This window comes from Salvelinus namaycush, chromosome 2 (assembly GCF_016432855.1).
Source record: "Salvelinus namaycush isolate Seneca chromosome 2, SaNama_1.0, whole genome shotgun sequence".
NCBI classification, from domain to species: domain Eukaryota; kingdom Metazoa; phylum Chordata; class Actinopteri; order Salmoniformes; family Salmonidae; genus Salvelinus; species Salvelinus namaycush.
Genome location: NC_052308.1, coordinates 59,207,773 through 59,329,668, shown reverse-complemented (window position 1 = coordinate 59,329,668; position 121,896 = coordinate 59,207,773). Strand labels below are relative to the sequence as shown.

General features: G+C 42.1%; 5 protein-coding genes across 6 annotated transcripts in view; 2 read left to right on the top strand and 3 right to left on the bottom strand.

Annotated features, from left to right (window-relative positions):
- The first annotated feature begins 5,716 nt into the window (after nt 1-5,716).
- LOC120022475 (tripartite motif-containing protein 35-like) lies at nt 5,717-7,115 on the top strand. Its single transcript, XM_038966396.1, has one exon. It carries the CDS (start codon nt 5,717-5,719, stop codon nt 7,079-7,081), a length of 1,365 nt encoding a protein of 454 aa, XP_038822324.1. The 3' UTR covers nt 7,082-7,115.
- A 2,625-nt stretch (nt 7,116-9,740) lies between these two features.
- Nucleotides 9,741-17,789, bottom strand: traf5 (Tnf receptor-associated factor 5). Its single transcript, XM_038966386.1, has 10 exons — nt 17,563-17,789; nt 15,986-16,049; nt 15,568-15,669; nt 15,230-15,394; nt 14,127-14,204; nt 13,220-13,294; nt 11,929-12,021; nt 11,426-11,566; nt 10,773-10,944; nt 9,741-10,342 (listed from the first exon to the last, which is right to left on the bottom strand). The coding sequence occupies exons 1-10, from the start codon at nt 17,787-17,789 to the stop codon at nt 9,741-9,743; spliced, it is 1,719 nt and encodes a 572-aa protein (XP_038822314.1).
- Nucleotides 17,790-23,056: 5,267 nt separating this feature from the next.
- On the bottom strand, nt 23,057-45,902 carry rcor3 (REST corepressor 3). 2 transcript variants are annotated; one of them, XM_039015939.1, is made up of 12 exons: nt 45,677-45,902; nt 45,506-45,562; nt 45,026-45,103; nt 44,873-44,925; nt 44,303-44,464; nt 43,874-43,998; nt 43,710-43,788; nt 35,531-35,752; nt 31,295-31,372; nt 29,293-29,350; nt 28,945-29,189; nt 23,057-24,161 (listed from the first exon to the last, which is right to left on the bottom strand). In XM_039015939.1, exons 1-12 carry the CDS (start codon nt 45,798-45,800, stop codon nt 23,790-23,792), a joined length of 1,653 nt encoding a protein of 550 aa, XP_038871867.1. In that variant the 5' UTR covers nt 45,801-45,902; the 3' UTR covers nt 23,057-23,789. The 2 variants fall into 2 exon arrangements, with proteins under 2 accessions (XP_038871867.1, XP_038871874.1); XM_039015946.1 differs by having other exon boundaries at nt 29,122-29,189.
- Nucleotides 45,903-48,557: 2,655 nt separating this feature from the next.
- kcnh1b (potassium voltage-gated channel, subfamily H (eag-related), member 1b) lies at nt 48,558-108,266 on the top strand. The gene is made up of 12 exons (XM_038966374.1): nt 48,558-48,630; nt 51,433-51,556; nt 52,559-52,665; nt 52,786-52,914; nt 53,446-53,564; nt 55,082-55,249; nt 55,563-55,787; nt 59,066-59,495; nt 70,792-70,991; nt 77,406-77,658; nt 96,213-96,409; nt 107,379-108,266. Exons 1-12 carry the CDS (start codon nt 48,558-48,560, stop codon nt 108,264-108,266), a joined length of 2,913 nt encoding a protein of 970 aa, XP_038822302.1.
- Nucleotides 108,267-121,216: 12,950 nt separating this feature from the next.
- The window catches only part of pex6 (peroxisomal biogenesis factor 6), a 16,382-nt gene continuing 15,702 nt past the window's right edge, over nt 121,217-121,896 (bottom strand). The window contains exon 17 of the mRNA XM_039015927.1: nt 121,217-121,896. This exon is cut by the window's right edge and continues 1,130 nt beyond it. The gene's annotated coding sequence lies outside the window, so the exon portion shown is untranslated.

The following is a 121,896-nucleotide window of genomic DNA, read 5'->3' as shown; positions in this document are numbered from 1 at the left end:
TACAATGATGAAGCCTCTTTCCCATCTCTATGATCATCATTTAATTAAAGTGAATCACACGATTACGAGGCGTGGCTCTGTGCTTGTGTTCTGCTAGTGTATGGGGGAGGGTTATGGGGAAGGTGTTGTGGTAGATGATTGGTTCGTTGATTAAGATGATTAAACCAACGCCTATGCACCGGGAGTTTTCCCCGGTCTTTCTGTATTGGCTAACGAAGGCCAAGTTTCACACTCGTTGATCCACCATTTGTTTGCACATTTGGGCGGAAGTGTGTGGGAACAAGATTAGGTCTATGGTATAAAATATGTCAATTTCCTATTTTCCTGGTATATACACTATATATACAAATGTATGTGGACACCCCTTCAAATTAGTGGATTTGGCTATTTCAGCCACACCTGTTGCTGACAGGTGTATAAAATTGGGCACACAGCCAATGCAATCTCCATAGAAAAACATTGGCAGTAGAATGGCCTCACTGAAGAGCTCAGTGACTTTCAACGTGGCACCATCAAAGGGTGCCACCTTTCTAACAAGTCAGTTCATAAAATGTCTGCCCTGCTAGAGCTGCACCGTTCAACTGTAAGTGCTGTTATTGTGAAGGAGAAATGTCTAGGAGCAACATTGGCCCAGCCACGAAGTGGTAGGCCACATAAGCCCACAGAACGGGACCGCCGAGTGCTGAAGCACACAGCGAGTAAAAATCGTCTGTCCTCGGTTGCAACACTCACTACCGAGTTCCACACTGCCTTTTGGAAGCAACGTAAGAAAAAGAACCGAGCAGCTGCCTAAGATCACCATGCTCAATGCCAAGCATCGGCTGGAGTGGTGCAAAGCTCGCCACCATTGGACTCTGGAGCAGTGGAAACGTGTTTCTCCCACTGCAAGCATCTCCCAGAGTGGAAGCCATGGATGAGCGACTGGAGGGAGGGAGAGCAGGGCCCCGAGAACATCTGAAGGAGGAAGAAGGCCCGAGCCAAAGGACAGAAGCAGAGGGCCCAGACCAAAAGGCTGGAGTGGTGCAAAGCTCGCCACCATTGGACTCTGGAGCAGTGGAAACGTGTTCTCTGGAGAGATGACTCACGCTTCACCATCTGGCAGTCTAACGGACGAATCTGGGTTTGGCAGATGCCAGGAAGGAATGCTACATGCCCCAATGCATAGTGCCAACTGTAAAGTTTGATGGAGGAGGAATAATGGTCTGGGGCTGTTTCTCATGGTTCGGGCTAAGCCCCTTAGTTCCAGTGAAGGAAAACGTTCACTCTACAGCATACAATGACATTCTAGTCGATTCTGTGCTTCCAACTTTGTGTCAACTGATGGGGTTCACCTTGGGGTCATGATAGGAGCTGCACCAAATTATTGATGTATTATAATAATTGATTATGCTTATGTTGTATTATTAGAAGGGGAAGGGCTATAAGACCCCACCCCCACTACATTTATATGGTCCTGGACTACAGATTAGCATATATACAGTATATACATTATAAGGTTTAATATTGTTCCACAGTTCTTTTCTAGTCTCTGCTTCTTATAAGAAACGGTCTGAGAGATGTGTGAGTTATTGCAGTCAAAACAGGGTGTCTGTGAGAAAGTGCCTCAAGGCTAAAAGAGATTCATAGACACAGAACCCTGCAGGGGAGTGAAAGAGATAAGAGACAAGTCAGACATACCACTATAAAGCAACTTGGGGAGTGGAAAGTTACTACTGAGCCCTTAGAAAACACTGGAACTATTGTTCTCTCCTGCAAGTTTGTATAACTGTATATGCATGGGCTTGGTCTCATGAGTAGAAGGTGTTGACATAGGCAGTTACATCACTAGGGGTTGACTGCAAGCATATTAAAGCAACTTGGACCCTTTCCTATTTTGCAGAACTTACTCTGAAACATGCGTGCTATGTTCCCATTGTCAACTTCTGTCTTCAATTGCATTTATAAAGGTTTTTAATTAATTTACTTAAAGATATTGTCTGATTGCTGATTTCACCAATAAGAAAATGATTGACAAGGAACAAGGAACCTACCCCAACACAACAGTTTGGGGAAAGCCCTTTCCTGTTTCAGCATGGCAATGCCCCCGTGCACAAAGCGAGGTCCATACAGAAATGGTTTGTCGAGATCGGTATGGAAGAACTTGGCTGGCCTGGACAGAGCCCTGACCTCAACACCATCGAACACATTTGGGATGAATTGGAACACCGACTGCGAGCCAGGCCTAATCGCCCAACATCAGTGTCCGACCTCACTAATGCTCTTGTGGCTGAATGGAAGCAAGTCCCCGCAGCAAAGTTCCAACATCTAGTGGAAAGCCTTCCCATAAGAGTGGAGGCTGTTATAGCAGCAAAGGGGGGAGTAACTCCATATTTATGCCCACGATTTTGGAATGAGATGTTCGACGGGCAGGTGTCCATACTTGGACTTCGGCTTGCTTCGAGAAAACATTTTGTGTGCCCGAACAGCCGAAAAACACTCACCGAAGTCCAAAACGAACATAAACATCACAAAATGTCATCATAATATATGCACAAACTTCTGAACTGTTTTGGCTGGGAAGCATGCGGACGCAATTAACTCCCCACCATAGTGGCATGGGCAGCGTCATTTTAAAGTATTGAAAGTAGTCAACTGGGTGGGGATTCCTATGGGTTGTTGCCTCTGGCGCTGCCCATGCTGCTAATGGCACAGATATAAAGTCCTCTATTTTTTAAAATATGTGTTTTATAATGACAACATACAGTATATTGGGATTTTCCTGGTGGATTTTCAGTTCATGAATTCAATTCTAATTCAGTTCATATTTTAAATGGACTCCAAACGAAATTGACGCTGACCCTTGGTCGGTTTCAAGAGGGCACACAACAGAAAATGTTTTAACACAATTTTGTAATGGAATCCTAATGAGCATTTTTTTGGAGGGGGCAAGGCCAGGAAATCCCTCCCTGTTTCAGTCCATTGTGTTCCATTCAGTGCCTAATGGTGCCAAGTTCTATTAGTTGCCTGGCTGGAAATGTCTCTCAGCCATGCTGAACTGTAGCCTGTGTGTGTAGGGAAAAACAACTTGCCATATGCAGTCATTTTGTTATTTTCGTTTTGACTGAATGTGAAAGAGCATGCATGCATGCCACAAAATGGTGGCGCCACTTACGTTTGATCTTCCACATCTCGTAATAATGAGAACTACTTTAGTGGCTGGCAGCCTGGAGTACGTGGCCTGGGTACAGGGTGGTAGTGGAGGTGATAGTAGGGTCCCAACTATTCTCTCAACACTGAACAAAAGAGCTAAGAATAGCAGTGTAGTCTCGTCATCCCAAGTTTTGACTGTCCAAGTCTCACCTGACACGCTCGTCTTTACAAAGTGGTGCGATGGTCGTCGGTTCATGTTGCGTGGCCCTAACAATGTCAGTCTTTTTATAACTTAATGTAGATTAGCACTGCTAGCATGTGGTGGTGGGTGGATGGGTGTTCATACAACTGATCACTGGTACATTTCATATATTTCTAAAGAAAGTGTCAATCATTTTTTAAAGGTGAAATCTGCAATATGTACAGCTGTTCAATGGTCATTTCAATGAATGTTACCCACTTATTACATTTCTCCAGCCACGTCCTTCAGCTTTTTAGCAAACCAAAAAGCAGAGCTGCCATTTAGCTGGGGACAAAAAAATTAAACAGAATCAAGGATTGTACCCTTGAGACCCTTAACAGAAGTTTCAAAATACAGAGTGGCTGCAGATCCGAATTCTCTATAACCATTTTCTATAACCAACTAAATCCAAAGCTTCTGCGCATGTGTGGGATTCTCTCCTTTACGCAGATCAAATGGTTGGCGTCCAGATGCCGCATTGACATTTCACAGGTCACCCTCCCTTCGAGAAATGTAAGGGGAGGGTGACCACAGAAATTGGTGTGTAAAGTAAATGTAAAGAAACACATGACCAGAACGTGATTTGGATCTTCAGCTCAGGGGAAGAGGTTTCCAGGGGAGTTGACAGGGGCGGGACAGGGTGCTTACCCTTCGGATCTGCAGCCTTGGCCTACAAAATATGGATTTTGAGCTATAAATGACTTGCATTATGTTTCATCATTGATAAACAGTTCAATATAAGCAAAAAACATGGATGATGTGTAACAACAGTTTTTCATTGTTGCAAACGCGAGGGACGCAAATGCTAACCTGGGTCGGCAGGTAGCCTACTGGTTAGAGCATCGGACTAGTAACCGAAAGTAGTAACCGAAAGGTAGTAACCGAAAGATTGCAAGATTGAATCCCGAGCTGACAAGGTAAAAGTCTGTCGTTCTGCCCCTGAACAAGGCAGTTAACCCACTGTTCCTATGCCGTCATTGAAAATAAGAATTTGTTATTGACTGACTTGCCTAGTTAAATAAAAACATTTAAAAATACAACCACCCAGAAGTCTCGCCAGTTTACTTTCTGTTTCGCTACACGGATTCCAGCAGTAATCAGTCCGATAATTACGAAGCTACGCACATGCCACTGCAATTCAACCATGATTCGAATGCGATATCTGTGAATGTCGGGGAAAATGCCTTTAAAATGCGCTTTGTCGAATATCCAGTGCACTGCTCTACAAGGCACCTTGGATTTAATCCCGGTTTTACTTGCTGTTTGTTGTTGAATGGAGATCTCAGTCCTTATCTCCGCAAAGCAGAATTCCTGTGCTCTCTTGGTCTCTATAAATTAACTTATTTATTTCATTGACTTGCCAAAATGTTATTCTGTAGAAGTGGAAAAGACAATGTAATTCATATTATTTTATTTTCTGATCGTTAGTTCGTGAGGAGCATAAGAAATCCACAGTCTGTTTGAGATGTACCTGGAGAGATGTACCTTTTAAATCAATGAACCACTAAATGACTATAATAACATATGGAGAACATTCCTAGAGTATCTTATATTGTCCCCCAGGTGACATCAGCTAATCCCTGACACAGTACTTATACTAGCACTTCCAAGGACACCTGGTGTACCACTGTTCCCATCTTTCCACTAACTAACCCAGACTACCCACAATGTCAGGATGCTACAAGTAGATATGAGACCCATTGGTTTATTGTAAATTCTGCACAGATGATATGAGCTCTTGCGAAGTACTTAACATTATGTCTTTATAATCACAATAATGGAAAGCTACGAGACAGTATAGCAGAAACGGATTGGATGTCGCTAAATACAGTCTCTTACAGATCCCCCCTTATATTTACATTTGTTATACCTTTTGTCCATATTCTTTGTTATAACGTCTGAAAAGAAGTCAGACGATTTACAAGAAATGCATGAGGTCTGTGAACATGTACGTGTGTGTACGCAACCGCAAAGACTACACTGGATGTGCACAATGGCAAGGTCAGCTGCTTCTGGGAAATCAGCCAACAGTAGGGAGTTTGACAGACCTATCATACAGTTCACACACACACATTCTAACGGTTTCCTGTCAACACCCAGAAAAAAAACGGGGGTTAGGGTTTAAAAAAAAACTCCTAAAACTCTGTGAAATTTGTTTAGGGCTGCTTGTAATCTTCACTCTCTCTCCATCTGACTGAAAAAGCAACACAGGAATTATTGGTAGAAACAAAATGATTATTAAGAGAGAACATCCAAAACTGTGACTTCCAAGGGCAGCTGGTAAACGTGAAAGTTAAACAAAGTTGTACGTTTCACTACCTAGTGCAGTGTATCTAGCGTTCTACAATGGCAGCATCTGTCTCTGAGTTGTTGCTGGACGTTCTGGAGAAACTGGACAAAAGAGAGCTGGATAGATTTCACTGGGAGCTGAGCAATAGCAATCTGAAAGGTTTTCATAACATTTCAAAGGCTCACCTGGAGAATGTCACAAGGCATGCCACTGTGGATAGGATGGTGGAGACCTACTGCAAGGAGGGAGCTGTGAACGTCACAAACATGATCCTAAACAACATGGACTTTAACAACCTTGCTATGTCTTTAAAGAGAGATCTTCCAGAAAAGGAACCAGCACAGAACAAAAGAATGGAAGAGGGGGAATCGGTGAGTGTACTGAAGGACAACCTGAGATCTGACTTAACACATCTGGAGGAAAAGCTGGAGAAATGTGAAAACGCCCGAGAGAGCTACGATAGCATGACTCAGCACACCAAGGATCAGCAGGTGGACACAACGAGGAGGATCAGGGAAGAGTTTGAGAAGCTCCACCAGTTCCTGAGAGAGGAAGAGGAGGCCAGACTGGCTGCTCTGAGGGAGGAGGAGAAGGAAAAGGGAATGTTAATCGAGAGAGGCATGGAGAGCATTGATGAGCAGATCTCCTCTCTCACAGATGCCATTGAGGCTGTGAAAGAGGACTTGAAGAAAGGCAGTGAAAAATTCCTTGTGAGTTACAAACGCACCCAGAGCAGAGCCAGAGCCCAACTTGAACTTCCGGATCCACAGCTCGTCTCCGGAGCGCTGATCGACATCGCCAAACACCTGGGAAACCTGCAGTTCCAAGTCTGGGAGCAGATGCAGGCGATAGTCAAACACTCGCCCATCATTTTGGACCCCAACACGGCTCCCTCTACTATGACTTTGTCTGATGACCTCACCAGCGTGCGACACACAGCCATAGAGAAGCAGCAGACTCCGGACAACCCAGAGCGGTTCACACGGTGGGCAAAGGTCATTGGCTCCGCAGGCTTTGTGAAGGGTTCAGAGCATAGCTGGGAGGTGGAGGTGGGCGACCAACCTGAGTGGAATTTAGGCGTGGCTGCAGAGTCCGTCAATCGGAAGGGAGAAAATCTTCTTGCGTCACCAGAATACGGAATCTGGGCTATACTGAAAAGGGGGCGCAAGTATACAAATGGAATTGGTAAAACCCTCACTATGAAGAGGATACCCCAGAGGATCAGAGTTCAGCTGAACTACAACAGGGGGGAAGTGGCTTTCTATGACCCCAAAGACAATACACACATCTACACTCATAAACATAGGTTTACTGAGACGGTCTACCCATACATCTCTGTTTGGAAGATAAAAGACGCCAGCAACCGTGATATACAGATCTGCCCATCAGAGGTGTCTGTGACAGTAAAATCACATCAGTGAGGTATGTGCGCGTGTTGGTGGGTGTATCGATCCAATCCTCTCTGATATTCACAGGAGTATCTGCTCCAATAGTGTAAAACTCAGAAAGGCATGTGTATTTATGTATTAAATTGTAGATTTCAAAAGGCTTATACGACTTTTCTCTAAACCATCCCAAACTATTATTGTTCTGTATAAGATGTCTGCCCTGTTACATTTCAAATATTGTTGTAGTTTAATAATTGTTCACGTTTCATGTCCAAATCATCCTAAAGTGTCTGAAATTCCTAATGTAGATCAATTAAGTTATACTTTAAGATGCTAATATACGGGATATTGCCTTGTATTGGTGTTGGGTCACAAATGCTAAAAAGTTAGCATTTGGAGACAGTGGCCAGGGAAACTAAACCAAAGCAGGATTGCTGTCTTACATTGTCTGTAGACTGCTTAAAAGATAAGGACATCTATAATTAGTTTCAACTATCCCTTTAAAGGGGAAATCCACAGCTGAAACAATAACAAAGCAGTCTCCTCTGGCCCTGGAGAAATGTAACCACTCAAATTCATAGACAGAGCTATGGATGCAAGGACGGCTCATCCAAGATAACAAAACATTGGAGGACTTCTATATTAGTGATATATATACATGTTGATTCTTGAAGAATATAACGTATAAATGCCATGAGCTTGGATAAACTGTTGTACCCAATCAGAACCCATATACAAGCTTATATTTTGGGTTCTGATGGGGTATGACAGTTTAACTATAAGCTCATGGCATTTATAAGTTATATTCTTCAAGAATCAACAGGTAAATATCACTTACAATATAATTCCAAATTGGATGTAGCAACTGCAGATTGCCCCTTTTAAGTTTTCATTAGGTATATGTTGATAGTTCAACATTTTGTTTTATTCAACCACAAGATCTGTGTGCCATGTCTACTTGTACTTTTTACTAAACATTTACTTTGACTTCCAGCACCGGTTGAAAGATAGTCTGTTATAATTTTTTCCCAAATGTTCCAATCTGCTGTGTCAAACTTTCTGTATGAGATGTAAGGGGTTTACATACATGTTTATATATTTGCCTTCTTTAAAGTAGAACTTGTTTCTGTAGTCAGACAGAATGACATGGCTGCGAAAAGAAAGTGTCATTTTGACAAGACTACGGTCGAAACGTGTCACCTTTTTGAATAAACTAGCACCATGGATTCATAAATAGGGTTGTGGTCCATTAATGTGTGTTGTTACTCTTCCCTTATTTTTAAGGCTGGGATTCCATAACGGAGCAGCACACTAGACAGCCGGCAATGCACCATTTAAAGGCAATTTCTTTCGCATAGATCACATTAATTTTCTTTCGCTTAGTGCGCTGCTCTATAACGTGCCTCGGATTGAATCCCAGTCTTGGTATTTCAGTATTTACCCAAAAGACCACTGCATTCCCATAGAAAGGTATAATGCATACCTGTATCTGAAGTATCCTTTGTTATGCATTGGTATCCCATTATGTTTTTACACGAAAGCTCACATAATGTTGCTTTACCGTTAACACATACAATACAGTCATAAGATACAGTACGTAGGAAAATGTTGCTAAAGATTGTTCCCCACCAAAAAGTAATGTTATCCCACAACCACAGTCTACATATTTACTGACTGGATATGACATGTGATGCACATAATTGTTGTTATGCATGTACCACAAAATGTAAGGAAAAACGCTTGTAACAATTTATTCATCAATGGTAACACTTTATAATAACTTTCAGGAATAAGCATTTTTTTTTCATTTTTTTTTTTACTTTTCACATTTCAACATTTCTAAGAATTTAAATAAACGTTCAACATGTACTGTATATTGGCTTATTCAGTAAAGGTATTATTGTCACGTTCTGACCTTAGTTCTTTTGTATTTTCTTTGTTTTAGTATGGTCAGGGCATGAGTTGGGTGGGTTATCTATGTTTTGTGTTTCTATGTTGGGTTTTTCATTTGGCCTGATATGGTTCTCAATCAGAGGCAGGTGTTAGTCATTGTCTCTGATTGGGAACCATATTTAGGTAGCCTGTTTTCTGTTGTGTTTTGTGGGTGGTTGTCTTCCGTATCTGTGTGTTCCACACGGAACTGTTTCGGTTTTCAGTAGGTCACTTTATTGTTTTGTATCTCAGTGTTCAGTTTGTTCTATTAAAGATTCATCATGAACACTTACCACGCTGCACATTGGTCTGACCTTTCTTACTCCTCGTCAGATGAGGAGGACGAATTCCGTTGCAATTATAAAGTGTATGTTAATTACATAACTTTTTAACAGCTGTCCATTAAAATCCGAGTTGTCATTAATTAACGATTAATAGATTGCGTGCTCTCTGATTGTAGGACTTTAATCCAAAAATATGATTCAATATATCTGTGGGCAGCATTAACAGTTGAATCCTCAGTGAGCACATACAAGCAGTCTGCAGACAAGGCTAAAGAAATACAAAATGTAAATACTTCACTGCAATTTCTGTATTTCTTTATCATTTAAGTATCTGGGAGAAAAATGTATAGACTTGCTGACACTTTCTGCAAGCTTACTTTGCTAAATGTGGAGTACAGCTGAGGCATTGGCCTGCACTGAGCTTTGTAACATTAGCTATTTTTGAAATGATCTCAAACCAGTTCTTTAAGGCCCCTCTACAAGTCCTCCAAACCGCTCGTGTCCACTTTGACCTTAACAAAGAGCGTATCGTCTCTCACGTAGATGGCGTTCTTGGGCGTCTCCAGCTGGGCATGCGAGGCAAAGCACTGGAAACCAGAGGCCACGTTGGTGGGGGCGCTGGCGGTTGCAGCGGCCGAGCCGGGCCGGTGGAAGCTAGTGTTTTCCGGGTCGGGTTTGAAACTCATAGTTAGGTGGTTGTTGGTGCCGCTCTGATCCAGCACTGACAATGACACCGGCTGTCTGAAGGGCCAGGGCAGGAGGGGGTCGAAGTCGCCCCTCATGAGGACCACGTAAAGAGACAGGTGGGTGTCCCGGCCTGCCCCGTCGCCGTTCAGGTAGGCCCTGGCGGCCATTTTGTAGCCGCTGCGGCCCGTGTGGAAGGGCGCGCTGCTCAGGCACGGTCCCTGGCCTCGTGCCCCGGCCTCCTTCCTCTTGCGGTAGTCGCGGAGCTTCCAGATGAGCTTGCCGTCGTATGAGGTGGACTCGAGCTCTCTGAAGTGCTCCTCGTTGCACTCCAGCTGCGCCGTGTGGATGCTGAGGAGGCGCGAGTGGCGCATGTAGGTCTCCTTCAACTCCCCTGGGGGGAAAGATGGGCGATGGAATTTTTTATACTTTAATTAATCTACTGGTGATTGTAAATGTCAGTACAATGTTAATTATTTGCTCATAATCGCTTACAAGCCTTAGAGACTTAAGATCATTGGCCTAACACAGTCTTGAGTCTTTCCATAATCTGTTACAAGCCTTGGGAGACTTTAGCTTATTGCCCTAAAAGTCTAGCATCTTTCCAGTAACCCGGGATTGGTAACTACTGAGTTACTTGAATTCTGTGGAATATGCTGCCAAAGACAGAGGCAGTTTTACCATAATTCAAATAACCCAGTGGCAGTTACATTTCCCAAGACCCACTTTTCACACGTCATGGGCTTACTGTCGGTGGAAACCATTATAATGATCTCCAATCCACCTTTAGTTCACTCAGACCATTTAGGACCCCCTCCACTCACCCAGGTGGTCTTTGAGCCCCTCCGTGACGGACACCTGCTGTCTGAGGGCATCCAGGGACGCTCTGATTTGGCCCAGTTCCTCCCGGGCCACACCAGGGCCAAACACACTGGACAGCTCCTCAAGCTGGAGCTGGACGCTGGAGATGTGGTCCCTCTGGTCCTCCAGAGACCTCTGTACAGGGACGTCCAGAAAACCGTAACACTTTATTTGCAGTACTGCTATTTACCTGGGTAGCGTTCATAATCATTAGGCACCAAACAGAATGTTTAATGTTTTAAAACATTTTCTGTTGCATACCTTAATAAACACAATCAAGGTAGTCTCTCCTCTTATGAGAATCTTAACGTTTTGATTCCTATGACCAATGGATTCTATTAAGTGCAGTGTTGTGTGAATTAATTATTTCTGCTTTGGTTTCATATGCATTAACAGCAGTGTTTCTTACTTGCAGTGTTCCATAAATATTTTTTAAGTCTTTTTAGATTTTATTGAACAGAGAGAAGATGGGGAAAGATGGAGAGAGGTTGTGTCAAAGGGCAGTAGGCCAGATTCATACCTACACTGTAGACATGCTGGATTCTGCAGCATTACCGCTAGATCAGCCAGACCTCTGGGTGTTGTATTGGTTACATGCTATAGTACTGCTTCTTACCTGTACTGCAGACAGGGTGCTGTCACATCGGCTGACCTGCTGGGCCAGCGGGCGGACCACCTCCTCCAGACCGCTGACCTGGTGGCTCCTCTCCTGGAGCTCCTTGTGCCTCAGCAGCACCTCTTGCTGGAGGATTTCCATCTGGCAGATCAGAGGAATGGTCAAAGTTCAACCGTTGCCACCGCACTGGCTCTAGGTACAACTTGCCCTTTGGCACACTGATCTAGGCACTATAAGGGCTGATTCCTAACTTGAGATGTGTGCAGGAAACTCATGTTTGGCGCAAGTCTCCAAAGGGAAGGACATAAGTGTGTGTTCCGTTTGCAAACCTCAAGTTAGGATTTGGCCCTTTTGAATGTTTTGTGACCATGCATTGTCCTTATGATGACTGTTATTAACTTGCTCGTTCAAAACAGCACCAACTAAACATTTGCGACGCTTTCTTCATTCTGAATGCACCCTGGTCCATAAACAGAAAAGTTCTGGGTAGTGATTGGTCCTACCTGTGTCTCCAGCTTGGTGTTGCTCCCCAGAACCAGGAGGATGTGGTGATTGAGAGCGGTTTCCTCGTGAATTTGAACTTGGGCTCTCCTTTCCTGTCCACACAGAGAGAAATAACAATTAGTTGTATGGCAATAGAACTGCATATCATGTCTAGACATGTTTCAGAATGACATGCCAAACAATGACATACAAATTATAACACTCATTATACATACTGTTTTGACATTACCTGATGGGTAAGGCTGTTGTTGAACCAAGACAAATGAATATCTGTGTCTTTTGGTTGTAATGTATAGGACTAGTTCATATAAACACCCATTACTGAAATAAAAGATCCCAGAAATGTTCCATCTGCACAAAAAGCTTATTTCTCTCAAATGTTGTGTAAAAATGTCTTTACATCCCTGTTAGTGAGCATTTCTCCTTTGCCAAAATAATCTATCCATCTCCATTCAGGTGTGGCATATCAAGAAGTTGATTAAACAGCATGATCATTACACAGGTGCACCTTGTGCTGGGGACAATAAAAATGCCACTCTAAAATGTGCAGTTTTGTCACAACACAATGCCACAAGTTTTGAGGGAGCGTGCAATTGGCATGCTGACTGCAGGAATGTCCAACAGAACTATTGCCAGATAATTTAATGTTAATTTCTCTACCATAAGCCACCTCCAACGTTGTTTTAGAGAATTTGGCAGTACGTCCAATCGGCCTCACAACCTCAGACCATGTGTAACCACGCCAGCACAGGACCTCCACATCCAGCTTCTTTACATGCGGGATTGTCTGAGACCAGCCACCCGGACAGCTGATGGAACTGAGGAATATTTCTGTCTGTAATAAAGCCCTTTTGTGGGGATAAACTCATTCTGATTGGCTGGGCCTGGCTCCCAAGTGGGTGGGCCTATGACCTCCCATGCCCACCCATGTCTGCTCCCCTGCCCAGTCATGTGAAATCCTTAGATTAGGGCCTAATTCATTTATTTCAATTGATTGATTTCCTTATATGAACTGTAAAATCATTCAAATCATTCAAATTGTTGATGTTGCGTTTATATTTTTGTTCATTCAGACGCTTTCATACAGACATTCTTGAGACCGTATAGACAGTTCTTATTGTAGTAAATTGTTACAAGGCCATTGTTTTATCACCACATGGCATCTGTGTCAGCCACTACCCATCCAAGAGGGTCGCTTAAGGACTTTGAGATTGTCTGACTAACACTAGATTTCCTTGGGCGTAGAATTGGATTCCAAAGCACAGAGAAAGGGAGAATATGTCCACCAACCCGGACAGAGCAGCCATATTTCTTATAAACACAGTCCGTCTGCACCTCAGGACACTGGTCAGCATGGTCTTCAAGCTGTGTGATAGAGAGACAGTACATTACAAGCAAAGAGGTGTTAGTCAGAGAGGGAAAGTGAGGGGAGAGTATAAAAAGGTGAAAAGGACAGAGGGGAGAAGAGAAGTCAGACAGAGAAGGATACATGAGAGAGAAGGGAGATTGGGTGAGAGGTAGAAACAGGAACCAAATTAGTTCTACACACTCATACAGTTTTACAAACTCCTGTGCAGTGTATTATACACTGAGTGTACAAAACATTCTAATGTTGATTTGCGGGGTGCAACTTTTGCACTCAATTCGTTGGGGCTCCACATGGTGTTGAACGTGTTCCACAGGGATGCTGGCCTATGCTGACTCCAATGCTTCCCACAGTTGTGTCAGGTTGGCTGGATGTCCTTTGGGTGGTGGACCATTCTTGATACACACAAACTGTTGAGCGTGAAAAACCCAGCAGCAGTGCAGTTCTTGACACACTCAAACCGGTGTGCATGGCACCTACTACCATACCCCGTTCAAAGGCACTTAAATATTTTGTCTTGCCCATTCACCATCTGAATGGCACACTTACACAATCCATGTCTTAAAAATCCTTCTTTAACCTGTCTCCTCGCTTTCATCTACACTGATTGAAGTGGATTTAACAAGTGACATCAATAAAGGATCATAGCTTTCACCTGGTCAGTCTTTCATGGAAAGAGCAGGTGTTTTTAATGTTTTGTACAATCAGTGTATGTAGTTGTTGCAAAATGTCAAGGAATATAGAACATCTTTCTTCAAACAATTAATGAGTATCTTCAAACAATACATTTAGCAAATAAAACAAATATTTTGGTAATATCTGAATATTTACCATGCATCTTTTAATCATCTGCGAGCATTTGTTGGGACACTTGATTTCAACCTCTGGGCATGTATACCTCTCATGTTCCTGGTGGTGTCCGAACAGAAATAAAAAGTGATTATTAAGAAGGATGTTCCTTCTTAGTGACTTACAGTATCATATCATAATAGACTGAAAAGAGCTTCATTCAAGTGTTGTCAAAGGCACTTATTGTAGTTGTGTGAACTGTTAAGAGACTGCAGTAAGGGCGAGGAATTCAAACATCTATTCAAGTCAATTGCGCCACCTGTTGGGAGAATTACTGTATGTAATACCCAGACTATGTAAAAAATTATCTTTGGCTAAATGTAGTACAAGGGTTAGAGGGGGAACACAGTTGAAGGACAATCCACTTCCTTAATATGACTTGTGATATGGGGGGTAGCATAGAGTTAGCACAGAGTTAGGAAACACATTTCCAGGATACACTTCCACACTCCATTCCCAGGTGGCAGCAACCGGGGCTAGATGGTGAGCTAAGCCTTGATAAGCACATCAGGTGCAGCCAATTAAAGTGATTGTCACTCAGAGAGAAAGAGAGTCTGAGAGAAAGAGAGTCCGAGAGAAAGAGAGGAGGCCAGAAGCCCCTCGGCAACCATTTTGTTTGTTTGTGGTTTGGTTTTTGTACAGATTTATTTTGTCACCATCTGAACAAATAATAATTGCTTGGACTGGCTGACCAAGAGGTCAATCCGGAGCTGGCCTAAGTTAATGTAGCAGTGTCCCGGGTACATGCATTCAACACCTAGGTGAATACAGTGATTTCTCACATACTGTATATGTACATCTGAAATCAGGTTACACACCACCTAACTAGGCCTAAAACCCCTAGACATAGCGGGTGCAGCAAAATCAGTAGGCTAGTTGTGTTTTTCGTAACAGTAAAAATACTATGTTGAGCCTGAGGACAGTTCAACCATTTTAGAAGATCCCAAATAAACCGCCGGGCACAATGGCAAATCGAAAGTCCTCATATCATAAAACTTAAACCCTGACCTTTGCAAGAGTAAACAAATTTAAGATCAAATTTAAACAGACTATGTTATAAAACAGTCAATTTCTCTGGCATTCACCTCGAGTTGGCAGCATGTGTAAGGATGCTTGCAGTAGTGACAGCGCTCCATACGATAGGAGCAGCTGATTCTGAGGTGCTCCTGCAAATCCTTGCGTTGCAAGATCTCACTGCAGCCTACATTGGAACACTGCAACGACTCAAACGGACATGCCTGTAGATGCTCCTGAGAAAGAGAGGGAAGGGGAGAGAGCCTGTCATGTATCAAATGTTTGATCACGTTGCTATCTGAGCATTTGTTAATGAATTACTTTGCAGTCCTGTTTTAGCTGTCGTTTCTCTTGTATTTACTACAGCAATGGGTAACATTGGATACTTGTGGTGTCTTGTGGGATTTACCTGCAACCGACATAATGTCATTCTGTGGGAGCAGTTGGGGGAGTTTGTGCAGTAGACTTCTAAATTTGATATCTCCCTTTTGCAGCAATTGTCTTGGAAAACCTGCAGGAAACGGCAACTATTGTGTATCATTGTTTTACATTTCAAGAAGCTCATGATTTATGTTTGATTTCTGTCAGAATTTTAATACAGTCGTTTTTGTCTTACACATGAAGTAGGTTTGGTGTCTTAAAGTTTCATGACAAGTAAAACCCCCAAAATATTTTTGTGTACCAATGAAAATACATTGTAGACATCAGTTGTGTTAGCAGTAAAAATGTACTCTGCAAAAGTAATTCTGAATAAAGTACGCCTAAAGTATTTCTTCGTATATTTCGCTTTTTACTTCCCAAATGAACCGATGGTTTCTTAATCTCACCTCATCAGATTTGATCAAACCTCTGTCCAAAGGACAGGCCGAGGTGGTGGCTGGGGAGTTTTCCCTGCACAAAAGAGAGCATCACATTTCAATATGACTGCTGACATATGCTACCTACAGTATCAACTAACAGCCCTTTAGCTCAATGGGCTAAAAGAGTACATTCAGAATTGTACAACTTCATTAACTCACAAAGCCTCTTGAACAATAAGAATGGGTAAGAGATTATTGTAATATGTAAAGTTGTATTTAAATGAATATGTACACATGCCTCTTGGCAGGTGTAACTCGTAATAGGAATGTGGATCTGTTTGTTTTTAACTTTGCTTTTGTAGTTTTTCCAAATTTCTATATGTTTTACATTTCCTGGTTCTAATAGTTCACCTAATTTCTCTAATAGTTCGCCTAATTTCAGTTTGACAAAATAAGCAACGTATAGCGTAGAGAATCATTGTACCATGTAAAACGCGGTGAATTATCTTTTTAATAACCAACAATATTGTATATTCAGCTGTTTGCTGGTCTACAAAACCGAAAGTAAAAGATGCAGAAACGAAACTTATTACAGATCTACCGCTAATTAGACTTTCTTTCAATGAGGATGACAGATCTATATCTCACATTTCTATGTGAATTTGGTCAGATTGCGCAAAAAGTTACATATTGTAGCTTTAAGGACTCTTGGAAGACTAGCCCATGGTGGGCTAAAATAGATCCTAATCAAATCAACCATGGGGGCGAAGAGCAAAGTGTACAAAAGCTGGCTGCTTGCCTGGGCAAGGACATGTGCGACTGCCTGGACATGGAATGCATGGGCTTCTTCTATACCCCTGCCCCGAGTGCAGATCAAACGGCCACTGCAAACTTCAGCTAACTTGAGCATTTAAAATATATAGATATATAAAGGCTGAATCAACTACAAATCAACTCCATATTTGGTTTGATGTTGATGGGGCAATAAAAATAAAAAACGCTCAGTTTCCATTTCCAATCTCGTGGTGGCTAAAGTTAGCTGAAGTTTGCAGTAGCTGTTTAAAGAAGAACCAAACCATGGATTCATTTATCCTGGCCCATGGACTAATTTCAGGGCGAGGAACCACCTACCTTACATTTAAGTCATTTAGCAGACACTGTTATCCAGAGCGACTGCATACATTTTCATACTGGTTCCCCATGGGAATTGAATCCACAGCCCTCGCATTGGAAGTGCTATGCTCTACCAACTGAGCCACACGAGACCACTTCAAATTATAAAATCCTGAAATTCTACTTTAAGTTGTGCTGGTCTGACATCAGACCAGTTAGATTTGCACAATTGAGGGCTGGTCATTTGTCATAGGGCTGATTCCAGTTCGATTTCAGTCAGCTCTGGGAAATTAACTTAAAAAACAGTAATACAATCTTCAGAGGAGAAAGGGGCATTTTCAAATAACAAATATAATTTCGATTCAACTCCTAGATTGACTGGAATTGAAGTGGAATTGACCCAAAGTCATACCCCCTCCAAAATATATCACTGTGTATATGAACACATAACATGCAGTAAATGGCTGTTTTGTTATCACTACTGTTCTTACAGGAGCCCTTGGATGCAGCGGTAGCAGAAGATGTGTCCGCAGCCGGTTTGGTGTGGGTTGAGAACTACTCCTTTACAGGTGGGACAAACATAGTGCTCTTCCAGGTTCTTCACGAACTTCAAACTGTGCTGCACCGCAGTCAAGTCCGATTCCCATTGTCCCCCCACTCCCGAATTCTGCCTGGAGATTCCTCCGGATCCACTCGGGTCACTCTCCTTTGTTGCCATGGCAACCTGTAGACTGACAGGTGTGTAGTAGATGTTGGACAGTTTGTAGACCTGTGCAAATGTACATCTACAAAGAGTCTGTTAACATTAAAAGGTCCTATTCCAGGAGTCCTGCAATTGACTGCATACCTGCATGACTGACATTCAGAAAATCCCATTCAAAGCACTCCATAATGAGATGTAGGCCAAACATTTGTGCATGAAAGTGTTTAGTAAATAGGGGGAGGGGTTTATAAGTAAAATCCCCACATTTTAAAACAAACCTATCTTTTTATGGAGTTTATTCACATGGACTTATAACCAGGGCCGTGGCTACATTTGAGTACACAGAGGTCTGGACCGCTGTCATTCTTTTGAATACAAATAAATACATTGTCACTGACTGACAGTCACTCAATTAGAACATGACAGTTAAACATAGATTGGTAAATTAGTTGTTAGTCTAGCCAACTAAACTTTCATGGCTGAATTACCGACCCGGAACGCAAAGCATGTGCCCAGGGGTCCTGACCTACAAGGGGCGCTCATTAATTCTGGTACTCACTCTAACGCATCATATAAGCATGGCATAAGTCATGCCAAAATGTGTAGACTTGCAGGAAATTGGCTGTAAAACTGCAGCAAATCTGTAAAGCAAACTTATTTGTTGACCTTTTGTTAATAAAATACTTTTTCTGCCAACAGATCCCTCTGTACATATAAATGTATAGTTTTGAATTCCGATGCTGAGTTGATGTGAGTTAAGGTGTAGTTACAGCAAACAATGTGATAATGGCGGCTGGGGTGTTTTGTATTCTTTTTGGGGTTCTCCAAATAGCATTTTTGTGTTTTGAAATAGTATAGAAATGCAGTAAATGAGCTTAACCTGTCTTAACATTTATTGAAATGGGAAGGGGGAGAGGGGCTTCTAGACATCACTAAAACTCAGACCCTGGCTACAGCCATGCTTGTCGGGATGTTCAGAAAGCCATTCATTTCCATCTAGCCAACTCTGGTGCAGGTATCTAACATGTTTAATATTAAATCAAGCAAATATTCCTATGATTCTCAATAAGCACCCAAGAAGGACCGTGGGTGGTCGGTGCATTGTCTCATCAGAATCTTCTTTTCAGAAATTCCCCTAGCCTAGTGCCTTAGTGCTGGTGAGACCAGCGATTCTGCCCCCTCGCAGCCCATGCTAAGGGTGCGTGGCAAATCCTTAATGAGACAATGGACAATTAAGATAAACATGGATTATGTTGTATTACATTAACAGTACGAGTAGGCTATTAATTGACGTTATATTGAGAAAGACAAAAAGACGCGACGGAATTATGCACTCTGCATCACTACAATGTCGGGGAATCCCCACTGCTGAAGAACAGCGCAATTCATTATGATTCCAATAGATGAAAACATCATGATTATAAAAATAAATAAATGTGAAGACAAAATCCAAGGGAGTTCTGTATTTATATTGTTAAATCAAAAAGGCACACTGAAATTAGTTGTTTGCTTTTGTTTTCAGAGCCTAAATAAACAACTGTTGCATTGAAGATCTGAGCAGGCATACAGTGCGTTCTTACCGTGTCTTTAAAAACGGAATGTGCGACGATATTCTTAATTTACTTTTGTAATTTACATCCACATTCATATGGCAAAAACTTCTGCACAGTACGGAGCATGTAGCCCAGGCTATACGTCACAACTCGGCGTCCCGCCAAATTTATATGAGCGGAAAATGAGTCAGGAAGTGAATGTAATGGCACTAATGTTGTGTTCACAGTTCACACCCTTGAAAAATGATCGTATCCTAAAACGCGGTAAAATAAAATGTATGGTTTGCACCTTGCATAGCCTCCCTGAAGCGTTTCGGGGACAGGATGCTGAAGAAATTGTCCCATTTTTATGCATCCATAGGTTTAAAATGGTATTTGCTGAAAATTGAGAGTTAAAACAATTTGAGAAGTTTCTTAAATTATCACAATGTATTTGAAAATAACTTAACTATAAACTACAATTCACGGAGCTAGTAGTTCTATCAAACCCAAACGTCAGAGTGGTGCTTATAATACTGCTATATTAAAGGTTTTAGCATATGGCAATGTGATGTGGTCGAAAATACCATGCATACATTTAGAAATGTTGAGCACATTGATACTGCTTTTTAATACAACAAATCTATAATAGAATCATGTAGGCCCTAGGCCTAATAAATCAAGACCACCAAGAAGCACAGCTGATGTTTTTACATGCATGGCGAAATCGAATCGTTGGCTAAACTGGTTGAATCAACGTTGTTTCCACGTAATTTAAACCAATATAAATCTATGCCATGATGAATCAACGTGAAACTGATTGGATTTGCAAATAGTCAACGTAAGGGCATTTTTTTTCACCCAACCTTTAACCCAAATCCAATGGCATGGTAACATTTGATTTAAAGTTGCATTCACATTTTGACTAATAAACCAAATGTAAATCAAAACTAGACGAACTGACGTTTGTGCCTAGTGTGGCGGTATTATTTACATATACCTATGCTATTTAGCTCTTTACTACTTCATTGCATTTGTTTAGAATTATTTCACAGCAGTTACATTGAGGCTTGATGATTATGGGAAAACCATTAAATGATGGTCAATTAGGCATATCAACAAGCAGAAACAATGCTGAATGCTGATAAAATTATTTAGGCTAAAGTAGACAAATCAATTAAATGGAAACTATGCAACAATTCCATTTTTATTTTATTTATGTGCTACATTTATAGTTGTATATTTGGGATTGCACTAGTATGCTATATTTTTGGGGCAATATTCATTTCAATTTAAGCAGGCTGGAAAACGTAATAATTTAAATCGACAATATAGTAGGACAAAGACGAACCAAAAAAATGTGCGAGAAGGGACATGGAAATTAAAAATGTTTGAAAGACACTTGAATGAAATGCAAGTGCAACGAGAGCCTGAAATAATGGCAAGCCAATAGCCTAGTAAACGTAACATGCGAATGTCATGTATTTTTAAGGCAAAATGCAAGTCCTCAATGTTCATGATTATACTTCTGGCCACATTATTTCCACAGGAAAAGATTGAGTCAGTGTATATTAGTGGTTTAAAGGTAATTTAGGTTTGCATTTCAACATGTTTTAAGCTTGTCACCATGTACAGTAGTGAATTAGCCTATTTCTTCGTCATTCCTTAGCAGTGATTAGGCAAAATTTGAGAAACGTTCCCAAGTTCCGGAATCATCCAACCAGAATTTCTGGAGAACGTACAGTTGAAGTCGGAAGTTTACATACACTTAGGTTGGAGTCATTAAAACTAGTTTTTCAACCACTCCACAAATTTCTTGTTAACAAACTATACTTTTGGCAAGTCGGTTAGGACATCTACTTTGTACATGACACAAGTAATTTTTCCAACAACTGTTTACAGACAGATTATTTCACTTATAATTCACTGTATCACAATTTCAGTGGGTCAGAAGTTTACATACACTAAGTTGACTGTGCCTTTAAACAGCTTGGAAAATTCCAGAAAATGATGTCATGGCTTTAGAGGCTTCTGATAGGCTAATTGACATAATTTGAATCAATTGGATGTATTTCAAGGCCTACCTTCAAACTCAGAGCCTCTTTGCTTGACATCATGGGAAAATCTAAAGAAATCAGCCAAGACCTCAGAAAAAAAATTGTAGACATCCACAAGTCTGGTTCATCCTTGGGAGCAATTTCCAAATGCCTGAAGGTACCACATTCATCTGTACAAACAATAGTACGCAAGTATAACCGCCATGGGACCACGCAGCCGTCATACCGCTCAGGATGGAGACACGTTCTGTCTCCTAGAGATTAACGTAGTTTGGTGCGAAAAGCGCAAATCAATCCCAGAACAACAGCAAAGGACCTTGTGAAGATGCTGGAGGAAACGGGTACAAAAGTATATCCACAGTAAAACGAGTCCTATATCGACATAACCTGAAAGGCCGCTCAGCAAGAAAGAAGCCACTGCTCCAAAACCGCCATAAAAAAGCCAGACTACGGTTTGCAACTGCACATGGGAACAAAGATCGTACCTTTTGGAGAAATGTCCTCTGGTCTGATGAAACAAAAATAGACCTGGCCATCGTTATGTTTGGAGGAAAAAGGGGGATGCTTGCAAGCCGAAGAACACCATCCCAACCGTGAAGCACGGGGGTGGCAGCATCATGTTGTGGGGGTGCTTTGCTGCAGGAGGGATTGGTGCACTTCACAAAATAGATGGCATCATGAGAAAAAAAAAATATGTGGATATATTGAAGCAACATCTCAAGACATCAGTCAGGAAGTTAAAGCTTGGTCGCAAATGGGTCTTCCGAATGGACAATGACCCCAAGCATACTTCCAAAGTTGTGGCAAAATGGATTAAGGACAACAAAGTCAAGGTATTGTAGTGGCCATCACAAAGCCCTGACCTCAATCCTATAGACAATGTGTGGGTGGGCAGAACTGAAAAAGCGTGTGCGAGCAAGGAGGCCTACAAACCTGACTCAGTTACACCAGCTCTGTCAGGAGGAATGGGCCAAAATTCACCCAACTTATTGTGGGAAGCTTGTGGAAGGCTACCCGACACGTTTGACTCAAGTTAAACAATTTAAAGGCAATGCTACCAAATACTAATTGAGTGTATGTAAACTTCTGACCCACTGAGAATGTGGTGAAAGAAATAAAAGCTGAAATAAATCATTCTCTCTACTATTATTCTGACATTTCACATTCTTAAAATAAAGTGGTGATCCTAACTGACCTAAGACAGAGAATTTTTACTAGGATTAAATGTCAGGAATTGTGAAAATCTGAGTTTAAAGTATTTGGCTAAGGTGTATGTAAACTTCCGACTTCACTGTATAAATATTCGGAAGTTTTACAGAATCTTTCAACCCCTGAACATGAAGTGCCACTAATTAATTCCAAAACTTGGTAAAAAACACATGATCATAACTGGACAGACAAAACAAAATGTTACAATTATTTGAATGGATATGTTAGATACTATGCCTCATCTTACACTGGGAATTACTGATGGGCGACCGTTAAAACAAAATCAAAAAGCGTAGTTTTAGGTATGATCTTGACAGTTTAAAATTAAGCACACAAATTTTTACACACAACTGTACAGAAGTCAAACATCTTGTTCTTCAATATATCTTGAATGAAAATCATTGAAACATATCAAATTCCTGGAAATGTGGCTCACTGACTACAACAATCGATTCACTGACATTGACATCCTCGTAGCTTAATATTACATTAAACAAGTTAATTTTATTAACCGGGTTCATCATTTTTTTTCAATCAGTTTCTTCCAGTTTAGATCAATTCAATCACGTAAATACAGTTGGCCTAGAAGCGTAAGAGCACTTACACAATGGTTATTATTATACTGGACATAGGCAAAAATCAGTCTAGAGTCCATAGCACCGAGTAGAAAAATAAATAATGCTTATATAAAAGATAAGTCTATATACGCTCAAAGAACAAATATGCATTACAGCAAATCAAACAATTGAACTGAAATATGGCAACGCCACCTGATTACTAGTAGTGGTGTATTGTCCATTATAGTGTCTTCAATATACCTTGTTTATATACCACTTGCAAATTTTGCCATTTGTAAAATATACATTAACCAGAAGCCAAGAACACTTTCAAACAGGACCAATGCTTCTAGTAAATCTTTAACATCACCAATACATAACATCTAAGCAAGTCCATCCAAAGATGAGTGAATAAAAAAAAACGATGTGATTTCAAATAAATAAAACTAAGACCTAACCTAATATACATAAACTTTAAAAACTTCACAACGGCTTTACGTTTCTCATTAATATACATCATCTCCTCATAAACAACCAACGATTGACGACTTTCAGGAACACAACAGATCATTGTCAAGAAAAATACAAGGAAACAAACGACAAAGTAAAAAAAAAACGACCACCGACTTTTCCGTTTTCTTCCTTCGCCATTGCACACACTTAGTGCAGCGAGGAGGACGGCGTCTCCGATGGGATGCCCACCAGGGTGGGGGGCGGCTGGCTGGAGCCTGGGCACCCTGTGGAGGTGGGGGCTGAGGTCGGGGCAAGCGGCCGGGGATTGAGGCGCGGGGGCGGGGGGTTGGAGGGCCGGATGAGTGGGGGGGGCTGGTTGAGCGCGGGCCGAGGCTGTAGGAAGCGGGCCTGCTGCTGGAGAGGGGGCGGCTGCCTGTGGAGGGCCGGGGTGGCCGGCAGGGAGGGCCGTAGGAGCGGGGGCGGCTGGTTGAGCGAGGTTGCCGACGATGTCACCAGGGTTTGGAAAGTGGCAGAGGAAGTGGCAGCGGGAGAAGGGCCTGACGAGGGGGTCACCTGGCCCTGGAAGAGAGAGGCGTGAGTTGGGATTTCAGACCAAAACACAGATGGGCAATACATTACAGCATACAGTGCATTCGGAAAGTATTCAGACCCCTTGACTTTTTACACATTAGCTGTGTTCGAATACTTATACTAACCGCACTATTTGTGACGTGAATTGAGTATATAGTATGCTTATTGGTCATAGTATGGGTATAGTTAGTATGCCAAAAGTTGCCGGAAGTCGTACTAAATTCGCCAAAATATGAAGAGGACACTATTTCCGCACTTTAGGGCCCATAATGCAATTCTTCAGGAAATGGGCGTGGCTTCACATCATTTCCAGATTTGAAGGAAATGGCAGAAAATATGCAGTCGAAGTACAACGAGAGCGGATACAAATTCACTGCTTTAACTAATTATGACAAATGATAAGAAAATGTTGAGCAATGTAATAAAGTAATGACTTTTCAAATAAGTTACCTTTATATTGGCTGACAATTTGTTAGCTACGCTGTCCTTACGAACCACATAGCTTACATACAACAGTATGTACGACGGGTATGTTGTTAGGTAGCTACCTAACGTTAGTTGGCTACTCATACATTAAACTTGCCAGTATATTAACTATAGGCTATCTAACTATAACTACCCAATGTATATTGACTTGATTATTCCCGTCATGCTTAGCTGGACATTCGGGTGCTTTCGTAAATTCGCTCTGGCTATCTACTCCGATTTCAGAGCACTCTCTTCTGAGTGTACCAGAGCGCAGAATAATGAATTTACGAGCGCCCGTTGAATATGGCCGGTGTCAGTAAACGTCGGCAAAAAAGCGCAATTAAATTGTTGCCAGCAGCACAGCTAGTCACCAACGCTCTAGATAACAGTTTGCTAGTTTGCCGATGACACAACAGTGGTAGGCCTGATCACCAACAACGATGAGACAGCCAATAGGGAGGAGGTCAGAGACCTGGTCGTGTGGTGCCAGGACAACAACCTCTCCCTCAACGTGATCAAGACAAAGGAGATGATTGTGGACTACAGGAAAAGGATGACCGAGCATGCCCCCATTCTCATCGACGGGGCTGTAGTGGAACAGGTTGAGAGCGTCAAGTTCCTTGGTGTCCACATCACCAACAAATGATCATGGTCCAAGCACACTGAGACAGTCGTGAAGAGGGCACGACAAAGCTGATTCCCCCTCATGAGACGGAAAAGATTTGGCATGGGTCCTCAGATCCTCAAAAGGTTCTACAGCTGCACCATCGAGAGCATCCTGACTGGTCGCATCGCCGCCTGGTATGGCAACTGCTCGGCCTCCGACTGCAAGGCACTACAGAGGGTAGTGCGTACGTCCCAGTACATCACTGGGGCCAAGCTTCCTGCCATCCAGGACCTCTTTGTCAGGCGGTGTTAGAGGAAGGCCCTAAAAATTCTACCTACATGTACATATTACCTCAACTAACCGGTGCCCCCGCACATTGACTCTGTACTGGTACCCCCTGTGTATAGCCTCGCTTGTTATTTTACTGCTTCTGTTTAAATTATGTTACTTTTATTTTCTACTAATCTATTTTTTACTTAACATTTATTTGTATTTTATTCTTAATTTCTTAAAGCATTGTTGGTTAAGGACTTGTAAGTAAGCATTTCACGGTAAGGTTGTATTCGGCGCATGTGACAAATACAATCTGATTTGAGTAAAATGGTCAGAGTGGTCCCATTTGTGTCTGGAAGTAGCTAGCAAGCAATTGTTTTATTTTAAACTTCATTTAACTAGGCAAGTCAGTTAAGAACAAATTCTTATTTACAAGATAGCCAACGTTAGCTTGGGTGCTTGACTGCCATTGTAAGGTCAGAACGCTCAAATCAACCCTACTCCTCGGCCCGAGCGACCAGTGTGCGCTTTGAGAGCGACTGAATTTACAAAACGGACAATCTGACAACGCTCTGAATTTACGAGCGCACTCTGGCACTCCAGATTCAATTTAAGAACACACCCAAAGTAGTAAAATGTCTGACTAGTAATTTGTTATGCTAGCAAGAGGTTGCATAGTAAAAGCATGAACTTCAGGTAGACAGGTGAAGAGCTACTACGCTCAACTGAAAGCATACTGTTCGTTTACAGTATACTAAAAATCTAATAGTATATAGTATGTAGTATATACTCATTAAGTATGTAGTATACAGTATGTTAGTATGGGTATTCGAACACAGCTCAAGTGTTACATTACAGCCTTATTCTAAAATGGATTAAATACTTTTCCCCCCCTCATCTATCTACGCACAATACCCATAATGACAAAGCGAAAACGGGTCTCTAGAATTTTTTACAAATGTATTAAAAACAGAAATACTTCATTTACATAAGTATTCAGACCCTTTGCTATGAGAATCGAGATTGAGCTCAGGTGCATCCTGTTTCCATTGATCATCCTTGAGATGTTTTTTCAACTTGATTGAAGTCCACCTGTGGTGAATGCAACTGATTGGACATGATTTGAAAATGCACACACACCTGTCTATATAAGGTCCTACAGTTGACAGTGCAAGTCAGAGGAAAAACCAAGCCATGAGGTCGAAAGAATTGTCCGTAGAGCTCCGAGACAGGATTGTGTCTAGGCACAGATCTGGGGAAGGGTACACAAACATTTCTGCAGCATTGAAGGTCCCCAAGAACACAGTGGCCTCATCATTCTTAAATGGAAGATGTTTGGAACCACCAAGACTCTTCCTAGAGCTGGCCACCAGCTGAGCAATCGTGGGGGAAGGGCCTTGGTCAGGGAGGTGACCAAGAACCCGATGGTCACTCTGACAGAGCTTCAGAGTTCCTCTGTGGAGATGGGAGAACCTTCCAGAAGGACAACCATCTCTGCAGCACTTCACAAATCAGGCCTTTATGGTAGAGCTGCTAGACGGAAGCCACTCCTCAGTAAAAGGCACATGACAGCCCCCTTGGAGTTTGCCAAAAAGGCACCTAGAGGACTCTCAGACCATGAGAAACGAGATTCTTGATGAAAACCTGCTCCAGAGTGCTCAGGACCTTAGTCTGGGGTGAAGTTTCACCTTCCAACAGGACAAAGACCCAAGCACACAGCCAAGACAATGCAGGAGTGGCTTCGGGACAAGTCTCTGGATGTCCTTGAGTGGCCCAGCCAGAGCCCGGACTTGAACCCGATCGAACATCTCTGGAGAGACCTGAAAATAGCTGAGCAGCAACGCTCCCCATCCAACCTGACAGAGCTTGAGAGGATGATCTGCAGAGAACAATGGGAGAAACTCCCCAAATAAAGGTGTGCCAAGCTTGTAGCGTCATACCCAAGAAGACTCGAGGCTGTAATTGCTGTCAAAGGTGCTTCAACAAAGTACTGAGTAAAGGGTCTGAATACTTATGTAAATGTGATGTTTTTTATTTTTAATAAATTAACAAACATTACTAAACCTGTTTTTGATTTGTCATTATGGGGTATTGTGTGTAGATTGAGGGGGGGGAAAAACAATTTAATTGATTTTAGAATAAGGCTGTAATGTAACAAAATGTGGAAAAAGTACAGTAGCTCTCCAGGAGGGATAGCCACTTGACTGGTCTTGACATTGAATGACATGTTGGAATACCAGATTTAAGATCAGTTTAACAAATGTCATTAGCAGTCATAACGGATATCAGGTTATGAAAATAGGCCTGGCACCTGTTCTATTGTGTTTCCTACTTAGCTAATTGACAACGTAGCCATAAAGGCATATACACTATCTATACAAAACTATGTGGACACCCCTTCAAACTAGTTGATTCGGCTATTTCAGCCACACCATTGCGGACGGGTGTATAAAATCGAGCACACAGCCATGGAGGAGGAATAATGGTCTGGGGCTGTTTTTCATGGTTCGGGCTAAGCCTCTTAGTTCCAGTGAAGGGAAATCTTAATGCTACAGCATACAATGACATTCTACAAGATTCGGTGCTTCCAACAACAGTCCCCACCAGTTTGGGGAAGGCCCTTTCCTGTTTCACCATGACAATGCCCCCGTGCACAAAGCGAGGTCCATACAGAAATGGTTTGTCGAGATCGGTGTGGAAGAACTTGACTGGCCTGCACAGAGCCCTAACCTCATCCCCATCGAACACCTTTGGGATGAATTGGAACGCCAACTGTGAGCCATGCCTAATCGCCCAACATCAGAGCCCGACCTCACTAATGCTCTTTTGACTGAATGGAAGTAAATCCCCACAGCAATGTTCCAACATCTAGTGGAAACTCCTTCCCAGAAGTGGAGGCTGTTATAGCAGCAAATTTTTGTATGTAGTGTATTCGTTTAAAATATATTAGTATTACATTATTTTCAATACTGTATAGCAAGGTCATCTACAACCGCTTATGATATGTTAAATAATACTTAAAACTACAAGTCATGCAAGGAGTTAAAGACCATTCGTTGACATCAACCACATTCAGATATTTCTTCAAGTTATCAAGTCAATGGTCAATTTGTAGAATAATAAATTGTGTGTATTATACACATGCGTATTGGAAATGTAGTTTTTTTGCATTTTGCCCCCCCCCCCCCAGGGTTGGAATGTCCAGATGCAACTAACATTGCAATAATTATAATGTTAAGACACCTTTATGAAGGAATATTTATGAAACTGCAGTGTTAAGAGATTTGTTGGAGTAAAAACCTGCATGCAGAGGGGGCTTGTGGGAGGCCAACTCCCATAGCTAACTATAACGAAATCACAGAAGGGGTTTATGGGAAGGTTAATTTTTTTGGTTTTAGGGGGAATAAAGGAACGCTCCACCACCTCCTCCTCCTCTTCGTCCGTACTCTTCCCAGAAGGGGTGTTGGAGCTGTTCTTCCCCTCCTCGCCAGAGGTGGCAGTGTCACCGTTGGGGGTGCCAGTTCCCTGCTCCGCCTCCCACTCCTGCAGCACCTCCTCCAGGTTAAACCGGCGGCGGTAGTTCACAAAGAAGTTCTTTACCTGCCCTACCGTCTTATTACCGATAACGTCGGCAATGGCCTGGAAGTCTTTCCCGTACTTCCGGACACCTGTTGAAACAACAAATATTCTGAAATTGCACGAGGTAAACAGACTGGCGGGCCATGGACAAGAACATGAGCCGTAACAAACCCACAAAGAACGTAGGTTTACCTTGAACTGCCAGAAGCTGTTCATCTGTTGTCCAGCGAGCATTAACTTTTTGGCTGCACTAGAACAGACAAAGAACACCTGATATTATACACCGAACAAAAACATAAATGTAACAATTTCAAAGATTTTACTGAGTTACAGTTCCTAAGGAAATCAGGACATTTAAATTAATTAATTAGGGCCTAATCTATGAATTTCACATGACTGGGAATACAGATATCTGTTGGTCTCAGATACCTTAAAAAAAAAGTAGGGGCTTGGATCAGAAAACCAGTCAGTATCTGGTGTGACCACCATTTGCCTCATGCAGCGCGACATCTCTGCATATAGTTGATCAGACTGTTGATTGTGGCCTGTGGAATGTTGTCCCACTCCTCTTCGATGGCTGTGCGGAACTGGAGCACGCTGTCATGGTTGACATGTCTGGTGAGTATGCAGGTCATGGAAGAACTGGGACATTTTCAGCTTCCAGGAATTGTTTACAGATCTTTGCGACATCTTTGCGTGCATTATTCTGAAACATGAGGTGATAGTGGTGGATGAATGGCAACACAATGGGCCTCAGGATCTCTGCACGGTATCTCTATGCATTCAAATGGCCATAGATAAGATGCAAATGTCCGTAGCTTATGCCTGCCCTTACCATAACCCCCCCACCATGGCGTACTGTTCACAACGTTGACATCAGCAAAAAGCTCGCCCACATGACGCCAAATATGTTGTCTGCCATCTGCCCGGTACAGTTGAAACTGGGATTCATCCGTGAAGAGCACACTTCTTCAGTGTTCCAGCCGCAATCGAAGGTGAGCATTTCCCCACTGAAGTCAGTTACGATGCCAAACTGCAGTCAGGTCAAGACCCTGGTGTAGACGACGAGTTTCATCAGCTGTCCGGGTGGCTGGTCTCAGACATTTCCGCAGGTGAAGAAGCCGGATGTGGCGGTCCTGGCCTGGTGTGGTTACACAAGTCCGCGGTTGAGGCTGGTTGGACTTACTGTCAAATTCTATAAAACAACGTTGGAGGCCGCTTATGGTACAGAAATTAACATTAAATTACCTGGCAACAGCTCTGGTGGACATTTCTGCAGTCAGCATGCCAATTGCACACTCCCTCAAAACTTGAGACACCTGTGGCATTGTGTTTTGTGACAACTGCACCTTTTGTCCCCAGCACAAGGTGCACCTATGTAATGATCATGTTTAATAAGCTTCTTGATATGCCACACCTGTCAGGTGGATGGATTATCTTGGCAAAGGAGAAATGCTAACTAACAGGGATATAAACAAACTTGTGCACACCATTTGAGAGAAAGAAGCTTTTCGGGAGTATGAACAATTTCTGGGAACTTTTATTTTAGCTCATGAAACATGGGACCAACACTTTACATGTTGCGTCTATATTTTTGTTCAGTGTAGAAGCTAAGTGGCAATACATGTCAAGTCAACAGGGTCACTCACTTCATATAAGCAACCATAATAAAGAAACATGTCACGTTCCTGACCTGTTTTCTGTTGTTTTGTATGTGTTTAGTTGGTCAGGACGTGAGCTGGGTGGGAATTCTATGTTGTGTGTCTAGTTTGTCTGTTTCTATGTCCAGCCTAATATGGTTCTCAATCAGAGGCAGATGGTAATCGTTGTCCCTGATTGAGAATCATATATAGGAGGCTTGTTTTGTGTTGGGATTTTGTGGGTGTTTGTTTCCTGTCTCTGTGTTTGTGTTCTGCACCAGATAGGACTGTCTCGGCTTTCACATTTGTTGTTTTTGTATTGTTGTAAGTGTTAACCGTTTATGTTCAAATTAAACATGTTGAACACTAACCGCGCTGCATTTTGGTCCTCTCCTTCATCCCAGGAAGAAAGTCGTTACAAAACATCCATAACTAATGACTTCATCTCTTTGGTAGCACTTCATTTGTAAGGTCTTAGTGATGTGAATGTCATGACACCTTATGTCCCATTGCTAGGTCCCTATCTCACTGAAATCGAAACATTTGGCACATACCTCTGGCAGCCTGAAGTCATCAATGCCCGCTTCCATCCTGTGTTTCAGACCACTGTTCAGTTGCTTTGCATTTTGAACCTGTGGGATAAATTCATAGTGCCTTCAGAAAGTGCTCACATCCCATTAAAATGGATTCAAATTGAGATTTCTTTGTCACTGGCCTACACACAATAACCCATAATGTCAAAGCGGAATTATGTTTTTGGAAATGTTTACAAATGATTAATAAAATGATAAGTTGAACTGTCTTGAGTCCAAGTATTCAACCCCTTATATGGCAAGCCTAAATAAGTTCAGGAGTAAAAATGTGCTTAACAAGTGACATAATAAGTTGCACGGAATCCCTGTGTGCAATAAGTGTTTAACATGTTTTTTTAATGACTACCTCATCTCTGGACTGTGATAGAAAAATTACATATTTACCTGATTTGTTGGATATTTCGCAATATTTACTTAACTAATACTGTAGTGAACTGAGAGGAGTTGTTTGAAGCTGGGGCTGGCAACTGATTAAGTGATGGCTAGGTAAAAACCTACAGCTGGCATTCCATAGATAAGATGTGGTGTGTGTCACCGAGATAGAGATGTTCAGTTCTTTCAGGCTAAAGGCCTCCCTATTCCTAATTATCCTGGCATCTGGGAGAAAGCACCAGAGGCGGAAGAACCCAAAGTGGCTTATGGTGCCCCACAATCTATATGGGAGGGCTGGAACCAAGCATTCTGGGTATCCGCTATATAAACTGTGCATTGTCTGTAAAGGGGAGGCTCTCACCCTAACAGTCAAGACTGTTGGGTCGACGGTTTTATTATTGCAATAATTTATCGATATTAAATGAAGATGATTGTTTGAAGAAATTACCAAGTCTCTCTCAGTACTGAATTTCCACGACAGTACCCCACACATATACAATTATCTGTGAAGTCGTTCAGTCGAGCAGTGAATTTCAAACACAGATTCAACCACAAAGACCAGAGAGGTTTTCCAATGCCTCGCGAAGGTCACCTATTGGTACATAAAATAAATACAAATAAAAAGCAAACCTTGAATATCCCTTTGAGCATGGTTAAGTTTGTTAATTACACTTTGGATGGTGTATTAATACACTCAGTCACTACAAAGATGCAAGCGTCCTTCCTAACTCAGTTTCCGGAGAGGAAGGAAAACTTGAGGCCAATGGGGCCAATTGTGACTTTAAACAGTTTGTTTAAATGGCTGTGATAGGAGGAAACTGAAGATGGATCAACAACATTGTAGTTACTCCACAATACTAACCTAAGTGAGAAGGAAGCCTGTACAATTTTTTTTTCTCCAAAACATTGTTTGCAATAGGCATTAATGTAAAACAGCAAAAAAAATGGAAAATTAACTTTGTCCTGAATATGAAAGCACTATGCTTGGGGCAAATCCAACACATCACTGAGTACCACCCTTCATATTTTCACCCCCTTTTTCTCTCCAATTTCATGGTATCCAATTGTTAGTAGTTACTGTCTTGTCTCATCCCTACAACTCCAGTACGGACTCAGGAGAGGCAAAGGTCGAGACACAACCCAACCAAGCCGCACTGCTTTTTAACACAGCGCACATCCAACCCAGAAGCACCAATGTGTCAGAGGAAACACCATACACCTAGTGACCTGGTCAGCGTGCACTGCACCCGGCCTGCCACAGGAGTCACTAGTGCATAATGAGACTGGCCAAACCCTCCCTAACCTGGACAACGCTAGGCCAATTGTGCGCCGCCCCATGGTTCTCCCGGTTGCGGCCGTCTGCAACAGAGCCTGGGCTCGAACCCAGAGTCTCTGGTGGCACAGCTAGCACTGCGATGCAGTGCCTTAGACCCCTGTGCCACCTGGGAGGCCACACTTCATATTTTCAACCATGGTGCATCATGTTTTGGGTATGGTTGTCATCTGCAAATACTTTTTTCTTTGGGGGGGGGGGGTAAAAATAAACAGAATAGAGCTAAGCACATGCAAAATCCTAGAGGAAAACCTGGTTCAGTCAACTTTCCAACAGACACTGGGAGACAAATTCACCTTTCAGCAGGTTAATAACCTAAAACACAAGGCCAAATATACACTGGAGTTGCTTACCAAGATGACATTGAAAGATCCTGAGTGGTGTAGTTAGTTTACTTAAATTGGCTTAAATTTATGGCAAGAATTAATAAAATAATGTGCAATCTACTGTAGGTGTGCAAAGCTCTTGGACTTACCCAGAAAGAATCAGCTTTAAATCGCTGCCAAAGGTGATTAACATGTATTGACTCAGGGGGTTGAATACATGTATTCAAGATTGTTAGAATTTAACCAAAAAAAAAAAACTTTCTTCCACTTTGACATGAGTCTTTGTGTGAATCATTGACAAAAAAATTACAAATCCATTTGAAATCACACCTTACAACACAAAATATGGAAAAAGGCAAGGGGTGTGAATCCTTTTTGAAGGCACCGTACATATGCTTAGAACACAACGCACTAAATAGTGCTGATGATACACTACATGAATCAAAAGTATGTGGACACATTCTCGTCGAACATCTTATTCCAAAATCAATATGGAGTTGGTCCCCCTTTTCTGCCACAACAGCCTCCACTCGTCTGGGACGGCTTTCCACTAGATGTTGGAACATTTCTGCGGGGATTTGCTTCCATTCAGCCACAAGAGCATGAGGTCGGGCACTGATGTTGGCCGCTTAGGCCTGGCATGCAGTCGGTGTTCCAACTCACCCTAAAGATGTTCGATGGGCTCTGCATGCCAGTCAATTGGGGTGGTAGGTAGCCTAGTGGTTAGAGCGTTGGGGTCAGTAACCGAAAGGTTGCTGGATCAAAATCCCAGAGCTGACAAGGTAAAAATCTGTCTTTCTGCCACTGAACAAGGCAGTTAACCCACTGTTCCCATGTAGGCTGTCATTGTAAATAAGAATTTGTTCTTAACTGACTTGACTAGTTAAATATTTTTTTTTTTTAAAAGAGTTATTCCACACCGATCTTGACAAACCATTTCTGTATGGAACTCGCTTTGTGCAGGGGGGTGTTGTCATGCTGAAACAGGAAGGGGCCTTCCCCAAACTGTTGCTACAAAGTTGGAAGCACAGAATCATCTAGAATGTAATTGTATGCTGTAGAATTAAGATTTCCCTTCACTGGAACTAAGGGGCCTAGAGCCCGAACCATAAAAACAACACCAGACCATTATTCCTCCACCAAACTTTATTTGGCACTACGCATTGGGGCAGGTAGCTCCTAGAATAAGCCAAACCCAGATTCGTGCGTCGGACTTCGATGGTGAAGCGTGATTAATCACTCCAGAGAACACATATCCACTGCCCCAGAGTCCAATGGCTGCGAGCTTTACACCACTAGAGCCGACGCTTGGCATTGCACATGGTGATCTTAGGCTTTTTTACATGCTACATGCTTCAGCGGTCACATTCTGTGAGCTTGTTTGGCCTACCATTTTGCGGCTGAGTCGTTGTTGCTCCTAGACGTTTCCACTTCACAATAACACTTAGTTGACCAGGGCAGCTCTAGCAGGGCAGAAATTTGGTAAACTGACTTGTTGGAAAGGTGGCATCCTATGACGGTACCACGTTGAAATTTACTGAGCTCTTCGGTAAGGCCATTCTACTGTAAATGTTTTCCTATGGAGATTGCATAGCTGATTTTATACATCCGTCAGCAACAGGTTTGGCTGAAATAGCCAAATCTACTAAATTGAAGGGGTGTCCACATTCTTGTATATAAATACAGTTGAGAGAATGCCAATAGTGTGCAAAGCTGTCATCAAGGCAAAGTGTGGCTACTATGAAGAATCTCAAATCTCAAATATATTTTATTTAGTTGTTACTACATGATTCCATGTGTTTTTTCATAGTTGATGTCTTCACTATTAGTCTACCATGTAGAAAATAGTAAAAATAAAGAAAAACCCTTGAATGAGTAGGTCTGTCCAAACCTTTGACTGGTACTGTGTTTGTATATATATATATATATATATATATATATTTATATTGTGTATTTATCTTTTACTTTCAGGATACAGCCAACGATTCTCAAGCACTAAGGCGTAAGGTAGCCTAGCGGTTAAGAGGACCTTAATTGCTCCTATACATCGCTCTGGATAGAGCGTCTGCTAAATGACTAAAATGTACCGTGAAAAAGCCTAATCTCAAGTACCTTGAGGACCCAGGTTGCCCTGCATTGAGACAAACCAGTGTCCCCAATGCTCACCTGTCTTTTGAGGCCCACCAGCTCCATGTCCAGCTGCCGAAGGACGGTGTTGGCAGCGCTGGAGCTGCACGACACTGCCACCACATCCTCCTGGGTCAGGTACATGCCCTTGGGCGGCCGGCACTTGGAACGCTGCGAGTGGTGCCGGTGCATGAGCGTCAGGTGCTCCCGTCGGCCGAGCCCAATCTTGGAGGAGCTCAGGGGCTGGGGCTCCGTGTGGCTCTGGATAGGCACGGGTACACTTTCTATTAGCTGTCATAATGTTAGTAACATCAATTGTGTCATTGTTAAGACATATGGCACCTGGGAGCATGTTTTAAGAGATATAATATAAACGAAACGCTGCACACTGCTGTTCATGCTCCCAGGTGATTATATTGATACGTTTGGACCCTTAGGTCTTCATCAGGCATCCATGAAAAATCCCCTGGGAGCATGAACAGCAGACTCAGCGATATGACGTTGCCACGAGCAGCACCACTGATATTCAGACGAGTGCAATGAAAGACTTTGCTCTCACAGTACCAGATATTTTCTCCGCAACACGAACCACCAGCATAGAATTGTTCCAAGAGCTGATCTGTGACCCTCCAAATAACATCAATGAGTATTACGTTTTTTCCCTTCCCTGCATGAAATAATTTGTCTGCATGTCTATTCAACATTTGGATAAAAGGAAACCATGCCATGAATTAAGAACGATAGGCTTATCTTATATTAATAATGCGAGGCAGCGCACATTGATTAATTGAAATAGCTTTGGGAAAAAAGCCTTCTAATTAGCCTTCTTACCTAATTAACTTCTTATGGCCTGGGGGCAGTATTGAGTAGCTTGGATGAATAAGGTGCCTAGAGTAAACTGCCTGCTACTCAGGCCCAGAAGCTAAGATATGCATATTATTAGTAGATTTGGATAGAAAACACTCTGAAGTTTCTAAAACTGTTTGAATGATGTTTGTGAGTATAACAGAACTCATATGGCAGGCAAAAACCTGAGAAAAAATCCAACCAGGAAGTGGGAAATCTGACGTTTGTAGTTTTTCAAGTCATTGCCTATCGAACATACAGTGTCTATGGGGTCATATTGCACTTCCTAAGGCTTCTATTAGTAGATTTGGATAGAAAACACTCTGAAGTTTCTAAAACTGTTTGAATGATGTCTGTGAGTATAACAGAACTCATATGGCAGGCAAAAACCTGAGAAAAAATCCAACCAGGAAGTGGGAAATCTGAGGTTTGTAGTTTTTCAAGTCATTGCCTATCGAACATAGTGTCTATGGGGTCATATTGCACTTCCTAAGGCTTCTATTAGTAGATTTGGATAGAAAACACTCTGAAGTTTCTAAAACTGTTTGAATGATGTCTGTGAGTATAACAGAACTCATATGGCAGGCAAAAACCTGAGAAAAAATCCAACCAGAAAGTGCGAAATCTGAGGTTTGTAGTTTTTCAAGTCATTGCCTATCGAATATACAGTGTCTATGGGGTCATATTGCACTTCCTGAGGCTTCCACTAGATGTCAACAGTCTTTAGAACCTTGTTTCAGGCTTCTACTGTGAAGGATGAGGGAATGAGAGCTGTTTCAACCAGGTGTCTGGCAGAGTGCCATGAGCTCACTCAGGCGCGCCCCCGTGAGTGGTAGCTGCGTTCCTTCTCCTTTCTAAAGACAAAGGAATTCTCCGGTTGAAACATTATTGAAAATGTATGTTAAAAACATCCTAAATATTGATTCTATACATCGTTTGACATGTTTCTACGAACTGTAATGGAATTTTTGGACTTTTCGTCTGGACTAAGTGTGCCTGCGCGTTGTGAATTTGGATTTTTTAACTAAACGTGCGAACAAAAAGGAGGTATTTAGACATAAATTATGGACTTTATCAAACAAAACAAACATTTATTTTGGAACTGGGATTCCTGGGAGTGCATTCTGATGAAGATCATCAAAGGTAAGTGAAGATTTATAATGCTATTTCTGACTTCTGTTGACTACACAACATGGCGGGTACCTGTATGGCTTGTTTTTGTGTCCGAGCGCCGTACTCAGATTATAGCATGGTGTGCTTTTTCCGTAAAGTTTTTTTGAAATCTGACACAGCGGTTGCATTAAGGAGAAGTTTATCTAAAGTTCCATGCATAACACTTGTATTTTCATCAACATTTATGATGAGTATTTCTGTAAATTGATGTGGCTCTCTGCAAAATCACCAGATGTTTTGGAGGCAAAACATTACTGAACATAACGCGCCAATGTAAACTAAGATTTTTGGATATAAATATGAACTTTATCGAACAAAACATACATGTATTGTGTAACATGAAGTCCTAGGAGTGTCATCTGATGAAGATCAAAGGTTAGTGATTAATTTTTATCTTTTTTTCTGCTTTTTGTGACTCCTCTCTGGCTGGAAAAATGGCTGTGTTTTTCTGTGACTAGGTACAGACCTAACATAATCAGATGGTGTGCTTTCGTCGTAAAGCCTTTTTGAAATTGGACACTGTGGTGGGATTAACAACAAGTTTATCTTTAAAATGGTGTAAAATACTTGTATGTTTGAGGAATTTTAATTATGAGATTTCTGTTGTTTGAATTTGGCGCCCTGCACTTTCACTGGCTGTTGTCAAGTCGATCCCGTTAACGGGATCTCAGCCAATCTCAGCCGTAAGAAGTTAAAGCCTATAGGCAACATAAAAAACAATACCTTTACATTCAATATTGTTTAGATAATCAAATAGTTTAATTGAAACAAACAATTCCCAGAATCAAATAAGCTACAGGCTGCAAAAATAGGCTCCATTTATTTGGTAGGTTTAGATTTTATGTAGCTTGCGTATGGTCTAAATGAACAAAAGCCTGAATTCATGTAATAATTCATTGACAAATAACGGAATTATCATAAACAAATACTTGCTTGTACTTTTGCAGGCTGTGTATGCATCTACTGGGTTGTTGTCCTCCTTGTCCACAATGACTACAAAATCCTTCCAAACCGGATTTTATTCACGGAGCACCTGTTTCCACGATGGTATAATCCACCATCATAACCTTTCTTTCCATTTCTCCTGTTACGTTAGCCATTTTTATGTGAGCTAGGAGTCAGGGTAAATAAACTTGGCAACGTATTGTTGCGTGGCGGAAGGAAATGTAAGCTCTGCATGTGAACAAATTAGGAACGTTTCAACACCACACGAATAATGGACAGTTCCCTGCTCCACTCTTGCTGTGTTGCTGCTACCCTAGGCTGTCTGGCTCACTGCTCACATAATGGAATTCGCAACAATTCAACAAGCTCCTAGGTTTGTAAAATAAATCTTGAAATAAAACGTTTGACCTGCAATATAATTGTTCTGAACTGCGATCCGACCCACGGGTTGAAAGACTTTTCATTACACCTGCCAGCTGATTTTTTTGTTGTCAACAGTGGGTTACATGTCACATGTGCAACCAGAGGAAAAGAGAAAAAAAAACTCTAGACCACTTTTACTCCACACACAGAGATGCGTACAAAGCTCTCCCCCGCCCTCCATTTGGCAAATCTGACCATAATTCTGTCCTCCTGATTCCTGCTTACAAGCAAATATTAAAGCAGGAAGTACCAGTGACTCGCTCAATATAGAAGTGGTCAGATGACGCAGATGCTACGCTACAGGACTGTTTTGCTAGCACAGACTGGAATATGTTCTGGGATTCATCCAATGGCATCGAGTATACCACCTCAGTCATCGGCTTCATCAATAAGTGCATTGACGACGTCGTCCACACAGTGACCGTACGTACATATCCCAACCAGAAGCCATGGATTACAGGCAACATCCACATCGAGCTAAAGGCTAGCAAAAAAAAGCTGCCGCTTTTTAGGAGTGGGACACTAATCCGGATGCCTATAAGAAATCCCGCTATGCCCTCAGATGAACCATCAAACAAGCAAAGCGTCAATACAGGATTAAGATTGAATCCTACTACACCGGTTCTGACGCTAGTCGGATGTGGCAGGGCTTGAAAACTATTACGAATGACAAAGGGAAACCCAGACGCGAGCTTCCCAGTGACGCAAGCCTACCAGACGAGCTAAATGCCTTTTATGCTCGCTTCAAGGCAAGCAACACTGAAGCATGAACGAGAGCACCAGCTGTTCTGGATGACTGTGATAATGCTCTCAGTAGCCGATGTGAGCAATACCTTTAAACAGGTCAACGTTCACAAAGCCGTGGGGCCAGATGGATACAGTCGTGGCCAAAAGTTTTGAGAATGACACAAATATTAACTTTCACAAAGTCTGCTGACTCAGTTTGTATGATGTCAATTTGCATATAGTCCAGAATGTTATGAAGAGTCATCAGATGAATTGCAATTAATTGCAAAGTCCCTCTTTACCATGCAAATTAACTGAATCCCCCAAAAAACATTTCCACTGCATTTCAGCCCTGCCACAAAAGGACCAGCTGACATCATGTCAGTGATTCTCTCGTTAACACAGGTGTGAGTGTTGACGAGGACAAGGCTGGAGATCACTCTGTCATGCTGATTGAGTTCGAATAACAGACTGGAAGCTTCAAAAGGAGGGTGGTGCTTGGAATCATTGTTCTTCCTCTGTCAACCATGGTTACCTGCAAGGAAACACTTGCCGTCATCATTGCTTTGCACAGAAAGGGCTTCACAGGCAAGGATATTGCTGCCAGTAAGATTGCACCTAAATCAACCATTTATCGGATCATCAAGAACTTCAAGGAGAGCGGTTCAATCGTTGTGAAGAAGGCTTCAGGGCGCCCAAGAAAGTCCAGCAAGCACCAGGACTGTCTCTTAAAGTTAAAGTTGATTCACCACCAGTACAGAGCTTGCTCAGGAATGGCAGCAGGCAGGTGTGAGTGCATCTGCACGCACAGTGAGGCGAAGACTTTTGGAGGATGGCCTGGTGTCAAGAAGGGCAGCAAAAAAGCCACTTCTCTCCAGGAAAAACATCAGGGACAGACTGATATTCTGCAAAAGGTACAGGGATTGGACTGCTGAGGACTGGGATAAAGTCATTTTCTCTGATGAATCCCCTTTCCGATTGTTTGGGGCATCCGGAAAAAAGCTTGTCCGGAGAAGACAAGGTGAGTGCTACCATCATGTGTCATGCCAACAGTACAACAGTAAAGCATCCTGAGACCATTCATATGTGGGGTTGCTTCTCAGCCAAGGGAGTGGGCTCACTCACAATTTTGCCTAAGAACACAGCCATGAATAAAGAATGGTACCAACACATCCTCCGAGAGCAACTTCTCCCAACTATCCAGGAACAGTTTGGTGACGAACAATGCCTTTTCCAGCATGATGGAGCACCTTGTCATAAGGCAAAAGTGATAACTAAGTGGCTTGGAGAACAAAACATCGATATTTGGGTCCATGGCCAGAAAATCCCCAGACCTTAATCCCATTGAGAACTTGTGGTCAATCCTCAATAGGTGGGTGGACAAACAAAAACCCATAAATTCGGACAAACTCCAAGCATTGATTATGCAAGAATGGGTTGTCATCAGTCAGGATGTGGCCCAGAAGTTAATTGACAGCATGCCAGGGCGGATTGCAGAGGTCTTGAAAAAGAAGGGTCAACACAGCAAATATTGACTCTTTCCATCAACTTCATGTAATTGTCAATAAAAACCTTTGACACTTATGATGTAATTATACTTCACTATTCCATAGTAACATCTGACAAAAATATCTAAAGACACTGAAGCAGCAAACTTTGTGGAAATGAATATTTGTATCATTTTCAAAACTTTTGGCCATGACTGTACTCAAAGCATGCGAGGACCAACTGTCAAGTGTCTTCACTGACATTTTCAACCTCTCCCTGACTGAGTCTGTATTATCTACATATTTCAAGCAGACCACCATAGTCCCTGTGCCCAAGGAAGCGAAGGTAACCTGCCTAAATGATTACCGCCCCGTAGCACTCACGTCGGTAGCCATGAAGTGCTTTGAAAGGCTGGTCATGGCTCACATCAACAGCCTCCTCCCGGATACCCTAGACCCACTCCAATTCGCATAACGCCCCAACAGATCCACAGATGACGCAATCTCAATCGCACTCCACACTGCCCTTTCCCACCTGGACAAAAGGAACACCTATGTGAGAATGCTGTTCATCGACTACAGCTCAGCGTTCAACACCATAGTGCCCACGAAGCTCATCACTAGCTTAGGGACCCTGGGACTAAACACCTCCCTCTGCAACTGGATCCTGGACTTCCTGACGAGCCGCCCCCAGGTGGTAAGGGTAGGCAACAACACGTTTTCCACACTGATTCTCAACACTGGGACCCCTCAGGGGTGTGTTCTTAGTCCCCTCCTGTACTCCCTGTTCACCCACGACTGTGTGGCCAAACACGACTCCAGCTCCATCATTAAGTTTGCTGACGACACAACAGTGGTAGGCCTGATCACCAACAATAATGAGACAGCCTATAGGGAGGAGGTCAGAGAACTGGAAGTGTGGTGCCAGGACAACAACCTCTCCCTCAATGTGAGCAAGACAAAGGAGCTGATCGTGGACTACAGGAAAAGGCGGGCCGAACAGGCCCCTATTAACATCAACGGGGCTGTAATGGAGCAGGTCGAGAGTTCCAAGTTCCTTTTTGTCCACATCACCAATGAACTATCATGGGCCAAACACACCAAGACAGTCATGAAGAGGGCACGACAAAACCTTTTCCCCCTCAGTAGACTGAAAAGATTAGGCATGGGTCCCCAGATCCTCAAAACGTTCTACAGCTGCACCATCGTGAGCATCCTGACTGGTTGCATCACCGCCTGGTATGGCAGCTGCTCGGCATCTGACCATAAGGCGCTACAGAGGGTAGTGTGTACGGCCCAGTACATCAATGGGGCCAAGCTTCCTGCAATCCAGGACCTATATAATAGGCGGCGTCAGAGGAAACCCATAAAATTATCAGAGATTCCAGTCACCCAAGTCATAGACTGTTTTCTCTGCTCTCGCACGGCAAGCAGTACCGGAGCGTGAAGACTAGGACAAAAAGGCTCCTTAACAGTTTCTACCCCCATGCCATAAGACTTCTGAACAATTAATCAAATGGCCACCGGACTATTACATTGAACCCCCCATTTGTTTTGTACACTGCTGCTACTCGCTGTTTATTATCTATGCATAGTCACTTCTCCCCTACCTATATGTACAAATTACCTCTAACCTGTACCCCCGCACACTGACTCGGGTACCGCTATCCCCTGTATATAGGCTCGTTATTGTTATGTTATTGTGTTACTTTTTATTCTTTTTTACTTTAGTTTATTTGGTAGATATTTTCTTAACTCTTCTTGAACTGCACTGTTGGTTCAGGGCTTGTAAGTAAGCATTTCACAGTAAGGTCTGCACTTGTTGTATTCGGTGTATGTGACAAATAAAGTTTGATTTGATATCCAACCCGATGCAGGACTCTAGTGCATGGGTGCGCTTCCCACTGCTACAACGTGATAGCGTTGGAACCAAAACTATGTACAAGTTTAGCCTTGTGCTTCAATCTCTCTTAGTTGTTGCCGAAATCGACACCCTATGTTGCAGTTTACTTTATGCATCGCTTACTGTACCTTTTAAGTGTGACCTTTGTTACTAACCCAGTAACTAGCCTACGGTTATTGTTACACCTGCTTTATCTAGCGGTCCTAGGCCTAGTTAAATGGTCTGTAGCCTGAATGTCTGCATTTGTATTTGTCCAGATGGTGACGAAAATAAATGAATACAAAAAGGAAACCACAAACTAGCATGACTAAACTAATTATTTAAACTAAACGAAAGGCCTCATGGCCACCAAACCAACTAGCAGCCACACAGCTTTCAAGCTGGGACACTGACTGATGATCACCCTAATTGTCAGCACCTGATGTGCTTATCAAGCAGGCTCAACATCTGGACAAGGTTTCTGCTGCCCCCTGGAGGATGGAGGGTGGAAGTGTATCCTGGATAGTGTGTTTGTCTACTTTATGTTGTAACACGAACCTTCCCCTCACATCATAACACCTTGCATTTTATTTCACTATTTTCTTTGGCATCTGTCTACTCTACTACTCATTGTAAGTGAATGCTGGTCACTGATTAAAAGCATATCCGCTATTACTTTTTGATATATCCCAACTGCCATTCCATCAGTTTAAATTCTAAAGTTTAGATAACATACCTCTTTTTTCGTCTCCTTGGTGGGGTCATAATCACTATCGTTTGCTTCGATGGGGTTGGCCTCCTCCATTTCTTCATCACTAATGTCAAGAAAAGCCAATAATTCTTGGACTCCGACCACTTGGAATTTCACAGACAGTAGTAAGGCGAGCTACAAGTCTTTACCTTTCATCTTGGGCATTTCGGTTTGCCAGCTTTCTGGCCTGGCGGTCCATCAAGCTGGTTCTGGACCGGGTCTTCTTCCAGGAGTAGTAATACTTCACAAGGCTGGATATGGATTTGTCTGGTAACTACAACAGATGAGAAAATGGTGCCAATCGACCGTTTATACTTACATTAAAGCCGCGATTCAATCAAAGGCGCATTGTTCGACAAGCGCACTGCACTGTCGACAATGCGCCTTTTAAAGGCAATCACCCCAACGTTTGCAGAGATTGCATTCAAGGTGAATGCGGATGTTGGCTAAAGCGTAAATTACCTTAAAGTCAACTGCAATATTCATCCAGACTGCTTGTGTATGTTTGTATGTACAGTATAAAGACACACATTCAAGTGAAAGATAAAAGCTACTGTATATTAATATATGTATGTTACCATTTGTTGAATCCTGTGGAAGCTTTTTCCGTGGAAGCTGAAGGCTTGTTCGAACAGCACCTTATCCTCCACGGTCCACTCGTCGGGGAAGGGGGTGAAGTTGGGAAGGTCTGCCAGGGACTTCTCAATGTTGTGCTTGTGCCAGAACAGCATGCCCAATGCCTGTGGGGGACAGCAACAAGTGGAACCCACTGAGAATGGACACCAGGCAGGTCTATGGGGCTTCACTGAGCCAGAAATGCTTAAGCAACAGAACTAGAATATATAGAGTAGGTATTCCCCTAAATAACATTTGAATATGTTCTTTTTAAGTGTGTCGTGGTAGTTTATTAATACATTGTGGGTCAAATTTACTGAGCTTTCACACCGGTGTAAATTTTATGCCTGTCCGGGGGTTTGGAAAATGTAATACGAATGTTAAAATTGGGAATATGCTTCAGTAGGGTTGGAAATTCTGTTGAAAGGTTTTCATATGATTTTGAAAAATAAGGTGGATTCTCTGCATTGGTGAAGAAACGTAGTAAATGTGGCCCTATGTACTTGTCTAATAATCCTAAAAAGCAGACATACCTGCTCAACATTATATCCATGCTTCTCTTTTGCAATGGCAATATATTCATCCACTGTGGGGAAAAATCATAGTTTAAATTGTAAATATTTTAGTAAAATCAACTTTTGGTTGTCTTTAGAAATAAGATGCTTGTGAAAACCAAACTGACTTACATTTTGGGTCGACAATGGTGTGATATGGAGACCACACCAACATTCCCCCACTATCTTTATCACTGTACTTGGTAGAACCTACAGAAAAATATATAATACTTCATTTATAAAAAACACATCATTTTCATATAGTGATATTTAATGTCATTTTAACTGCCTAATTAAAGCAATACATGCAGGACTAAAGATTCTGCTTTATTGTTGTTAAAATATTGTTTAGATAGCAACAAAAAGCCAATTCAGTTGAAGGAAACCAATAGTAGCCTACGGTGGGCAAGTATAGCCTCGGAATAGAAATGTGTTTCAAAACGCTTCTATAAACCAAACATATTTCAATGGGCCCATAATTCTCTACACATCTGGCTGAATTCTGAAATATAAGATGGGTTGTAAAGTAAGAAGATGATTGTAAATATACTGTCATAACCTATACCGAGGCTACCACCAGAATACAGTCAGGTAGATCAAGCATAACCTTACCATGATCAAATTCGGGTATATTGGCTTGATAATCGGATCCCACACGCATTCCGACATCTGCAATGAGGAAAAATGTGTATAGCACATTAATAGACCATTTTTTTTCTGTTTTTCGCGTTCAAAATAATACATGTACAGTGTGACATGCAAACGGGGTGTTCGAGGCTATACCGTGCTCGTCGTCACTACCACTCTCATCAGAAAAATGTCCATTCGATGCATTTGAAGGGTTTTTTGTTCCATTTGAGCGTCCCTTTCCTAGATACTCCGACCCTTTATCCATCATTCCAGGCATTTTTACGTATCTTTGTGCGTTCTCCTTAGGAGAATACCTAAAAAAAACATGCAATGTATATTTTTTCACAGACTGTCTTTTTCAATAACTCCCACAGCTACGCAGCTGTGACACTGTGCCACAGTCCAGTATTACTCCACATTGTTTTGTATATTACGGTTTAACGCAGATATATACAACACTATTTTTTCAAGCCTGTTCCAGAGTCTGATATTAGTTGTTTTTAGTGTAATTCACGGCTTGTATCTGTTCAGACATGCAGCAATTGAATATTCAGAATCAGAAGGAACTAGTTCGTCTAGCGGAAGGACTTTTACGCACTTGGTTATATGAAGCCAAACTGCGGCTCTGCGTGCGCCGGTGAAAATGGAGTTGTTTACAGTCACACTCCGTAGACGAATAGGCTACAACAAGAATATCATTTGTTACAATTTATTACACATAATACATTGGATGCGTTTTGTAAAGCGAATATAGAACCGGATGCTCTTATTTAAAGCCTTTATTCACAGAAGCGTCTACACAGTTTTTCAGCATTTCAACGTAGGCTACTTTTGACTTAAATGTTATGCAAATATAAACAACTCTAGGTTTGCAACGATGGCCCCATAGTAGGCTAATGAGAAGTAGAGGAATATAGCCCAACTGTACAAAATAAAATGCGAAATAAAATAACCAGTCGTTTGGGTAGCCTCTTTTTATTCTGAATATTGTCCTTGGTTTGCCAGCAGATGGAGACAAAAGACCACTAACCTATTTCGAGAGATCCCACAATTAATGAATTGTTTATTTGGTTTTCGAATGTAAAGTTATTTACTGTTTACTAGGCCTATGTAACCTACTTATGTCTGTGCGAGTGATGAGCGGTGAATTTGAGAGAGTTTGCAGATGGTTTTGACCATTTGGGTATCCAAAATGGGTATAAGGGCCTAATTAACTGAAAATGTCAGTAGGCTATGCCTCAATCCACATTGGTAGACCTCATTCCATTATCATCTGCCCAGTCTATAAACTAAACTATGGATGTAATTGTTGCTATTAAACACAAGGCCCTTTAGATGGTCGATGAAGATAGACCTCAGCAGTTTAACATGAAGGAGGCAAACTGGACATGAATAAAGATAAGTATATGGCTAAAGAAATATCTATTTTTGTTCAACTTATTATGCAGGCCACTGTAGTGTACCACATATGAGCTGCATTTCTGTACAAAACAGTCTTGCTTAGATGTACTTTCCTGTAATGTAGGCTTACATCTATTCAATGGCAAAAACATAATATTTGGGGGGGGGTAAGTGCACTATACCTCCCTTGCCATAAGGGTGCAGATCTCTTAGCAGAGGTCATAGTACAATTACATAAAGAGAAACTGTTTACCCAAAATCTTTTTTTTTTTGTCACATAACATAATTGATGTAATTTCGTCACTATGCTACAACTCTCTTCAATCTGAATAAGCCCTATAGAATGAGATACTCGATGGTGCCATATTGAACTCGGGGAAACCACTAGGACCATCTGCAACTATCCTCTCTCTCTGTCTCTCTTTGAGTAACTGTTACCAGCAAAAAAATATTGGAATTAGATTACAGATACTTTTTAAATTCAGGAACTACTTTTAAATTCAGAAAGGATGTTTGTGGGGGGAAAAAACACTAACACCTTTGTTGACTCAATGACATTCAAGGCAGTATTGGAAAACGTTTTTAAACCTGTTCCACCTGAGCAAGTCTGACCACAAGTCAGCGACCACTATGATGACATACCAAATGAGTTTGATGGATCCTTTTTGTATTCTTCTAAAACTATTTTGGTATTTGTTTCATTAGTACATTGTTCATATAGTCCCAAAATGTTTAGCATATCAGCCATCAAGTTTTCAAGATGTATAACTTTCAAAATACAGAAATACAGCTGGTATGATGCAAAACATTTTTGGACGATATCAACAATGGACTAATAAAACAAATACCAAGAGTTTTTGGGTGGAGTGTTCCTTTAAAGGGAAAGTAATCCAAGAGTAACTGAAAGTAATCAGATTAGTTACTGAGTTTGGTGTAATCCAAAAGTTACCTCACTGATTGAAATTCTGGACAGGTAACTAGTAACTAACACATTACATTTAGAAAGTAGCCTAACCTACCCAACCCTGTTCCCTCTGTCTCTGTGTGTGTGTGTTGTGTCCAACTGTGTGGCGTCCTTGGGATGCCAGTCCTTGCACTTCTGAATATGGGCTACCTCCTCGAATTCCCCTATAAACCCATGTTCATGCATCAAAAAAAGGCGAGGAGGACGCACAACCAACCAGTGTGAAGTGCAAGCTATAGCTGTGTTCTTTTCCACTGCGCAAAAAAATCTCATTTCCAGTCCGTTTTCAATTTTTGGGTTCCAGGTGAAGGCATAACCTGTGCTTCATAGCCTAAACGCAGGGCTGTTAGTAGCCTACTCGGTATTCCTTCACACGATTGTGGGGGTGAGGGTACCCGGTTGGGGTACCCATGTGCAAAGATGTCAGACGAGAGACAGGTGATGCGCTCTCTGCATGCATCCCGTCTTCAACAGGGGGAGCACAGCCACGGAACGTGCGGTCGAACAGCATGAGTTGAGGGATTCTTCCGCTCATCATATCTAAGCAGAACAGGGACCATGCAAGCAGCAGAGTGGAGATTTGAGCAGCTGTATCGTACTACGGATACTTCAGGCATCCTTTCACTCTAAAAGCGTTCTCTTCTTACCGACGTTGAATGACAAGGCGGAATGGCAGGTGGACGTCGAGGACTTGTGGCCCCACAAAACACTTTTCTCGAGAACATCGTCCGACGATCCAATGGTAGGAATGTGTTCGTTTTTATTTTGTAGGAAGAAACACTGTGGATGATAGCCTATTGGCCAATCATTGAAAAACATGGATTTAATTATAGCCAAAACTCTCAGGACAACTAACCGTCAATTGACACCGTTTTTTAATAATTTTTGATTCGCCTATTTGATTTATACATTTATACAGCCAGCATGCTATGAAAATAATGATTAAACAATTAAAACTAATTGCATTTAATTGATGTTGTCTTTACAACAAACAACTCGAATGAGTAGCTGTGTCTACCATTGGTATTCCTTACCAGTCACCTTTACTGCACCTAAAAATAAACCAAAACATCCACTGTATTCCACATGATTTGTGCATTACATAACTAAATTAGTAGATGAACATTTTCCTCATGACATACTTATTCGATTCATGTTTTAAACCCAAATTACAAGTGTTTTTCAGATAGTCTAGAATTTGTTGGTTTGTGGAAGCACCCAGACTTGTTGGGCAAAATGAATCCGTTGACTTATTCAGAAAGTGACATGCTTGCCACGGGAGCTTTTGTTTTGGTTAATTCATTTATCTGTTTTTAACACTGTTTTTAGCCTCTTGCTTTAACCACTTTTCTTTTTAACTTTTCAGTTTGGACATTATCACATAGACAGACAGGTATAAACAATGTTTTAAAGTAGTGTAATGTCCCCTTTATGTTCTTCCCCAAATCATCCACCATAGACTTGTTTGTGTTCTGTAGACCCATTTTTCTTATAATCGCATATGGTGAATAGCTTCACCCTCAAATATTCCCTGCACTTGCTTCCCCAGTTTTCATTCCTGATACTATCCTATGTGGAATAGACTCTAGTAGATAAACTCCCTCCAGGTTCCCTACTACTCCCCATGTTTTCAAGGCGTTGTGTCAGTCTTGTGAAACATTATGTTTGACATACCCAATGTCTGTGATGGTCTCGTGATGGTCTCGTGACGGTCTGTGTTGTCAATATGTATGAAGAATACATATTTCCTTAAGATAAGAGCGAGATTAAGTATACTGTAATGGGGGATTTAGGATCAGCGTTTATTGCCTTTTAGATCACAATGAATAAGATGAATAAGATGACAGGGTGGACCTGATCCTAGATCAGTACTCCTGATCTGAAACGCTTGAAACAAACATCCATCCCCTGAACGTGAAAGACAAGAGAGGAAAACATCTTATGCTCTCTCTACCCCCACCCCATTATAGACACATAGGTTATGTATAATGGTACCAAGACCACTTCACAAATGGGGTAGTCCCCGCTCATAGTTTGCTTAGAGTTTTTCAGGAATGGGGCAGCTAAGGTCAAAGGGCATAACACCCAGCTGCTTGAAATGTGCTGGCTCATCACCTCGAACTGGGCCATTTAATGACACTGTAATGAATGTAGTCTTACAAGTGATGCCTGGCGATTAAACACAGCACCTTCTGAGGTCACTGCTACTGCTGTATCACTGCCTACCGAGCCAATGATAGACAATGTTATAATGATTGGTACCACTGCCCCAGCCAATGATAATGTTAGTCAGGTTGCACTGAAACAGACAAGACCCAATTTACCAGGCTTAAAGTTGTGGTACAATGGATACCGGCACCTGAATCTGTCCAATACTACACAAGAGGGATATATGGTGTCGTATCGTAACCCCTTTAAACACTGTCTAAGATTCAACTGGTTCGATGTAGTAGATTTCTGCAAATGAAAAAGTATGCAATAATCAGGTTAATATTGACCAATAATATTGGCAGATGATGTATTAGTCATATCGGCCGGGCTCTAGCCATAATAGAACTATCATTTGTAAGACAACAGTGAAAGTGTTGGATTTTGTGTACAGCATATTGATTCCACTGTCACGTTTCCCCTCTTCTCTCAACCTTGTTGCAGTAGCCTCGGATTCAGTTTCCACAACAAGTAAAACATCTTTGCCAATATGCTGTATATCATCATGGCAAAGCTTCAGATGCTTCCTTTCACCTGTTTCTATAGTGTCCAATAAATTCGACATTCACATACTATAGTTGGCAGTACATATTTAAAAGTATGGTAGTATATTAAGTATGCTTCAAATGAACTAAAATACCTCACAATTGCAATAGCTGTGTCCTCAGCCGTGTTTTGTCTGCCTGATATTTATCTAGATAGATAAATAGATGTACTGTAGATGGTAAGTTATTACTCAACAATATGCCGTAATGCTCAGCATTACAGTAATACTTGGTTTTACCTAACTCTAACTTGTTAGCTGACTACCAATTTTGATTAAACATTTATTTTTATATATTTATTTTTATAATATAGGGTACAAAACACAATCAACATCAATATTACAATAATGCAACATCTATGTAAATGTACCGGGATTTGCCAAAAGCTAATTTGCACCTGTAGTCCCAGGGAAGGTAAGTAAGGGCAGTTACACAGCCACAATACACATACTCACTAAAACAATACAAAATACAAATACATTACATCCAATAATATATCATTCTAACAACAACAACATATTTGTATTAAAAAAACTATCATCAACTGTCACCTTACACACGAGGAACCACAGATAACTTATGTGTACAGGTTTGGATAGATTTGAGCCATGTTTTCAATTTAAATGTAAAAGTACAATAATGATTTCATGAAATAAAGACAAGTAGGCCTATGTCCAGTTACCTTATAACTTCCAAGTAAAATACTGAGTTACAGACAGTTACTAGTGCTGTAGTAGTTTCTATCAGTTCTTTCTGAACCAGGTTTCATGTTGTTTTCCCTCCCTGGGCAGATACCAACTTTGTTCTGGGCAATGCCCAGATTGTGGACTGGCCCATTGTGTACAGCAACGACGGCTTCTGCAAGCTCTCCGGTTACCACCGTGCTGAGGTCATGCAGAAAAGTAGCACCTGCAGGTACTTATGACTGCATTATGGCACCACTGATTTTGTGGGTCAGCATTTTGTTTCACTGACAGCAATACTATACAGTAGAGTGTAAATACAGTATATCTACATGAACATATAAACATATCGGGCTGGTTTCCTGGACCCAGATTAAACCTACACCTGGATTTAAAGGGGCAATCTGCACTTGCTACATCCATTTTTAGATTTCAATTATTATATATACCCATTGATTCTTGAATATAACTTATAGATGCCTCATTAGCTGTTCAACTGTCATACCCCATCAGAGCCCAAAATAAAAGCTTGTTTTACTCCTTTGTTTGTAAAGATTGTTATTGTAAACAAACACTGTATAGCCTCAAAACATGGTTAAAACAATCATTTTAATACCACAGATGGTCAATCCTTGTATCCATAGCGCTGTCCATGAATTTGAGAGTGGTAACATTTCTCCAGCCCCATCCCACAGCTTGTTAACCAAAAACAATGGCAGGGTGCCCGCTTTATTGTCTGAACTGCAGATTGTCCAATTTAAAGGCATATTCAATGGGAAATATATAATAAAAGGGATTTTTAGTCCAGGAATAGGCTTAATCTGGGTTCGGGAGACTGGCCTATAAATGCATAAACATACAGTACATTCTATACATTAGTAATCATATTATTACTCCAATACAAATAAGACATAAGTTGACAATGTTTGTTCCATGCAAATTCAGGTTATTTCAGTCTACAGCAGTCGAGTGTTTTGGAATGGGAGAAAACGATGTAGGCACTAAGGAATTCAAATGTGCCTTTGAAGTAGCACACATACTTTGTATTTATGTCAATTCAACATGACATTCGCTGTGACCAGTGCTTATGCAGATGGCTTAACCATGTTATTTGTGAGCCGCAATGTTTTTCGTGAGGCCTTTGAAGCTTGGATAATTCGTTTCAAGAATCTGAATGTATTATCCAGTTTTATTTGTTTTGTATGTAAATTAGCACCAACAATGCAATTTTCAGTTTCATGTATGGGGAGCTCACAGACAAGGAGACGGGTGAGAAAGTGCAACAGACCTTTGAGAATTACGAGACGAATTCGTTCGAAATTCTCATGTATAAGAAGAATCGTAAGTGTTTCTTTGCTCTCTGTTGATTGAATCATGTCACATTTAATTGCTACATCAATTACTTATGAGAGACATTAGAATATGAACAGATATCATAACGTCATTTTGTGTTTCCTACAGGGATGCCGGTGTGGTTCTTTGTAAAGATCGCACCTATCAGGAATGAGCAGGACAAGGTGGTGTTGTTTCTGTGCACTTTCAGTGACATCACCGCATTCAAACAGCCCATTGAGGATGACTCTGTGAAAGGTTGGCGTGACACTGAATTTCAGATCATCTAAGGAAGATTCTGTTTCAATGAGGACAGGATCAAGCTGAGGATAGTAGATACAATTGGTGTTGGAGAGCTACAAATGTGGGTTGCTGACATTATTGAGAGACATACCACAGTGCAGCATTTCACATTACGACTTACATTTTTGTCTGATAATTTGAGCCAGTAATGTTGGACTTTCTCAGAATTCCGAATCAACCACTAGCTAGCCCTTGTCTTTAGGCAGTTCGTGTAGATCTGAAAGAAATGGATAGGTATACGCATATGGTAATAGTTCCATTTGCCATCTAATAAGCTATGAAGAATTTCCTCAATACTGAATACACCTATCGAATCTTTTCAGATTTACAGATATGCCTAGGGAGTAGTAGCCTGAAAACTCAGACAGAATTTAGCTCTGTGTCACATTTGTTGAAATGCAGCATGATTCAGTCTTGATTTCAAGGCTAAAGGGAGTGGATATGGGTTGATTTGGTATTCCACATTTCTTTGACTCTGTCATTCAGGATGGGGTAAATTCGCTCGGCTCACACGGGCTCTGACGAGCAGCCGGGGAGTGTTGCAGCAGCTGGCGCCCACCGTCCACAAGGGCGAGAACGTCCACAAGCACTCTCGTCTTGCTGAGGTAGAGTGTGTGCCTCTGTCCCTGTTGATAAGCACTCATCCGCCTAAGTGTTTCTGGAAGGAGCAACCGTCTCGTATTTCCAAGCCCGCTTCTGTTTAGCTTCAGATGAAATGCCTAATCCTGTCCCCGAACTCACCCGCTACTTCTGAGCTAAATGAAGTGTGTCTTTCTGTTCCCAAAGCAGTAGACCGCAAGCCCTTGGCCACCTGGGCAACTGTAACTCTGCAGACAGACACGACTCTAATATGAAGGATCACTCTATATATAGTCCTGACCATAAACCCTTATGGCAGAAGTCCCCAATTACATTCATCTGTGGGCTTGAGCGCATGGTCGGGGAGCAGGAACATAATTATAAATAATCTGTACACTGCAAATTGACCGCAAGAAGCCGAAACAGATATAGTATTTGACAAAGAATTTGTCCCGTGGGCCGCCCATTGGGGAACCCTGTCCTATTACCTTTGCTGTGGAGTTGTGTAACCTAAATGTACATTTACATTACTCATTTAGCAGACTCTCTCATCCAGAGTGACTTATAATCAGTGCATAAAAGGACCGAGATGTCGACAAGAGCAGGATTCAATTAAATCTGCCTCAGCAATGTTTGACTTGTTTACGGACTTGATTATTACTGTACACTTTTTTTACTCTGAATAAGGGAGCCGTCTATGCTACTGTCTACAGTGTATATACCATACTGCAATGCTGGTTTGATTGAATAGTCCTTAGTCCTCTGAAAATCGCAAGGCTAGAAATAAAGTCTCTAGTCCTCTGATATCCCAAGGGGACTGACTGTTTGGGTAGATATCTCCTCTGACATCTTCTGGGACTAGTCCAAGATGTCTTACCACCACCATCTTCTAGCAACATCCTGTTTCTTGAAAAATGGTGGAAAAGCTAATTGTGTTTTTAGATGGTCAGATAAGGTGCTCTGTTTACTAATGGGGAGATGTGATTGCTAGCTTAGGTAAAACAAAATGGCTATCGTTTGTTTATTTGTTGATCCTGGAAAGTTCCATCAATTTATTTAAAGAAATATATGAGGGAGAGAGGAAGTCCACTCTTAATTTGTATGTTATATTGATTGGGATAGAGAGTTATGTCACACTATCCAAGAGATACCGAGAGATGAAATCAAGCAACACTGAACTGTCTTTGTGTGGTCCAAAAGACTACAGAATGTGGTCATTAAATTGCCATGACTTAGTATGTTCTATTATGAGTGTTATGTCAAAGTTATCGCTCTCATACAATAAGACACTGTCATAACAAACTAAAATGTTGTCATAATTTTGTGTACACTAGGTAAAAAAGCACACCTGGAATGGTGAATAGCAGGAGAATCAAATTGCACACTGGTCCAATTCACTGTTAGCCTTGTGGAACCAGTCTGATCGCGGTCACTATTCTACGCAGCGATCAGGCTATATCCACCAGGCTAATTAAAGGTAGCTAGCTGCCAAAACACTGACTCATTCATGACTCGTTACCAACCGTTTCTTAACCAAACTTAGGTCCTCCAGCTGGGCTCAGACATCCTCCCGCAGTACAAGCAGGAGACGCCTAAAACTCCTCCCCACATCATTCTCCACTACTGCGCCTTCAAGACCACCTGGGACTGGGTCATCCTCATCCTGACCTTCTACACAGCCATCATGGTGCCCTACAACGTCTCATTCAAGGTCTAAACTCTATTCAACTACTCACTAACCTTAACCCTTACCCTAACCTTAACCCGTACCCTAACTCTTACTCTAACCTTAACCCTTACTCTAAACTCCAAACCGAACCTTAGCAAACTGTTTATTTTTTACTTTTAAATTTTTACTCTGTTTGTGTGTACTTTTATTGACTATGTACCAGCTGTAAATTGCCACTCAGGGATTCTCTACTCTACTACTTAAGTAATAAAGATTCTCTACTCTACTACTTAAGTAATAAAGATTCTCTACTCTACTACTTAACTAATAAAGATTCTCTACTCTAAAACTCCAGACCAAGCAGAACAATGTCACCTGGCTGGTGGTGGACAGCATCGTGGATGTCATCTTTCTGGTGGACATCGTGCTCAACTTCCATACCACATTTGTGGGGCCAGCCGGAGAGGTAATCTCGGACCCCAAACTGATCCGGATGAACTACGTCAAGACGTGGTTCGTCATCGACCTGCTCTCCTGCCTGCCGTACGACGTCATCAATGCCTTCGAGAACGTTGACGAGGTCAGTGGTTTGTTTGTTAACTGGGGTCTGTGTGTTTGTGGATGTATGGATATGGATGAAGACACACACACACACAGACAGACACACAGACAGGCACACACATTGTTTTATGGATCTGGAAAGCTCACCACATCGTTGTAGTGTAATACATATGTATATACTGTATTCTATTCTACTGTATCTTAGTCTATGCCACTCTGACATTGCTCGTCATATATTTATATGTTCTTAATTCATCATTCCTTTACTTAGATTTGTGTGTATTGGGTATATGTTGCGAAATTGTTAGATATTATTTGTTAGACTTCAAGAGTCGCTTCAGCGCTGGGAATCTTCATCTGCACTGAGGAAAACTCACATAGGGGGAGTCACTTTGAGTCAGTTTGAATTATTTGTGACTTGAAGTGTCTCTAGGGATTTCAAGTCCATCCATAGGGACTGCTGGCGTTTTCGGCTAAGCTTTCTAGCGATAATGGGACTAAATGCTCTGTCATACTACCAGATTCTTTAGAAATGTCTTCTTGACTATAGGAACTGGATTCAAATAATCACAGATCACAGATTTTTGACAGTTATTTTTGCCGAGGCTTTTTTTTACCCATTGTCAGTTGAAATCCCAGACTGGTTTTGGGTACTGTAAAAACGTACTATTACTTTTAATCCTGTTGTTAATCTCTGTAAGCAGGAAGTCGCCCCACTGTGTATGATGTCATATTGCCGAGTATACCTTTAACCTCTGTGTGCACCATTATTCACTCTACAATACAGTCCTACCCACAGCCAGCTGAGTCATATCAAATTGAAAACAGAAAATAGATATGACTGAATAACACTAGAAATGTGCATTGTTTTGGTTCAAAACAATGATGTGGATGACTCCGCTTTCTGAATGTTATTCTAATACAACTTCTCAGCAGTAGAAATGTCATCCCCCGCAGTTGCCTAATGGTTGCCAGACAGTCAAAGATTATTATTATTATTTTTTTTAATTTATCCCCTTTTCTCCCCAATTTTCGTGGTATCCAATCGCTAGTAATTACTATCTTGTCTCATCGCTACAACTCCCGTACGGGCTCGGGAGAGACGAAGGTCGAAAGCCATGCGTCCTCCGAAGCACAACCCAACCAAGCCGCACTGCTTCTTAACACAGCGCGCCTCCAACCCGGAAGCCAGCCGCACCAATGTGTCGGAGGAAACACCGTGGTTGGCGCGCATTGCGCCCGGCCCGCCATAGTAGTCGCTGGAGCGCGATGAGACAAGGATATCCCTACCGGCCAAACCCTCCCTACGACGCTAGGCCAATTGTGCATCGCCCCACGGACCTCCCGGTCGCGGCCGGCTGCGACACAGCCTGGGCGCGAACCCAGAGACTCTGGTGGCGCAGCTAGCACTGCGATGCAGTGCCCTAGACCACTGCGCCACCCGGGAGGCCCCGACAGTCAAAGATTTAAACACCATCGGACAACAGGGTTGCTGGAAAATACTGTGAATAGAGGCTAAAAAGTCAGAGAAGATCCCTTTAACATATTAAAAAGAACACAGGACTTGGAGGATGGTAAAACAGCACAAACTCACTGGAAGCAAACTTGGCCCAGAGGCCTTTGTAGGATGGTCCAGATCGTCTTGATTCACGCGCTAGTCTTGATAACCTTAAAGTAATCAATAGATGCTGCAAGTGATACCATTCTAGCCTAAGCCCAAGTACAGTATTATCAGCATAAAAATGACTCTGTACTACAGAAGGTACAGATAAAGGTCAATATTACATTTAAATAATGAATAAAAAAGTGCTTCAAAGGGTCAAACAACAAACATAGTTAGCCAATTATAGCTTAATTAACAAGTCACAACACTGCTTTTGGCCTTAAACTTTGGGCATTGTAACTTAGAACCAAAACAAAAGTGCAGAAACCACCTTTCCTCTCCACATCTCCAGTGTTATGTACTGTTGTGTTGTCTGCCTGTTGTTGTGCGAAGGGTGGTGTGCCGAAAGATTATAGCACCCCCACAGTGAGCTCCCACAAAGCCTGTGGGCGCTGCATGTGCCTTCGCTGCACTTGTCAACGCCAGTTATCCTTCCTTTTCATCCGGGTGCTGTGCCTCATATACAAGCACTGTGCAGCTAGCAACCATTCTGCTCCTCTGAAGGGAAGGCTTTCAGCACAGTGACCTTGTTTTGTATTCAATGACAATTGTAGGGAGACATTCAAGTTGCCACAGGGACACATTTGAGCTTTTTGTTTTTTCTCGGCTTAGAACGAAGCAGAGCTTCCTCTCTCCCTTTCATTGAGGAGATGTGTTTATTGTAGTTGAACGTAATTGCATTATGAATGTGTCCCTGGTGAGCTGAAAATTGCTTGGTGCAGTAGGTTCGTACACGTCATGGAGGCAAACGTGAGCAGAGGCTAGTGAGCTTACATAAACCGCACTGCGTTATGTTTGCCTTAAGTACTAAATGTAGATTCACCCTTTCGGGAAGCGCCAGGCCCATGCATTTTGCATCTCAGCCTCTCTGTACAGTATGCCACACGAAGTCTTAAATGTTTTAGGGAATCTAGATTCGATGAGCAGTTGATTTCACATCACATCACATTTTGACATTTGAAGACGCCAAGAGCTTGATTCAAATTGAGCATGCAAAAGAGGGTAATGGGATTTTTGATAAAGCCACATACGAGGGACTCATTCAAATTCTGGAATTAAATCTCCAAATGGTTCAGAAACCTGTCCTCCCTAGTACTCATTCACATACCATTATCGGAGTAAGATCCTGGAACATTAATTGTGGGTGCCTGCTCCGTGTCCATCTATGAAAACAAAAGTAACCCCGGGCTAAATTAATTCCGATACTGTACTTTCCAGAGGTTGGTCCAGGACCCAAATAACCGTTATTCTGTCACATGGCAGTGTGGAATTCTTCACTAATCAAGCTTTTGTAGCAAATGTATGTTTTCTAGAAGTAGCATGTTGTAAAACATACCCTCCAGCTATTATTTTATTTTATAGCTAATGGCATTGTATTCATTATCATCAACACAACAGGGAAGAACTGCACCATGGTACCAAATCCATATGCAGGATATACTGTACAGTGATGTAGGGAGTGGAGTTCCACAGGGTTCACTGTTGGGACCCTTCCAGTTTATCTTTAATCAATGAATGAACAGTTAGTAAAATAGTTAGAACCACGAACAATGGATAATTGGAATGTTAGTAAAGCTCTACTTTTCATTCTCTCTCTTAGCCTAACCATGCCCCTCTTCTTTTCTACCCATCAGGGCATCAGCAGTCTCTTCAGCTCCCTCAAAGTGGTCCGTCTGCTCCGCTTGGGCCGGGTGGCCCGTAAACTGGACCACTACATTGAGTACGGGGCCGCTGTCCTGGTCCTGCTGGTGTGCGTCTTTGGCCTGGCTGCCCACTGGTTGGCCTGCATCTGGTACAGCATCGGCGACTACGAGGTCATTGACGAGAACACCAACAGTGTGAGGATGGACAGCTGGCTCTACATATTGAGCGAATCGGTGGGGACACCGTACCGCTTCAACGCCAGTGGCTCCGGGAGGTGGGAGGGCGGGCCTAGCAAGGACTCGGTCTACATCACTTCCCTCTACTTCACCATGACCAGCCTGACCAGCATCGGCTTCGGCAACATCGCCCCCACCACCGACGGAGAAAAACTCTTCGCTGTGGCAATGATGATGATCGGATGTGAGTAAGAACCCTACCCATGAAATTTTAATGTCATCAAAGGAGGTTGGTAGGTGGAGACATAGGAGGACGGGCTCATTGTAATGGCTGGAATGGAATAAATTGAACCTCATCAAAACCATGTTTGATACCTTGTCACCGATTCCAGCCATTACGATTATATCTCCGTCCACCAGCCTCCTCTGACTGCCGTATTATCTTTATGAAAAATACAACCCAATTGACATTTCATTAAGAAATACCATGCCAGATGTGTCCCTTGCTTCTTTAGGGAGAAGTATTGTTAACAGGCCAGTATGTCTCTGAATCCTTGATGAATTCAGTAGAAGATAGCATGCTGTTTAATGTCCTTACTATACAACTCAATCACAGCCACATTTACCATTCAGTTATTACAGATAATTGCTTGACTGAAGCATTTATGAACATTGTGACGGTTCTAATCAGTTCCCGAAAAGACACAGGTGCCTAATTTCACATGGTGCTTAAGGTTTATTATGAATAAGCCGATTTGTTTAATTTTGTGCTGTGAAGATTGTACATATCTAAAGGGGATTTTCAAATGCTTTCATCCATTTTGAGCTGGCAACTGAGTGATTCATCGCGTGCCCGTGGTTACAGGATTACTTCTTCTACTGGAGATGCGATTGACACAGTTTTGTCCTGGGTCCTTTTGTGGGACATTGCATTGGCTTTTCACAGAACCCTGTCGTGGTTTTAAATTGCGTTCTCAATTGCAACGCAGGCCTCAAGATTGAGGAATATGATGGATTGCAGAAATGAAAAAAGAGTTCTGTTTTATCTTTTTAGGTCAAGTTGAGACCTTCATTGTCTACCTGGAAATAGACATAACATGTAATAGGACTGGGGAAACTGTGGCAGGCATCATCAGTTTGCGTGCTAGTGTCATGCTTGAAGTTTGCCAGTATAAAACGTTTGTTTCACATGACTATGTATAGACCAGTAAACTTCAACATCCCTGTGACTTAACACAGTTGCGAAATAATGAGGCAAGCGTGATCGGCACCTTTCAACTACTATTCCACCCCAGAATGCATTGCTGACCATTTAGTATACATTATGATCCATACTGACTTGTGTCTTGGTATCAATTTCTGAGTGTGAATCAAAACCACAAGCCTGGTGTTCGAAGAATCACACTCCAACCAACAGACCCTCTTTTTATTAGCTTCAATATTTGAATACATACTGTACACTGTAAGGGTTGTTGAAACTTGGGGGGGTGGGGGGGGTGCAGGGGGGGGAGTTATCCAGCTCAGGAAATCAATTTGAGTAGCAAACAACAACGCAATGTTATGTATTTAAATTATAACATGCATGGTACAACCTGAATAACTAAGTGAAGCGGTTTAGGGATTTTTTTCACATCACACAGCATTGTTGTGTTGGTGTTGCAGCAGCAGATGAGGGGGAGTATACAGAGGTTTGCTCAGCACCTCGGGGAGAGACTGGCACTGCCCAGGGTTGACAGTGATGCAGGGTGGCAGGTGATAGTGGAAGCGAGAGTAACAGGGGAGCATGGGGGGGTCATGCTGCTATTCCTCAGTGGTGGGAAGACAGTCTGCCACCCACAGCCTGGAAGCTGGACAGAAGCTTAGTCATGCAATATGTTGCCAGTTGAGTCGCCTGCCAGTGTGTTTGTGCGTGTGTGTTATGGGTTGGATTTCGTTTGTGTCTTGGTCTGTTTCTGAGGGAGTGTGTAGTGTATTTTCTGTATGTGTGTTTGAGCAGTCATAATTGTGTTGGGTGGTCCTTTGCATGGGGTGATGTAAGTTTCCTTTAACAATCAGTCTTCCAGATAGATGACACAGACACAGGAACCTTGGTATAAAACTCTTTAGTAATAAAATGCAAATGCAGACAGAGATTCACCTCAGTAGTCTATAGTAAAGATCTGTGTGGCGAAACAGGAGACCACACTCTTTATACAACCTAACATCAATCATATCTTAGTATTGTTGCATTGGATTAGATACAAAGTATCTAAGATGAGAAAAACATGTCTAGACTGTGGTTTCTCACTCTGCTATCTCGGCCTTGAGCCTGTGTGACTATCAGCAGGTGCAGGCAGTTTTCAGCCTGAGAACTAAAGCAGTACATCTCCATTTACCCAGTACTTTTCCATCATTGCGCATTGCAAGCATACAAAGGTTGTCACATATATACAGTAATCATGGCATTGGTGTAGCCTAACACCCGACCCCCAGGGTAAACCCCAAAAATAGTGTAAAACACAGAGATCCGCTCACCCGTTGCATTTTGGCGTCCAGAGCTTATGACACGACGGTTGTTCCTGGCTGTCACGGTGGTCTTGTCTCAGTGCAGCCAGCCGTGTCATACCCTTCTGTGTCCTCATACGCACGCCAACCCTCCTCTCCCGCTTCTCTCTCTCCCACAAGGCTTGTTAACTGATTATTTACACGGAGTAAACATTAAGAACACCTGCTCTTTCCATGACAGACTGACCAGGCGATCCAGGTAAAAGCTATGATCCCTTATTGATGTTAAATCCACTTCAATCAGTGGAGATGAAGGAGAGGAGACAGGTTAAAGGAGGATTTTAAAGCCAAGAGACAATTGAGACATGGATTGTGTATGTGTGCCATTCAGCGGGTGAATGGGCAAGACAAAGTATTTAAAGGAAAATGCATCATACAGGGATGATTTCTGTACTTTGAAAGTTACACATTTTGAAAACCTGATTGCTGACAAGCAAAACATTTTGGGACTATATCAACAATGCAACAAATACCAAAATGTAGTTTTTGGGTGGAATTTGAACGGGGTATGGTAGTAGGTGCCAGGCGCACCGGTTTGTGTCAAGAACTGCAACGCTGCTGGGTTTTTCATGCTCAACAGTTTCCCGTGTGTATCAAGAATGGTCCACCACCCAAAGGACATCCAGCCAACTTGACACAACTGTTGGAGGCATTGGCGTCAAAATGGGCCAGCATTCCTGTGGAACGGGTCCATGCCCCAACAAATTGAGGCTGTTCTGAGGGCAAAAGGGGGGGGGGGGGGGGGGGCACAACTGAATATTAGGAAGGTGTTCCAAATGTTCAGTATACTCAGTGTAACTGCCAGAGGGTCATCTGCCATGATTTCCATTTCAAAGTACACTGATGGAGAGGAGTGTTCTTATCTACAGGTGGATGTACTGGACTATACTTTGACGCAAAAGCTTCTTCTTGAAATATAGTAGCAGTGGTAGTATTTTTGTGAATTTGAACTGCTTTAATAAGTCTGGTTTTAGGATTTCTGCCCATGTCTTTAAAAAGGAAATAGCTCTGCCATTTGACGTAAGCTGAGAGTTAGCTAATACTCAACATTCTCCTTTTCGAGTTGATAAAGTCATGTTCTCTTTTTTTGGGGGCCAGTAATGATGACTTGTTTGAACACAAATTCAACGTAGCAGTTGTCATCCTCAAATAGAATACATTATGGAAATGTCCTCAAAAGAGGAATTGACTAAAATGAGAAAATTCACTTCATATACAGTACCAGTCAAAAGTTTGGACACACCTACTTATTCCAGGGTATTTCTTTATTTTGACCATTTTCTACATTTTAGAATAATAGTGAAGACATCAAAACTATGAAATAACACATATGGAATTACGCAGTAACCAAAAAAAGTGTTAAACAAATCCAAATATATTTTATATTTGAAATTCTTCAAAGTAGCCATCCTTTGCCTTGATGAAAACTTTGCACACTCTTGGCATTCTCTCAACCAGCTTCATGAGGTAGTCACCTGGAATGCATTTCAATTAACAGGTGTGCCATGTTAAAAGTTCATTTGTGGAATTTCTTTCCTTCTAAATGCGTTTGAGCCAATCAGTTGTGTTGTGACAAGGTAGGGGTGATATACAGAAGATAGCCCTATTTGGTAAAAGACCAAGTCCATATTATGGCAAGAGCAGCTCAAATAAGCAAAGAGAAACGACAGTCCATCATTACTTAAAGAAATGAAGGTCAGTCAATCTGGGAAGATTTGTGCAGTCGGAAAAACCATCAAGCGCTAAGATGAAACTGGCTCTCATGAGGACCGCCACAGGAAAGGAAGAACCAGAATTACCTGTGCTGCAGAGGACAAGTTAATTAGAATTACCAGCCTCAGAAATTGCAGCCCAAATAAATGCTTCACAGAGTTCAAGTAACAGACACATCTCAACATCAACTGTTCCGAGGAGACGGCGTTAATCAGGCCTTCATGGTCTAATTGCTGCAAAGAAACCACTACTAAAGGACACCAATAAGAAGAAGAGACTTGCTTGGGCCAAGAAACACGAGCAATGGACATTAGACCGGTGGAAATCTGTCCTTTGGTCTGATGAGTCCAGATTTTTGGTGTGTGGTTCCCACCGTGAAGCATGGAGGAGGTGGTGTATTGTGTAGGGGTGCTTTGCTGGTGACACTGTCTGTGATTTATTTAGAATTCAAGGCACACTTAACCAGCATGGCTACCACAACATTCTGCAGCGATACACCATCCCATCTGGTTTGCGCTTAGTGGGACTATCATTTGTTTTTCAACAGGACAATGACCCAACGCACCTCCAGGCTGTTTAAGGGCTATTTGACAAAGAAGAAGAGTGATGGAGTGCTGCACCCGATGACCTGGCTTCCACAATCACCCGACCTCAACCAAATTGAGATGGTTTGGGATGAGTCGGACCGCAGAGTAAAGGAAAAGCAGCCAACAAGTGCCAATATGTGGGAACTCCTTCAAGACTGTTGGAAAAGCATTCCAGGTGAAGTTGGTTTAGAGAATACCAAGAGTGTGCAAAGCTGTCCAAACTTTTGACTGGTACTGTACATTTGAAGTGTCATGCTTTCAAACGGTTCCCTATTGTATATGCAGATGCTGCCAGGTATTTCTCTTTTCAAAATGTTAACCAATTGCTTTGAATGCGAATAGTAAACTGCCTATTTTGTCATAGTACACATTTTCCCTTCTTTGGCTCATTGCTCGCTCAGTGGGAGTGATGCGCCCAAGGGGGGGGGGGGGGGGGGGGGGTACAGGACCCATTCTGAAACTAAATATGAGCTAAATCAGGTAGACTTGGCTAAAGACCATGGGTATTATGCATCAGAATAATGATGCCAATGTAGTGCATTGAAATACATGTTATGAGCCCATATGACCCACTGATAAAATCCTAGTGCCAGTTTATACTGATTCTGAGTTGTCAGCAATTGAAAAATTGCCAAGTAGAACATTTGTTTTGCCGCTTGGCACCCAGGGCCAGTACAGGATGACAGGGGACCACTTAGGTAGGTTGACTGACATCCCGCCTACCCCTAAAAATACGTTTCAATTGAGATTCTGATTCATGCAACTGCAATAGGCACTAAAGATTTTGACCTTTTGGTGTAAATCGCAAGGTAGCTGGTTCATATCAAATCAAATTGTATTGGTCACATACACATATTTAGCAGATGTTATTGCGGGTGTAGCGAAATGCTTGTGTTCCTAGCTCCAACAGTGCAGTAGTATCTAACAATTCACAACAATGCACACAAATCTAAAAGTAAAATAATGGATTTAACAAATATATAAATATTAGGACGAGCAATGTCGGAGTGGCATTGATACAGTAGAATGGAAAACAGTATATACATATGAACTGATCAAAGCAGTAAGTAAACATTATGAAAGTGACTAGTGTTCCATTATTAAAGTGATCCGTGATTCCATGTCTATGTATATAGGGCAGCAGCCTCTAAGGTGCAAGGTTGAGTAACCGGGTGGTGCCCGGCTAGTGATGACTATTTAACAGTGATGGCCTTGAGATAGAAGCTGTTTTTCAGTCTCTCTGTACTGACCTCGCCTTCTGGATGATAGCGGGGTGAACAGGCCCTGGTTCGAGTGGTTGATGTCCTTGAGGATCTTTTTGGCCTTCCTGTGACATCTGGTGCTGTAGGTATCCTGGAGGGCAGGCAGTGTGCCCCCGGTGATGCGTTGGGTAGACCTCACCACCCTCTGGAGAGCCCTGCGGTTGCTCGCGGTGCAGTTGCCATACCCGGCGGTGATACAGCCCGACAGGATGCTCTCAATTGTGCATCTGTAAAAGTTTGTGAGGGTCTTAGGGGCCAAGCCAAATTTCTTCACCCTCCTGAGGTTGAAGAGGCGCTGTTGCGCCTTCTTCACCCACACTGCATGTGTGGGTGGACCATTTCAGATTGTCAGTGACGTGTACACCGAAGAACTTGAAGCTTTTCACCTTCTCCACTGCGGCCCCGTCGATGTGGATATGGGCGTGCTCCCTCTGCTGTTTCCTGAAGTCCACGATTAGCACCTTCATTTTGTTGACGTTAAGGGAGAGGTTATTTTGCTGGCACCACTCCGCCAGGGCCCTCACCTCCCTGTAGGCTGTCTTGTCATTGTTGGTAATCAGGCCTATTAACGTTGTGTCGTCTGCAAACTTGATGATTGAGTTGGAGGCGTGCTTGGCAACACAGTCATGGGTGAACAGGGAGTACAGGAGGGGCCTGAGCACACACCCTTGTGAGGCCCCTGTGTTGAGGATCAGCAAAGTGGAGGTATTGTTTCCTAACTTGGGGGCGTACCATCAGGAAGTCCAGGACCCAGTTGCACAGGGCAGGGTTCAGACCCAGGGCCCCGAGCTTAATGACGAGCTTGGAGGGTACTATGGTGTTGAAGGCTGAGCTATAGTCAATGAACAGCATTCTTACATAGGTATTCCTCTTGTCCAGATGGGATAGGGCAGTGTGCAGTGCGATGGCAATGGTTCAAGCCTAACACAGGATCCTGGGGAATATACGATCACAGGGGGTGTTTTGGACTCGTATTGTCTCACACAAGCAGCAGACACATTCGGTGTCAATGATCTAGAACAAAAGCTCTGGGCAACATGCAATTCTAACCCTAGCACACACACGCACACACACTCCTCACTCTGACAGTTAGCTAGTGGGAGTTTGTGCCTTCAGGGCAAGGTGATTACACTCTGAGGAATGACTGTGTGCGAGCCAGCCTGGAATAAGCCCCAGACATGAGCTAAGTGGCTTGTCAGCTAGCTCTGGGTTTAATTTAGATTTAGGAGTCACACTTAATGTGTTGCACGGACAATCAAACACACTGAGTGTTAGGACCACTGCATGGTACTAGATGTGGGAAGTTGTTGCCATGGCAATCAATGTACAGGTGGACCATTTTAGCTCATTAGTGTAGTAATTTGTGAATATCTTAACAATCTAAAATGACTCTAAATCTGCTGTCCCTTATTACTTGGACTGATCTTTTTATTGATGCACTGAGTACCTGAGACTACTTCTTGAGTCGGCTCAAGAATCCAATGGTAAAAATAGATGATCCAGTTCCCTATGAAATCACCTGGTTCGGCAGACCACACACAGCATAGTTTCACTACCCCAGTTTCTCCTAGCCCCAAAGCATGGTTACATTTCCACTCGTTAATGTGAAGAATGTCACATGTAGAGGGTTCCACTACCGTAAAATAAGAACTCGAATTGACCACAGAATCTCAGATCCTCAGTGAGACCAATGCCTGCTTTAATTTTCCAGTATACAGTACCAGTCACAAGTTTGGGCACACCTACTCTTTCAAGGGGTTTTCTTTATATGTACTATTTTCTACATTGTAGAGTAATAGTGAAGACATCAAAACCATGAAATAACACATATGGAATCATGTAGTAACCAAAAAAGTATATATATTTTATAATTTTATATTCTTCAAAGTAACAAGCTTCTTGAGGTAGTCACCTGGAATGCTTTTCCAAAAGTTTTGAAGGCGTTACCACATATACTGAGCACTTGTTGGCTGATTTTCCTTCACTCTGTAGTCCAACTCATCCCAAACCATCTCAATTGGGTTGAGGTTGGGTGATTGTGGAGGCCAGGTCATCTGATGCAGCATCATGAGTTTGAATTTATTTTTATTTTTACAGGGACAGTGCACATTAGTCAACGTTTCAGTAAAAGTGCCGGTTTTAGCCAACCGGCTAATTTTCAACCGCAGTCCCTGGGCAGATTATTAAAAACATCACTCTCTTTCTTTGACACATAGCCCTTACACAGCCTGGAGGTGTGTTTAGGGTAATTGTCCTGTTGAAAAACAAAAGATAGTCCCACTAAGCGCAAGCCAGATGGGATGGCATATTGCTGCAGAATGCTGTGTGCCTTGAATTCTAAATAAATCACTGACAGTGTCACCAGCAAAGCACCACCACACCACCACACCACCTCCTCCATGCTTCATGGTGGGAAATACACATGCGGAGATCATCCATTCATTCCACAAATTAACTTTTAACAAGGCACACTTGTTAATTGAAATGCATTCCAGGTGACTACCTCATGAAGCTGGTTGAGAGAATGCCAAGAGTGTGCAAAGCTGTCATCAAGGCAAAGGGTGGCTACTTTGAACAATCTCAAATCTCAAATATATTTTGATTTGTTTAAAACTTTTTTGGTTACTACATGATTCCATATGTGTTATTTCATAGTTGTGATGTCTTCACTATTATTCTTCAATGTAGAAAATAGTAAAAATAAAGAAAAACCCTGGAATGAGTAGGTGTGTTCAAACTTTTGACTGGCACTGTGTATATATATATATATATATATATATATATATATATATACACACACACATAGTTGAAGTCGGAGGTTTACATACACCTTAGCTAAATACATTTAAACTCAGATTTTCACAATTCCTGAGATTTAATCCTAGAAGTAATTCCCTGTTTTAGGTCAGTTAGGATCACCACTTTATTTTAAGAATGGGAAATGTCAGAATATGAGTAGAGAGAATGATTTATTTCAGCTTTTATTTATTTCCTCACATTCCCAGTGTGTCAGAAGTTTACATACACTCAATTAGTATTTGGTAGCATTGCCTTTAAATTGTTTAACTTGGGTCAAACGTTTCGGGTAGCCTTCCACAAGCTTCCCACAATAAGTTGGGTGAATTTTGGCCCATTCCTCCTGACAGAGCTGGTGTAACTGGAGTCAGGTTTGTAGGCCTCCTTGCTCGCACACGCTTTTTCAGTTCTGCCCACAGGTTTTCTATAGGTTTTAGGTCAGGGCTTTGAGTTGGCCACTCCAATACCTTGACTTTGTTGTCTTTAAGCCATTGTGCCACAACTTTGGAAGTATGCTTGGGGTCATTGTCCATTTGGAAGACCCATTTGCGACCAAGCTTTAACTTCCTGACTGATGTCATGAGATGTTGCTTCAATATATCCACATAATTTTCCTATCTCATGATGCCATCTATTTTGTGAAGTGCACCAGTCCCTCCTGCAGCAAAGCACCCCCTCAACATGATACTGCCACCCCCGTGCTTCACGGTTGGGATGGTGTTCTTCGGCTTGCAAGCCTCCCCCTTTTTCCTCCAAAATTATTTGGAAAGGTACACACTTGTCTATATAAGATCCCACAGTTGACAGTGCATGTCAGAGCAAAAATAAAGCCATGAGGTCGAAGGAATTGTCCGTAGAGCTCCAAGACATGATTGTGTCGAGGCACAGATCTGGAGAAGCGTACGGAAAAAATTCTGCAGCATTGAAGTTCCCCAAGAACACAGTGGCCTCCATCATTCTCAAATGGAAGAAGTTTGGAACCACAAGAACCACTCTTCCTAGAGCTGGCTGCCTGGCCAAACTGATCAATCGGGGGAGAAGGGCCTTGGTCAGGGAGGTGACCAAGAACCCGATGGTCGCTCGGACAGAGCTCCAGAGTTCCTCTGTAGAGATGGGAGAACCTTCCAGAAGGACAACCATCTTTGCAGCATTCGGAAGCCACTCCTCAGTAAAAGGCACATGACAGCCCGCTTGGAGTTTGCCAAAAGGCACCTAAAGGACTCTGACCATGAGAAACAAGATTATTTGGTCTGATGAAACCAAGATGGAACACTTTGGCCTGAATGCCAAACGTCACTTCTGGATGAAACCAGGCACTGCTCATCACCTGACCAATACAATCCCTATGGTGAAGCATGGTGATGGCAGCATCATGCTGTGGGGATGTTTTTCAGCGGCAGGGACAATAGTCAGGATCGAGGGAAAGATGAACGGAGCAATGTACAGAGAGATCCTTGACATTGCTTCTGATAACTGAATGATCCAGCTTAGTGTAGGTTGTCAAGACAGTCCCAAGCTGTTGCATTTAACAGGAGTCAACAGTATACTGTTGCATTTTTATCCCAGGCGGCTACCCATAATTCAGTTGTGTGGCTTGATGAGACAGGTCTATTTGGCCCGTCACTCATCACTGCTGTGCTGGAAAAATGACACAGACGTTTTTAGCCCAGCCTAATGCCTCTGAGCGTCGCCCCATTGTGTATCTGACAGGCCCTCTCTCGTCCCCCTGACTGTTTACCTGTTGTGCTCGTTCGCCGCCTCGCCTCTGCGAGGATCGATTGCGTCAACAACAACACTGCAGCTTCAGTAATATAGTCATGTCATCCACCTTCAATAACGTCCTTTGTAAGGTTGCACAATATCCCCTATAACGATTATGATGACCCCTTGGTTATAATAAAGCCAGTGATTATGGTGTGCCACCTGAACGAATGAAAACGAGTACTATGTTTCACTTACCTTGAAAATGGATGCCACCAGTGTCGCTGACAGTTGACAGGACCTCTATCGATTTCTCTGACCCTGCTGTGAAGGAGTGGGACACTGGAAGGGGAATAGGGTGACACATTGTCAAGCAAAGTGCTGACTTGGGTATGAATTGTGAGAGCCAATATTGATTGGCCAACTGCGGGATTGAGACACAGAATGAGCGATGGCTGATTGGTTAGCAGTCAGTGGGAATTGAGAGAGAGCGTGACAACATTTGTGTTTACAGACCATCTCCAAAAGCCCATTATGACCAATGGAGGGATAATGTCCATGGAGAAGAAGATATGATAAATGTAACATGCCACTGTTGTTTTGTTACACACATCGCTGCATTTGCAAGGGCGCATAATGATGTTTCCAAGTTATGACTGTGAATATGGGGATATTATTGTGATAGATTTACAGACTGTGGTCTGCCAAGAGAAAACATCAAGAATGGTTCCTTTGGGTCTCTAGTGTTCTGTTCTTTCACTATAATAATTTCACTAATAATACACAGAACAGTCTTGTCAGTGGAAAAATGCGAATAAACTCAAAACCATTATTTTAAGGGTCCCTTGGAGCGTTTGCTAGAATCCTTTAGCTGACACATCTACAGTACGCCATATTTTCCAGTACATTGACCACACTCTTTCTTGGTCTTTTCCAGCACTCCTGTACGCCACCATCTTCGGTAACGTGACTACCATCTTCCAGCAGATGTACGCCAATACCAACCGCTACCACGAGATGCTCAACAGCGTCCGCGACTTCCTCAAGCTCTACCAGGTGCCCAAAGGCCTCAGCGAACGCGTCATGGACTACATTGTCTCCACATGGTCCATGTCTAGAGGCATCGATACAGACAAGGTAACGCAAACGTTGTACAAACCTTCCATACCATTTTGTGTACCATCTCACAGTATGCATCTTTATTTTATGGCTAAGTTGGTCTGTGACAGGAAGCAAAAGTTTTGCATCACCATGGATATTACTGGTATGTGTTGGTGGTATTATGTTATCGTTGTTATACCATTATTACACATTTATTCTAATTATTATTATATTGATACAATTTATTAGGGATGAAACGATTTACCGATACTCATCGGACCCCATACCGATCCAAATGTAACATGCATTGGTCAGAAAATCAATTCAAACGTTACGAATCGCCGATTCACGGGAAAAAAAATCTCATATCACTTTCTTTTTACCTTCCAAAATGACCTCATATTTTGTGACAACTGATGTGTCCTTTCCTTCAGTGTCAAAATAAAAGCATGTAACTGTTGACAGTCATTGATCTACACGTTATTTTGCATGCCGAACAACCCCAGGGAATATCAGTAGCGTAGTCAAACTGCACACTGCACACTGCACACTGTGACCAAAGCGAGGTAGAAGGCCTGTTCCTGATCTTGCACATCTGTGTTCGAATGCTAAAATGGCTTGCCTGAAATTAGGGTTTATTAGTTGAGTGACAACCTATGTAATTTGCTAGGTTATTGTGATCAATGCACTGTTGAAAATTGTGTTTTAACCAGAATAAAAGTAAGCTACCAGAAACACAACTCTCATCTAGGTATACAGTGCTTTGCAAAAGTATTCATCCCACTTGGCGTTTTTCCTATTTTGTTGCATTACAACCTGTAATTTCAATAGATTTTTATTTGGATTTCATGTAAATAGTCCAAACTGGTGAAGTGAAATGAAAAAAAAAATGAAAAAAAATCTAAAAGATTTAAAATGGAAAAGTGGTGCGTGCATATGTATTCACCCCCTTTGGTATGAAGCCCCTAAATAAGATCTGGCGCAACCAATTTCCTTCAGAATTCACATAATTAGTTAAATAAAGTCCACCTGTGTGCAATCTAAGTGTCACATGATCTGTCACATGATCTCAGTATATATACATCTGTTCTGAAAGGCCCCAGAGTCTGCAACACCACTAAGCAAGGGGCACCACCAAGCAAGCAGCACCATGAAGACCAAGGAGCTCTCCAAACAGGTCAGGGACAAAGTTGTGGAGAAGTACAGATCAGGGTTGGGTTATAAAAAAATATCCGAAACTTTGAACATCCCACGGAGCACCATTAAATCTATTATAAAAAAATTGAAAGACTATGGCACCACAACAAACCTGCCAAGAGAGGGCCGCCCACCAAAACTCACGGGCCAGGCAAGGAGGGCATTAATCAGAGAGGCAACAAAGAGACCAAAGATAACCCTGAAGGAGCTGCAAAGCTCCACAGTGGAGATTGGAGTATCTGTCCATAGGACCACTTTAAGCCGTAGACTCCACAGAGCTGGGATTTACGGAAGAGTGGCCAGAAAAAATCCATTGCTTAAAGAAAAAAATAAGCAAACACGTTTGGTGTTCGCCAAAAGTCATGTGGGAGGAAGCTCTGGTCAGATAAGACTAAAAATACGCTTTTTGGCCATCAAGGAAAATGCTATGTCTGGTGCAAACCCAACACCTCTCATCACCCCGAGAACACCATCCCCACAGTGAAGCATGGTGGTGGCAGCAACATGCTGTGGGGATATTTTTCATTGGCAGGGACTAGGAAACTGGTCAGAATTGAAGGAATGATGGATGGCGCTAAATACAGAGAAATTCTTGAGGGAAACCTGTTTCAGTCTTCCAGAGATTTGAGACTGGGACGGAGGTTCACCTTCCAGCAGAACAATGACCCAAAGCATACCGCTAAAGCAACACTCGAGTGGATTAAGGGGAAACATTTAAATGGCTTGGAATGGCCTAGTCAAATCCCAGACCTCAATCCAATTGAGAATCTGTGGTATGACTTGAAGATTGCTGTACACCAGCGGAACCAATCCAACTTGAAGGAGCTGGAGCAGTTTTGCCTTGAAGAATGGGCAAAAATCACAGTGGCTAGATGTGCCAAGTTTATAGAGACATACGGACTTGCAGCTGTAATTGCTGCAAGAAGTATTGACTTTGGGGTGGGTGAATAGTTATGCACGCTCAAGTTTTCTTTTTTTTTGGTCTTATTTCTTGTTTGTTTCACCCCCAAAAATATTTTGTATCTTCAAAGTGTTGTGTAAATCATGTTGTGTAAATTAAATGATACAACCCCCCCAAAATACATTTTAATTCCAGATTGTAAGGCAACAAAATAGGAAAAATGCCAAGGGGGTGAATACTTTCGCAAGCCACTGTACCCGCTGAGCGGGGTTTACAATAGATTTGATTTAGATTGTTCAGCAATAGTTTTGCTGCACAAAACCCATCAGCAATAGTGTGGTTAGTTTTACTTTAAACAATCAGTGTATATGGTCATTTTTAGACATACAGGTTAAAGTTCATCATTTCATAACGAGGAATCACTTTTGGGAGGTGCACTTAGCATGGCTAAAGTGGGAGGAGAAAATAAACTCACTACACTTCCAAACGGTCAAAACCATTCGATTTTGAGATGGTATGATCCAAAATTGTGCTATATGTTTATTGGCTATGTCATAGCTAATTTGTAAATTATAAATATTGATACATTTACATTACTATCTCAAACACTTAATCTGCAAAAATGACAAGTTAATTAGTGGGTGGTAATCTGATAGTGGGGTGGTAGATGGCAAGTCTCCTTTATGGCTCAGATTAGGTGCCTACATAGTATACACCAGGGCTGCCCAACCCTCTTCCTGGAGATCTACTGTCCCATAGGTTTTCAGTCCAACCCTAATTTAGAATATCTGATTCAGCTAGTTAAGGTCTTGTTGAGCAGCTAATTAGTAGAATCAGGTGTGTTAAATTAGGGTTGGACTGTAAACACACAGGACGGTAGATCTCCAGGAAGAGGGTTGGGCAGCCCTGGTATACACCATAGCATAATTTCCACACACACGTGTACACATCAACTCAGACAGATCCAGCTCAGAGGCCCAGTTCAAGAGTTCCATCAGCAGCAGATTTTAATTTAGAATGGAAAATTAATGTGTTTATGCAACAAATATTAGTGCATCGAATCATATTGCATCGATTCATTCTCTAATTCAACCGAATCGCATCAAATTGTTTCAAACTAAAACTTTGTGTTCCTGTATCGTATCGAAGCCCATGCATCTAGATACGCATCGAATCATCTTGAAAGGGAATGATGCACATCCCTACAATTTATTTGTATTATTGTATTATGTCAAAAGGGAATAGATTCATACTGAACTACAAATACAATCTGATGTTCTGTCATCTACTGTCATATTTCAACATTACCGGTCCTAATTGTCTTCTGTCTCATCCTAAATTAGAATTATTCTTGACATGGTCCTGCAAATGCCTGTTGGGTATGACCTCTTAACATTTGACACAATAAGAGGTGCAGAGGTAATCATGTGCAATTGGCCCCCTATTCCCAGAACAGGGAGAGACATTTGCAAAAATTCACCCCTTTGAAGTTGATGTTAAAGGGATCATTCTTCTTGGGAGGGAAGTTTTAGCTTATTTTCGACTTGTTGTCGTTTCATTCAAACCTTTTTTAAACGCCCACACCAGTAGAAATCCACTTTTTTGAGCTGAAATACTATAGCCAGAGCTTACCCATTACGTTGCACAACGATTTAAGTCGATAAGTCATATTTTTTGTCAAAGTATGATATCTTTGGGCTTCAAGTGACAAATTCGAACTGCCCATCTGTGTGAATGCGGTGTCTTTTCCTATGATATGACATAAACATTATTGCCAGCCTATGTTTCAGGGCTGGATTTTATTTTAATGTTACCACCTACCAGCATGGCATTGTTTATTAATCAGAAACAGCTGCAAAGATTTTACTCTTTACTACTGAGATGATCCAAACAGCCTTGTGACCAATTGGCTGCCTGAGCCATGGAGCAAATTAATTGCATGATACTGTATGATAGCATTTTGCAAACCCACTCCCCTGTTGCCCCAAGATCAATGTTTTTGACCACTAAAGTTTTGCTTTATTACACGCTCCACTGCTTTGATCGGTGTAACGTTAGCTAGAAACCATACGTTTCTATCCAGATAATGAAAAGGCACCCGCAAAAGAAAATTTGAGGAACTTATTGTTACAGCTGAGGTCGGAAGTTTACATACACCTTAGCCAAATACATTTAAACTCAGTTTTTCACAATTCCAGACATTTAATCACAGTAAAAATTCTCTGTCTTAGGTCAGTTAGGATCACCACTTTATTTTAAGAATGTGAAATGTGATTTATTTCAGTATTTATTTATTTCATCACATTCCCAGTGGGTCAGAAGTTTACATACACTCAATTAGTATTTGGTAGCATTGCCTTTAAATTGTTTAACTTGGGTCAAACGTGTCGGGTAGCCTTCCACAAGCTTCCCACAATAAGTTGGGTGAATTTTGGCCCATTCCTCCTGACAGAGCTGGTGTAACTGAGTCAGGTTTGTAGGCCTCCTTGCTCGCACACACTTTTTCAGTTCTGCCCACAAATTTTCTATGGGATTGAGGTCAGGGCTTTGTGATGGCCACTCCAATACCTTGACGTTGTTGTCCTTAAGCCATTTGGCCACATTTAGGAAGTATGCTTGGGGTCATTGTCCATTTGGAAGACCCATTTGCGACCAAGCTTTAACTTCCTGACTGATGTCTTGAGATGTTGCTTCAATATATCCACATAATTTTCTTTCCTCATGATGCCATCTATTTTGTGAAGTGCACCAGTCCCTCTTGCAGAAAAGCACCCCCACAACATGATGCTGCCACCCCCGTGCTTCACGGTTGGCATGGTGTTCTTCGGCTTGCAAGCCTCCCCCTTTTTCCTCCAAACATAATGATGGTCATTATGGCCAAACAGTTCTATTTTTGTTTCATCAAACCAGAGGACATTTCTCCAAAAAGTATGATATTCGTCCCCATGTACAGTTGCAAACCGTAGTCTGGCTTTTTTATGGCGGTTTTGGAGTAGTGGCTTCTTCCTTGCTGAGCGGCCATTCAGGTTATGTCGATATAGGACTCGTTTTACTGTGAATATAGATACTCTTTACCTGTTTCCTCCAGCATCTTCACAAGGTCCTTTGCTGTTGTTCTGGGATTGATTTGCACATTTCGCACAAAAGTACTTTCATCTCTAGGAGACAGAACGCGTCTCCTTCCTGAGCGGTATGACACCTGTGTGGTCCCATGGTGTTTATACTTGCGTACTATTGTTTGTACAGATGAACGTGGTAACTTCAGGCGTTTGGAAATTGCTCCCAAGGATGAACCAGAATTGTGGAGGTCTACAATATTTTTTCTGAGGTCTTGGCTGATTTCTTTTGATTTTCCCATGATGTCAAGCAAAGAGGCACTGAGTTTGAATGTAGGCCTTGAAATACATCCACAGGTACACCTCCAATTGACTCAAATGATGTCAGAAGCTTCTAATGCCATGACATAATTTTCTGGAATTTTCCAAGCTGTTTAAATGCACAGTCAACTTAGTGTATGTAAACTTCTGACCCACTGGAATTGTGATACAGTGAGTTATAAGTGAAATAATCTGTCTGTAAAAAATTGTTGGAAAAATGACTTGTGTCATGCACAAAGTAGATGTCCTAACCGACTTGCCAAAACTATAGTTTGTTAACAAGAAATTAGTGGAGTGGTTGAAAAACGAGTTTTAATGACTCCAACCTAAGTGTATGTAAACTTGCGACTTCAACTGTACATGTCGTTGCGACGTGCACGATCATGAGCAGTCATTGTAGGCTATAAGTTCACTTCCCCTGTGAGCCCAGGCTGACTTGGCTTTGCTGTACCGCAGGCTAAGCCTGCGAGAAACCTTCCTACCAAAGATTGCGCCATGTCCATTACAATGTATAAAAACGCATATCAGCTATCTTTCAATAGTTAACCATATTCCTGGAGCGTCATTTTATAATTTCATCTATTTATAAGGTGGATTTGCGGCCGCAATTTATGAACGATGCCAAAACTTTGTGGATAACAATATATGGCGAAGTCAAAGATAGGGCAGTGGTTTCCATCTGTGGCAAACTTTTCCCTAAATCAATGCTTATGACAAATCCAGCTCCAGAACCAGCCATAGAGCCAGCTGGCTAATCTTTTGAATATGATGTAGTAAAAAAAATCTATAAAACAAAATGCAACACCATAACATTAGTTAGTTAGACAAGGTTAGCAAGATAGCTAGATAAGGTTAGCATGCTAACTAGCCACACTGACAGCTGTCAGTGCCCTATTTGTTGATGTTTATCAACTCCATGAGGAAAATACCACAACCAATGCGTGAATATGTATAAGTAACCTTCGTCTTGCGCAGGTGTTGCAGATCTGCCCCAAGGACATGCGGGCGGACATTTGCGTCCATCTTAACAGAAAGGTGTTCAAGGAGCACCCAGCCTTCCGACTGGCGAGCGACGGGTGCCTACGGGCCCTGGCCATGGAGTTCCAGACCATCCACAGTGCCCCCGGAGACCTCATCTACCACGCGGGCGAAAGCGTAGACAGCCTCTGCTTTGTGGTGTCCGGGTCCTTGGAGGTCATCCAGGACGATGAGGTTGTGGCCATATTAGGTGAGGGTTTATTTATTCTTAATTTTTAAACCTTAATTTATCCAGGAAGTGCCATTGAGGCTAGAAGACAAGAGGGAGACATGGCCAAGAGACCATCTTTGGTATCTGTATGTATAGTCAAAATCTGACACTCGAAAACAATTGCATACTAAAATGGTGTGTTTTCATGTCCATATTACGCTTTGTGACCTTTAAATGCATAGAGCATTGATGGACCTGGATTATTGCTCATTTGGTGAATTTGAGGTCAGAGTAAAGTGGATTATGCTGAAAAACATTTGTTTCCTGTTTGTGTACACCTGACTGTAAGGTATTGCATCACATTAGTATTCAAGACGACACTAGAGACTCTGATTTCTGAGATCCACCCCTTGATGTGGGTTCACGTCTGCCGCTTTAAAGCGTAAACCAGCCTCAAAGTAGCAAATGACATCTGTGCTTCTTTTTAATGAAAAGTGAATAAAAGCGTTCCTATTCTCTATACAATCTGTTCAGAAAGTATGCTCAAGGGCCTACATTGAGCAAACTCTATTTTTAAGCATGAAGTCGTTTTTTGATAAGAGCCGTGACAATATCTATGCAACCCCTTAGGGCGATTCTCGTGAAGCCGTTATTATGCGGAAACTAATGTTGTGAAAATTAGCAGTGTCCAAGCAAACAGTAGTAGTCCTAACTGTAATAAACAAAATCAGCTTTGTGTGAATCTCGGGAGGTGACGTACAGATGTAGGATCTTAATTTGAGCCAGTTTGCTACAGCAGGAAAATAATGCTGCAGAAAGAGGAAATGTGAATTATTATGTAGATTATGATGGAAAAACATGTGTAGGGGTTGATACAAATCCAGTCTGAAAATTGAGTCTGAAATTTCAAAGTGGAAATTACAAACTTCAGGAGCCTTTTTTAAACCTCATATGCTACAAGTTAAAAATATCCGCATTGCAGGAAAGTTCTCCTGCAACAGGGTGGTCAAACAGGGCGGCAGGTAGCCTAGTGGTTAGAGTGTTGAGCCAGTAACCGAAAAGTTAAAAAAACTGTTGATGTGCTCTTGAGCAATGCACTTAAACATAATTTGCACCAGGGGCACCTATGTCTGACCCTGTAAAAACAACACATTTCACTGCAGCTATCCGGTATACAATATGTAACAATAAAACAAATAATAATAATTAAGATCCTACATCTGTTATGTTTAACCACATGAGAAGTCAAATGAAGACAAAAGGACACTTTCTGAAATGATACTTTGAGACTGGGACCTGATGTGAAGAGAACTTGGTCACACTTTCCTTTAAAAGGCACTGTAGGTGTACAGCAGGGTTCTCCAACCTTTTCTAGCATGAGAACTACTTTTTATTTTTTATTATTACATCAAAAATGGAAATAAATGAAAAAACAACATCGCAATTTTGCGTCATCACAATATTTTGCCTTACAATATTAAATCGGACAAAAATGGATTACATAATAGCTATATTAACCATATTTTCTTATCTCACTTTAAAATGATTTTTTTCACAATTGTTTAAACATGTTCAAAATTAGCCCTTCCAATCAGGTGCGCTCCAGTAATCCTTGTCATGCACGCTCCTCGTGATAGAATGAATGTCTTTATTCTCTTCACAAACTGCAAATTCATCATGCATTTCCATGGCTTGACATAAGGTAATTGACCACCAGAATCATAAAGATATTTTTGTTTTTAACTGATACATCAAGTCAATTGATTAAGGCATAATTCTAATGTCTGTCACACCCTGACCATAGTAAGCTGTTTTTTCTCTGTGTTGGTTGGGGCGTGATAGTGACTTGGGTGGGTCATCTAGGTGTTTTTGTATTTCTATGGTGGCCTGATATGGTTCCCAATCAGAGGCAGCTGTTTATCGTTGTCTCTGATTGGGGATCATATTTAGGTAGCCATTTCCTCATTTGTGTTTGTGGGATCTTGTCTACAATACGTTGCCTTTGTGCACTCCAGTAGATTCACGTTTCGTTTGTTCTTTGTTGTTTTGTTTTGTGAGTTTCTCTTTATTAAAATTATGTGGAACTCTATGCACGCTGCGCCTTGGTCTTACTCATACGACGAACGTGACAGAAGATCCCACCAACAAAGGACCAAGCATCGTGCCCAGGAGGAGGAAGTATCCTGGACTTGGGAGGAAATCCTGGCAGGACAGGATCGCCTTCCTTGGCGGGAGTCGCCTAAGAGCATGAGAGGACAGCAACGACGTCGGGGAGATGGGAGATGGGTTAAGAAAATGACATATGTTTTGATACTTTAAACACTTCCGGGTCCGTTTTTCTTCTTTATTGCCATGTTATAACCAGCAGCACACAGCAATGCAGACCATATTTGCTTTTATGAGAGATTTGCATTCAGAAATGCAAGCTGCCTCACTTTCGAGGGGCTGATGCCGTTTTTTCGGGGAGGAAGGAAGGCCACAGAAACCCCAAGAAAATGTTTTGGGGGGGCACATGGAGCAGTCGCCGGAGCCGAGGAGTGAACCAGAGCCAGTCAGAGAGTCGAGTGAGGAGCTTGACGCAAGATTCCGGAGAGAGGTGCTGGTGTTGAGAGCGCTGCAGAGCGGGCGTGCTGAGGTGCGTGTCATCAGCCCGATGCCACCTGTACCGGTCCCACGCATCAGGTCTCCAGTGCGCCTTCACAGCCCAGTGCGTCCTGTGCTAGCTTCCCGCACTTGCCGGACTGGAGTGAGCATCCAGTCAGGAAGGGTTGTGCCAGCTCTGCGCTCTAGACCTCCAGTGCGCCTCCACAGTCCAGTACGTCCTGTGCCTCCTCTCCGCACTCGCCCTGAGGTGTGTGTCATCAGCCCGGTGCCACCTGTACCAGTCACACGCATCAGGTCTTCAGTGCGCCTCCACAGTCCAGTACGTCCTGTGCCTCTTCCCCGCACTCGCCCTGAGGTGCGTGTCATCAGCCCGGTGCCACCTGTACCAGTCCCACGCATCAGGCCTCCAGTGCGCCTCCACAGTCCAGAGCTTCCGGCGACAGTTCCCAGTCCGGAGCTTCCGGCGACAGTTCCCAGTCCGGAGCTTCCCGGGGACAGTTCCCAGTCCGGAGCTTCCCGGCGACAGTTCCCAGTCCGGAGCTTCCCGGCGACAGTTCCCAGTCCGGAGCTTCCCGGCGACAGTTCCCAGTCCGGATACCCCGGCAACGTTTCACAGTCCGGAACCTCCGGCGACGTTTCACAGTCCGGAACCTCCGGCGACGGGCCACAGTCCGGAACCTCCGGCGACGGTCCACAGTCCGGAACCTCCGGCGACGGTCCACAGTCCGGAACCTCCTGAGACGGTCCACAGTCCGGAACCTCCTGAGACGGTCCACAGTCCGGAACCCCCTGAGACGGTCCACAGTCCGGAACCCCCTGAGACGGTCCACAGTCCGGAACCTCCTGAGACGGTCCACAGTCCGGAACCTCCTGAGACGGTCCACAGTCCGGAACCTCCTGAGACGGTCCCCAGTCCGGAGCCTCCGGCGACGGTCCCCAGTCCGGAGCCTCCGGCGACGGTCCGCAGTCCGGAGCCTCCGGCGACGGTCCCCAGTCCGGAGCCTCCGGCGACGGTCCCCAGTCCGGAGCCTCCGGCGACGGTCCGCAGTCCGGAGCCTCCGGGGACGATCTGCAGTCCAGAGCCTTCAGCAGGGGTTCTCAGTCCGGAGCCTCCGGTGACGATCCACGGTCCGGTGCCTCCAGCGACAACCCACGGTCCGGAGCTTGCGGCGATGATCCCCGCACCAGAGCTGCCATGGAGGAAGACGTATCTGCGAGCGGAGTGGGTACTTCGTCCCGCACCGGAGCCGCCCTCGACGCCCTGCGTCATCCATCATAGATTCCGACCCGGACCCTCCACGATTGAGTCAGGTTTTGCGGTTGGAGTCCACACCTTTGGGGGGTACTGTCACGCCCTGACCATAGTAAGCTGTTTTTCTCTGTTGGTTGGGGCGTGATAGTGACTTGGGTGGGTCATCTAGGTGTTTTTGTATTTCTATGGTGGCCTGATATAGTTCCCAATCAGAGGCAGCTGTTTATCGTTGTCTCTGATTGGGGATCATATTTAGGTAGCCATTTCCTAATTTGTGTTTGTGGGATCTTGTCTACAGTAAGTTGCCTTTGTGCACTCCAGTAGCTTCACGTTTCGTTTGTTCTTTATTGTTTTGTTTTGTGAGTTTCTCTTTATTAAAACTATGTGGAACTCTATGCACGCTGCTCCTTGGTCTTACTCATACGACGAACGTGACAATGTCATATATAATTATATGGTCACTTGTTTATACTGTACTTTGCTAACACTATAAAAGCAATATGAACTAGAGGAGACCATGGCATGTGTTCATCAGTTTACATTGTGTTACTTTCGTCCCACCCGTCTCTCCTGTAACTTCTCCCGGGCTAAAACGCAAGTCTAGCTAGCATGATACTTGAAACCTATGCTGTCATTTAGTCACTAGATGGGTTAAGAAAATGACATATGTTTTGATACTTTAAACACTTCCGGGTCCGTTTTTCTTCTTTATTGCCATGTTATAACCAGCAGCACACAGCAATGCAGACCATATTTTGCTTTTATGAGAGATTTGCATTAAGAAATGCAAGCTGCCTCACTTTCGAGGGGCTGATGCCGTTTTTTCTCTTAGTAACTATTTGTCCCGTTTTCGAGAAGACCCTCTCAGAGGGAACGGATGTGGCCACTATGCAGTCTCCCTGTCATGACTTTAGTAAACCATGGGTAGACAGAGGCCTTGTTCTTCCACCAGCTCAGAGGATCTGGGCTCCTCCAAATAGGATCGGACCTCCATTATGGCATCTGCTGAGGGATTCCTTCGTGCTGCATCCCCAGTTGCTCTCTCGTCAAACAGCATCCAAACAGCAGACGTTTGTGGCACTACTGCAGGTGCTTCTGCTCCATCTGATCCCTCTTCTTCCTGTTGCCCTGGTGTCTGAGCCAGCTGACTGCTGGGGCTGTCCCTCCCTTTTGATGAGGTTATTCTTTGAAGAGCCTCATCAATCGCTCTGGCCGCTCTGGCATCAATCGCTCTGGCATCAATCGCTCTGGCACACTACTGTGTAAGTGCAGCAGTTTCTGATAGCACGTGATTATATTCCATTCTGTGGAACGTTCTGTCCATTGATGAACATAGGGTGTCATCAACTCTGTCACATGTCCTCTGGTGGTTGGCTGTGATTCGCTGCAGACCCTTACACAGTAGTGTCATTTTTGAGACTGTCACATAGCTGAAAAGAGAGAACGTTAACTTATTAGATCAGGTTCATGTTTTGTCTACTGATACTACATTCTCATCTACTGCTCATATACATATATAATACTGGATTAAATAATGATGTAGTAATAACTCCTTACTGTACCTCTCTCCACTGAACTCCACAGTGACCTGCTCAAAGGGTTCCAGGACTATGCACACCTACCCAACCGCCTCCCATTCCTCTTGGGTCAGAGCATCAACAGGTGCATTGACAATGGCCAGGGTAGAGATGATGGCATCCTTTGACTCAAGAAACCGGTTCAACATATAACATGTTGAATTCCACCTTGTAGTGCAGTCTTGTTTAGGCCTCAGCTCAGGCATCCCCATCTGGCATTGTGTAGACTTTCGTTTTTCAGCATCTACTGTGCTCCTGTGGAAGTATTCCACAGCTGTTTTCACTTTGTCCACAGTGGGCGTCATCACCTTCAGAGCATCTCTTACAATCAGGTTGATTGTGTGGGCAAGACATAGATGATGGGTCCATTTTAAAATGTTCATGGCATTGGTTATGTTAGCTGCATTGTCGTTAACACATCAGACCACTTTTCCATCTACTTGCCATTCTCTGGCCACTCTCAACAGTTCCTCTGCCAAGTTCTCTGAGGTGTGTCTGTCGCTGAACTCAAAGCAGTCCAGAAGACAGCTAGACATAAAAAAAATCTTCAATGAAGTGGCATGTAACCGACATGTAAGAAGTGGTTACCCTTGATGTCCAGCAGTCAGTGGTAAGGCAAACTGCAGTAGCTTTTTGGACTCTTTCCCGCACTGAAGCCTGTGTGCTCTCGTACAGTTTAGGAATAAGTGATTTTGAAAGGGTTTTCCTACTTGGAATTGTGTACATTGGATTTAGACTATTGCTATAATTTCTAAAACCTCTGTCCTCCACGATCGAAAATGGCTGGAAATCGGTGGCAATCATTTTAACCAATGCCATATCAATTTGGCCTTGTTTTGCTACAGACATAGACGTTTGGCATAAACTGGTCCATAGAAGACTGCGTTGCTGTGGGTCGTGGAGTAGGCCTACTTGACTGAGTGGATACATCTCCACGTGTGGAGGTGCTGGCTCCACCACTATCACTAGCAGGCCCGCTAGTTTCTCAAAGCTCCGCTACAGCTAGCTTCACAGTTGGGTGCATAGTTCGCATATGCCGGTGTAGGTTGTGCGTAGAACCAGCTTTATATGAGATTTTGTTTTGGCAAATTCTACACTGTCCTCTAACATTGTCTACATTATTAAAATGCATCCAAATGCTACTGTGCTTCTGACTAATTTCCCAGCTGTTGTTTTCACAGCTGTCCTTCCTCTCTCTCCTCGGCTGCTAAGTGTGTGACTGTAAGTGAGTTGGCTCGGCCCTCCCTCACGCATCTTTGGTTCATTGGTTGACACTGCGTGTCTGATTGACAGGAACAACAGGTGAGGCTGTTAGTCTGACCAGACAGTCAGAACGAATGTGTGCGCTTGAGCATTTAGGCCTATATTATTTTATTTCTTTTTTCGTTCTTTGAATTAGTTCATTCTATTCATTTAAATCTTTTGATTATTCATATGTTAATTTTTTTATATTTTTATAAATAGATTTGGCTCTTCTGATATGCGAGCCGGCTCCCAACGTTCACCTACAAGAGCCGGCTCTTAGAGCCGACTCGTTCGCGAACGACCCATCACTACTACAGAGTGATAGATAAACGTGCGCATCAAACAGACAGACGGGTAAAATCGCTGGAAATGAATTGGAGATATTGTGTTACGTTTGTCCTTTTAAGCCAATATTGGGTAACCAGGGGTGGGATAATGTCAATGTGGCTTTGATTGGATAGTAGCTGGAGGCTTTATGTTTATGATAGCTTGCGATGGAACTCATTGCACTCATATCAGGCAGCTTTGCACTCATTTTCACTTTGCTTTCAATTTAGCTACTTGGGTCATCCCAGACTGGCTGCACAGGTTTTGTTCTATCCCAACACTACCGCACCAAATCCCAACCACAAGGGCTTGATGATTAGTTGATTAGGTAAATCAGGTATTATAATTTTGGGCTAGGAAAAACTGTTTTGAACAGATTTGAAACCCCTGCTCTATTACAATTGAGTCAAAGTTTTTCATCTTAGCCACTCACTAAATAGGAACAAACATGCCATATTTGTGTCAACCTGTAGTGGTTGAAATTATTTTCAAATGCTTGTGTGATATAAGCTTTTTTTTTTTATAATGCTTTTGCAGGTGTTATGCTGTGTTCATTTAGTGTCTTCCAAATAGACTTACAACATAGAGAACCTTTTTCTTGGTTCCTTCAGACAAAGTGGGGGAGGAGAAGGGGCACTCTTGAGTCAGACCTCTGACAGATGCATGATGGTCTGATAACTCATCCTCACAGAGATTAGCTGTGTCACTGTGACAGAAAAACGCTGGTAGGAAGTGGGATGATGAATTTACAATACTCTAGGGCTGCTCTCTGCATCCTTTCGGTGATTGTTTTTTCCTCCAAATCGTCAAGCGAAAAGACTGGTTATCACGATGGAGCTCATATTTACGCGAGGGATAAATATTTGGATTGCTCTCTCCCTCTAGTTGGGACTTAACCTTTAAGAAATGAGCAGGAGAATATTCCGCACTAAGGGGGTCTTCACTAGACTTTTTTCAGAAATACACTCAGCTACACATATACCGGAATGTAAACTTGCGAGCTTGTCACGTTTCGACTGCTACCTCCGGAGGTAGCACATGACACTCTCCCAACAGTTTCCCCCCTCTAAGCACTGTAATGTAAACAGAATTGTCTCGTTGAGCCAACACTTACAGTAAAATTGTAATAGCAATGTTTTTGGCTGAAATGTACATACATTTTCTTTCTTTTTTTTACACTTGTTTTATCTATTTTTTTTAACCTCAAATTGTAGTAACAGCCGTAGCTTTAAATCTCAACAGTGTTTTTTTTGTTGCTTGACTGCACCGAGGTCCAGGCAAGAAGTAACTCCCCAGGGAATGATCATTTTCAGTTGCAATTTGCTTTTACTTCATATACAGTGGGGAGAACAAGTATTTGATACACTGCCGATTTTGCAGGTTTTCCTACTTACAAAGCATGTAGAGGTCTGTAATTTTTATCATAGATACACTTCAACTGTGAGAGACGGAATCTAAAAAAATCCAAAAATCCAGAAAATCACATTGTATGATTTTTAAGTAATTAATTTGCATTCCTTGCATTGTGTATATGTATTTCTGTTGGTTGGTAATGTAAATTCTTGCACATTTAAAAAAATACTTTTATCTTCGCTAGCTGGATAGGCAAACATCGCGAGTACTAAACTGTAAACGAATGAAAACTTGTGTACTCTCTCTGCTGATCATGTCAGCCAATCACGTTGTCCGTATCTAAAGGTAGTAAACGACTATCCGACAAACTGCTATCAGGTAAAGCATTTTTTGTAATCTAACTATTTAGTTATAGAAACACGATACCATCAATGAAAGCTGTAAAATTACTCCCAATTTCGAACACAGCAACATCGGTAATGTAGCTAGCTTGATAGTTAGCTAGCTAGTTACAACAAGTAGACATGTTGCTAGCTAGCAGAAGCAGATAGCTTTATTACTAGCGAGCATGTCATTCTGAGATGAGGAGCATTTTAGCTATCAGTTTATTTCAAGTAATAATTTAAGACTACAAAAATCTATAGGATTAGCAGTGTAGATCTAATACAGTCGTCAAGGCAGGACCCACTAATTGAATTCATACTGATTAATAAGAAATGCCACATTATCCCTGTCAATAGTTGGAGGATGAATGCAGAGCACCCTGCTTCAGACTGTCAGGATGTTTATTTTCTAACTCACAAACTACATTCCTTTACTGTGATTTGTTTTATTCATTCTTGTCTCTCACTTTTGTCTCACATGATTCATTCAGCTCTCCTGTTTCCTGCTCTAAGAGATCAACCACATGCCATTCACCAAGCATGGGCTGATTCACTCACCTGTGAGGAGAACTATCCTACTGTAGTTTGAACTAGACTTGCTGTCACTATTTAGACGTTGAGACCGCATATGCATTTGCCTGTTGACTTTACTTTGTGGGTTTTGTCTTACACAGTGTAGTGCATTTCAGAGTTAAAGAACACCAACTACAGATACACGTGCTTGTTTGAGCATCTCAGTTTAGATTCAGTTTAACAGGTGACAAATAGATTAATATTGTAACATGCAGTGGGGAGAATTCTATTGCCCCAGTCAGGAGCCCAGGCTTTCCCCATAGATGGTAGAGTTCTCGTCTCTGGACCATACAAGCTTTAGAGTGCATTCTGCTAAGGCACTTGTCTCTCTCTACATCCGTCAGCTACAGTTGAAGTCGGAAGGTTACATACATTTATGTTGGAGTCATTAAAACTCGTTTTTCAGCCACTCCACAAATTTCTTGTTAACAACTATAGTTTTGGCAAATTGGTTAGGACATCTACTTTGTGCATTAGAAGCTTCTGATAGGCTAATTGACATCATTTGAGTCAATTGGAGGTGTACCTGTGGATGTATTTCAAGGCCTACCTTCAAACTCAGTGCCTCTTTGCTTGACATCATGTGAAAATCAGCCAAGACTTCAGAAAAAAAATTGTAGACCTCCACAAGTCTGGTTTATCCCTGGGAGCAATTTACAAACGTCTGTAGTTTGGAGTACGCAAGTAGTACGCAAGTATAAACACCATGGGAACACGCAGCTGTCATACTGCTCAGGAAGGAGACGCGTTCTGTCTCCTAGATATGAACGTACGTTGGTGCGAAAAGTGCAAATCAATCCCGGAACAACAGCAAAGGACCTTGTGAAGATGTAGGAGGAAACAGGTACAAAGTATCTATATCCACAGTAAAACGAGTCCTATATCGACATAACCTGAAAGGCCGCTCAGCAAGGAAGAAGCCACTGCTCCAAAACCGCCATAAAAAAGCCAGACTATGGTTTGCAACTACACATGGGGACAAAGATCGTACTTTTGGGACAAATGTCCTCTGGTCTGATGAAACAAAAATAGAACTGTTTGGCCATAATGACCATCGTTATGTTTGGAGGGAAAAGGGGGAGGCTTGCAAGCCGAAGAACACCATCCCAACCGTGAAGCAAGGGGGTGGCTGCATCATGTTGTGGGGGTGCTTTTGAAGTGCACCAGGGACTGGTGCACTTCACAAAATAGATGGCATCATGAGGAAAGAAAATTATGTGGATATATTGAAGCAACATCTCAAGACATCAGTCAGGAAGTTAAAGCTTGGTCACAAATGGGTCTTCCAAATGGACAATGACCCCAAGCATACTTACAAAGTTGTGGCAAAATGGCTTAAGGACAACAACGTCAAGGTATTGGAGAGGCCATCACAAAGCCCTGACCTCGATCATATAGAAAGTGTGTTGGCAGAACTGAAAAAGCGTGTGCGAGCAAGGAGGCCTACAAACCTGACTCAGTTATTCCAGCTCTGTCAGGAGGAATGGGCCAAAATTCACCCAACTTATTGTGGGAAGCTTGTGGAAGGCTACCCGAAACGTTTGACCCAAGTTAAACAATTTTAAAGGCAATGCTACCAAATACTAATTGAGTGTATGTACACTTCTGACCCACTGGGAATGTGTTGAAAGAAATAAAAGCTGAAATAAATCATTATCTCTACTATTATTCGGACATTTCACATTCTTAAAATAAAGTGGTGATCCTAACTGACCTAAGACAGGGAATGTTTACTATGATTAAATGTCAGGAATTGTGAAAAACTGAGTTTAAATGTATTTGGCTAAGGTGTATGTAAACTTTCGACTTCAACTGTACATTGGTGACCAGGGTGGGATCCTTTCGATACGCCTATGGGGCCTGGGCACACAAATGCTCCTAGAGAGAAGGGGGAATACTGAAGCATGCCATGATGACAGTTCTACGGTCTCCATCAGAGGTCCAGGCTTTTGGCATAGATGGTAAAGCTTAAATTTTTGGACTGCAACTGTAACAGTATAACTTTCGTCCGTCCCTCATCGCGCCACAAAAGCCGCAGCCCTTGCAGAGCAAGTGGAACAACTACTTCAGGTCTCAGAGCGAGTGACGTCACCCGATTGAAACGCTATTTGCGCGCGCCATTTCACATCGGTTACACAACATTGTAAGATTGTTACCTCCACGGCACTTGATGTACATTCATTGGTAGGTTACACTATATTTAGATACTTAAAATACTGCCTTAGACACCTTTGCTATTTGTCTCCGTACTCAATAAATGGTGAAACACTATTTGTAATGGTGGTCTTTGTTCATATGTACAGTATATGCATGAATCTTTGATTATAGAAAACATGTCTCACACTCATAGTTAGTAGAATAATGAATGGATTGGGAAGATTTTGGCATGGTCAACTTTTAGAAGATTAGTAGAAAAGTTAATCACTTAAACCACCTAAATATACTGACGTTCACATAACATTTTAGTATTTGAAACAAACATTAATTTCTTATAAGCCTACAGGCTCTTTATCAGGTAGGCCTTCATTGTAAATCAGAATTTGTTCTTAACTGACTTGCCTAGTTAAATCAATTATAAATAAAAAACGTAAAAAAAATAAATCATTGTTCATACCTTATATTATTCCAATGCATCCAACATTATGCATGCCCACTATGGTATTGGGCAGCTGCTATTTGAGAACTCGTCTGGTTTAAGGAATCTTATTGCAGAGCACATTGTACAACTGTTTTTAGAGAAGATTGTATTGCAAGGTATGCTATAAGTGTAGGCTATGCTATATGTGTTTGGCTAATATGCATATGAAGCTGCCCTTTTTTAAAATCTCCATTCTAGCATACATGACACACACACACACACATCTTTCTATCTACATGCTTTTATTTGGGTTTCTACGCACAGTAAAGGTTTCGTTAAGCCTGTAGCTAATTATATGAAATTAGACATATAATCAGGCCAAAACTTGATTCGAAAATTGAATTCACTGACAGGGAGATAGCTAATGAAACACAAATTAGAATTTACAGTAGCTGGCTAGGCTAGTCAAACTGTAACATTGGCTAGTTTTCAATAAATTGGCTAAATGGTCAACGGAGTTACCTCTTCATACGATCAAGACATCTCGTATTGCATTTTGCATATTTCAAGTGCACTTAAATTGATATTTATCTTATTTCAGTCTTTGGGAGCTATGTTCCTCTTCGTCAGACAGAAGCTCGTGTTTTCACCAGAGCTGTGTTTACATCGTAGATAGATGCAGGACATTGGCTGCCGTCATCACAAGGGGTATGTACGGGAGTTCTGATTTGGTTCCATGTTTAGCATTTCGGCAAATTTGCCTGAGCAGACAGAATGGTGAAATATACTCATGAGAAAATATGCAAGAATTGAAGGTGCCAACAAATGTTATAGTCATCATAAAAATGTTTTACGGTCATATACAAAAAATCTGATCATCCCTCAACGGGGATTGATCAAGTGAACGTTTTTCGGGCTTTGACCAACCACCTAATATAATGACTTCCATGATATTGATCAAATTAAGTCTGGTTTGTTCTAAGGTATTTTTAATATGGTAGCTAGTGTAAGCCTAAGAGCTCCTGTCTAGCTATGGTTCAGCTAAACGTCAGCATTCCGCTATAGCCAGCAGGTTTGTAAGAATGCAGAAATTATTTTGTTTACTTAGCTAATGTTACCTAGCTGTGTAGCATATATTACGTCATTTAGCAGACGCTCTTATCCAGAGCGACTTACAAATTGGAAAGTTCATACATATTCATCCTGGTCCCCCCGTGGGAAATGAACCCACAACCCTGGCGTTGCAAGCGCCATGCTCTACCAACTGAGCCACACGGGACCATATATTATATATTATAATATGAATGACACTATGATAACGTTACTTTACTTTCATATTCGTATGGGAGGGGTAAATTTTCATTATTTATATGCTAACGTTACTTGATCATGAAGCATGTTAATGGTAGTTAGCAGGAGTTCGCTGTGCATTGTCAGCTAATTTAATGTGTACGGATGAGAAAATAAATCCTTTGTCCGCACATGCTTGTGGATTGTAGCATTATTCAACATTGTAGTTTGTTTTAGAAGAAAAGTTGCTCTGATTGTTAAATAGTTTGTGCTTACTGACAAGTTCTACTGTGATATTTACGGAATATTTGAGCTGTCGACCAATAATGTTGCATTGCCAGCCACAACGAAAGATAAGGCAAGGATGTAATGTGAATTGAAAAGTAGATATACTAACCCAATGGGAAGAGGATATTAACATAGTCTTATTGACACTGTGAATATTAACACTAGCCCTATTCCCACTACGAGATATGGAGAGTCTAAGGAGCAGATTGGCGAAAAATGAGTAACGTTGGTCATTAAAGCAATTTGTGCCAGATATGGCTGGAGTCGATTAAATGTGACTTGTCATACCCATTTTTCACATATCCCCTCAAATATCATCCAAGGACAGAAAGTCTCCCAAAAAGCAAGGCATGGTGATATAATGACAAACTGTTTGTCTGTTATTAATTAATCTAAAAGGAACATGAATTTCATTTTCAAATCAAAGTTTGTCAAATGTTTTCAGACCTCTAAAGTAATCTAATGTCAAGATGAAACCACGTGACAACGTCGTGTGTGTACATCCAGCTGTATTCCTCCACCCCAAATGAATGGAAAAGTCAAGCACCGAATGAAACCAGGAAATGAGACAGTGCTTATCTTTTCCATTAACCAATATTGTGGGAGGTTATTTCATCTTGACATTACTTTCAAGGCCTGAAAACATCTGACAACTTTCATTTATGAGTGAAATGTCCCATTAATGGAACAATCAGAAGTTGCTACATTCAGTTTTGGACGTATAAATCAATGATATGTACCCATTTATTCTTAAAGAATATAACTTATAAATGCCTCATGAGCTTAGTTCAACTGTCACACCCAAAATATAAGCTTGTTAAAGTTCAATGTTTGTAAATGTAACAGTATAACTTTAGTCCGTCCCCTCGCCCCGACCCGGGCGCGAACCAGGGACCCTCTGCACACATCAACAACAGTCACCCATGAAGCATCGTTACCCATTGCTCCACAAAAGCCACGGCCCTTGCAGAGCAAGGGGAACCACTACTTCAAGGTCTCAGAGCAAGTGACGTCACCAATTGAAAGGCTATTAGCGCGCACCACCGCTAACTAGCTAGCTATTTCACATCCGTTACACTCACCCCCCTTTCGACTTCCTTTTCCGCAGCAACCAGTGATCCGGGTCAACAGCATCAATGAAACAGTATAACTTTAGTCCGTCCCCTCGCGAACCAGGGACCCTCTGCACACACCAACAACAGTCACCCACGAAGCATCGTTACCCATCGCTCCACAAAAGCCGCGGCCCTTGCAGAGCAAGGGGAACCACTACTTCAAGGTCTCAGAGCAAGTGATGTCACCAATTGAAAGGCTATTAGTGCGCACCACCGCTAACTAGCTAGCTATTTCACATCCGTTACACTCACCCCCCTTTCGACCTCCTCCTTTTCCGCAGCAACCAGTGATCCGGGTCACGGCACCAATGTAACAGTATAACTTTAGTCCGCCCCCTCGCGAACCAGGGACCCTCTGCACACATCAACAACAGTCACCCACGAAGCATCGTTACCCATCGCTCCACAAAAGCCGCGGCCCTTGCAGAGCAAGGGGAACCACTACTTCAAGGTCTCAGAGCAAGTGACGTCACCGATTGAAAGGCTATTAGCGCGCACCACCGCTAACTAGCTAGCCATTTCACATCCGTTACATAAACAAAGTAAATCCAAAGAAACACTATATAGCCTCTAACCATGGTTAAAACTATACTTGTTATATAATGGATGGTCAGTCCTTGCATCCATAGCTTGTCTATGAATTTGAATGGTAACATTTCTCCAGCCCCATCTCAGATTTTTACCGAAACGGGAGGGGAGGTCACTTTGTTATTGTTTCTACAGCTGATTGACACTTTAACTATTGGATGTAAACTCCCCTAAAGTTGGGAGCAGCGTGGTTCTGGTACAGCTTCCGACCGCCATTTTCACTTATAAATCTATCTGTAGACACCGTACAGTCGGCTAAAGGCCTGCTTCTTGCGGTTGCGGGAGTATAAGTACCGTGCCGTCGCACTCTGACATGCCATATACCACTGGAGAGTTGAGAAACGTCCGTGCTGAAAGAAAGTATTCCAATTGCTCTTCGACAAACACAAATGGTTTTATTTCGAGTTGAATGAAAAACAAACATTATTTGTAGATGTGAAACAACCACTTTGTGTGATCACAGACAGGCTAAATATTAAAGCTGAAGTTGTAACGAGTCGGCTGGTGTGTGAATGGCGTCTCTGCGTCTCTCAGAGGACACAGGGCAGAACATTTTCTGTCGGCAGTTCTATGAAATGGTTCCAAATGGTGTCACTAAATACAGTATGATCATATCCATTTTACAGTTATAAGGTGAACTCTTAGTAGTCGTTTTTCTAAATTGGCTGTTACTAATATTAAGAAAGCATGTAAGTCATTTCAAGCCCTATTCATTAAGTTTGTTGAATAGGAAATAAATCATATAATATTTCATATTTTCATGTAATTGAGCTTGTGTCTTCAAAAGTGAGTACACCTCAGCAATACATTTTTACTAGAAAAGGTGAGTTTTTTTTTATCTTTCTTGGAGCATTACTACTTATTGTTTTTGGCCATACCCAAAAGTAATTATTTATTTAGGCGGAAATCTACATACATCTAACAGGCATTATGCAACATTTCCACATGCAAATAACCCTTAATGTTCAAACATCGTTGAAAGCTGTATACAGTTTGTGGTGAGTGAGTGACCGGTTGGTCCGAAACAGTAAACTTCAATCATAAATGTCATGTTTTTTAAATAAAAAGTACTCCCCCCATCTATACTGAACAAAAATATAAACACAACATGCAACAATTTCAATGATTTTTACTGTTAGTTAGTATAAGGAAATCAGTCAATTGAAATAAATCCCTTAGGCACAACAATGGGTAGGCCTGAGAGGGCATAGGCCCACCCACTTTGGAGCGGGTAGATCAAATCAAAGTTTATTTGTCACGTGCGCCGAATACAACAGGTATTACAACCTTACAGTGAAATGCTTACTTACAGGCTCTAACCAATAGTGCAAAAGGGTATTAGGTGAACAATAGGTAGGTAAAGAAATAAAACAACAGTAAAAAGACAGGCTATATACAGTAGCGAGGCTATAAAAGTAGCAAGGCTACATACAGACACCGGTTAGTCAGGCTGATTGAGGTAGTATGTACATGTAGATATGGTTAAAGTGACTATGCATATATGATGAACAGAGAGTAGCAGTAGCGTAAAAGAGGGGGGTGGTGGGTGGGACACAATGCAGATAGCCCGGTTAGCCAATATGTGGGAGCACTGATTGGTCGGCCCAATTGAGGTAGTATGTACATGAATGTATAGTTAAAGTGACTATGTATATATGATAAACAGAGAGTAGCAGCAGCGTAAAAAAGAGGGGTTGGGGGGGCACACAATGCAAATAGTCCGGGTATCCATTTGATTACCTGTTCAGGAGTCTTATGGCTTGGGGGTAAAAACTGTTGAGAAGCCTTTTTGTCCTAGACTTGGCACTCTGGTACCGCTTGCCATGCGGCAGTAGAGAGAACAGTCTATGACTGGGGTGGCTGGGGTCTTTGACAATTTTTAGGGCCTTCCTCTGACACCGCCTGGTGTAGAGGTCCTGGATGGCAGGCAGCTTAGCCACAGTGATGTACTGGGCCGAACGCACTACCCTCTGTAGTGCCTTGCGGTCAGAGGCAGAGCAATTGCCGTACCAGGCAGTGATGCAACCAGTCAGGATGCTCTCGATGTTGCAGCTGTAGAACCTTTTGAGGATCTCAGGACCCATGCCAAATCTTTTTAGTTTCCTGAGGGGGAATAGGCTTTGTCGTGCCCTCTTCACGACTGTCTTGGTGTGTTTGGACCATTCTAGTTTGTTGGTGATGTGGACACCAAGGAACTTGAAGCTCTCAACCTGCTCCACTACAGCCCTGTCGATGAGAATGGGGGCGTGCTCGGGCCTCCTTTTCCTGTAGTCCACAATTATCTCCTTTGTCTTGGTTACGTTGAGGGAGAGGTTGTTATTCTGGCACCGCCCGGCCAGGTCTCTGACCTCCTCCCTATAGGCTGTCTCGTCATTGCCCGTGATCAGGCCTACCACTGTTGTGTCGTCTGCAAACGTAATGATGGTGTTGGAGTCATGCCTGGCCATGCAGTCGTGGGTGAACAGGGAGTACAGGAGGGGACTGAGCACGTGACATTGTGTTGTGTGACAGAACTGCACATTTTAGAGTGGCCTTTTATTGTCCAACACAAGCTGCACCTGTCAGGTGGATGGACTATCTTGGCAAAGGAGAAATGCTCACTAACAGGTATATAAACAAATGTGTGCACAACATTTGAGAGAAATAAGCTTTTTGTGGGTATGGAACATTTCTGGGATCTTTTATCTCAGCTTATGAAACATGGGACCAACACTTTACATGTTGCGTTTATATTTTTGTTGAGTATATTTTTTCCCCCCCAGTCTATTTTATTCACAAAGCTATATTTACCCAGTCACTCAAAGCTGCACTGTAACTCAAAATCTCCCATAAGCTGTCTGATTCATTTCATCAATCCAATCTGGACACTGGAAAGGGACAGATTTGCATTTTCATGTGTGAAAACCAAAAAGTCTGCATATGTGTTAATAACCATGGCTTATGGAGTCTTGGCTAATACTTTTTTCGATCTGTTTCCAGAAAAGTAGAAGCTCGGTGAAGTGAGGGATGCAACTTTTCATTAGTAAGAGCTGGAATATGTTGTTTACAATTCAGTACAGCGTCTGTTTGCCTTGTAGGCGACAAGGCTTCTACAATTGGTATCGCAAATGCACTGTGTATCATTTTCGCCCGTTGGTCTCAAACGAGATATTTTTTAAATACCAGTTACGTAACGCATTCTTTTTCAATGGTCTTTTTTTTTTTGTGTGTGTTCACATTGTACAGGCAGTTTGCATTGAAGAACATTTCAGGATAGAGGTATGACCTTGGGCTTTTGACTTTGTATTACCATGAAAGGCTACAAGATTAGCTTCATGGCAGTTAGATTCATATCATTGTGGATGGATGGGGTTTCCCTTGTTATCATTCACCTCACTACTTCTCTCTCTCCTTTCTATCCCCCGTTTTGTATCTTCACAGGAAAGGGAGACGTGTTTGGGGACGTCTTCTGGAAGGAGGTGACCCTAGCCCAGGCTTGCGCCAACGTTCGGGCCTTGACTTACTGCGACCTCCACGTCATCAAGCGTGAAGCTCTGCAGAAAGTTCTGGAGTTCTACACGGCCTTCTCTAACCACTTCTCCCGCAACCTGCTGCTCACCTATAACCTCAGAAAGAGGGTAAGCTACCCGGGAGCATTGCTCTCTCTCTGTGTCTCAATAGTCTCCAATAGCTTATTGATTGGATAGACTCCTAAGTTATTTATTTTTCACCTATCCAGTCCTTTCCGAACAGTGGTCTGGAGGGAAACGAGAGCTATTTAAGAATATTGGGACAGAGATCTCTCTGTGTCCCGCAGTTAATAACAGGAAAGGTGATGGCATCTCCCTCAATGAATAGTGCTCTTATTTATTTTTAAAAAGCTGACGCGTCAACCTCAATTGATCTTTCTCAAAGATTGCTTTTTTGGTGGGTGTGGCACCTTATCTTTATGGGAACTGCTTAAAAGATAGACTCAGCAATATTTCATCATCAAATAGAGTGGGGCAACTTTTGGCTAGACATCAACAGCAGCATAAATGAAATGACTTCTGCCTTACAGGCATAAACAACAACAATCTGCCAAAACTGATGTCATTGCTGAGTCTACCTTCATCATGCCGAGTCAGTTGTACTTGGTGTCTCACACTTAATTTGTGACGCTGGCCTTGCTGTTTCACCATAGTTAATCTCGTTCCCAGACACATCCGGCCAATGCTCGCAATATCTGGGGACGAGGTTACACCATAATTGATTCTCTGTGGAATGTGTCTTTAAAGAACTTTCTTGGACCAAGAGGAAGTGAGATGGTGGCCAGTTCCCGGTCTTTGTATTGCATAGTACAATATTTCCTTCCAGGGACAAGTAATTGCACAAAGTGATATTTGACAAATGTTGAATAATTACTTAATAATGGATTCACCTTGTCCTCCATTTTTATCAAAATGTCCTTGTCTCTCTTTTGTTTGTCTGTAATTTAACCTGTTACTGACTTGTTCCTTACCTGTAAAACGATACGGCCTCTAAACAAAGTATAAACTACACTATACTCTCTCAGCCTTTGTCAAAATATTATAGAACCCAGGTCGCTTGTGTTAAAGACACGCTACGGATTGCTCCAATAGGGTTAGCTCACTTAGGGGGAATTGTAAGGTGGGCTCATTAGCGAGGATCATTACAATATGACAATCATCATGGTGCTTGAATAGTATATTAGAAATGCATAATTTGACAGATTATTACTAATGATGCAGATTCATTCATTCTTTTTTCATGTTGCATTTTTTAACAAATGGCCCGCTATGTCTTATTGATCTGAATATCAGTGCAATAAGCTTCTAGACTTCAACCATGGTAGCAATGAGAGCGTTTCTTCATTGACTCTTTACACCCACTCAAACACTCAAAACCTCAATACAGACAACAAATTGATAACTTGTAAACCAAGAACATCACTGAAAACCCACAGCATTTTCTATAAAAAAAAAATTCAAGTACTGAATTGTTTCAACTTCGCTGAAGAAAACACAGCATATTCACGAGGAGGACATAGCTGATTCATCAGAAGGTGCTGTTGCTTCATCAAGATGCAATCCTCTGTCCTTATCATCATCCAATTCAAACTTGAGTATAGAGGCAATAGAGGTCATGTTGACTAATACGATGGCTCACTTTTACCGCATATCCTATTATGGCTAGTCACGATCTGCACCCTTAGCCGTGGTGCATGCGGCTTCTTGCTGTCATCAAGGTTATTGCTTTGATTAGTCTAGACAAGCTTTCAGGTGCGTAAGCCTCTTTAGGCAGCCACTGATCCTGATTTGGCTAATGCTCGAACCTGCTGTTAGGTATGATACAGGGCAGTGATCATTAGGCACCAAATTGAAGAACTATCTGGACCTGTCCGATTAGAAACGCTCATTGTTGTTTTCTATCGTGTGCCCTAATGAACACGACCCTGGTTCCGCCATAGGGTCGTGAGGCCCATTTCTGTAGGTTATGCCCATGGCCCATCAACTGGTGTGTTACTGATTTCCAATTCTGGAGGCCCATCATGATAGCTTTTGATGTCTGTCGACAAGCGCCATTTTTCATAGACCTTTTGCATTAACGCGAGCTGATTAGGCATTTAGACAGTGATGTCGACAAGGTCAAATATTGATGAGTATAATAAGTCATATTGATTTCAGAAATAAATTGATTGCATAATTGACACAGTAGATAAGTTTCCATCCAACTGGCGACAGATTTTCATGTGAATATTCAAAAATATGCATAAAGAAAATATGCACATTTTCCCACCAGTGGCGTTTCCACCAAAGTGACTTGTTGCAGATAAATATCTGTGTGTGAGGACGTAGTGCACACAAAATGTACTCTTCACTTAAGTTTTCATGTAACGAATAAAAATATGTCTAATGTGTTTCCATCGCATTTAAGTCGTAGTGGGTGGACCACACACCATGTCATCGCGACTCCAAGTTTACTTTGATATGGTTATTATATCAATATTTGCGCATAAAAGCCTTTCCACAGCCATTTCTCGCATAATTAATTTTACTAACACAAAAAGATCCAACCATGTCAAACAAACAAATTATCTGTTGCAATTTATAAAATTGTACCGAAACTTCCTGTTTTCATCACAGCTCTCGTGTTTTATTATTTTATTTTTTTTACACGGTATGACTTTACTTGCATAAAAACCGTGGTTGGAAACGTGGTTTATGTTTAATGAATGAACCATACACTCTGGAGAGACTGGACCAGATTCACCAAGAATTTAAATAGCTTCCTATTTGTGTAGTTTATTTTTGTTGGGTGGTTTACTCAGATCGGTTGTGAAAAGGGAATAATTAAGAACATACCCATTGTGGATCTATCTTTACAAAATGAAATGAGCTCTTAGCAGAGCTACTGAGATATGCAATCTGGATTTATTTTGGAAACTTAATTTCATGCCAGTTTATAAACCAAATTAAATGACACATCAAAAGTCTCCAAGGCTGTCGATTACTAGTTTTAAAAAGTAAATGGCAATGCAACTATTGACATTGCAGCATAATCTGAGGTGAGAGAAGTGAAAATGCATAGTATATATAAATGCCACTTAGCAAACGCTTTTATCCAAAGCGACATACAGTACAGCGAGTGCGTACATTTTCTACATTTGACGAGAGAGCTGCTTTCAACTTCTTGTCTTAGATGGATGTCAAATATGTATGAATCTTTAATATCTTTAATATCAACCCCACTCCTCGCCCCTGTAACGTTTCGCAGTTCTATCAACTTACCTGGTAAAAAGGTTTACAATTCATAAATGCTTTATCTAGATAGCTGGGGCCCCATTCCAAGTATGGAAAGCATGCATTACTTTCACGTGAATCCTTCATTGATGTGAATGGGAGACTTGCAGGAAAATGTTTGTCAAACCCACAGATCTAAAGTTAGAAATGCTGCCCCTTAGTGATGTTAATTGTTTCCAAATCTCATTGCACAAACCAAGGCACTTGAGATTTGCATAAAGTAAAAAAAACAAGACATTTCAGAAGGGGAAGTAACCTAGGTGGTGAGTGGGGGGGACTCCTTCAGGTCAATGGTCCGATCCTCTTCTGCTTTACCATGAAACAGATTTTTCATTTTTTAAATTCTCTTTTGTACCCGAATTCAGAAGGTCAAGGTTAGAAACAGGAAGTGTGAAAGACCTCCAGTATTGCAGTTGAGTGCAGCAGCAAGGGGCATTGAGCAAAAAGTGATTCATAGATTAACACACGAGCTCTGGGAATATATTGTTACAACAGAGAGACATTAGTCACTAGTTCGATCAATGTCCATGTGCCAAGAATTTCAAATCGTAATCAGTCATTGAAGCAATTCATTTTCATGTGTATATCGCTTTTTACAAATGAAGTGGTCGGGAAAAAAAGCATGGGCCTCAAATCCACAAAGAGCAAAAGGCGACTGGAGTAAAGAAAAATAAAAACCTTGAGAAGAACTAGACCCTAGATAGGTAAACCCATACTTCTGGGTTTCAGATAGTTCAGGGTTCATAATACTGACCACCAATGCCAGACAGTTGTCCTTTAAAAGGCAAAGTCAAAGCAGAGACTGGCAATGTTGCCAAGACAGCATGGTGGAAGCCAGCCAAAAGGAATAAAGCACACTACAATCATATTCCCTCATTGTATAGTATTGGGCGATACTTTACTACTACAATACAGTACCTACTACCACATACCACCACTTCCATGTTGTGCTACGATGACTACTACTGCTACAAAGAACATAACTATTAACAAGATAAGTAACACCAACTTTTTGATCAAAAGACAAATCCTATCACAGGAGGTTGGTGACACCTTATTCGGGGAGGACGGGCTCGTGGTAATGGCTGGAGCAGTATCAGTGCAATAGTATTAAACACATGGTTTGATGCCATTCCATTCGCTCCGTTCAGCCAATATAATGAGCCGTCCTCTCCTCAGCAGCCTCCATTGAATCCTATGTGTACCACCTCTCCACCCTAAGCTGATTAAACACTCGGTGGGTATTGTCTGTCATCACCAGTCTCTCTTATCTCTTTCTCCTCTTTATTTCCCTTGCGTTGTCTCTCCGCCCCTCTCACGGCCTCTCCCTTCCCCTGATCGATCTGAAACCCAGCCCTGCTGCATGGGACCCGTTCTGCCGCACTGTGCAATAATGATCTCCTGTGTGAGAAATGACCCTGACTCGCTTGAGTAGGCACAATGCTGGTCTTCCACCTGCAATACCCCATACTGCATCGTCTGCAGTCGCTTCACCGGACAGATCTTTTTACATTACACATCTTGATTCACAAAAATAAATCCCTCTACTCTATAAGGATCTCATGTCTTTTTCACCAATCGAAGATATCTGTATTAAGAAACCCTATGGGAACGTTGCTGGACAAGTTTCAGCCCATATTACTGATCTTGTGAGAAATGTGGGATACAGGTCTGGGATACAGGTCTAAATCTAATCTAAGTCTAATACAATAATGTGATGGACTACAGTATTTGTGCTGTATTTCCTAATAACACAGTGATCTATATGATTTCATGACCAGCTGTTTCATATAACCTTAAACAACTAGCTACAATAATCCACTCTAAAGCATTATGTACTAACTACTTTCTTGTTCTTCATCTATGTTTTATTATACGACCACCAAGAACTTTTAAAATTCCCCTGACCCACATATTAATCCATTGTCACGATTCAATTTCACCAGATGAAATGACTAAATGAAAACCCCACGACTAGGGGTAATAAAGATATTGATTACATGGTTAATGCCAGAATGATTCTGGGAAAGCCTCTGCAGTCTGCATCACCACATTTAATCATGATCTGAGAAAGGTCTTAATACTAACACAAGACACAGATTGATGGACACGTTTGATTGTTAGCCATACTGCATCTCAAATAGTCTCATGGTCGTGAACAAATTAATATTAACTGAATGAATCTGCCACATTCCTAGAGACAGATAAAGATGGAGACAGTTATGGGCAATGCGGCGACTTCTTGTAGCCATGAGTAGATGGCATATTACAGGTGAGTAACTGTATTACTGTAATTTTCTGAAGATGCTGGAGGTGTAACACTTCAGCTGTAGTGCTGGCATAATTACCGTATAACCGCACGGTTATGGATGAAGATCGTCATGAAGATAAAAGCTACTTAAAATAAAAGTTAAGTAATCAAGATCAATGTAGTACTAAAATAACATGACTATACACAAAATAAAAATAAGAACATGAGATGTAAGCTAGCTATATACTGGGTCAGTTCCAATACATGTGTAGGGATACTGGAGAGGTAGATACAGTGCCTTCAGAAGATATTCATACCCTTTGACCTTTTCCAAATGTTGTGTTACAGCCTTAATTCAACATTTATCACATTGATTTCTCACCCATCTACACACAATAACCCATAATGACAAAGTGAAAACATGTTTAGCAAATTTATTGAAAAGGAAATACATAAATCTAATTTCCATAAGTATTCACACCCCTGGGTCAATATGTTAGAATCACCTTTGGCAGAGCTTTGCACACCTGGATTGTACAATATTTGCCAATTTATTATTTTCAAATATTGGCCTGTTGGAAACTATAACTCCCTAATGCCATCGCACAGTTCTGGCTAGATATAATTTATCTCTAGAGAAACTGTGCAATGTGCACATTGAGCTCACAGAAAAATAAAAAAATTAAATGGAATTAAAATAATTGAACCGACGTTGGTTAATCGCTCAGCACTACTTTTTAGCCATACTGAATCCTTCCTCAGGTCAAGCAATTCTCAGCTCTCTGGTCTGCCGAAAATACAAAAGATCTGATTGGCTGTTCAGGGGATTGTGCTTTATGAATACACAAATGTAATTTGCACTGTGGGATAGTCTGCCTTTTGGAGCAGCCTTTGGAGAAGAGTCTGAATGTGTATTAGTCATAGACAGCCGCTGTTTGAATGTACAGCTAAAGATGCATTTGCAGGCTTTGAGACGGAAAGATGTTGGGTTTTCATTGTGACCAGTGCAAGTTTGAAAAAATCATTGCTTAAAGCATTTAGATAGGCATTGGATCAATGTTAACCTCACCTACTTCACTCTCATAGCCGCAGGAAGCAGGGGCGCTGAGGGTGCTGCAGCACCCCTTAAAATCTTTATTATATATAATTTTTTTTGCAAAACTAGTGGACTGGGCCTTTAATAGTCTTGTATTAGCAGACCGATATAAGATTTGTCCTTTTGATTATGTTTCCTCTCCCCAACAATACTTATTTATGTGTTTGTATTGTTTTATGTGTCACCTGCCATGATTTCAATGTGGTTCAATATATTCATCCATTTTAAAAGGGGCCACACTTTGCATTTCCACTGCCTTGATATATAACTATGGCGAGGGGAAGCTGCTTTACTTTTTGCCGCTACTGCTTTGTGTTTGTGCTGAGTGCAGCTAAATAAAGACCAATGTGGTACATAAACACAATGCAGACTTATTTTTCCCGTGAGCTTCCAGCTGGCAATTCAAAATGTAATAATTAAATAAATGAGACAAACAAAACCCGCACTGATATTTTTAGGGCAGTGAGCGGTTGTGTCCTCGACGCTAACGTGCCAGTTCTACATATTTATAGTAATGATGTTGCACAATATTACCTACATTTTATCTAATTAAACATTAACACTTCCAAACTCTCTCTTTGAATTACACTCAAACCTGGTTAGTCAGTGCCAACTTCCCCTATGAGGCATTAACTATTCCCAAATGCCAACACTTTATTGTTCCAACACTTTTGCTTCATGAAAGAATTACTGTGCCTCTTTCTTAGGACATCACCACCATCTGACCCTCCATGTCGAATAACATAGAAAAATGGGGCTGTTTTTCGTGGTTCGGGGTAGGGCCTTTAGGTTCCAGTAAAAAGGGAAATCTTAAAGCTACAGCATACAATTACATTCTAGATCATTCTGTGCTTTTATGTATTTATTTATTCTTTATTTAATCAGGTAGGCTAGTTGAGAACAAGTTCTCATTTACAACTGCGACCTGGCCAAGATAAAGCAAAGCAGTGCGACACAAACAACAACACAGAGTTACACATGGAATAAACAAGCGTACAGTCAATAACACAATAGGAAAAAAAGAGTCTCTATACAGTGTGTGCAAATGGCGTGAGGTGGTAAGGCAATAAATACTCCATAGTAGCAAAGAATTACAATTTAGCTAAATTAACACTGGGGTGATAGATGTGCAGATTTTAATGTGCAAGTAGAAATACTGGTGTGCAAAAGAGCAGAAAAGTAAATAAAAACAATATGGGGATGAGGTAGGTAGATTGGATGGGCTATTTACATATGGGCTATGTACAGCTGCAGCGATCGGTTAGCTGCTCATATAGCTGATGTTTAAAGTTAGTGAGGGAAATATAAGTCTCCAGCTTCAGCGATTTTTGCAATTCGTTCCAGTCATTGGCAGCAGAGAACTGGAAGGAAAGGCGGCCAAAGGAGGTGTTGGCTTTGGGGATGACCAGTGAGATATACCTGCGTGAGCGCGTGCCACGGATGGGTGTTGTTATCGTGACCAGTGAGCTGAGATAAGGTGGAGCTTTACCTAGCAAAGACTTATAGATGACCTGGAGCCAGTGGGTCTGGCGACGAATATGTAGCGAGGGCCAGCCGATTAGAGCATATAGGTAGCAGTGGTGGGTGGTATATGGGGCTTTGGTGACAAAACGGATGGCACTGTGATAGACTGCATCCAGTTTGCTGAGTAGAGTGTTGGAGGCTATTTTGTAAATGACATCGTCAAAGATCGTTAGGATAGTCAGTTTTACTAGGGTATGTTTGGCGGCGTGAGTGAAGGAGGCTTTGTTGCGGAATATAAAGCTGATTCTAGATTTTATTTTGGATTGGAGATGTTTAATATGAGTCTGGAAGGGGAGTTTACAGTCTAGCCAGACACCTAGGTATTTGTAGTTGTCCACATATTCTAAATCAGAACCGTCCAGAGTAGTGATGCTAGTTGGGCGGGCGGGTGGGTGCGGGCAGCGAACGGTTGAAAAGCATGCATTTAGTTTTACTACCGTTTAAGAGCAGTTGGAGGCCACGGAAGGGAGTTGTATGGCATTGAAGCTCGTTTGAAGGTTTGTTAACACAGTATCCAAAGAAGGGCCAGATGTATACAGAATGGTGTCGTCTGCCTAGAGGTGGATCAGGGAATCACCCGCAGCAAGAGCGACATCGTTGATATATACGGAGAAAAGAGTCGGCCCGAGAATTGAACCTTGTGGTACCCCCATAGACTGCCAGAGGTCCGGAGAACAGACACTCCGATTTGACACACTGAACTCTGTCTGAGAAGTAGTTGGTGAACCAGGCGAGGCAGTCATTTGAGAAACCAAGGCTGTTGAGAGTGCCGATAAGAATGCGGTGATTGACAGAGTCGAAAGCCTTGGCCAGGTCAATGAAGACGGCTGCACAGTACAATCTTTTATCGATGGCGGTTATGATATCGTTTAGTACCTTGAGCGTGGCTGAGGTGGACCCGTGACCAGCTCGGAAATTGGATTGCAGCGGAGAAGGTACGGTGGGATTCGAAATGGTCAGTGATCTGTTTGTTAACTTAGCTTTCGAAGACTTTAGAAAGGCAGGGCAGGATGGATATAGGTCTATAACAGTTTGGGTCTAGAGTGTCACCCCCTTTGAAGAGGGGGATAACCGCGGCAGCTTTCCAATCTTTAGGGATCTCGGACAATACGAGAGGTTGAACAGACTGATAATAGGGGTTGCAACAATGGCGGCGGATAATTGTAGAAAGTGAGGGTCCAGATTGTCTAGCCCAACTGATTTGTACGGGTACAGGTTTTGCAGCTCTTTCAGAACATCTGCTATCTGGATTTGGGTGAAGGAGAAGCTGGGGAGGCTTGGGCAAGTAGCTGCCGGGGTGTGGAGCTGTTGGCCGGGGTTGAGGTAGCCAGAAGGAAAGCATGGCCAGCCGTAGAGAAATGCTTATTGAAATTCTCGATTATCATGGATTTATCAGTGGTGACAGTGTTACCTAGCCTCAGTGCAGTGGGCAGCTGTGAGGAGGTGCTCTTGTTCTCCATGGACTTTACAGTGTCTCAAAACATTTTGGAGTTAGAGCTACAGGATGCAAATTTCTGTTTGAAAAAGCTAGCCTTTGCTTTTCTGATTGACTGCGTGTATTGGTTCCTGACTTCCCTGAACAGTTGCATATCGCGGGGACTATTCGATGCTATTGCAGTCCGCCACAGGATGTTTTTGTGCTGGTCGAGGGCAGTCAGGTCTGGAGGGAACCAAGGGCTATATCTGTTAATAGTTCCATTTTTTTTGAAAGGGGCATGCTTATTTAAGATGGTGAGGAAATTACTTTTAAAGTACGACCAGGCATCCTCGACTGACGGGATGAGGTCAATATCCTTCCAGGATACCCGGGCCAGGTCGATTAGAAAGGCCTGCTCGCAGAAGTGTTTTAGGGAGTGTTTGACAGTGATGAGGGGTGGTCGTTTGACCACGGATCCATAGCAGATGCAGTGATCGCTGAGATCCTGATTGAAAACAGCAGAGGTGTATTTGGAGGGCAAGTTGGTCAGGATGATATCTATGAGGGTGACCATGTTTACGGATTTTGGGTTGTACCTGCTGGGTTCCTTGATCATTTGTGTGAGATTGAGGGCATCTAGCTTAGATTGTAGGACTGCCGGGGTGTTAAGCATATCCCAGTTTAGGTCACCAAACAGAACGAACTCTGAAGATGAATGTGAATTGATTGCCCCTCATCTATCTTTCAACTTTGTGGCAACAGTTTGGGGAAGGCCCCTTCCTGTTTAAGCATGACAATGCCCCTGTGCATAAAGCGAGGTCCATACAGAAATGGTTTGTCGAGATCGATGTGGAAGAACTTGACTGGCCTTCACAGACCCCATCAAACTTTGGAACGCCGACTGCGAGCCAGTCCTAATCGCTCAACATCAGTGCCCGACCTCACTAATGCTCGTGTGGCTGAATTGAAGCAAGTCCCCGCAGCAATGTTCCAACAACTAGTGGAAACCCTTTCCGAAAGAGTGGAGGCTGTTAGTGCAGCAAAGGGGGGACCAACTCCATATTAATGTCCATGATTTTGGAATGAGATGTTCGACGAGCATGGTCATGTAGTGTATGTTTGGAGGCTGAGGGACATTATGCTATTTTCCTTCAGTTTAGAAACGTTTAAGTCAGGGCTGCCCAACCCTCTTCCTGGAGATCTACTGTCCTGTAGGTTTTCAGTCCAACCCTAATTTAGCATATCTGATTCAGCTTGTTAAGGTCTTGTTGAGCAGCTAATTAATAGAATCAGGTGTGTTAAATTAGGGTTGGACTGAAAACCCACAGGATGGTGGATCTCCAGGAAGAGGGTTGGGCAGCCCTGGTTTAAGTCATAAGTGTCCAAAGAAATACTTAAAGTTAAAATACTTAAAGGGTATTGCATTGAGTAGATGTAATGCAGCAAATATTATTTTGGACCCAAAGAATTTAAGATGGGCTTGATCCCAACCTGATGTTCTGATTTCTTGTTACAGATAGTGTTCCGGAAGATCAGTGATGTGAAACGTGAGGAAGAGGAGATGCTCAAGAGGAATAATGAGGCCCCTCTGAACCTTCCTCCGGACCACCCCGTCCGTCGCCTCTTCCAGCGCTTCCGGCAGCAGAGGGAGGCGCGACTGGCAGCAGAGCGAGCTAGTCAGGGGGAGCCACCAGACGTGGAAAAGGGCACCATCCACCTGGAGCAAACCAAGATCCACGAGGTCCTCGCCTCCACCAGCATCATCATGGTGACCGAGAGCCCTGCCACTCCCACAGCCCAGTCCACACTGTCATCTTTGTCCTCCAGGCCCTCTAGCCGAGTCATGCTTCATGCCCCGGCCATCCAAAATGGCAACCTCGTAGGCTGCAAGTCCGCAGAGCCTGCGCCAAAGACCAAAAAAGGCTGGGGTCGTTTCAAGGAATCCGTTGTGAAAGCAGAGTCATGGAGCAGCGTTTCTAAGGCCGAGTCCATGGAGACCTTGCCGGACAGGACTAAGTCACATAACGAGATGTCTCTCAAGAAGACAGACTCTTGTGACAGCGGTATTACCAAGAGCGACCTGCGCTTAGATAACGTGGGTGATGCCCGCACTCCACAGGACCGGAGCCCTGTGCAGTCAGAAGGGAAGCTGGTTGTCTGTCCTATACCCGTACAGACCATGCACGCCTCTTTCCTGGACCTGAAGCAGGAGCTTAGGGGAGACATTGGGTCTCTTAATGGCCGCATGGCGGTGGTGGAGGCACAGCTGGCCGAGATGCTTCAACTGCTAAAATCGAAAAAGGCCTCTAGTTCGAAAAAGGCCTCTCGCTCATCCAGTTTCTTTGAGATGTCACGACCGGCATCCCCCGATTCCGATAAGGACGACAGCTTCTCACAATCTTGACACTGCATATTTTGGCAGTCTATGCAGTGTTTCTCAACACCAGTCCCTTATTACTCCCAACAGTACACATTTTTTGTTGTAGCCCCGGACAAGCACACCTGATTCAACTTGTTAATTATCAAGCCCTCAATGAGTTGAATCAGATGAGTTTGTCCGGTGCTACACCAAAAATGTGTGCTGTTGGCGGTACTCAAACTGGAGTTGTGAAGCATTGGTCTATGGGACATGAAGTGAATACATCCTAGAGTTCATCCAGGAGCTGGCTGAGGTGTTGCAAAAATCTGAGAGAGGTTTTGTGAAGACTTGGGCAATAAGATGTTCCCAAATTAGTACAGATGAGTAATGAGGGATTTTCTTACCCTTTTATTATTATTATTAGATATAAGGGTAATCTGGATAAAAAGATGCACATCTGGATTATCTCTGCACCTTGAGGCACATACTGTGTGATATTCCATGGATCTCCTTTTGTAGGGGTTCAAACTGTAAACAGCATAAATAACGTATTTGTTGTCAAATTTATTTTCAATTGGACTTGTTTTAGTTTTAACTTGGACACACATTTCTCATGGTAAAATGACTAAAACCTTAAGGAGGTTTTCATAAAATCTGTGCACTCAATTGAAATGAGCAATAATATTTTATTGCATTTATATAGTTTTTCACCAGGTCTCACAGCACTTCACTTTGCAGGGGGTGATGTGGCCATGATAACATGAACACTGTAGAGCAACAGCGAAGATGCACATATCGAAAATGACATTGTCCATGAATGGATTTGCTTTCATTATAGTTTGTCAAAGGTTAATGCATTACTGGGATAAAGTACAATCTTGTAAATAATGATAGATTGTTATGTTGGATATCCATCACTGCCCAATGGCAGCAGGTACAGTACAGCATGTACAGTACATGAGCACAGTTGCATAATATGAAAGTGTACCATGTGTGGTATAATTTCAGTGGGAAAGCTGGATATTTAGAATTTTTGTGTGTGTTAAATGTCCTCGCATGATAACATGTTTGGTCATTATAATACGGTATGTTGCAAAATTTAAGTTACACCAAAAATACATGTTTGAGCCATTTCTAAAGTAGGCGTTTTCACCCCATCCAACCGTTATGTTATTTGGTTTTGTTCAGTCAACAACCAAACAAATGTTGCTATGCTAGCTCAAAGCACGCATTGGCAACAACTGTAAACTTGTTTAGTCACACAAATTTACACAAAAATACCTTGAAAGCAGTGTGGTTTGTTATTTACGCCATTGCTCTCTCCTTGTATTAAAATGAGGGGAAAATCATGATTGTGAACTTTCAATGTATGGTGGAAACCATGGCACCTTTTCAACCAACGTCCATCCTAAATTGGCATGGGAAGAAGTCAATCTCGACTATGAAACCTTTGTGCATTTCTGGCCCTCGCTGTTGATATAATATGCAAAGTATTGCCATTTATATTGTGTCTGTAGCATTTGCAACAGACAGGTCCAGAATTATTGGAACCCTTGATAAAGATGAGGAAAAATAAATAATACATAATGAGATATATTGTATGCCAAACAAAATTTGGGAAAATTATATATTTTATACTAATAAAATTGCTCAGAGAAAGAGATTTTGTTTGACAAATAATAATTGTTTTCTCTAAAAAAAGATAGGGGTCAAAATGATTGGCACCCCTGTTTTTAATACTCTGGCACCCTCCCCCTTGCGAGGATAATAGCACTGAGCCTTTTTTGAAATGTTTTATGAGATTGGAGAACACATTTGGGAGGAATCTTAGACCATTCCTCCATACGGAATTTTTCCAGATGCTTGATATCCTTTGTCTAACAAGGGACCCAGGACCAGTGGAAGCAAAATATCTCATAACATCAAAAGATCCACCACCATAAAGTAGGTATGAGGTTATTTTCTGCATATGCATTCTTCTTTTGATGCCAAACCCACCACTCCTGTGCATGGCCAAAGAGCTCTACTTATGTCATCTGACCATGCTGAGGTTCCAATCTAAGTGCCAATGCAAACTCCCAAGCGTTTCCCTTGTGGGTTGCCCTCAAGTTTTTCTGGCAACCCTTCCAAAAAGCCTATTGGCATGGCGTCTAATTATAGATTTAAAGTCTTACTTGGTGATCCGAAGATGTTCTGTAATTCTCCAAATTTGTCTCTTAGATTTTTCTTTACATCCCAAACCATCTTCTTTACTGTGGGGACAAGATAAACATACGTCCAATATCAGGCAGGTTTACCACTGTTCCATTAGTTTTAAACCTCCTAATTGTTGGCATAATAGTGGTAAGTGGTCATTTTTTTGTACCCGTTGCCTAATTTATGAAGGTCAACAACCATCTCTTTTCATTGTGAGTTCTTCGCCTTTTCCCATGGTGATAGATGATACATTTACATGCGTGTTACCTAATTTTTATACCCCAGTAAAACAGGGAGCCATGGAAGACCACAATACAGTTAGTTAAGGTGAGATTAATTTTAAAAAGTAGAATGTTAATGCAGATTGTTTGTTTTCATAAGAATCTTTAGGGGTGCCATTAAACTTTTTGAGATATATTTTTTTCTCTGAGCAATTGTATTTGAGCATACAACATAGCTCAGCAGTTGTACTTACAGTGCATTCGGAAACTTTTTCCACATTTCATTACAACCTTATTTTAAAATGGATTAAATTGTTTTTTTCCCTCATCAATCTACACACAATACCCCATAATGACAAAACAGAAACAGGTTTTTAGAAATGTTTGCAAATGTATAAACACCAACTGAAATATCACATTTACATAAACATTCAGACCCTTTACTCAGTACTTTGTTGAAGCACCTTTGGCAGGGATTACAGCCTTGAGTGTTCTTGGGTATGACGCTACAACCTTGGCACACCTGTATTTGGGGAGTTTCTCTCATTCTTCTCTGCAGATCCTCTCAAGCTCTGTCAGGTTGGATGGGGAGCGTCGCTGCACAGCTATTTTCAGGTCTCTCCAGAGATGTTTGATCGGGTTCAAGTCCGGGTTCTGGCTGGGCCCCTCAAGGACATTTAGAGACTTGTCCCGAAGCCACTCCTGCATTGTATTGGCTGTGTGCTTAGGGTCGGTGTCCTGTTGGAAGGTGAACCGTCTCCCCAGTCTGAGGTCTGAGCACTCTGAAGCAGGGTTTCATCAAGGATCTCGCAGTACTTTGCTCTGTTCATCTTGACTAGTCTCCCAGTTCCTGCTGCTGAAAAACATCCCCACAGCATGATGCTGCCACCACCATTCTTCACCATAGGGATGGTGCAAGGTTTCCTCCAGACGTGACACTTGGCATTCAGGCCAAAGAGTTCAAGCTTGGTTTCATCAGACCAGAGCATCTTGTTTCTCATTGTCTGAGAGTCCTTTTGGAAAACTCCAAGCGGGCGGTCATCATTTTACTTAGGAGTGGCTTCCGTCTGGCCACTCTACCATAAAGGCCTGATTGGAGTGCTGCAGAGATGGTTTTCCTTCTGGAAGGTTCCCTCATCTCCACAGAGGAACTCTGGAGCTCCGTCAGAGTGACCATCGGGTTCTTGGTCAACTCCCTGACCAATGCCCTTCTCCCCCGATTGCTCAGTTTGGCCGGGCAGCCAGCTCTAGGAAGAGTCTTGGTGGTTAGAAACTTCTTCCATTTAAGAATGATGGAGGCCACTGTGTTCTTGGGGACCTTCAATGCTGCAGACATTTTTTGGTACTCTTCCCCAGATCTGTGCCTCGACACAAACCTGTCGCGGAGCTCTACGGACAATTCCTTCGACCTCATGGCCTGGTTTTTGCTCTGATATGCACTGTCAACTGTGGGACATTATATAGACAGGTGTGTACCTTTCCAAATCCTGTCCAATCAATTGAATTTACCACAGGTGGACTCCAATCAAGTTGTAGAAACATCCCAAGGATGATTAATGGAAAGAAAATGCACCTGAGCTCAATTTTGAGTCTCATAGCAAAGGATCTGAATACTTATTTAAATAAGTTTTTTTATTTATACATTTTAGAATAAGGCTGCAACATAAAATGTGGAAAGTTTCAAGGTGTCTGAATACTTTCCGAATGAACTGTATAAAGGCTTCACACTTTACTTAACCAGGTGTGAAGAGTATAATGATCAGAATGTATGGTTCTCAAGCAACCAAGGAGTCAAGGTTCCATTAGAAATCAGGGTAATTACTCTGGATAATTGAGGGGAAATGATTCAATAAAATTACTACAAATCATTATAAAATTACATTAATTGTAATATTAAGACACATTTAAATTCATACCCTAACACACTAAACTGCAGTGATTAGCCTGGCATATTTGATATTCTGCAGACTTACAACAGGGAATCACACAGCATCCCTCCGGAAATCCCAGCTCTCCCTCCCTCTCATTTGATGATCTGCAATGCAGTGCCAGGACTTCTACCCTCCTCCCCCTTTTTCTTCTTGGGCAATCTTTGCAGTGCCCAAACAGGGGGGCTATCCTGAGCTGTGCAGACTGGAAACTAAGCATACCATTACAGTCCTGCTCCTCCCACTCCTGCCTGTGGTGAGGACACATTTCCTGCATCTCACTGAGTATTGGCTGAAGCCACAGCTCCATCTAGAGAGCACTATGTAGCCACTACAATTAAAGCTGCTTCTATTACAAAATGCACAAGGTGTACTAACCAAAGGTTTCATAGCTGATAGTGAGTGTATGATTGGAAAAGGACACATTTCTGAGCATGGTGGGTTCTAAATATGCTGTGTCTGTTTAAGTTGTCACTTTTGAGCCAGTAGAGCACATTTTAGCCAACTATTTCCCCCGGGTAAAAGAATGTAGTGACAGTGCAAGGCACAGCATAATAAAAAGGTATTGGAAATGAATAGCCAGATATTCTTCCACCAGAAAAGCTAAGGCTGGGATGTAAGTGAACTGAAGTTAGTTGGATCATCTATGTGCCCACTTATTGTGTGGACATGGCAGTTTGGCTGACCTCTTTCTACATTGTCCAATGGTTGTGTTTTTTATATTGGTCAAGTGCCGGATGTCATGGCAACGGGGCAAGTCGACCCCCTGATTGGCTGGCTGGCCAGGATCATCCGTTGCGGTTTGCAGTGAGAATTGCTGAGTGGACCCTCCTTTTTACCCCCCCCTCCCTGCCTCCCCCGTGGACTTCATGGCCTCCTATTATTTAGCAGATTTGTTTTTGCATCCTGGTTGAACCTTCTAGTGTGAAAGGGGAAAAAAACGATCAGGATCATATATGTGCCTTTGCAGGGACGCGGGGGGCATAACCTAACAAATGTGTGGGGTCAATTGGTAAGGACTGCTTTCCATTTGTTATTCCTCCAGAGGTAGGAACTTTAGGCGAGTACTGTAAGTCGTGTGCCGAAAGAAGAGTTGAAGTTGACTGTGTGGCTTTAAAGAGGGGTAGCTTGGGTGTGGATATACTAAATGGCAGCAATTGGAGTTCATCACCTCCATTTTAATACTTGAACTCTTAACTATTGCTCAGGAGTAAGACCCTCTCAACTCCTGATGTATTTAAGGCAAGTGCTAATAACTTGTAAGAAAGTAATTGTGGTATCTTGGTAGTTTTCATGCCAAACACAGACTACGGTATGTTCCATTTTGAAAAGTTATTCTCAATGGATATTTTAGGGCCACCATTCGGCTATAACTATATTTGAACTCTTATCAGTGTTTGGAATCTTTAGCTACCAGTGAGAAACATTTGTAATGCTATTGAAGAACATTTGCTAAGAGTGACAGTTTATGCCTGGTTGGTGATTAGGCAATTGCTTTAAGAATTGCACGGACACTAAGAATGAGCTCCTCTTGCTAGTTGCTACAGGACGGACAGGAGAGAATAATGTCTGTTATCTGGCTTACCTGACTCAGGGGACTGGTCAGTAACAAAATGGCAAGATTTCAGCTCTCAGGTTGGGGGCTGGAATTGTAAACTGCATAATAGCAATCTCCTCACTCTCACAAGTTGAGAGGGGGCACTATCAGAGCAGAAAAGGACAACCTGGATGTATAATGTGGAAATACAAGGGTGTGGAAATATCCATTATCAACAAGGAATGTTCTAAGTGAAGAAATTAATGGAAGAGGGAAATATTTTTTGCACTTGGTAAAACGTTTCGGATTTCCGGACACTATGATCAAGGACTATGACATTTATTGAACAACTACTTGAAAACGACCAGACACTTACTTTAACCTAGATGTCATGAAGAGGTCAGCAAGAGGTCAAGAACAATTCAGAGGGTTCACACCTAAGGGTCAATCAAACATGATATCTGAAGAGGCTCATAAAGCTTTAGGGCATTGATTAAGGTACAAAATTAAACAACTAATTTTGAATTGAAGACACCCCACTCCTAACCTTGTACCACTTGAGAGGACAGAGAAAGGGGAAATCTATCCTGACCTCTTTCCATGAAGCTAATGAAAAGAGGCAATGGTGAGGGGGAAGAGGGAGCGGGGATGGATGCACTGAACAAACAATGTTGCCCTCGGTACATTTAACATCAAGCCCACAGAGGGACAACAATGGCTTCAGCAAGGCCATACCACATCTAAACATTGCTAGATTTCTCTCTGGCCAGTTTAGCCACGCTCGACCAGCAAAAGTCGAACAATTGAAGGTTTTATATTTTCCATCGTGCTCAGCAGTCAGAACTCGGTGGGGCTGCGAGGGGTCGGACATATGTAAGGGCTAAAAGGCACGCCCGTGGTGCAGACTGCTCGCACGTCTGCCGCTGTGCAATAGCAAAGAATGTGAGCTCGGTGTAAGAAGGTTGCTATGGTGCTTCGGTGAGGACTGTTACTGGTTGAGGTACTGTTCTGGTTTCTTTTTCAGGCTTACTTTATGTGAGTGCAATTTAGATGCCATTTGATTAGGTGTGATTCAAAGCTATTTCTGTTAGTGTAATCCATTGTCCCGGCCTAGTTGTCGTTTGAGATATGCAACAGAGTGTGTGACAAAGTGGATGAAGTTTATTCAGTAGTTTGACGCCATATAGGTTAGGGTGGAAATTGCAGCCATACATTTTTAAGATGCATACAGAACGTGTATGTACGGGTCTCTCAGTAGCATGTGGCTGTGTGCCCATGTCAGCAACCATAGTAACAAATTGTTTCCTCCAAATATTCAGGTGTTTAAACTGTGCATGCTTTAAGGATAAGCAAGGCAAGAATATTGCATTAGTCTAAAATCATTACAGAAAAAAGGCTGGTGATATAGGTATCAGAGGAGATGAGATTGATGTGATTGATGTGTGCACATTGCCAGTCCATAACTTCACGGTAAACCCAAAAGTATTGGTCACATAAAAAAGGTCAATAGTTCAGGTTGTCAGCCACATTGTTTTTAGCATGTTCTTTGCATATTCACATGCAAAAACAAGTTAATTGGGAGCAACTAAACAAGTACAACACAGAATTGGGCAAGGGACACCCAAACTTTGCAGCCTAGCAAATACCTTGTGGTAATATATATATATATATATATATACACACATACACACACAGTTGAAGTCGGAAGTCTACATACAGTACACCTTAGCCAAATACATTTAAACTCAGTTTCACAATTCCTGACATTTAATCCTAGTAAAAATTCCCCGTTTTAGGTCAGTTAGGATCACCACTTTATTTGAAGAATGTGAAATGTCAGAATATTAGAGAGAATAATTTATTTCAGCTTGTATTTCTTTCATCACATTCCCAGTGGGTCAGAAGTTTACATATACTCAATTAGAATTTGGTAGCATTGCCTTTAAATTGTTTAACTTGTGTCAAACGTTTTGGGTAGCCTTCCACAAGCTTCCCACAATAAGTTGGGGGAATTGTGGCCCATTCCTCCTGACAGAGCTGGTGTAACTGAGTCAGGTTTGTAGGCCTCCTTGCTCGCACACACTTTTTCAGTTCTGCCCACACAATTTTATAGGATTGAGGTCAGGGCTTTGTGATGGCCACTCCAATGCCTTGACTTTGTTGTCCTTAAGCCATTTTGCCACAACTTTGGAAGTATGCTTGGGGTCATTGTCCATTTGGAAGACCCATTTGCGACCAAGCTTTAACTTCCTGACTGATGTCTTGAGATGTTGCTTCAATATATCAACATAATTTTCCTTTCTCATGATGCCATCTATTTTGTGAAGTGCACCACTACCTCCTGCAGCAAAGCACCCCCACAACATGATGCTGCCACCCCCGTGCTTCACGGTCGGCATGGTGTTCTTCGGCTTGCAAGCCTCCCCCTTTTTCCTCCAAACATAACGATGGTCATTATGGCCAAACAGTTCTATTTTTGTTTCATCTCGCCAGAGGACATTTCTCCAAAAAGTACGATCTTTGCCCCCATGTACAGTTGCGAACCTTAGTCTGGCTTTTTTATGGCGGTTTTGGAGCAGTGGCTTCTTCCTTGCTGAGCGGCCTTTCAGGTTATGTCGATATAGGACTCGTTTTACTGTGGATATAGATTATTTTGTACCTGCTTCCTCCTGCATCTTCACAAGGTCCTTTGCTGTTGTTCTGGGATTGATTTGCACTTTTCGTACCAAAGTACGTTCATCTCTAGGAGACGGAATGCGTCTCCTTCCTGAGCAGTATGACGGCTGCGTGGTCTCATGGTGTTAATACTTGCGTACTATTGTTTGTAAAGATAAACGTGGTACCTTCAGGCAGTTGGAAATTGCTCCCAAGGATGAACCAGACTTGGAGGTCTACAATTTCTTTTCTGAGGTCTTGGCTAATTTCTTGATTTTCCCATGATGTCAAGCAAAGAGGCACTGAGTTTGAAAGTTGGCCTTGAAATACATCCACAGGTACACCCCCAATTGACTCCAATGATGTCAATTAGCCTATCAGAAGCTTCTAAAGTCATGACATAATTTTCTGGAATTTTCCAAACTGTTTAAAGGCACAGTCAACTTAGTGTATGTAAACTTCTGATCCACTGGAATTGTGATACAGTGAATTATAAGTGAAATAATCTGTCTGTAAACAATAGTTGGAAAAATTACTTGTGTCATGCACAAAGTAGATGTCCTAACTGACTTGACAAAACTTTAGTTTGTTAACAAGAAATTAGTGGAGTGGTTGAAAAACGAGTTTTAATGACTCCAACCTAAGTGTGTGTATATATAGTTAAATCACACTAACAGTATATTTAGCTTGAGATCAGATCTTGTTGATCAAAATTGCAAGTTAGCCGCTTGCTGTATAGCCGCTTGCTGTATAGTCTCACCTGAAGGGCTTCAGGTAATTGACAAAGTGGTGTTACTTATCCTCAACATTAGTACGTTTTCAGGATAACAATATGATTATGTGAAAGGAGATCCAATAATGATCATTTCAAATCCATTAACTGGCAGCAGGGCCTTTACACAGGATGAATGATTAAGTAAATATCGTATTTGATTGCCAAATTGGGGCCAAGTTATTATTGACATCTGTACTTATGAATGACTGCGCATTTCATCTGTGCAATTATCTAGGTCAATACTGCCTAAAAGAAGAAAAAAAAAAAAAGTATTTCACCTTCAAGCCTCAAGCCTAAAAGTATTGACCATCTCTTTCCATGTATTGACCTCATGTAAAACGTGGAACCAGTAACAGACACAAGCTTCCAAGAGAAATTACATGCATGACCGTACGAGATCATTTCCCCTCGCCTTCACATATAATTACTAAAACAATGGACAACCTCTTGTGCAGATAGTCAGTCATGCAGTCAGTCAGTAACAGTCAAGGTAGCGGTCATATAATGTACACCGAGATTATATAAATGGTGCTGTATAAACTAGTGGATTAAGCTGTTGCCATTCCCCCCAGGTTTCCCAAGGGGACGCTACTGAGAAGCTGGCTCACCAAGTCCCGGCCCAGACTGCTGCTGCTCATCGCGGGGTTGAAAAGACCTCAGGTGACCCTCATGCGGAGGAAGAGGATGAAACGCACGAAAGTAGCAAAGGCCACGTAAGCGGTAAATATGGGTAGTGTTGCACGTAAGAATAAACTCCCTCCCCTCAAAATGGAGGATTCTTAAATAACTATACCCGTCACGAGAGATACCCGACCCCCAACAGTTGAGATTGAGGAATAGTTATTGGTCTAAGGAAATGAGTGTGTGTTGCGTGTAGTCTTCCGACACTTAATAGAAACCGTCAATTCTAATCATAAATGAATAATGCCTACTGTAAAGGGATAAACAGTAACACTTTCTTTAAAGCTGACAGTGAATGTTCTTTTTGAGATGTCTTGTTATAAGGCTTGCAATATGTCTAATCAAATCTTCAAGTGACAAAACGTAGTCAGGATCATTACTAGATTATATAAGACATAAGGAGGCCAAACATGCTTCTGAGAAGTTTTGCATAATGTGTTATACCTGTTGATGTAAAGTGTAACTGGATAAAATATTGACTGTACACTAAAGTTGATGGTTAATATTCGGCTTAATAATTAGAGTTCTGTGATACCTACCTGTCGGGTTTCAAAAGCCAGTCAAGAAAAGAGGAAGAACTCAAGAGCAATTGCGCACAGCACACTTTCCTGTCCTCAAAATTCAGTAGAATGACTACCCAGCAGAGGTTCCAATCTTACCCCAACGACAGACCACAGTTTACTGTAATTAACTAATATGCCAAATGGCACTCAACATGACCATAGGCTATGTTGAGAATGGGGAACTACTTGCTAAATACTTGCATACTACATGAGCATGCACAGTGTACTAAACATACTACATCCGGTAGTGAATATGGGCAGGTATTCTGGGCGGGATTGCAAATGCTAATCCAACACCTAGAGGTCCCAAACTCTTAACAAGAATATTGTCATTTTACTGTAGAGTTATCTTGAGTTAGTACCTTGCCAGTAGGCTAGCTTGGGCTACAGCTACCTTCCCATTCTCATGACAGTATTCTGATGTTTGAAATCAAACTATCGCATCACTCATTAAGGATAAGTGTTGGCTGCTAAATATGTCAATCAGATCTGAGACAAATAGGGGCATATCTTTGGTGTTAGCCACAACCCCTTCCTCCAGTAATGCCTTCTGGGATATAAATAAACACTCCTGTGATAGTGTACAGTGATCTCATACAATAAATAGCCACTTTGATTTAGCCATAACATGAAAAAAAAAATGGTTTTGCTCCATTGTACAGCATTCAGTTTTCCACTCATTTGATGTGCGTCCAGTGGCAAGTTTTACATCATACAATGGGAATAGACAGATACATGGCTAAATCTAAACATTGTTACAGTGTCATATCTACATTTGAGCCTCGGTTGCCATAAACATTTTTACTGAACTTGGTAAGCTCTTACAAAAACTTTTATTGGAGAAACTCCATAGATCCCCATATTCATCTTGTACTCTTGATGTGTGCCCTCTGCTGCTAGTCTCTGGTACTGCACTCATCTGTGTGACCTCAGTGGTAGAAAATACATCTAATTTTGAGAACTGCAATTCTTACATAAAAATCAGACATTCCTTGCTGTTATTCAATTTTGGGGGAAATGTTGTATGAGATCCTGGTCAGTCAACGATACTTAAATAAACATACTACCCTGCATACTTCGTACACTGCAGCTAAACATACTATGTTGTAGGCATAGTGAGTATGTAATTTTGAATACAGCCATAGTCTCTAGGATAGGATAACACTACATCCACTTGCATAGTGAAGATGGGGTGCAGTAGTTAAGTAAATCAATTTACTTAAGGTCAGCACCCCCTCAACCTACATGGTCAGACTTCTGGTTGGCAATAAGATCTAATATAGAGGACCAATCAGCCTCTTAAGAACTAAATTCCCACCTGCAGCATAAACTCCGATGCTAGTGGCACGCTAATGATCCGGCCTGTTTCCTAGTGGGCATCTTGCCTCTGTAATCATCATTTCCCATTGGAAGCAGTCAGCATATTTCAACCTGGATCAATTGAATACTTTACAATTGCCTAAGTAACCAAAGTGTGTCCTTTGTTTTTTTCCATTATCTTGATATATTATCGTTGCCATATCTAAATGAATATTGAACTATATAAGGCCTGTTATAGCAATTAGTCAGTTCATTTGTCAAAATACAAATGATGATCAAATTGAAAAACACATGTTCTTTGTCTTATAGAACCTGCAATCGAATGCCGCATTTCACTTGAGGTCTTGGCAAAGAGGATCTCCCCACCGGAGTTAGATATGAAAGACGAAGACATGGAAGAACTACGTTTTGAATCTTTGTCGAAGCAACGAACTAAACGCCAAAGCAAACAGAAAAGAGGTTTACCGTCTTTTGTGAAAACAAGGGATCTGCAACAGAGATCTAGACCCCCTGATTAAATCGAGATCTTCTCCTACACGCCCATTTGTATATCTCTTCAAATCCAAATTTGTTATGGTTCATTATAGTACAATGAGTGTGACTTGTACATTATTTACATTCAGTGGCATACATTTAGTTTAACAGAACTGACTATCGCCGTGTTCTTAGGGTAGATCTTTTCTAGTCAGAGAATGATTTGTTGTTTCACATAAGCAAATTTGTGTTTGAGTGGGTGAATAAGAAAATAGTGCCTCTCCATGGCTAGCAGGTGCAAATATCTAAACCACAGTAGGTACACACGAATAATGCAACTCTGGGCCAATGAAAGAGTCGCCATTAACAATCTGACCCATCATTTTTCCTTATTTTACATAAACCATCCAAGTGACTTGAAAGGAGGAAAAAGAGAGCGAGAAGGGGTAAAACCTTGATGTAAACATTCAAAAATCTAATCAAATTGTATTGGTCACATACACATATTTTGCAGATGTTATTGCAGATGTAGCGAAATGCTTGTTTTCCTTTACAAATAGGTACCAATTCTAGGCAACACTTTTACACTCAAATCATAAAGCCTACTTTTGCAGTGCCATGGACAGGACAGAAAATCTGTTTGGCAATTAACATTTTGTTTATTTTTTTACTACATTATCTAATATTGCATTAAGGTGAATGGCAAGCTTTCACAAATCAGGTATCATGAAACAAACCGCTTAAAATATCATATGACACTGCAATGTATCGGCAAGGTTTCAAGTAAAGCAAGTTAATATTTTGGTAAAGTTTATTTTACCAACCCAAGTAATACACTTTTTTAAAAATCAGATCATAAATTACATAAACATTACAATCACAACCTCGCTAGCAAAAAAAGTTTGCACCATTTGAAAGTTATAGTTAACACAATTAACAATTTATAGATTTGTTTGTCTTACTTTTGTAATCATATTGTCATTTTTGCTAACATGAGATGGGAAGCACAATGTCTCACCATACAAAAATATAAGTATCGTTTTTCACATTGATAGCAATATTATAAATTATTCATTTTTTCATGGTTACACTTTATACTAAGTTGTCCCATTTCACATGTAAATACATGAACTTTCGTTACACAATCTTCAAAGGACAAAATTGGAATAGTCAAAATGAACGTAGATAATTACTCAACTCTAGTTCAAGCTCAACTTTGGTTTGAACCACACACATTGAAATTCCTCCAACAACGCGTCACTCAGAGGAACATCAGCTTTGTTACTCATGCTCTAACAAATTATTTCTTAAAACAATAAACTGCC

Bases quoted from the DNA above. Each gene is read 5' to 3' on its own strand.
- kcnh1b (XM_038966374.1), top strand. From the start codon at position 48,558: ATGGCAGGTGGACGTCGAGGACTTGTGGCCCCACAAAACACTTTTCTC. The intron at 48,631-51,432 runs GTAGGAATGTGT...CTCCCTGGGCAG, and splicing joins CATCGTCCGACGATCCAATG to ATACCAACTTTGTTCTGGGC. The intron at 53,565-55,081 runs GTAGAGTGTGTG...AACCAAACTTAG, and splicing joins AGCACTCTCGTCTTGCTGAG to GTCCTCCAGCTGGGCTCAGA.
- LOC120022475 (XM_038966396.1), top strand. From the start codon at position 5,717: ATGGCAGCATCTGTCTCTGAGTTGTTGCTGGACGTTCTGGAGAAACTG.
- traf5 (XM_038966386.1), bottom strand. From the start codon at position 17,789: ATGGCAACAAAGGAGAGTGACCCGAGTGGATCCGGAGGAATCTCCAGG. The intron at 15,395-15,567 runs GTAAATCCCACA...TCTCTTTCTCAG, and splicing joins TGACATTATGTCGGTTGCAG to GAGCATCTACAGGCATGTCC. The intron at 13,295-14,126 runs GTAAATATTCAG...TCTATCACACAG, and splicing joins AGATGATTAAAAGATGCATG to CTTGAAGACCATGCTGACCA.
- rcor3 (XM_039015939.1), bottom strand. From the start codon at position 45,800: ATGCCTGGAATGATGGATAAAGGGTCGGAGTATCTAGGAAAGGGACGC. The intron at 45,104-45,505 runs GTAAGGTTATGC...ATTTTTCTGTAG, and splicing joins TATACCCGAATTTGATCATG to GTTCTACCAAGTACAGTGAT. The intron at 31,373-35,530 runs GTGAGCATTGGG...TTTATCCCACAG, and splicing joins TGGTGGGCCTCAAAAGACAG to GTTCAAAATGCAAAGCAACT.